Below are 144179 nucleotides of genomic sequence, written 5' to 3'. Positions count from 1 at the left end.
ATTTAGTCTGCAGAAGAGAAGAGTGAGGGGGGATTTGATAGCAGCCTTCAACTACCTGAAGTGAAGTCCAGAGAGGATGAAGCTAGACTGCATCTTAGGACGGAAGAATCCCATGCACAGTTACAGACTGGGGACCGATGAGCTAGGCAGCAGTTCTGCAGAAAAAGACCTGGGGATAACAGTGGATAAGAAGCTGGATATGAGTCAGTAGTGTGCCCTGGTTGCCAAGAAGGCTAATAGCATATTGAGCTGCATTAGTAGGAGCATTGCCAGCAGATCGCGGGAAGTGATTATTCCCCTCTATTCGGCATTGGTGAAGCTGCATTTGGAGTATTGTGTCCAGCTTTGGGCCTCCGACTACAAAAAGGATATGGAGAAGTTGGAGAGAGTCCAGTGGAGGGCAACAAAAATGATTAGGGGGCTGGAGCCAAAGACTTATGAGGAGAGGCTGAGGGAACTAGGCTTGTTCAGTCTGCAGAAGAGAAGAATGAGGGGGGATTTGATAGCAGTCTTTAACTACCTGAAAGGGGGTTCCAGGGAGGATGGAGGTAGGCTGTTCTCAGCGGTGGCAGATGACAGAACAAGGAGCAACGGTCTCAAGTTGCAGTGGGGGAGGTCTAGGTTGGACATTAGGAAAAAGTTTTTCACTAGGAGGGTGGTGAAGCACTGGAATGGGTTACCTAGGGAGGTGATGGAATCTCCATCTTTGGAGGCTTTTAAGATGCGGCTTGACAAAGGCCTGGCTGGGATTATTTAGCTGAGGTTAGTCCTGGTTAGTCCTGCTTCGAGCAGGGGGGTTGGACTAGATGACCTCCTGAGGTCCCTTCCAACTCTGATTCTATGCTCTCAGTGGTGGTATGTGACAGAACAGAGAGCAATGGCCTCAAATTGCGGGGGCGGGGGAAGTCTAGGTTGGATATCAGGAAAATCTTTTTCACTAGGAGGGTGGTGAAGCACTGGAATGGGTTACCTAGGGAGGTGGTGGAATCTCCATTCTTAGAGGTTTTTAAGGCCCACCTTGACAAAGCCCTGGCTGTGTTGATTTAGTTGGGGTTGGTCCTGCTTTGAGCAGGGGGTTGGACTAGATGACCTTCTGAAGTCCCTTCCAACCTTAATCTTCTATGATTCTATAACTGTGCAAATTATTTCCTGTGTAGTTGATGACCAAGGGGAAGGAGATGAGGAAGGAGAGAGACATAACAAATGAAAATAAAAAATAATTGGTGAGATTGCATAGCTCAGAGGCTTAGTAGCAGAATATAGAGCTTTTCACCTCCAGATGTTCAAATATTATAATGAAGAAATCATCATAGATACCAAGAGAGAGACAGATCACCACTTTAACTGAGGCTTATATCAATGCAAGTGAGCAAAAGTAATTAGCATAAGATTGTTGGTGACCAAAGTCAAATAAGCCAGTGTCAGGCCAGGTCTTATTGGACAAGCATCGCCATTGCAAATGTTACAGTATGTGCTAGTAGGCAGTTTCAATAGATAGGCCAGTGATGTTAATGTGAAGACTGAATTCATTTCTCATCCCTACAGGAAATCCCCTCCAGGTCAGGGTTGAGACACACTGGTTGTCAGGCACTATGGGAAAGCCTAGATCCTCAAAGACATGTAGGTGTCTAACTCTCTTTGATTTCAATGAGAGTTAGGATCAGATCCAAAAAGGGACTTAGGCCCTATGATGCTGAGTGTCACAACACCTAATTTTTAGGCACCTACAAAAATTGAAGGAATACACAATTGCAATTCACAAAGCCTGAGTTAGGCATGTAGGCTCCCTGTACAATGCATAGGGAGAGAGAGGTGTCTGCAATTCACAAAGCCTGAGTTAGGCATGTAGGCTCCCTGTACAATGCATAGGGAGAGAGAGGTGTCTAAGGATGTGATCCACAAAAACCAGCACACTGGGCAGGAAATGATCTAAATTAGCCAATAGAAGATGCTGATGAGAAGGGGTGCCCTAAGCCTTACCCCTCAAACTGAGATAGGTGCCTAAGTCCGGGCTGCAGAGAGGTACCTATCTATGCTTGCGATCCACCAATGGGAACTCATCTGCTGGAGTCAGGTGGCTTAGGCACCTAAGTCACTTCTCGTGAGAATGATGAGGTGTTTGCCTCACTCCACACAGAGCAGGAGTGGGGAGGTGGTGATGCCCACCTTATAACTTTTAGCCTAGTGGGTATAGCATTCACCTCGGATAAGGAAGAGACTCACCCAGGTTCAATCCTCAACCCCCCACCTGAGGGGAAGAAAGGATTTGAACAGGGATCTCCACTCCTCTCAGAGTACTTTAACCACTGAGCTATGGAATATTCTGATGTGGGTCTCCCTTTCTCTCTCCTTTTGAAGCTGTTCCACTGTAGATAAATACTTAAAGGCAGCAGCAGCACAATCTGCCAGATTCTGAATGGTACCTGAGCCAGTAAGCATGACAGAGGCACCTATTGGATCCGGCCGCACAGGCAAGATAGGCACTTCTCAGCCTTTCTTCCACTGATTGTGGATCACTCTGGGGCTGAGGTATCCAGATGCCTAGTGGGAGGCAGCAGTGCACATGCCAAGAAGCAGCCATGCTCAGGAATTTTGCCCTAAAATTTAAGCACCAAGTGAGTTTAGGCATCTAGAGGATTTGGTGGGAGTTTTGTGGGTCACAGTGGAGCCTAAAACTGGGAGTTAGGTGTCTAAGTCTGAGGGAGTTAAGCACTTGTATGGATCTGGGTCTACATGCCTACATATTTTTGAGAATCTGGGCCTTGGACTTTCTGCTGTTGGGGTTCATACTGCCAGAAGGTGGAGGTTTTTAAGAAAAGGTTAGACAAACACCTGTCAGGAATGGTCTAGTTATTACTTAGTCCTGTCTTGAGTGCAAGGGACTGGACTAGTTGACCTATTGAGGTCCCTTCTAGTCCTACACTTCTGTGATTCTGTCACTCTGGGCTAGATCTGCCCACAGCATCATCAATTAATTTTTGTAGCAGATGCTTTAAAGTAAACGTAGTGCTCATGAAGGGTCCCAGACAGACAGAGTAATCACTATATTTGTTAGGTATCCGCACACCGAAGTGCTCAGGGCAGCCTGCTGCCATTTACAAAACACAATGGAATAAAAAACATAACATACAAAACATAAACCCAACATTGATATGTGAGTTAAACCACAAGTTAATGGGCTAGATGCAGGAATCACTCGGTGAAATTCTGTGGCCTGTGCTATGCAGGAGTTTAGAATAGATGATCATAACGGTCCCTCCTGGCTCCAAACCTCTATGTGTATAAAGATAATTAAAATTGCTACCCCCACCGCTATTTCCGTCTCTCAGTCCAAAAATCTGAGGAAAATTTGTTTTAAAGGAAAACACGAATAACCTCCATTCCCCTTTGGTCCCACCCTACTATCACTGATTTCTATGGGAACAGGCTTGGGTTCCATTCTGTGCATACCCATTTGAAGATAAAGATTCTTACAAATTTAATCATGAAAAAAATTCTTAATTTAATTTAAGGTTTGTTTTATTGCCATTAAAAGTTGATCTAGCATTCAAGCTCCTGCTCTTGAGATAAGCAGGATATTATGGTTAAAGAGCCATGAGACTCCTGAAATACAAAGAGAGAATAAATTACCTTTAAATATGTGAACTGTGCTTTATGATTACTAAGTAATAAGAGTTCTGAGGAGAACAAGATTTTTAGAGCTTAACTACATATATATTTAAGTACTTTTAATTTAAAAAACAACAACATTGTTTTCTCTTTGAGAATCAGTTCACACTTTGGATTTAGAAAAGAATGTAACACTGAGATAATCTCTTTCCCCATCATCATCCTTTCATTCTTCTTCTTTTCCCCCAAGACATAAGGTGACATACCCAAGTGCTTGTCCTTCATCAGAGTCTTCAGTGAGCAACAGAGCAGAAAGCCCTAATATCTATTCATTTGTAATCTGTCATTCTTAAAGTATTAAGGACAATTGACTTCACATGTCTCAGGTAATTAGAATAGTCATCCATTGCTCCAGATTTTAAAGTAAGTGTCTCACATTCTTAATCAGTACATTTACTGATGTCTTTGAACACATCTGTGAACTTTGTCAACTGTGTAATAGATTAAAAAAACCCTGCATAGTGAATTGTACATATGAATTATCAAAACATTTTTCTCAACTTATTGTGCTCCAAGTGAAAATGAATAAAACATTAGTCACCATGTAATATTTTCATATTCAAAGGAATGATTCCCTTTTCTGAATATGGAAGACACAGGTAAAACATGAATAATTATAAAAACGAGGAGTTTCCTTTAGCACAAATGCTTTAGTACATGGTTTTTTTGGGTAATGATATTTCCACAGCAAGCAATATTAACCAAGATAGAAGAATTACCAAACAGTTAGCAACTATTTTGACCACTCTATAAAATCGAAGGGTGGGATTCAGAAAGGTATTTCAGTGTCTAACTCTCATCAAAATCAATTAATATAGAAAAGTACGGAGCCTTCTCAACTTCCATTGACCTTAGTAGGAAGAGGGGACACTCAGCAACTTGCAGGAATGGATCCTACATTTCTTTGAACAGTAAAGCAGGCTTATGTATTTCAGTATAATATATGTGGATAAAATACTATGGGCACAGTTTAGATCCCAATGAGGAAAAAGGGCACAGAAAAAATTGATTTACTTTAGTGCAATCTCAGAGCACCAAAACTCAGACCATATACTTCTCTCCCTGTTTGGCAGATTCATGTATGTGGGTCTAGCTATGGTTAGGGCTTGCAGATATCATATCTATGGCTTTTGGATAGGTTTATTCATACTTGCTGTTTTTTGTGTACCTCTTTCTGGCTGCCTAACCCAGGATGAACTTCCTACTTGTTGCTGTTGCAGACCTAAGAGACAAAAACCACTTCAATCTGCAGTTATTAGCATTATGGGCATGATCCTATCACCCTTACTTTTTCCGGGAGCCTTTATGCAAACAATACCGTTAAATGAGTCCCAAGCCAAATCTACATGCTGGACAGAAAAAGTCAGATAAGCAGATAAGTATCTTGCTGCTATGGGAGTTGGGGAGGGCACTTCAGGCAGGGGGTGATGTACATTTTCCCTGCATGAAATGCATTTTGCATCACTTATCAACCCCAGATTGGGGGCCAGTAGAAAGGAGATAGACAAATTTTTGGGCACATATGCTAACATTTACATTTTTGTGGCGAGAGCTCGTGGTTTTAATTGTTAAAGTGGGGATCTGATTTTTTTTGAGAAGTTTGTAATGAACAATTACCAAATGCTAGAGTGGAGCATATAACAATAAATCAAAAACACAAGAAAAATTATATGAACAAAAATCCTGGGGTGTGGGGCTAGTTGGGACATGCTGCCAAGTCTGATTCTATACTGTGAATAGTGAATATGACCTGAAGAAGAGCTCTGTGTAAGCTTGAAAGCTTGTCTTTCTCACCAACAGAATTTGGTCCAACAAGATACTGCCTCACCCACCTTGTCCCTCTAATATGCAGGTACCCTCCTTTTCAAAAGATGAGCTTGTACTTCAATATTCCAGTCAAGGGGTGTAATTTGATTAAAAGTGGGGGAATTTATCCCATTAGAGAGTTCCTCTTTTTGGCTGTGGATGTGCAGATTCAAGAACCAATCCCTAGTGCTCAGGTCAGAGATTTTTCATGCCTTAGCTGTGATGACAACAACTGGGGAAAAATGCAGCTCAGGATTTCATTCCTCTTCTTATCATAGTGGTCCTGAGTCAAAAGATCATTGATGATTTTCTTTTCCTATTGGGTGAGCTCTCCCCTTTGCCTTACTCTTCCTTTGCCTTAAGAAACAAGTTGGTATTTCACTTACATAATACTTTTCCTTTTTGTAACAAATTACACAAGATTTAACAATTAGCTATCCATTTATCAGTTTAAAGCAAACAAAAAAAAATAAAGTTGACTCCCACTAAATCATTTTAGCCACATTTTAAAGAATTGGTTCCCAGGTTATTGAATCATTTTACGTATAGTATTTAATCTTCACTTTCTCTGTTTTGCTTTTACAATAGAATATATTGATTACTAAAGACTGCTGGTCCATTAAAAAATTTAGAGCCCAATCCTGCAAACTCATGTGAGCAGTCCCAGTGAAGTAAGATGGATTTATTTAGATTAAAGTGAATTAAGTCACCAATTTTTGTCTTGTGTTGCATTTATACTCTAGTTATTTTCCTAAGGAAAGCTTGATTCTTGTTGGTAGGTAACCATTAAAATATGCTGATTTGCAACTAAATATAATACTTCCTTTTGCTAAATGGGAGGATACATTATGTCTAAACGTATTTGGTTAAGCAGTTAACGAGGTTAACATACATTTATTCAGATTCTTAATTTTTACATTTTTATTATGTTAGAATATGATGAATGACATTCATTTAGTAGATGATTAATTTTTTACTCATGATTTGTGTCAAGCTGCATTTGGATGGAAATTGGAATTGAATTAAAATGCGCAAAATTGTATTGTAAAATTACATAAGAAAACAGTAACATATATCAGAACATGTTAAAACATTTAAAACTAACTGATTTATTAATAAAGTATTATCAGTAGTTAATAAATTGAATCGATTGTTTCTGGTCACCATGTCCTTCAATATTTTAGAACTAGTAGATCTCACCCGCTCATACCTCTTTTTGATATTCATAGATTGGAAGACAAAAAAGAAATTTTCCTGCTTTTTACACTCCTAATAAGTTTCTCAACTTTGAATGAACTAGTCATTGAACTAAGCTAGTTTAATAAACTGAAATAAAGAAAATACCCTCTGCACCTGTAGAACAGGCTAGTGCAGTCAAAGCTAGTTTTGTTCTTCAATAAACTCTGATTCCAGCTGCTTAGCCAGTGACTTTCAGTTGATTTGACTTTCTTTAAAACTTCAACAGCAAACATACTGCTTGAATATTTTAATTTAAATTATTTTAATAGATTATAGTAAATGTAGGCCTTAACAGAGACTGCCAATTTTAAAATTAATTTTAAAAAAGGTTTTTTTTAAAAGAAATATATTTAAATTAAACAAATCTGATTTTTTTAAAACCATCAATTTTTATCTAACCTGCAATGAAGCCATTGGCCCTATATATCTTCATTAATTTCATTAGAAGATGTCTAAACCCCACTATTGCTTTGAAAATCTCATGTATTGCTATATTTGCCACTGGTTTCTTTTGAACTGAAAGCAACTTCAGCTTGAGACACAGTTTCAAAAATCTTCGCACAAGAGAGACTAATTGACTTGAGCTATTGTGGTTTATGATGTCACCAAAACCCCTTGATCAAATTATAGCCTTGTATTACATGGATGTTACTCTATTATTTGTTCTATCTATTGACATAAAACTTGGTGTGACATCTATTTCCACTGCTATCTCCTCAGGAGACACTTGATAACCCAGTCGTGATGGTAAATGCTGTATCATGACTGAAGCCATCATGATTGTATGAAAAAAACCTTTTTCTTAAAATTGTATACAAGCCGATGGCCTCTTTAGGAGAAAAACAAAACTACAAAGCAAAAAAATCTTTGTTAGAGATTTGTTACAAAAGAAAAACTGTCATTATTTATACTCAGATTTTTATAGCAGGACTGTTTCAAAACCCTGTTGAGTGTGGAATTGTGATAGAGAAAGTTCAACTGTTCATCACACAATTGTCTAACTCAGCTGTTCCCAACCTGTGGTCCATGGACACGAGGCTACTACGGGGGGGTCCGCAAAAAAGAAAAATAATAACATCCTCACCAAGGAAATGTACAATTTCAAATAAAAATAGCATGTGGTGGTCCGTGAAATGTTTGGAGGTTGTAAAGGGGTCCACAAACTCGAGAAGGTTAGGAACCGCTGGTCTAACTTGTTTACATACTGCAGTTCACTCTTTAAAAAAAAAAATGTTTGGACTTTTTCGTTGCATTATAAAAATGTCACTTTTTACAGTTAAGATTGTAGACTCTCTCTTTCTCTTAGCCATCACTACAGTAATGAAATATAACACCTCATCAGAAGATTTTTCTGCGATCAGGGATAGCATGTTTTTGAATCTATGCATAGGTACTACAAAAGGATCAAAACTGTTATCTGGTAATGGGTCACCATTAGTGCTGAGTGAATAATTGATTTTTCAGTTTGGGGCCAAAGTGAAAAATCTGAAAAAAAATTGTTTTGGGTCAACTCAAAATGCAATTTTTCTTGGTTTTTCTCACCAATTTTTTTTTTAAATGTAGTTGAAAAACACATTTAGTTTGACCCAAAATAAATTTTTCCCTATCATGTTTAGTTTTGGTATGTTTTAATACTTTTTTTTGTTTTTTAAATAAATGTAACTAATATTTCAAAACAAAACATTTCAAAAGAAAACATTTCATTTTGAAAGAATCAAAACAAGGTATTTTGATGTTTTTTCCAACTTTTTTTTTCTGGCCAGAACCATTCACCAAATTTGACCCAAATTTTCAAATAGTTTTGATCCATCTGAAACTGCGTTTTTCAGCAAATAAATTATTTGTCAAAAAAATTTCATCCAGCTCTATTCACTGCTGTTTTATTCCAGTTTTAAATTAGTAGAACTCCATTGACTTCAGCAATGTTATTAAGTGTAAAACTGGGGCAACAGAGTGGTGATTGAGTCTTAGAATCTAAACCCCACCAAATTATAAGAAGTTTGCATCTATGAGAGTTGGGGAAGGAAGTGAGATGAATCTGAATCCATGGATCCAAACCTTCCTTTGAGGGTTCAAACTTGAAAGGAACCATTTTTCAGTTCTGGTTTAGATATGGCTCAAACTCTCATGAATGCAGTCATTTTCATAAGATTTCAGTCCAATATGACAGAAGGCTTATGAGAACAACTCCTGCCTTCCCACTGGCAGAAATCAATCAAGAATAGTGTCATATAGCAACCCTAACTAGGTCATCCTCCAGCAGCAGACCACAGCATGACCAGAGTATCAATTTCTCCTTTCTTCCAGAGTCTGCAAAAACTCCATGCAACCTTATCAAGTATAAATAGCCCTCTGCAGAGTTAATTTATTACAAAAAGTCCTACAGCCATAATGTAGATTTCCCCAGCGCAGTCCAAACTACACATTCACCCTTTCAAGTCCCAGCAGTCCATTTTACACCCATCCCTCTAACTGAGGTGCTTCTCAGCTGTGTTCCAGCTCTTGTCTGAAACATTAAGGGGCTCACCCGTCCGTTATTCCCCACCCTTCAGCTCTCTCTGAGCATGGCTTTCTGACCTAGGGAAGTTTGTCAATGCCCCTCCCTATCTACTGCCTTCTACTTCCAGCGGCCTGATCTGGAGCTACTGCTTCACTGGTGCATTTTTATCACTCCCTCCTTCAGGACCCTCCCCTCCCTGAAGCACAGCATCCAGTCAGAGTACTTATAATTCCCACAAGCAGTCCCACCTTCCTCATTACACCTGGACTGGAATAGGAGCACTGGGCCCAATTTCATTAAGGGGTCAGCTACCCTGTCTCAAACAGCTTGTGAGATGTTAACAGTATCAGATCTGAACATAAATCCTAGGCCAAACTTGATTTATAACTAGTTCTGACACAACTCCCTGGCCACTATGTATGAACATATGTAAGGAACTGTGTTTATGTAAAAATGTTAGTATTGCCACTTATCTTCTGCAGGGACTATCCCATTTATAATGTTTAGAAAGCACTGAGCACATTGTAGGTGTTCCTATAAACAAATAATAAATAAGGTATTTGGTGTGAATATTTGTATCTCTATCTTTAATTTGTTATTAATCATCCACTCTGTCTCCTGACATGAATAGGATAAATAAAATTGTCAGGACAGTAACTTTAAGGCATGCATGGGGAAATGGGGCAAGTATAAATATATGGCCTGATGCTAAATAATAATTAGCATATAATACAAATAACGTATCAGGAAAAGCATAAACTTGTAAAGCAGTTCATAATTTTACCACTGATCTTTTATCTCTGCGCAAATATATGGATAGTTTTCCTAAAAAAGAAACTATATGCAAATGCATACTGGCATGTGGATCAGTTTAAGCAAAGAGGGTTTATTTATGTATGAAATCCAAACATGTTTCTTGGGGGGAGAACGGGGGCGACGGACCCCTTCCTTTCATCTCAAATAGAATACATGTGAAATGATTGAAAGGAATTCTGCATGCCAGCTTTCTTATTGACAGTAAGTGATTCCCCACTAACAATTAGTTTGAATGATAGAATCAGAGTCATAAAGGTTGGAGATAGAAAAGACCAATTAGTTCATAGCCCATCTCCTGGCAAATGTAGGAACCTCCCAGCCAATGCATGAATGACAATATCAGGCAGCACCGAGTTGACATATCCTTCAGTGCCATTTCATATGGGCATGACTGGCATTCGCTGAAAAGATGTTCCAACAAATGCCACATCGGTTCTTTACAAAAAAACAGCCAACAATTCCTAGCTGCATCCAGTTGTTCACTTTTGCTGTTACAAAAATGCATCCTTCTAGAGATATCTGTGATCTCCTTTGGTACCTGAAATAAAATATGCAGTGTTGCTATCCATCTTTCAAAACTGGGTGCCTAGTCTGCCTTCACTTTCATGCCACACAGAAGGCCTTAAGTTAAGTGAGGAAGCTGCACGAATAGTTCATTTACCTAACCGCATCTCAAAGAAGCAAGACCCAAATCTGGGCCGAACAAATTAATATGCCTGGTTCTGCTGTTGGCTTCAGGTAAAGGGGAAGGTGCAAAGGAGCTGTCATGGCTGCCAGATCCTGGAACTGGTTTTATGTCCCTTCACAAGTATACTTTAGAACAGCCTTGGGGCTGCTATAAACTATGCTGGCTGTAATAGCCTCCCCCCGCCCCTTACGCTCAGTTGGCTAGAATGAAGTTTCATAGAGCTGGCTAAACTTTCTATTCCAGTCAAGGATTCTCCCATGCAGAGGGAACCCTTTGTTGCCTATGTAGAGCAATTTTAGGGCAGAAGCACAAAGGGGTCTTGGAATGGGTCAGAACTGGCCATGGATATCTAAGGGATTGAACCTCATGTGGGAATTTAAGATCCAGTCTGGCACTGAGGAACGCCATGCTCCCTTCCACATGCCACAGATTTCCAGCCAGAAATCTGATTGGTTGTGAATGCTTCTGAACGTGTGTGAATTGTATAGTATTTTGAACAGGAGATGGAAGAAGCATCCCTGGAAATTAACATGTCGGCTGTAGTTGACTATAGGGAAAATAGGCATGTTGAACTGCATGTATGCTTGCACATACAATCTATTATTTATCTGAATTTGTTTTCATTTGCACCTATGTAAAACTCCAGGCACATTCAATGCATATGAAAACACAGGGCCAGATTTTCAGCTCCTGTAAATTGGCCTAGTTCCATTAAAGCCAATAAACGTATGTTAATTTGAAGCAGCTGCAATTGGCAAGCTTTTAAAACAGGCTTCCTAAATAAATCTAAACGTCAATACTTTCAAAACCCAAAAAGATTCAAGGTAAGGCATTTTGCTGAGCAGAATGGGAGGCTCCCATAGAAATAGAGCTTTTAGGGTGTGATTCAAATCCTAATGAAGTCAATGGGAATCTTTCCATTGACTTCAATGGGCTGTTGAGTAGGCCCTTAATGATCAGAACAAAATCCTTTGAACTGGAGATTAGCAAGGAGCCTATGGCAGTGAGAGTACAGTAAACGTAGGGCTGGGCCCCTTTTAAGGATTAAGTGATAGTACAAGGAATTTTATTATGTTGTGATGCTGCTTCTGAGAGCTTCCTGCATCTTCCTATGGAGAATGTGGAGTTAGAACAGATGTTAACTTAAGAAGTATATGGGGGAATGAAACATTATCATCAAAAGAGGTAAAAATATATTGTAGATCCTGATTAGATACCTATGACTGAACAGCACTTGTATGTGTGAGAGTCAGTAAATGTACACAGTCTGGAACCAGTGTGAAAATTGGCCTATACAGTTGGAGGGCTGTGGGAGGGGGAGGGGTTTAAAAGGACATTGACACCTTGGAACTGGCAAGTTTCACCAAAACAGACTAAAATAATTTTGATAAAATTGACTTGCCCCCAAGCCCTTGACAAATTCTTTTTTTTTTTTTTAAATCGAGTAGGTTTCCGTGATTATTTTTAATGATTTTTCTCTAACCCCTTTCAATTACCACAATCTTAGATATTTCTTGTAACAAGAGGAAGTACGAAATTTGCAGTGTATATTTAAAAATAGAGTCCTCTAGCTCTTACTCAAAACCAGTGCTGGGTGTTCTAGAGTGTAAGTCAGCACAGAAGTTTGTTGAAGAAATCTAAGCTTCATGTAGCAGTGCATTTCTGTCCCAGTGGACCAATGAAATTCCCTGTGGCTAGAGATATTTTTAATTCTGCTCTGGACTTTCTCCAGGAAATCGGTAATAATTACTAATTGTATTTTTGTAAGCTAAATGAAAGGATGCATTCTTTCTTGAAATTCTCCCTTAGCTTTTGCAATTAATTATGTTGTTCTTTTGTGTGATTAAGTGAAGCTGTAATACAAAGACAAGAATTAATCAAATTGTCCTGGCTATTTAGCATGCTAGGGGTTCTTACATGTAAGATATTTTCTCCTGTTATGTTGTCATTTTAACTTCTTATTGCCGATATTGCTGGTGAACTTTAATAAAAATATGTTTTAGTGAAGAATTTGCATTTGAAATTCTCAGAACTTACATATCCTGTTGTGTAGACTAAAGGCCAAATCCTCAGGTGCTGTAAATTGCCAGAGCTCCATTGACTTATGTGGCATTACCCTGATTTCCATCAGCTGAGAATCTGGCCTTATATTGTCAAAAGGTATTAATGCAGATTTCTCATACATATACTTAAACAGAATGTCGATCAAAAAATTATATGACCACCGTTTTTCTCCCTGGCCCACACTGAAATCATCCTCTTGCAACAGCCCCACATGTGACATTTCAAGCAGAAAGGAATTGATTTTGAATGTTTTAAAAATGGTTTTAACATTTAAAGTGCCCTACAGTCTTTGGGCCAATACTGCCTCTGGAGCTATGGAGGGTTCTTTGGCAGTGAAACTGGAGCATTTTCACTGGGCAACTCTAAGCAGTCAAAAATCATGAGTCAGCCCTTGCACAAAAATCATGAGATTAATTTAAGAATCATGAGATTAATACGCAAAAAAAAAAGCATTGGGAGTTCTTTTTCATTACCTTCTGGTGTCTTAGGGTGCACATGGGGCATGTTTCCCAGTTTCTTTCTGCAATCATGAAGGCTAGAGACTTACTTAAAAAAAAAAATTAAACTGAGATCCTCATCACTCCAGGAACTGGGGCTTTTAGAGGGGGATCAAATATTGCAAGATTTGTGATGAAACAGCAAAAGTTAGCAGTGCTGTGGGTGCTTAGGAGATGCAGGAGTCAGGTCTGCCGTTGTTTCCCATGTGCCAGCATGGAGGGATGACTGGAGCCAGGCAAGCGAAGATTATCTGTTTCTATGGAGGTCCTTCTTTCTTCTAATACAGAAGGAAAGCTTTAAGGTTGTGGGCACTCTCCACTGTAGCACTATTGTGTAGACACTTGCTACAGCGATGGAAGGGATTTTTCCATTGCTGTGGTAAATCTATCCACTCGAGAAGTGGTAGCTAGGTTGAAAGAAGAATTCTTCTATAGTTCTGGCAATGTCTACACTGGGACTTAGGTCAGCCTAACTAAGGCTCTCAGACCCGACCAGCACAGCTAGTTAGGTGTACAGCAGGCTATAGAGAGGAGAACTCCTTTTCCTGGAGCTAAGCACCCCTACCTGTGTTAAGTACTGGCTTGAGGATTTGGAATCACATAGGCCCCTATTCAGCACAGGACATAAGCACATGCTTACCTTTAACTGTGGAATCACCACTGCAATGCCATAATTAGTCAGTAAGCAATAGAAGGATGTAGTTACAAGAGTGCTCTATGTCTGTCTATATGTAAATAGTTAACAGATAATGTGCCAGTAGATGGGGCTCAAGAATGGGTACCATTGCTCATTGTAGGACCAATAAATGTTGTTGTTGGGCCCTGCAAATGGCTTCCTCTGTGCAGCTCTCTACATGCAACCCTGACCAGCGGAAGACTGAGTGATAGCAAAAGAATAAATAAATAGAATGAACATATTCCACTGAACACCTACTAAGCAAGTCCTAACAGCAGCTTAAAATATTCTGACACATAGGCCCTCATTCAGCAAAGCACATAAGCACATATCTACCTTTAAGCATGTGAGTAGTCGCCCTGCAGCTAATGGGGCTACTGTACGTTTAAAAGTAGGCACATGCTTAAGTGCCATGCTGAATCATGTCCTTCACACGAATAATCAGCCACAAACACTGTATGGATTTATTGAGGATGGGCTGGCTGTATTCAGTGTATTAAATCCTTCCTGCTGCTCAGTTTAAAGAAATGGGTTCTCTTGTAACACATATTTTCATTTGACTACTGTACTTTCCAAGTGCCATAAAGCACCAAAGCAGTCTGCTTGGCCTCACACCTAGTTACAGTAGTGCTAACTTTAAAATTGCTGCAGAAACCCACATCTGGAGTCAATTGAGTGAATTTTAACCAGCTTTGGTGGTAATATGCAAGAAATATTTCATCCTAGTGTGTATTTCAATCATGTTATAAAAAAGATGCCTCATTCCAAGACTCCTAGACATATTTCTTTGCTGTCTCATATATCAAGAGTATCAGACTAAGCAGACTGCTTAAAACTGAATATATCCAAGACACACTCTTATCCTAAACAACCAAGAATACTTTTTGCCAACACTTCCATTTCCTAAAACGGAGGGGCCTGGAGGGGGAGAACCAAAGCCACATGAGGGCCAGATTCTGCCTTCATTGAAGTCAATAGCAAAATTCTCAGTGGAGATGGGGAGGAGGGGAAGTAACCACCAACAACAATAATGTGAAGATAGCCTGATGTTCAGATTAGGTTTAATATAGAGTTTGGGTTCAAGGCTGGATTCGGGTTCTGATTTGACTGTGACAAAATCTCTCAAGCTACATCCAGAACCGGAAAATAGGCCCCATTCCACTTTTAATTTGGCTTGGAACCAAAACCAGAGGGGTGGGCTTAGATCCAGGAATTTGGATTTGAAACACCCACAGGCCCCCAACTTCATTGATTTGCGATTCCACTTTTGTACCATCTCAAATAATGCTAGTCTGATGTGAAGGGGAAAGTACTTTTATTCATGGAATCCGATGAATGTAAACAGTTAACAATAATTAATTTTCATCTAAATGAACCAGTATGTATTCTCTGTCCTAGACTGTTTGCACACAGTATAACCTGCTTCTTGGAAGACAGACATTATCTGAACAAGACACCAAATTGTTTCTCTTCTTTTTTCATAAGGGCCTGCCACAGACATCACACCAGTTTTGTTTGCTTCTAGCAGAGCCACAAAAAGCTATTCTAGGCAATGTAGGGGGGCTATCATGCTGAACAGATTGAGAATTGAAAGCCAGATGCATCTTCCTATTGGTTTTACTGACATTTGCCTCCTCCACCCCTGCTTTGACATGAATTTAACACAGGTGCAGACACAGGCCAACCATAAGGGAGCAATTTTCTGATTCATTCATGTCAGACCCTGAGAGACAGTTGGAACAAGAAGTACAAAGGTAACATGGCACTGTTAAAAAATTAACTTTGCTTCTCTTTGCTGAAGCAGTAACACTGGGTTGCTTAGTTATATGAACCAGGAGTTTAATTGTAAACAAGGCATTTTTCCCCTCAGTGTCAGGGTTTTCAGCTTCACTTGAGAAACAGTTTAAAATGTGCATTTTCTACTATGTCTTTGGGTTTTCCTTGCCGTTTCTGATACTCTTTGTTGTTACCGTGGGACTTGGAGAGGAAGGGGGGAGGAGGTGGTGGCTGTGATAGCGTGATGATTGCTGGGCTAGAGGCACACTCCCCACTGAATGCTACACTTGTTCTGAGAGGAGATGGACAAGTCGGGACTTCCTTTCTTTCCTTCTTTCTTTTTCTTTTTCTTTTTCTTTCTCATTTTTGGTTTATACGAATTCTGGCTTCAGGGGTTCAGAGCCTAGTGATTGCCAGCTGAACTGTAGAGATATTTAACTGTTTGGGAGTGGAAAAGGGGTTAATTATCATGGTATATTATTACATCACTGGTTGAAATTCTTCTTTTGCCCTCAGGATTCACATTGCTGTGTCTGCTCAAAGTTGTTAAATATGACAAGGTCAATAACCCTATTTTTGTAACAATGAAGGCTAACAAATTTGGGGTTTACATGCACTGTCATTGTTTAACAAGGTCATCCATGTAACTAAAAGCAGTGCATGTGTCTAGTACCATGCAGACCTCAGAGTAAGCCATATCCTATAATATACTGTATTATATTATAATCTCTTTACAAAGACACAGTAAAACATATATTTCCTGCTCTAAAGGGCTTACAGTCTATGACTAACAAGACTCAGATAACAGTTTAGGATGTGGAGAAATTACCGGGGAAGTGGAGCCCGAGATACAAACAAAACAGGCTAACATAACTGTGGACAAGCTTCAATGGCAAATTATTTCGTGTTGATGTTGTGCTTCTTCCTAAAGAGTTTTCTTCTGCCTTTTTCCCTCTATCTCTGGGGAGTGGGGAAAATGATGTCCTTTATAACCCCATTAACTGAAGTAGCACAAAGCTTAGTTGACTGCTAATTACTGTCTCTTCATTAAGTGCAAAAAAATGAGTGATGAACAGCACTTGTGTTACCCGGTGTCATTTTTGTTGAGAGCCATTTTTGTTTTTGTTTTTTGAGAATCAGCCAAATATATATTTAGTAGAAACAGTAATAGTTTACATCAGCTATCTTGGTGCTACAGCGCACGTTCACTTTGCACATCTAAGTGGTTAAAAGTACCTTAGTTAATATTTATTTCCTTAAAGAGGAAACTTTTTAAAAACCACTTCCTAATTACCTAAATGTCTGATGTCCCAAGCACCTCCACTCACACTGTGATCCATGGGAGCTGAATGTGTGCACAGCACTTCTGAAAATCAGGCTATTAATGCAGCTTTGTTGTCCAGCTAAAGATTTATAAGAACAACACCATTACCATTAAAGGAAACCACCATTATGACCATGGTTGCTCAAGTCTCTTGAGCATGGAAGAATAGTCTTGTGTTTCTCCAGTGAGGGAACTCTTCAAGGGAATATTTGAATGCTGAGGCAAACGTTAGTAAGCAATGCACTTGTTTGGTTAAGACTTCAGCCTTGACCTCCATCTTTAAACCCTTGTCCTTTATTAATCACGTGTTTCCTGAATCAAAGAGAATATTTTTGGAGAGGGAAAATTGTTCTGGGACTGAAGGAGTGTTTTATATGCCAAACAGACATGCCCGGATGACAAATAGCCCTTGCATGATAGCCAAGGTTCATCCAGCTGCTGGGCCCCATATTATGTGATTGATGGTGTTGATGTTCTAAATAGGCTTAAGATATGCCAAGTATAAGAGCCATAACAAAGTCGTTCAGATTTATACTGTAGATAGGCAAGTAGGCATGTTCCCAGCATATGGCAATTCTAAGAATGGTGTTGAGATTACAAGTAACCTTGCATAGTTTGTCTGGTTTCTTTCAAAGTTAGACAAAAACTATTTTCTGTTCAGAATGAATAGGGTCACATAAGGTCTGTCTGAAGCTTCCGATTACCACAGATTCTGAGTAACTGGACACCCTTTGGAGCTATAACAACATTTGATTTCTTAGTAGAGATCAATAAACTGTTTTTCTGCCTGGGTTCAGAGAAAAAAAAAAGTAGAACATGGTCGAAAGTCTGTTTTTTCCTTAAAGAAATGGGATCACAGCTGAAGAATTTTATCTTGATGGTGGCACAAATTCTTTTTACTAATTCAAAGAGCTGTTCATTTAGTATATCCCACGAGTGCACATAGTCAGAGCACCCAGGTGCTGTTTCCATTGGTTATTGCTTTCCCACAAACAAGCTGCTTTTATTTTTTCTTCACTTTAGCATAACTCTGATGCTTTTGAATGTGAGGGCTTGATTGTGTTGGCTGATGAAAATGGAAGCATGGTCTAGGAACTGTGTAGATATGATTGCTAGTGCAAATTATGGCCTGATCCTGGATTTCTTGAGCACCTGTAACACCTGTTATGGGTGTACAAGGAATACAGGATTAGGTTCTTATTCCTGACCTGCAGCTCTCTTATTGTCCATGAGCAGGACAAGAGACTCCTTTGTGGTGGATCCTGGGGTAGGTTTATGATGCTAGGTTGAGACCACTGAAGTCATTTTCACTACGTGATTCCAGAAGGATTTAAAGCACTGTTTCCAGAGGTGAGAGGCTGTTAGGTCCAGCTGCCTCGGAACAGAATTTTTAATCCATCATCGGGGCAGTAAACCTGTCTTCAAAATGGATCTTTTCTTAAAAAGGTGTTGCCCCCAAAATACCCAGACGCAACCTGAAGCAAATTCTGTGGTCAGACATATTGCAGGAACCCAGCTAGGTAATGGCATTTCACAGGTGTAAGTGAGGCCAGCATTTGGTTCCTTACCTTTACTAGGTGCAACTCCCTTCCCCTTAATGTTTAAATAATAATTGGATGGTCAGAGTACCATCTCTAATAAAAACCTACACAGGGATGAGGAGACATTTATTAGTAAAGCATTCAAGTAAAGGTAAATATGATACTCTTGACAGACACCATGTCAACACAGGTGGTACATCTCTATGTGAGGCTCAGGACACAGCCTGCTCTGTTTAAACATAGTCCTACAGGTGATAAGTTTAGTTTCTCTCTCAGTATAAGCAACCTATATAACTACAGGTCTGATTCAGGAGAGCATTTAAGCACATCTTTTTCTGTAAACTGCCACTGATCATCCCTGTCTAGTGTCAACTGTGCCTACTTACTGCAGGTCTTTAAAAGTCAATGGACTTGTTTCACCACAGCATTGTTCTGGTTTTACATCAATGGAACTGCACTGATGAATCCAAAGAAATGTTTATTTTAAGGTGCAATAGAGAAAACATATACAAAATAAAAAGGTTTAAAAGATTAGTCGTAAAATATAGGAACCTAGCAGATCTATTACATGAACTTCAGTATGTTGCCATGGATATTACTTTTCTCAGATATTATAGCTGCTTCTTTATGACCTGTTGTATTAATTTAGATGGAATACATGGGTCAAAGGTGTTAACATAATGCAGTCACTGTCCCACATTAAACAGTGTTAAACAAGGTCTGGGGTTTGCTAGACAGAGACCTCAGACTGCTTAATACCAGGGCAAACACACCATTAAAAATCCTTTTAACTTTTTATGAAAGATAAAGAAAAGAAAGGAAAACAATTAAGTGTTTGAAATGTAAAGTATTAAATAAGGCCTTCATTTTAATAACATCCCTTGTTTCCTTTCCCTTTAGCTGGAGAGAGCTTTAGAAGGAAAAAAACCCATTTGTCAGACTCTTAGCTTTGGTATCAAAGATGGTAACTTTCCTTTTGGAGAAAAGAGAAGTTAGTTGAGATGGGCTGGGGCTGTTGTTGTTAAAGTCTGAACCCATTTCATCCCAGGTGGTGTTTGGGATTCATCTGGAGCTGGCAGAGGTGGCGACATCTTCTAAATCCCTCCCTCTGGCTTCATCTGGTCAGAACATCTTTCAGGATCAGGACAATGAAGGCCCAGGGCCCCAGGAGATGGTGCAAGTAGCAGCCACAATGGTGAAGCTTGCTCCAGTAGTCAATATTGCTCCCCAAAATCTCTTTCTTTAAGGATCCGCAAAGGGAATGGTGGGTGGAATAGCCCATCCCGTCATTATCTTGTCCACCAGTTAGGTATAGTTTCTGACACACCAATTTCGGTTCACTGATTTCTGGTTCCAACTTCTCTTGTTTACCAACCAGGATCTTAACACAGTCCTTGAGTTATATCAGGAGGCCTTTTTGTTAGGACTAATTCAGTCTGTCCCCCTTTTGTGCTCTTTCCCATCAACATGTGTTGTTATAGATTATTGTGACCTCTTATGAACTTTTTACAGTTGAGCTCAAAATTAGGGTAAATTTGTAGGCCCAATTACCACAAAAGACCCTTCCCGGCAATTTGTCCAACATAAAGACTGTGGGCTAAATTAAGACGTCCAGACAGTGAACCTCTTACACTGGTGAGCAGTTACTCACACAGGAAGTCCTACCAAAATCAATGGAACTTCTTACGTGAGTGAATAATTGTTCCCTATTATGGGTAAGAGGATCACAATCAGCCCCAAGGATAAATCCAAGAAATCCGAGAAGGAATATAAGGTTGTTTAATTTAAACCTTCTTCTTGTCTGCTTCAAAGTGTATGTTAAACTAAGTTAAACTAACTTATTTCCTTAGACTTGTATAATTTCACACCCATTTACTAAGATGCAGGTTACAGCGCTCCCTTACTGCTCCCCTCCTCTCCCTCACTTTACACAGGATACTGTGCCCTTTTCTGATATTTTCATTGGGAAATGTGACTGTCCATGTCCCTGAAAATTGTTTACCCAACACTGTAAAATCACTTGCTAGGAGGATAATCCATTTTCTCTCAAGTATGTGTTTGAATAGTTTTCTAGGAAAGTTATTGAGGAAAGTATTTTTTAGGAAAATCATTGAGGGCTCCGGATAACTATTTCCTGAATAAAGCCATTTCCTGAGGAATTTACAGGGTAGGAGTCAAGTTTACACACATGGGGCCTGATTGGCCACTGTGTCACTCCTATTTTATGCTAATGTAACTCCACTGAAGTCAATCAATGATATCAAGATTTGGGGCCAGATTCAGTGTGCCATCTGGTTGATAAAATCAGCAATAAACCAGGATTAAATGGCCAGTTTCTGTCTAGATTTATGGCCACTTTGCAACACAGTGCAAAACAGCAAGACTACACCAGTAAATCCATGATCAAATATTTCGTTGGACAAAAATTCCAGTGAGGACATATATTCCAGTGTGGACACTTTTATTGCAGATTAAGAGTGTTCTATTTTAATATAATTTAAATTGACTTTTTGCAGGTTTAAATTAAATCAAAATAGGAAATTCAATCTGAAATAGGAATTTCCACATACAGCCTTGCATTGAAATAAGTAAAGATGTACATTAGAATTTATTTCATTATTTTGGTTCTGGTTTGTATGTAAACAACTAAATCAATTTTAGCAGTTAACCTTTAGTTATTTCAGTGCAAATCTGTGTGCGGGTGCTCTTATTTCAGATTGAATTCCTATTTTGAATTAATTTGATCCTGTTAAAAATTAATTTAAATTAAATTAAAATAGAACACTCTGAAACTACAATAAAAATGTCCATACATAGATTTGCAGTGGAATAACTAAAAGTTAATCATTAAAATTGATTTAATTAATTTGGTTCCAGTTTGTGTGTAGACAAGCTTTCAGTATGAGAGTACTTGCCAACACAAATCCTAATATTACAATACAACATTGCAAATTCTAAGAACAGATACAAAAGAGAATAATATTGGGCACATCTCAATCCCATTCTAACATATGTTCTCATAAATGTGATAGATTTTAAGGCCAGATGGAACCACTATGATCATCTAACAGAGACCAAAGAACCTTACCCAGTAATTTCTGTATCAACGCCATAACTTCCATTTGAGCTATAGAATATATGGAGAGAGAGATCCAGTCTTGACTTAATCTGCAAGTGATAAAGAATCTACCACAACCCTAAGTAAATTGTTCCAATGGTTAATCCCTCCATGGTTAAAAATTTGACCTTTATTTCTATTCCAAAAATCTTTTCTCCAATTTTGACACTTAAATCTTCCATGATAGTGAATTGTGTCCTTTCTTCTGCCACAACTTAATTTAGCTCCTCTGGCAGAACATCATTATCTTCCTATGGGTGACTGATGCATAGGTCACTTACTGAATGATTCCAGTTGTTGATAGTTTCCTTACTGTTTGAAAATACAAACATTTGACTTTCTGAGTTTGATCTTGCTCTCCTGTATGCTGAAGTAATCAGAAGTAACTCACTTGAAGTCAATGGAATTACATAGGTGTAAAACTAATACAAAATCAGAATTAATTCCTTTATTTATCTATAGACTTTTCTATGGTTTCCATTTCTATAATATATGAATGTCTCACCAATATTAATTAATTATCCACTCCTGTGAAGTGGGAAATTATTATACCCATTTTATTAATAGGGAAACTGAGGCACAGATGGATTAAATGGCTTTCCCAAAGCCAAACAGGAAATCTCTGACCAAAATAGGAACCAAACCCCAATTTGTTGGTGTCTAGTCCAGTGCTTTAACCACAAGACTATCCTTCCCTCCTTTGCCTTTTTCCTCCTTTGCAACTTTGTAGTAGAGTATGTTTTCCAGCATTTTTCTTTTTTGTATCACCACTGTAATTTAAGCCCCATTAACTCTTGTTCGGCCCTTGTAGATTAATGAAAATAATTGGTCCCTGTCTTCCTTTTGAATCTGTGGAGAATTATCATGTCTTCCCTCAAATCTCCTTTTCTCCAGACTGAGCATACCAATTCCCTTAAGTTTTTCTCATGTCAGTTTACACAAACTTATCATTCTTACTGCTCTCCTGAAGTCTCTCTATAGTCTCTCTTTTTCAAAAAGTTTAGTGACCATCTCACTATGTCTCTGACAATATGAAAAACAGTTTGGAAAGAGATCTGTACAGAGACTTGACCCTAGAAGTCAACACCAGTCTTGGGAATGTCTAAATTGCAAACCTGGTCCTGGTGCTTGAGAATGCCCCTATTTTTATAATGTGCCTAACCAAACCCTGCTTTGAATACCCCTGAACTTTATGTATTTGAAGTGGATCTGTTTTGCAGTTTAAGTCTCTCTCTATTTACTTACAACTACTTATTTGTATACTCCACCTGTCCCATTGTGTTAGGAAACTGTTTTAAAATCTGTTTTAGAACATAACTTCAGTTAATGTGGTTTTACCAGCAGTATGGTCAGAGCATACATTTTTTAAAATGTTTTTTAAAAAATTGGATTGTATGCAGCTATGTAAATGTTAAACCAGAGCCCCTAACTTGCTGAGTGACTTCAAGATGACGGCTGTTTTTAAAAGAGTCACATATACTATGCTGTCTCTTGAAGACTTTATGTCTGTGCTTTGTTTCCTTTTGTCTAAAATAAATGTATTGCCGTGGATAAAACAATGCTAGCTGAATGGTTTCCTAATAGCTATTTAGGTATTTATGTAGGTACCAATATGGTCCCTGCCATGGCAGTACCTCAGCACCTCCTAGGTAATTCAAAGAGAATTAACAGTAATAATTTCTCTCTTTTTTTTCTTCCAGCATGTAGGTGAATTTGGTTGATTCGTTTATATAGAGATTTAGTTTTGTTTTATTTTGGTTTGTGTGTGTGTGTGTGAATTTTAGAGAGGTGTATATTGTGTGCATACACAGAACTTGAATCATTAAATAAATGACTTTGGAGTTTAATTCTGAAAGTGGCTAGCTCCATTAGCATTCTTCTTTCTTGTGGAGAGTAAATTCTGTGGACTAGGTTTGGTTCCTGTGAAAGTCTCTTGCACTCTCAAATCTCCCCCTATTGGTCAACACTTTCATTGTTGCAGTGGACTGCCCCTGTTGTGGAGATCATGGTCACGGAAGGAGAGGTGATCTCTCAGGTAGCTAGGACCAGTCTCTTGGAAGGATTTTGGTTATTAAGACAGAAAACTAAATAAATGGATTATATTCACTGTTTGCAGAGAGAGGAGCATCAATATGAGATACAGTGACCTGTGGTGTTAAGCAGAAGGTCTACTCTATTTCATATCAGTTGAACCATTTTCAGCATTGGTAGTTTTACTCCTAAATATGACAAATTATAATAATCAAGGTCATGAATGCAAGGTGTGGCTAGATCTGAGTCTAATAGGAAGGGGTCAGTCGTTTGACCATCACAGATGGAAGTGTGTGTTTTTGACTGCCGTGGCTATTTGGGCATCCAGTAACACTAAAGAGAAAAGGAAGAGAGGGGAATTGTTCTATGAGTGATATGAAATATTGTACAGAGAGCTAGATATTCAGCTAGAGTAAACTGCCATAGGTCTGTTTACTTCCATAGAACTACTCTGCCTTACACTACCTGAAAGTCTGACCTCCAAAGGATAGAATGACAGAAGAAAGACAAGAGCACAGACAAATATTACTATCAGTACTATTGTAATTTGATAGGTTAGTTGGAACCTTAATCACTCATTCTGTACTCGAAGTGTCACCACAGTGCCGTGAAGTTGAAGTCAATGTGCCTTACTTTGATTTCACTGTTGACTCAAGCTTCATCAGATTCTGTGATGAAACCCTGTCCCCAAAGCAGAGCCACTTCCTAAGCATTGCCCATCCCTACTTTGAAGATATTACAGGTGAGTTTTTCACTCTGGACAATGCACTTGCACAGGAAGACTGAATGTTACCAGATTTCCTGCAACCAATGACCCCCTATAAATGTATAGCAATTCACTTTCTTCACTGAAAATTTGTTAATCTATATTTTCAAAGTAGCAAATATTTTAATCCTTATAAACACGTATAAAACTTCAAGTTACTTTAGAGTTCTATGAGATTTTTTTTTTAATCGGACCTATTTTTCCTCCTCTTATAACTTAAAAAAAAAGATCTTTTATGTCAAGTTTCAGCCTGAAGCAATTTTTTTTGGCCAAGTTATAAAACAGTCAAAATGTGGGTTTATGCTGGAAATGCTGACGCAGACTTAACTTCTGGAGAGCAATTCAAGCGGCACCACTGTATTTTTAAGAATAAAAGAATATGAAAGTTCTGTGGATGTGCATTTGTGTGTGTATTGCGGCCTTTATTTGATGGCCAATCTATAGTTAAATTGTTTTCTGAAAGCAAATTTCTGGCCTATAGCCAAGAGGCATTTAGTTGGGTTATAAAATTCATTTTGCAAGGTATAACCTGCTCTGGAGTGGAATCCATCTACAAGATGTCACGGCGATCAGTGTCTTAAAATAGATACAAATTAAGGCTGACTTAACCCTATAGGGCCTATAGTCTCTGATGATGAATAAGATTTGTATCAAGTGTGAAAATAATACTGTTGGGCAAAATATTCATCATGAAATAAAGATGCTCAAATGTTACCCCTTGGAGTAGTCTCCAAGAAGTGCTGTATTTCCTGCAGAAGTTTTTGAATCAGAAAGTTGGGCACAAAGAGGTTTTTTCCACTAATTCAGTATAAACAGAATGTTCAGTGCAGCTTTTTGTGGTTTTATGTTTCCAGATGGGTTGGTTGAGTTTCATCACATGACTGAAGTTACCTAATATTTCTTGAGGATCCCTGAGTGGCTGCGGCTGCTGACAGTCATGTTCATGTTTGCCCTGGCAGCTCTCTTTTCTTGGTGTAGGGTGTGATTGCACACTGAAATGTGGGGCCAATACAATCCTTTGTGGGTGATCTTAAGATGGTCCATTATTATGAATCAGGAGTAACTCCATTGAAGTCAGTAGGTTTACTTCAGATTTACAAACATGTAACTCAGATCTGGCCCCCTCTCCTCTCAACAATAGAATTTTTTTCAAATTTTCCTGCTTTCCTACTTCTTCAATTTGAAATTTTGGAGGAGTTAAATTTCACACAAATGTGTCTTTACGCCCTTTTGCAAAATTTGATACAAAAAATATTTGGCAGGGAAAATAACATTTCAAGTGCATGAAATGACTTAAAATGGAATTGGGAATTTTTTTTTCATGCTCCATTTTGCCAAAAAAATGTGCTTACTCTCATGCAGCTCTAGAAAATAATTTGGTTTAGAAATAAAGAAGCTAGAAGGGACTGGAAAAGATGTACTGAGTACTGATTTTTTTTCAACTAGCAAAATATGTAGGGAAAGTGCAAGTATGCACAGCTGTGTTTATTTCAGTGATTAGCCATTCTAGTCCGTATGACCTCTATGCGCTGAGACCACGAGACACCTGGGTATGCTTATGAGTGTCTCGATCAGACATTTACATTTGCATTTATTCAACTAGGAACTTTCTTTCCTTTTTCTTTGTTAAAAAGACCATAGAAAATCCAGTGGAATCCAGTGCAATCGCCCGTCTCTCTTTCCTACATTAACAAATTATAGAGATTAAGAATATAAGCACACAAATTTGGAAATTTAAAAATTAAGGCACTTATAGCCATGTTAACGTGCTCAAATTGTTCATATACTAGGCACACATTTAACATTCCATTTAGCCATGCAAAATTAGTATTAATAATAATTTTGTATTGCAGTAGTGCAGAGGTTCTCAAACTGGGGGGTGGGCTCCCCTGGGGGGGCATGTGAAATTTGAGGAAAAAAGACTTATTGCGCACATTTTACTCACCACTATGAATAACTAGCCAAGCTCGTCCCTCCAGACAGATCAGGTCCTCAGCTGGTGCTGTGCATTGGTCTCGAGATGATTGCTGTGCATTTGGACAGTTTTCTGTTAAGCTTGCATAGCATTATACAAAGTTGTTGCTATCTGTACTATAATCCGTTTGCTATGATGCGGTGTGCACATTTAATTGCAAGCATTGATCACGAGGGCAGTTTTGCTTTTGCTCTTATTACAATGGATCGTGGGCTCTGTTTCAATCAATGTCTTGCTGCTTTTCATATTTAGTGAGAGTTGCATGTTGGTTTTTCTTTATCGGTATATGTAATTGTGTGGCGGGGGAGGGGCGTAAACTACTCAAGACACAAAGAACAGGGGTGTGATCAAATAAGTTTGAGAAGCACTGCACTAGTGCATGGTTCCTGTTCAGATCTGGGACTCATGGTACTAAGAGCTGTACATCCAAATAATAAGAAAATATCCTGGCAGGAAGAGCTTACAGTCTAGACAACTAAAGATGTACTAATATCTCCAGTTTACCTATGGAGAATAAAAGCATAGAGAGATTAAATGACTTGCTCAGTGTCACACGGGAAGTGTTATAGAACTGGAACTGATCTTCTGAGTCTTAATTCAATGACTTAACCATCCTTCCTTTAAAATATAAAAGGGAATTTATTGGAAACCTAAAGTTTTGAATTTCCTGATTTGTAGCATTAAATATTTCAATTTTATTTTCGTTTTAGTCCTCCTCCCATTGCAGTTGATGGCAAAAAACTCTCATTAAATGGGAGTTGAAGGATTCATGGTTTGGAATAGGTCCCTATAGAATTAATATGTTTATTTCCATCCACTGAATAACTAGATAATTCTAGTGAAATGTTTTGTTGGAATGGAATTTATTGTGGATCAAATTCTGCTTACAGCATGTCCAGTGTAAATCCTGAATTTCGCTGGTTTCATTGGAATTATTCCATATTTACACTGGTGTAACAGAGAAAAGTTTTTGACCCTGTATATAGAGACTTAGAATAATTTGAATGGAGATCTGAAGCATCCACACATATGGTACTCATTTTCATCTCCTTCATGCTATCTCAACATGTTGTGGCTAAACTTTATATAATTTAATGCATCCAGTAAAACGGCCCATATCTCCTCTGCTTGGTGAAATCACCTTTCTTTTTTCTGCTATGATTTTCATGCTTCGAAACCGCACAAGTCATATTCTTCCATGTACAGGTCTGTAACTGAGACCTGAGTAAGGGTCTTTCTGGTTATTGAAAGCTTAGTAACCTGTACTATTAGATCATCCACAAGGTTTTTATTTGGTTTATTTGTTGTTGTTTTGGGGAGGGGGGGTGTTGGTGGTTGTTTTGGTTTTTGATTGGGAACCTTTTTCTAAGAATTGTTTGGTAAAGAAATATGAGGGAGATTCTCTTGAATAATGATTCCTAATTTACTTATGACCAGAATTTGTTTGCCTTATCCACAAAGCTATCCTTCCTTTCTATGGGCTCAGTCCTGCAAGGTGCTGAATGTTCACACGTTTCTCTGAAGTCAGTGGCAGTTGTCCAACCTCAGCACCTCACAGGAATGCACAGCACCTTATAGAATCAAGCCCCATAGGTCTAGCAAATACTTTTAAATAGAATATAAAACAACAAACATTGCTGAAGAGAAGGAGGAAAGAGACCCATTGTATCGCCGCAGCTCACAAAGTCAGCAGTGGTAGCTACACATCCTTGAAGTTGGCCACAACAAAAGCAAGAAGGTAACAGATTGTCTTAAAATGCCCTGGTGAGATCATCCCTAGATATTGGAAAGACAGTCAAATTTAAAGGAGCTCAGAGAACAGCAACAAAAATATTATGACTTGATTTGTAAGGAAGTATGAAAAGAGCTAACTATGAGACCGTGGTTATGTCTACACTAACAGCCTTTTACCAGCATACGAATACTGTACTGGCAAAGTGATTCAAGCATGAGCACAGCCATACCAGCAAAGCTGCATTTTGTACCGATATGGTAAAATCACCTCACTCCCAAGTGAAACAAGCTCTTCTGGGACAAATGAAGTTTTGCCAGTGTAACTGAGTCTGCACAGCTGTGTTGGGAAGGGATCACACCTCTTCACACCCCTGACCAACATAGCTCTACTAGCAGTCTGTTGTGTAGACCCGGCCAAATGATCTAGAGCATAATTGATTATACAGGTACAGGTTTGCCTGTCCCTTGATAGCATGTTAATCTATGGAAAAGTGCATGCATTTGACAATGAAGGAACTTAAAAAACAGGAGCTAAATATGTGTAGCTTGGCTAAACAAGGCAGGGTAATCAACAGCAACCTGAACCATGCAGAGGCCAAGGCTGGAAGAGAATTATTTAGGGGGGTTAAAATAGAATTAGTTGAGTAGAGGTAAATATAAGAAAAATTAGGCTGAATGATATGAAAAATATCCTAAGAGTAAAATAGGTGACAGTGGAATTTTCTTTCAAGAGAAGGGTAGGAAGCCTCTTTACTTGGGATATTTAAAACTAGACTAGACAAAACACTAGCAAATAGATTGTAGGGACTAATCTTGCACTGGTGGGGGATAAACTGGCTCTGTGAATGGGATTTTTTTTCATCTCTAGTATGTACTGCCTTGTGCAGGTGGAATTTTTCAAATGTGGTTATGGGAGTTAAATACCCAACTCCTATTGAAAGTCAATGGGACTTTCAACAACATTCTTTATTTTATATTCTACTTAAAAGTATTTGCTGGGCATATAAGAATTAGGTGCCTATGGTCCCTTAAGCACTTTGGAAAATCCCCCCTGGAGAGTATGGCAGAGATTTTCAAAAGGACGAAGGGCAGGGAGGCACTTAACTCCCCTTGAAAATTAACTGTGTGCCTAGCTGCCTTTTGTGCACAATATTCCTATGTGTGCATTGTTTGAGAAGTGTGAGCAATGTTAGTCATATAAAGATAAATTGTAGTTTGCACGTTTATAGGTTATGATGAAATTCATCCAGGTGTGGATAGTTAGCTCAAGGGATTCTGCACCGTATTAACCCTGTATTGGGGCTGCATACAACTGGGAAGCCATGAACAGGAAGACTATAGGGGTGTTGTCTTGAGCCATGGAATGCAGCAATAAAAGCATCAACGGAGAGGCTATAGCAACTCTATGCAAATCTCTTGGATGCAACTCTGTGTAAAGGGCCTGGGGGAAGGGGCTGCAGTTGCTTTTCCAGCCCATAGTCTAAAGTAGCAGGCATGGAGGAAGGGGGTGGAAACAGCACTGCAACCCTATGCCCTGGCCCCAGGCAGAACGGTGATGGATTTTACCTATTCACTCCTCCCACATTTCACTCATAAAACCTGATGGCTCCTGCTTTATGCGGGTGAAGTGGATTCCATGCTCCATATGGCTTATGGATTTGTTGCCCCAGGGGCCAGATTGTGCCCGACCTGCAGTGGCTCACAATGGGGGAGGCAGACTCGGGTGGGGTGCTATGGGTGGGGCAAAAGGGACACTTGACCCCCTCAAACAATCTGCCATAGGTCCCATATTATTGTCAGAAAGGCCAAACTCCATACAAAGTTAGCCCCCATTAAGCATTGGAGCAGCAAGAGACTGGAGGTCTTCATCCTCTGTATAGATCAGAAATCACAGCAAAATACTGTTACACAGTTGCCAAATTTTACTTTTGTAAGCATTTCAAAATTCAAGATTTTCTAAAGGTTTAATTTGCCCCTGCAAGATGCAATTGGATGCAATTTGCTAATTGGACTAATGGGAAGATGGTTTGCCCCTGCAAGATGCAATTGGATGCAATTTGCTAATTTGCTAATGGGAAGATGGTTTGTTTTTTAAATAGCAACATTCAGGGGCCCCAAAATACCCATTCCCCCCCACCCCCCATTAATGGGACCCTAGAACCATGTCTGGGGGGAGGTGTTTAGCCATCCCATTCCAAGGGAGAACTCCAGCAGAGATTGTGCCTCAGAACACTCCCCTATCATAACATGCATCCCTGTGCATAACTGGCCAGCCGTGCTGACTGGTGCACAGGAGATAGCCCTGGCTCTTTGCTGTTAAGGTGGCTTGTGTTTATAGGGTACTAGGAGGGGGTAAACCCATTGCTTAGAAGAGACTACAATGACTCATTGCACAAGCACCAGGAACAAACTGGACATAGATGCTAAGTGGTTTCTCCCCCTCCCCCTTTAATTTGTTGCATTCTTTGACTAAGGGCAGAAATTAGATTTATGGGATTACGACTGCTAGGGTCACACTGTCTTTTTTTTTTTTTTTTTTTTTGTAATTGTTGTTGCCAACTCATGATTTCATCATGCATCATCTCAATATTTGGTGTCTTAAAGTCCCAGCTGCTTGATGCAGGGGATTGTATGAGAAACTGAGCTTTCATTTTAAAAAAAAAACATATATCCCTCTCATGCTTGCAGAGAAAAACTTCAGTCATGAAATGATTGCACCCTAATGGTGCAGAAAGCAGAAAGCAAAGCAAAAGAATCCAAAATACATTATTATTTTTTTAAAATACAACAAAACTCATGATTTTTAAGCCAATCTCATGATTTTGGGAGTTTGAGTCATGATTTTTGAATACTCGGGGGTGGTAAGACAGTAATTGTCTCCAGTGGGAGTTTAGTCTGAATAAGGACTTCAGGATTGAGCCTCAATACTTAGAAATATTTGCAGTTTTATTTGTTTGTACAGCAGAGACATATATTTCAACAATAGGAAAACAGAATCATTTATTTGCAAGTAAAGGAGTTTCATAGCACTATAAGTAGGTACAACTGGAGAGCTCCTAATTGCTCCAATAAATACATTATCTGCATAATTGGATTATATTACTTAAATCCTAAAAGACATAAATGGGACCTTTTGCATGAGGCAGCAAAGAATTGTGGGGTGAAGAGTTAAAACAAATGGTTTATGATATAAATATTTTGCTGGCCCTCAATATGTACTCTTTGTTTTTTTTCATATAGTAAAGCCTGCCTTAGGCTGGTTTAGGAGAGAAATGAGGAACAGAGAGGAGAAGATGGATGATAAATTAACTGTAGGAAGAAATCAAAAGAAAAAACAATGGAGAAAATCCATTTTGCCCACCCTGCTTCTCTTGTCAGTCAGACAGGCTGCACAACATCAAGTAGAATGAGTTCTGGTATGGGAAAGTGCAGAAAGAAGGAAAGAAAGAGGCTGATTTAGGTTAGGAAAATTAGGGACAAGCTGAAAATCTGATGGGAAAAGGAGGGAGAAAATGGGGGAGGTGGTATTTATTTTCCCTATTCAAATACTTGTAGATTGTATCAGGTTTTTCAGCTTCAGGGCTAGTGCCTCTCTATAGTTCCTCTCCAGAGGTCTGCTGCTGGACTCCCACTGGGACCTCAGCAGTTCCAGCCCTGCCCTATGCCTTGCCAGAGGATATTTCAGTAATCAGTAGGGGTCCTGAGAGCTCCAACAAAAAATTGCATTGGCTGCACCGAAGGTTGCATTTGGACACCTCTTTGAGGGCTACTGTAAGTCAGATTTTATTACCATAACGTTCTCCAGAGCTTGAGCCAAACATCTGAAGCTCAGCACAAATGTACCCACAAAATATGCAGGAACACACAAAAACCTGCTTTTGTGCACACAACTGTGTAGTCTGCACAATTATCCTGTTTGTGGATGGAAAAATATCTTTGTGCAACCATGCAAGTTTTTGTGGGTGCAGAAAGTTCACTCTCCTTTGAAAAATTGGCCATGCTATACAAGAGAATGGCTACGGGGATGGGGGTAGATCATATTCCAGTATGGTTGTAATCAGAAGGGAAATGTGAGCTAATGAGGCTTGCACAGCAAATGCAAGACACACAGGACAGCCACAGGGTGTGAAATCACAGAAAGCAATTCATTAGCTAAACCTCTTTACAGGTGCATTCCAATCAGTTTTCACCCCAACCCCAAACTAGACCTAAATTAGCTCTGGCAACACCCCTACTAACAGAACCACATGTGTGATGGGGGAGGAAAAAGAGTGGAAGGGAACAGAACTTAAAATGGCAATTCAGTATTTTACAAATTTTAAAATGTGAAGAACCAGGTTTCAAGAGCAGGCAGAAGTTCTTAAGGCTATTTTGGCCTGGTTTTTCTTTTTTACACTGGAGACTTACCATATTTGTTCATTATTAATGGGAATGCTCATTGTTTTCCCTTCTGATATTTCTTTCATTACATAAAAAGAAATCCCAGAGGGTTGTTTTCACAAAATAGCGATTGCATAATTGATGTGATTATGGTGTGTTTTACTGTGTCACTGCAGTTCAGCTGATTACTTTGAGAAGCTTTGTATACAGTTCATACATTGCTTTTTGTCCTTGTTATTCCATGGCCCAGATTCCCAAATCTTACATGTTGAAAATAGCATCTCACTCAGCAAATAGTCTAATTGGGCCTACTTGTGGAGTAACATACTACTCAATGTGAGTAAAGGTGTCTGTAACTGGCACTAATAGTAGTGAAATGAATGATGTCCAGGTCTGGATTGTGGAGCATTTATTTACAATAGTGAGCACTTACTCATGTGAGTAGTTCCACTGAGGTCAGTGGATCACTTGCACCGGTGAGCACATGAGTAAGGAGTCCACAATCTGGCTCAGAGTATTTTCATATAATATGGATAAAACTAACAAATACCTGAGCATCAGCCGTAGAAGGGTTTGGGAAGAAAGGGGTTGACTATACCATTTTACTGAGTGCAAGAGAAGTTAAGTAAAACAAATAATAGTAACCTGGGGGAGAACCTGAGCACTTGAAGAATTCACCAAGGCAAGTTTTCAGTAAAAGCAATTCTTTCCTTTTTTCATTTGAACTTATTAGTTATTGTTGCCCTAAGGGCAAGAGAACATAATAATCATTTCTTCCTCTTGATGACATCTTTTTTTATTTCTTCATACTGTATTCTCCTTTCCGTGACTTCTAATGCAGAGATGAAACATTAGCCTTCTTAAGTCTTCTGAGCCTGATTGCCAGACCCCCGAGCCTTTGTTTTTTCTCAACATGTGTGCAATTTTCCCTATTTTTGTCCAGCAGTGACCTTTGGAATTCCAGAATAATTTTCCCTCCCCTTCCTGGTGCCCTCACATGACCCAGGAACACAAACATCTGAGAGACCTCTGGGTATCTTCACATCTGCTGCCATCTAAGATGAAGGCCATTGTGTGATCTATTTTTAACAGCAGGTGTTGGGCTTGGAGAAGGGTGTGTTGGTTTTGAGGGGATGGGCAGAATCTGCACTTAATTCTTAGTTCCCAGGCTATTTAGGAACAGCTTAAAAACATGCTTAATCTGTTTGTACAAATTAAACATTGTAAAACCACAATAAGGAATTGCTAACCAAGTGCTAGCCTGGATTTAGTTTCATGGTGCTAAATTTGCATCATTCACTGTCTAACAATAAATACTTTAAATCTGAGTCCAGGATTCCATTTTATAAATTTATTCTCGGGAAATACTATTGACTGATTAGCTGAAGCCTGTTAATTATTATTTAGTCACACTTTTCAACAGCAGCAAAACAAACAATGTGGATGTTTTATCTTTTGCCAATCAACACAGTGGTGAGCATGACTTAAAAAGGAGTTAAGGATGTAATTCACCACTGTGTCCAGTTTTGTGCTGCTGTAACTTCATTGATTTCAGTGGCATTCTTCATGCTTAGGTGTAAAACAGGAGTAATATATGAGGTGAACTGAGCCCTCTGTATAAAAGAGCGCATGGTTCAGAAAAACATATGGCTCTTTTATTTTCTGCGAATAGTAAAGAAACCAACTTAAAGAAACAGTATGAGCACAATGTTTTACCACAAATATCATTGAAATCCCATTTTAACAGAATCTTTTTATTTCTTTCAAATTTTGTCAGAACAAGTATGAAATACTGCTTGGTGTTCAGTTATCTGCCAGGTATAAATGGATGATTACTTTAAATACATCTTCTCTGAGAAGGGAGTTATGGAACTACACAAAAGCATCAAACTGTGCCTACTTGCAGTGAACTACCTAGAAATAAATACACTGATGTAAAGGTTGTTAGCAAATCCTGAGATTCTCGTTACCTTTTTAGTCAGGTAATTGTCAGTGACTCTAATGTGAGCTGTAATTCCTTTCTAGTATAGCTAAATGAAAGGATTATTTATTATTTGGAGGAATAGACCAAATGACGTGATGGCACTGTTCAGTACCAGTATCTATGATTATCATTATTACAACACCCAGTGTGTTGGCATATCTTTAATAAAACAAAAGGGGTGAAATCCTGGCCCCATTGACATCATCGAGTTTTGCCACTGAGTTCAGTGTGGCCAGGATTTCAACCAATGTGCTTTTAGGGATAGATCTGAGTTTTCCAGTCAGCCCCTAGTACAGGACTGCCTGTAGCTGCCACTCCAAGAGGCCCTAGGGAAGGAATCATGTCTGATTTCTAGTCGCCTAGAACAAGGGGATCTGCTACTCGCTCAGGTCCATGCCAGTGTTTCTTACTAAGTCTCTAGCAGCTCAACTGTGCTGGCTGGTACGTTGGGGTGTCTGGCTGGTGAGTCTTGCCCACATGCTCAGGTGTTTAGCTGATTGTCATATTTGTGGTTAGGAAGGAATTTCTCCCCAGGGCAGATTGGCAGAGGTCCTGGGCGGTTTTCACTTTCTTCTGTAGCATGGGGCATGGGTCACTTGCTGGTGGATTCCCTGTACCTTGAAGTCTTAAAACCATGATTTGAGGATTTCAGTAACTCAGTCATAGGTTAGGGGTCTATTACAGGAGAGGGTGAGTGAGGTTATGTGGCTTGAGTTGTGCAGGAGGTCAGATCTAATGATCATATTGGTCCCTTCTGACCGTAAAGCCTATGGGTTTATGAGCCAGAGCACCACTCACTCCTCACTCCGTCTCCCCATACCCTACCCATCTGCTGAGGATGGAGACGAGAAAGCATCTGCCATATGTACCTGGCCCAAGTGTCTGGGGAGCGCAGGGGGAGGAGGGAATCTTACTGCCACTGATATCCGTGCACACCCATAAGGCGTGGGCTACAATATTTAATATTACACTGGGCAGATATTTGCTATTCCCACAGTCAGCCCAGACACACATTTTATTTTATTTCTTAACTATGAATGGCTTAAATCAGTCAGACACTTTTTCCTATTGCCAGTTTTAGACACTTTTTTTCTGAATTTTTAACTGAAAAATATCTTGGAAGCACTTCCATTGTCTAAGCATGTCCTTGTTATTTTAAATAGATTTCAGATTGTTTGCTTGTCAGATTATGAAGCTGCTTTTCAAAGCTTCCTTTTAATTCTTCTGGTTTTAAAAATTATCCTCATTTTACAGATGAGGAAATTGAGGCATGCAGACTATATGCCAATGTCTTTCCATGGGAACTGAGGCCTGATCTTGTATCATTCAAGTCAATAGGAATTTTGCCATTGACGTCAATGTAAGCAGGACTGGGGCCAAATTGATAAAAGGCCAGACTGTGAAAGCTCCTTATTAAGATGCACAGGCTGAAGGATTGCCAGAATTGGAGCCCCTGCAGTCCAGAGAGCCATAGCCTTCTTCCTGTTTCCTGGCCCTTGACTACGGAGTGGATAGTATTCTGCACCTCACGAGGCAAGTGCAGAAGTGAGTGGGCTCCTCAGACTTAGCCCAGGTTCCACCCACAGCTTACCATGGGATGGAACGACTCTCCAAACAGCTCCACCACCGAAGCACATCTGTGCCTATTAGGCATGATGGAGCTCAGTCTTATTGAATGAATTCATTGCATAGTAAGATTTGCACCATAACTGAGCAAAACTGACTTGAAATGGTGTTTAAAAATCATTAGACTAATTACGGCCTGTCTTGCTTACACAAGTAACCCCGCTGATTTCAGTGGAACTACGTGTGTGAGTAAGGTGAATGGGATTGACCTAACCTTATGCTAATGACCAATGAATAAACATTATAACTCTCCCACTGACATTACACCGAGTTATTCTGACTTAATGGAATAATGAAGGTTTCATTCCAATATGTGGCTCCACCTTTGAATATTTTAAACTTGGTCCTGTTCTAACTACAGTCGGTGGGAAGTTTGCCATTGATTTCAGTGGTGGAAGGTTCAAACCCTCCATGTGTTAATTAGGATAGTGTGTGAAATTCCATTGATTTCTACTGGGAAAAGAAAAAATAATTTGCTATCACACTCTCATATGAATGTAGCCTCCATTCTCAAAGGCTAATGAAACTAGAAGGGCAGGCTCTGATGGGCCCTTTCAATGGACTAGTCTAAGGGTTTCGCAGGACTGTATAATAGAATTGTTATCATTAAGGTGTCCCCTAGCAATCGTCTTCCATGACTTTGTCCTTGGACCATGAAGAAAAATGAATAGAGCCCTGGTGGCAGAATCAATTACACCTTCAACATCTTACCCTCTGGTTAGATAAGAAGCTAAGAAGTGGCTCTTTGCCTCCATTCTAGCACCTGGAGATCAAAATTTTGTGGATTTGTTCTGGGTTGTGGGCAGCCTGATTAATCTGGGCTGTATCTGCTTGGTTGCTGATTCAGATCCTTCGTGTAGGAGGAAATTCTAGGCATTTTGTAGAGAACGCTGTTCATATTTGGGCCAAACTACCTGTATTTTCAGAACTGTGACTTAAAGGTGGGATTTTCATGGCTGTCCAACAGAATTTGGTATAGGAACTGGGAATCCAACTGCCCTGGGCAGCTTTGAAAAAAATAGCCTAAAACTATTCAGAAACTGAAACTAGTGCACCTGTTAAATGAGTGGAGTACCTTGTCAGGTGTGCATAACTCTGGTTCTTCATAAGCTACAGTGGTTGCTGAGTGGCATTGTATAGAATGTAAGGTATTTGTTTTGACATAGAGCCCTAAATAGTCTGGTACCTGCCTACTTACGAAACCATCTTTCTGATGGCTAAAGATGCAGTCAGTAGAAGCCCTTGAGCTGCAGCCTTCTTGCCATATGTGAGAGTGAGCTGCCAGCAGGGCATTCTCCTTGAAGGTCTCTCAGCTTTGGAATTTATTCCTTGCTTGGTCTGAAACAGCCAAAATCTTTTATGGGTCCTGTGTGAGTTAAGTTAGACCCAGGCACATTCAGGGCCAAGGTTTGATAACTTATTGCGCTGTCTGATGTGCTTTGCAAAACATGGTTTTCTTTTTGGCCTTCTCTTATTTGCAGTGTGATGTATCAATTTCTGAAAATCTATGGATCTACGTATTCCCTTTCTTTCGAAAGAGTTTCTGCTTGACAGTTTGTTTTCACAGAGCCCCAGTGGCATGCTGGAACAAAACAGATTATTTTTAGAACACACAGATCGCTTCTTCTCCCAAATCTGGCAAAAGGGGTGCTATTGTTGTTGCTTTTCTCTCAGCACACAGTGTAGAAGAAGTGCTGCAGAAGAGAAGACGCAAAATAGATTTTTCAAACAAATTCCATATTGAACAAAAGAAGAAGAGACTCTTAAAAAGTTCTGCGTTACTGAATATTACTGTTGGCACTTTGAATGCGGTAATAGTAGCTACATTAATTAGGGTTGCATGATGCCACAAATAGGTATTATAAAAAGACTGTATGTCTAATAGGTACTAATAATCAAATTCAATAGCTGTATTTTTGACATTCTTTATTAGTATAATGAGAGTTCTGTTCTGCACTTTAACAATCATGTATGTCCTTAATAAAGAATGGAGGAGTGTGAATGTTATCTTCTTGAGTATCATATTCATTTAAAATCAAGTAGGCAACTCAAAGGTTAAGAGGTTTAATGCTCCTGAACTGTACAATTGAAGTACTATATAGTCCACTTTATTGATAGCAATTATTCAGAAAGCTGAGGGAAGGAGGTATTAGAAACTTCATTTTATAGACAAAAGTGCCACACACCTTTAGCCTGCTTTGCAATGTGACTGGTTAACATTCAGACACTCTTGCACGAAGCACATCATGTACTGTTTTCAGGGCATAATTCGCTTCCAGTTATTTAAAAACTATTAAATAACCACACTAACTGATGTTCACTCTTCTCTTACGTTTGCAGACTTCAAATATTTCCTACGAGATTTAGAAAGCTTAAGAACCTATAGTTTAATGTGATCTATCTAATGTGTGTTGCAACTTATTTCCTCTTTAAAACCATAGTTGTTAAAACATACAATAGTTATTTGCTTGCAATTCTACAAACTCAGTGAGAAATGTTTTAATGCCCAGATACTTTAATAGCTTCAGGCTGTAGCAAATCTCAGTTAGCTGAATTTCTTTCTAAGCTTTAATGTAAGCCAAACAAAGGGCCATATCATTCCTACTTAGTCCACTAACACATACAAGAGTGTGGAGGGGAATGAAACTCACAAACAGTAGCCAAATCGGGGTGGTAAGCATAGAAAGAGCAGTGAGCAGAGCTGACCAGGCATAGTTTGCTTTCCCTCAGTTCTGTGCATTTATGTTATTAATTTATTTAGACTTTTAAGTGTATTTATCCTGTATCCCTGAACATACACATTTTTTATATTAAAATGACAACAATTTAATACTAATGGCCAACAGACTGAGCCCTCTCAGATCCTTTCAACTCCCTCCAAAATAAACTCTCTCACCACCAATACCCACCTGCATATTCCACTCCTTAGGAGAAGCCTGGGAGAACAAATGGGCTTTGTGGCAGAACCTGAAAGTCAACAAATTCAGACTTTGGTGAACTGAAGCAGAAAGGTCATTCCACATCCACAGTGCGGGCTCCTCACTGAGAACGCCCTACCATTAGCCCCCTCATGGGGTCTGTTAGTTCAAGCATGTCACCTGACTGAACTGCTGTGGTATCACTCTAGGAGCGAGGCAGTCTCTAGGTAACATAGACTCACCATTAAGGATGAATAAAACAGAGCACAAACAAAGAACATTGCCCCCATAACCTAGAGATTGATGGATTAAATCATCCCCTGCCAGGGAATGCCTCCTTTTCAGTGATTGGGGCCATATGAGAACCTAGAGACAATTTAAAATCACCACCACCTTAAATTGCACCCCGAAACAAACAGGAAGCTAGTGCAGTTCCTGGAGCACAAAGGTGTAATATGCTTCCTGTGAGAAAAACCCCTTAACAAAGAGTCTGCCATACCATGCACCAGCTGAAGTTTGAGGTGTTTTAAGGAGTATAGCCCCAAATACACCACAATGCATTAATCCAGGTGACAAAGGTCTTCATCCCACAGGCAGTGTTGCAACCTTTTAGACAAACATAAATGGTGAAAAGCACTCTCTCACTGCAGCTACGTGATCATCCAGAAATAGCAAAAGAGCCAACAGACTTTCTCAGGTTTCACACCTGTATAACAATAGGGCAAAAGACCCCTGCCCACCTGAAGGAGTTGGTACCAATTCCACCGTTTCTACCAGATGGCTCCCCCATCCTCCAGCTCAACCTCCTCCTTGTCTGGATTGACTCACAACCAGTTTGCCTTCAGTGCAAGCCACAACTTCGCCAAGGCACCGTGTGAGCCAACCAACTGCACAAGCCTGGTCTAATGTTTTTTAAAAGACATTTACAGAACCTGATCATAAATAGAAGTGTGTTTCATGGCATCTTAATCACTGAAAACATTGTCTCTGTACAGAAGCCTTTCTTTTCAGCCTTCGGGACAGCAGCTTTATACCAGTGCAAAAGAACCAGGAAGTAAAAATGATTGTTGGCTCAATCCAAAACCCTTTGGAATCAATAGGAAATCTCCCATTGGCTTGGCATCAACTCCTACACCTTTGTGTGGTTACTTACACAAAGTGGTGTAAAATCATAAAAATGTAGGTCTGGACTGGACCCTAAGAGGTCATCTAATGATTCTAGTCCATCCCGTTTACTGCGGCAGGACCAAAGATAACTAGACTGGTGTTTGTCTAATCTGTTTTTAAAAGCTCCGGTGACTGGGATTCCACAACCTCCTTCAATGTAAGCAATTCCAATACTTAATTGTCCTTATAGTTAGAAAGGTTTTCCTATTACCTAATCTAAATCTCCTTTGCTGCAAATTAAGCAGATTACTTCATGTTCTACCCTCAGTGAACATGGAGAACAATTGATCACCACCCTCTTCCGAATAGCCTGTAATGCATGGGCGGTGTGACTCCTGCATTTGGGGAGGATGGGCATGAGTGCCAAAAGCTCCTTAAAAGTGTGGGGGGGCTGGACTATGGCCCTGCCCCTATGCTCCGCCCTGAGGCCGGTCCCCTCTGGGCCCCAGCCCTCCGTTCCCTCTCTGCTCCCTCCTCTGTGGGCTTCCCTGCCTGCCACTCATGTCTCTCCACTCCCTTCCCTGAGGCCCTCCTGCCAGCTGCTTGTGGCTCTCCGCCTCCTCCCCTGAGGCCACCCCTGCCTGCTGCTCACGGGGGGCGGGAGGGCTTGGGTGTGGAGAGGCAGGTGGGGGACCCTCAGGGAAGGAGTCAGAGCAGAGTGAGTGGTGGGAAGGGGGACCCCGGGGGAAGAGGCAGAGTGAGGGTGGGGCCTTGGGGAGAAGAGGCGGAGCAGGGGCAGGAAGAGGAGCAACGTGGAGGGGAGCCACGGGGGAAGAGGACAAGCAAAAGCGGGGCCTCAGGGCGGTGCCCAGGCGGGGCCACGGCCCGGGCGCCCTTTCAGCAGCGGCGCTCCAAAGGCAGTGGAGAGGCACCTCCAAAGGTTATCTAAATCTTTTATTATTTTTGTTGCTCTCCTCTGGACTCTCTCCTATTTGTCCATCTTTCTTAAAATGGGGCCCAAAACTTAACACAGTACTCCAACTGAGGCCTCACTAGCACCAAGTAGAGCAGAACAATTACTTCCCAATTCCTACATATGGCATTCCCATTAATACACTCCAGAATGATATTTGCCTTTCGCATAACCGCATCATACTATTGGCTCATATTAGGTTTGTGATTCACTATAACCCATTGACAGATCACTTTCTACAGCACTACTGTCGACCCAGTTAGTCTCCATTTTATATCGGTGTATTTGATTTTTCCTTCCTAAGTGAAGTGCTTTGCATTTATCTGTATTGAATTTCAGCTTGTTGATTTCAGACCAGTTCTCCAATTTATCAAGGTCATTTTGAATTTTAATCCTAGCATCTACAGTGCTTGCAACCTCTCCCAATTTGGTGCCATTTGCACGTTTTTTAAGCATACCATCTACCTATTAGCCAAGTAATTAATGAAAATGTTGAATAGGACAGAAACCAGCACAGACTCCCTGTGGGACCCCATTAGATACATCCTCCTAGTTGGACAGAAAATCCTTGATAACTATTCTTTGAGTGCATGTTTTAATCAGTTGTACACCCACTTTATAGGAGTTTCATTTAGACCACATTTGCCTAGTTTGCTTATGAGACTGTCATATGGGACTGTGTCAAAAGCCTTACTAAAATCAAAAATCACATCTACTGCTCCCTCCCTATCCACTAGACCAGTAACTTTGACAAAGAAGGACGTTAGGTTGGTTTGGCACGATTTGTTTTTGACATATTCAAGTAGGCTATTATTACGTATTATTCTCTAGATGTTTACGAATTGATTGTTTAATCATTTGTTCCAATATCTTTCCAGGTATCAAAATTAGACTGAGTGGTTTATAAATCCCTGGATCCTCGTTGCTCCCTTTTTAAAAAGATAGGTATTATATTTGCCCTTTTCTAGTCCTCTGGGACCTCACTCGTCCTCCATGACTTCTCCAAGATAGTTGCTAATGATTCTGAGATTGCTTCAGTTAGTTCCTTCAGTATGCTAGAGTGAATTTCATCAGATTATGTTGACTTGAATACATCTAATTTATCTAAATATTCTTTAACCTATTCTTTCTCTATTTTGGCTTGTGATCCTTCCCTTTTTTTGTTATTGTTAATGGTGTTAAGCTTCTGGTCACAATTATTTTAGTGAAGACTGAAACAAAATAGGCACCTCAACCTTTTGGTGTCACCTGTTATTAGCGCTCCTTTCCCACTAAGTAGTAGATCTACACTTTCCTTCATCTTTTTCTTGCTCCTAAAGTATTTCTTATTGCCTGTTATATCGCTTGCAATGTGTAATTCATTTTGTACCCTGGCCTGTCTGATTTTATCTCTACATGCATGTGCTATTCTTTTATACTCATCCTGTCCATTTTAATAGAATTTATTTTGATGAAAATGCTACCAAAGCAGAATGGTCACATTTTACACCCACTTTGCACAGGTGTAAGTGACCACACAAGACAGAAGATCCAACCCAGAAAGTGAAACTCACATGACTAGAAACTCACAGGTCTTGCTGTCCATGCTGAATGAAATGCAAAAAGGAAATAATGAGCTTAGTTTGTGGCAAATCGGTTATTTTGGCCTGAATCTCTTCTTACACTGATGAAACTCAGGAGTAACTCAATTGAAGTCAGCAAAATTAAATTGGTATAAAACCAGTGTGAGGTGAGAGCAGAATCGAACCAATCGTTTTCAGCTTGCTAGCATTTGTATTTTTGAATGATCTATGACAGATTTTTCAGCAAATTATGTGTTAACACCTTTTGATGGTGTCCAGAGGAGGTGATTCAAATTACTACACTGAGCTTACCATGAAAGATAAATGTAAAGATGATATAATCAAATGCTAAGCAGTGTTTAAGCAGGGCTTGAGAGCTATCAGAGTTCACTGGAACAAGCATCCCTTGATGTATACTTGTCTTATATGATAACACTTCGTAATCAAATAGATATTAAATATTTATGAAAATATCCAGTATGCAAGAAACATAGCACTGTGGAGAAAACATCTTGTTTAATAATGTTACAGAAGTTGTAAGTTGCTTCACCCACCAAAGTTATTTTAGCAGCACTACACTGTTAACACTGGAATTAAGCCATGTTTTCATAGTTAAATATTAGTTTAAGGGCCATTTGTATGATTCTGATCATCCAATACAAACCTTACTAAGTGCTTCTCTAAAAGTGCTAAATGGAATTCACACTTCTCAGCTTTCTTCTTTTTGTTATTATCAGTACAATATTCAAAAGGTAATTTTTTAAATCGTGGTAATAAAGTAGGCCAGTTTCTAAGACTAATCATATAATGTGTCACACTGAGAAGCTTGTGATTTATGACTTTCACCTTCAAGTTATAAAATACTATGCAATTAAATTAACATTTGCTACTTTGCTCTTTCTCCCTTAAATTAAATACTTCTGACTATAGTTTTATAGAAAGATTTTCCCCCATTTTAAAAAAGATAATCAAAACTACATCTTCTCATGCTTAAGTCTATTAAACAGGTTTGTAACATTATCTATTATGTAACTGGAAGATAGCCTTTAAAGAGACATCAGCAAAAACGTCAACACACGTCTTAGAAGTAAGGCTGTAAAAGCCAGGTAATTTGTTACTTCTGAGTGTGGGTCAAAGTTACACATCAAAGGCAAGTCTATACTTAAAACTCTGCATCGGTGCAGCTGCACCTATGCACCTGTGCTGCTGTAGTGCTTTAATGAAGACACTGTACACCAGTGGGAGAGAGAGCTGCCGTTGGCGTAGTTAATCCACCTTCCCAAGAGGCGGTAGCTATGTTGGAGGGAGAAGCTCTCCCACTGACATAGTGCTGTTTACGCGGGGGGATATGTCGGTATAACTATGCTGCTCGGGGTGTGGATTTAGCATGAACTATATATACTTCTCTTTACAGCTCACTGGAACTGAACTTTCACCTTGCAAGTCACCTGCCTTGAATCACCAAACTCAATCACAAGTATACCTTAAAAAAGGGAAGAAGGGGTTTCCTTCTCTCTCCTTTTTAAATTGCTTCAGTAATGATTCATAGTTTCCAAAATTTCATTCATGTTTTCCTAACAGACTAGTGGTTATTAAGGAGGAAGTTTAACTGGCACCTCCTTTCTGTCCCTGCTCCCCACTTCCTGCCATGCTGGCGAGCTTCCCCTATAAAAGCAATGGCTGTTAGGTCCACACCCATCTATAAGGCACTTTTTTTTGCTCAGAAATGCAGCCCCACCACAATGTCTCCAGAAAGCTTATTGCACATAGTATTATTCCCCAAATGCATAGTCTATATAAACCCTTAGATATTTTGGTCAGGTTCCAACCCGGTTAACAGGATATTTGGTTTTATATAAAGAATCAGGAGGGGGAAAAAACCCACACAAACAAAAAGGCTGAGTTGTCACCAGTCTATTGGGGAAGGGGGAGAGGGAGGGAGAGAGAGTGCAGAGGAAATCTCTGTAGGAATTTCCAACACTAACATTAATATTTTACTTGAATTTACCACCTTTCATCCCAAAAGATCCGGAAGCACTTTATGAACTAAGTAATATGAAGTTTCACCTCTGAAATGCAGCCATCTCAGGGGTGGAGGGCAGCAGACAACAGGCACACAGAACAACACTGGGCGAAAAGAAATTTGGGGCATGCCTCTACTCTGTGAAAAGTGCCATATGGTCTTTTATGTCCATGCAGAGTAGTGGTTACCTTGTCATCCAAAGTCTTAAGCTAGTGCCACTCACTTTACTGTAGTACATTTACTGATGGTATGTCAGGTAAGCCAGCAGCATCTTTAATGGCACCCACTGCACATCCACAGGAAAGCCCAGGTTGTGGTTGCTCTGTATTTCCATTTAATTATTAATTAGATCTCATTATTTTAAGGACCCACAGGGTAAATATCGATGCCTGATCAGTACATGTCTTTAAGCAAACTGGTAAAGCATTCTTTTTGGATATATATTTATTTTATTCTGGCTATTTCATATGATAACTGACCAAAGTGGTGTGTGCACCTAGATTATTCTACAGTATCAGCTCCAGGTGAGACTAACTAGGTGATGAATGTAAACAATCCTCAGGATCACAATTCACATCAGTCTATTTCCCCCACATTTAAGATAATCAGTATCAATTTATATAGATTGTAAAAAGCATAAGAAATCCCAAACCCCTAATGCTCACATTAAGAAGCCTGGGGGCTGGAAAGATGGACCCTCTGATCATCTAAATAAAAACAATCTATGAAACAGAGCAAAGAATAGGAACAAACTGTCCCATGTGAAAGCAATTAGAACAATAAAACCAGTGAAAGCTTTTGCTAGCACCTGATGGTGTCATTGACCAACTCAAGATGAAAGGGCTAAAAGTGTCCTTGAACTTTCGGTGGCGAAAACTGCATGGTGTGACTGTACAGCCTCTAGGCCCAGACCTCTCTATATTATGTCTGGTCAGGCCACATGCATGCGGTGGAACCTCCACGGGTGTGTCTATACTAAACTTTTTTTCTAAAATTTCTTCCTGTTGCTGCCACAGCTGCATTTCCACTGATGGCGAGAGCACTAAGGTGACCCAATCTCCAGCTTTGTAACCATTGTGACATCTAACCTGAGTCAGAATAGAATCAGATGACATGGTGGTGAAAATCCTAGGAGCCCATGGTTCTCCCACTATTGAGACCATGATTGGAGCTACAGCAATGGTGAAAAATTTTAGGAAAAGACCTGAGGGACAAGGGACATCCAAGGTTGTGCTTCTACGATACGGTCTCAACAGGCTTTTCCCAGAATAAGGCAGCGGTTTTACTATGCTCTACAATCAATTTCCTGTCTGCCTGGCTAATGTGGTCAAAAAAGCTCTAACCAGGCTGTGCTGACTCTCTTGGGTAATGTCACATGCTTCAAGGAGATCCAAGGAGTTGGAAATACTCTTAAATATGATGCTGTCAAAGTGAGTTATAATTCTAACATTTATTAACACTGTTCACAAGGCAGCAATCATAGCACAAGAAACAAAATAAAAAGGGAATGTATAGAAACTGTGATACTGAATCTAAGGAAATGTTGCTTATGTTCTGATAAAGTTTTGTAGCAGAGAAAGATAAACAACCAAACTTACAAAGAGCCATTCTTAGTGGTCCTAGCCTGATCTCTTCATGATCTTGTTTGGCACCTGCATGAGCAAATAGTTTACAGAGAAGGACAGACCCCCTCGTCCATTCACAGCTTTTCACCCAACAGCCTTCATCCCATTTCATTTCTCTGGAGGAATGAGAATAGGGTTGTGAGAACACCCTGGCCAGCCACCATAAGAACGGCCATACTGGGTCAGACCAATGGTCCATCTATCCCAGTATCCTGTCTTCCGACAGTGGCCAATGCCAGGTGCTTCAGAGGGAATGAACAGAATAGGTAATCATCAAGTGATCCATCCTCTATCACCCGTTCCCAGCTTCTGGCAAACAAAATCTAGGGACACTTCAGAGCATGGTTTTACATCCCTGCCCATCTTGGCTAGGAATCATTGATGGACCTATCCTGCATAAACTTATCTAGTTCTTTTTTGAACCCTATTATAGTCTTAGCCTTCACAATATCCTCTGTCAATGAGTTCCACAGTTTGACTGTGTGTTGTGTGAAGAAATATTTCCTTTTGTTTGTTTTAAACCTGCTGTCTATTAATTTCATTTGGTGACCCCTAGTTCTTGTGCTATGAGAAGGAATAAATAATATTTCCTTATTTATTTTCTCCACACGGGTCATGATTTTATGGACCTCTATCACATTGCCTCTTAGTTATCTCTTTTCCAAGCTGAAAAGTCTCTGTCTTATTAATCTCTCCTTATATGGAATCTTTTCCATATTCCTAATTATTTTTGTTGCCCTTTTCTGTATCTTTTCCAATTCCAATATATCTTTTTTGAGATGTGGGATTTATAAAGAGGTAATATGATATTTTCTGTCTTATTATCTATCCCTTTCCTAATGATTCCCATCATTCTGTTAGCTTTTTTGACTGCTGCTGTACTTTGAGTGGATGTTTTCAGAGAACTATCCACAATGACTCCAAAATCTCTTTCTTGAGTGTTATCAGTTAATTTAGACCACATCACTTTGTATGTATAGTTGGGATTATGTTTTTCAATGTGCATTACTTTGCATTTAATCAACATTGAATTTCATCTGACATTTTGTTGCCCAGTCCCCCAGTTTTATGAGATTCCTTTGTAACTCTTCACAGTCTGCTTTGGACTTAACTATCTGGAGTAGTTTTGTATCATCTACAAAATTTGCCACCTCACTGTTTACCACTTTTTCCAGATCATTTATGAATATGTTAGACAGTACTTGTCCCAGTATATGACAACTTACTTTGCTTAAGAGTTATTGGTGAGGGACCGTGTCAAAGGTTTTCTGAAAATCTAATTACATTATATCCACTGGATCACCCTTGTCCACATGCTTGTTGACCACCCTCAAAAAATTCTAGTAGATTGGTGAAGCATGATTTCAATTTACAAAAACTATGTTTATTCTTCCCCAACAAATCATGTTCACCTATGTGTCTGATCATTCTGTTATTTGCTATAGTTTCAACCAATTTGCCTGATACTTTGGTTTGGTGTACCAACTTGTAATTGCCGGGACTGCCTCTAGAGCCTTTTTAAAAAATTGGCATCACATTAACTATCCTCCAGTCATCTAGTACAGACACTGATTTATATGATAGGTTACATACCACAGTTAGTATTTCTGCAATTTCACATTGGAGTTCCTTCAGAACTCTTGGGTGAATACCATCTGGTTCTGGTGACTTATTACTGTTTGATTTATCAATTTGTTCCAAAGCCTTCTCTATTGACACCTCAGCCTCGGGCAGTTCCTCAGATTTGTCACCTAAAAAGAATGGCTCAGGTTTGGGAATCTCCCTCACATTCTCAGTCGTGAAACCAATGCAAAGAATTCATTTAGTTTTTCTGCAATGGCCTTATTTTCCTTGAGTGCTCCTTTATCATCTCACCATACAGTGGCCCCACAGATTGCTTAACAGGCTTCCTGCTTCTGGTGCACTTAATTTTTACTGTTACTTTTTGAGTCTTTGGCTAGCTGTTCTTCAAATTCTTTTTTGGCCTTCCTAATTATATTTTCACACTTCACTTGCCAGAGTTTATTCTCCTTTCTATTTTCTGCAATAGGATTTAACTTCCACTTTTTAAAGGATGCCTTTTTGCCTCTAATTGTTTCTTTTACTTTTTTGTTTAGCCACGATGGCACTTTTTTGATCCTCTTACTATGTTTTATAATTTGGGGTATACGTTTATATTGAGCCTGTATTACGGTGTCTTAAAAAAGTTTCCATGCAGCTTGTACCATGGTACAGAACATTCTGTGGAAGACTGTACAGGCAAGCCCGCTTCTCTGTTGGTAGGGACTCCAGATTACAAGTGTCTTGGAATGACAAGTCAGAAAGAGCCATATCTTCCTGCTCAAATTGGGGCTATAGAAGATTCTGAATCACTGGCTCCGTTTTTCTGCACAGAGTGGGCCAGATAAGAATGATAAGGCACAAGATAAGAATGATAAGATGGTTGCAGCTTCCATCTACCCTTGTGCAGGGAAATTCAGGGGATAGCAAGCCAGGAGTTGAGTGGAGCATAAACCTATCAATCTCCAACTACATGAATCCACCACCTAAACCATATATACTGGGGAGTCCAGTAGTTGCTGAGGTTACTGCAGCCCTGAGGCTGGAGCAGTTGCAGAGGTGCAGCCTGGGGGGGCATGTTATCATACATGCCCAACATCTATGAAAACCTCCGCAGAGAGTTGCAGTTCACACTCCTTAGCATTCCACAACTGTTGCAGTGCTGGATAATTTAAGAGGAATGTTACTGAAATACTTTCGCTCCACTTGTTTCTAGTAACCTGTCTAGCTACCTCTTCCCATTTTGCTCTTGTAGGAGAGGTAAGAATTCATTCTTTCAGCCTTCAGTTCCAAATGAATTTCAGTTAGCATCTTTCTTGCTTCTTATACGTATTTAATTCTAAAAAATTAAAATAAAAGACAAAAGGTCAGATGTTCCCTTCAGTCTGGTTTTACACGTATGATAATATATCATTGACTCCAGTGGAGTTTCTCCTGATTTACACTGTCATGAGAAGAGTATCAAGTCCCCAAAATTGCAAGTAAAGGTCACATCACATCTTTATACCTATATTCATCTGAAGTAGATAATATAGCAAATGTCTGTAAATATTTGCCTCCTTTTGGCCTCATGCTGTGCAGCCTTAAACTGGCTGTAATATAAGTATAGTGTAATGGTTTCATGGGGTTAAAAGCATAAATTTACAAATAAGCATTGATTTTGGTCAGGTGCTTCAGGCTATTCTGGATGAAAAAATATTCTGCAGCTAGTTGCCACACACACACAAAGCAGGATTTCCCTTCGCCGCCAAACTGATGGGAAGCCAAGATTTTGAAATAAGATTTGGTTTGTTTTGATTTAATTAACGACTCTATCTCTACTCCCACAGAGTTTGGTGGCTATGGAACATTTTGGAAACATAGACGTCTCAAATTGTTAACTCAGCTTGCAGTATACAGCTCTCCACAGCTCTTCTGTTTTTATTATAATCGTGGTTACAGCAAGAGCTCTGTAGCCATTTCCCTTTTGATATATGTGAACGCTATACCTTCTACCATTATTTTATTTATTTTATTTTATTGCATGAAAAAACTCACACTGCTGGCGAAAGCGATGAGCAATCATTTTTCCAGTCAATTCCTAAAAAAAGCAAAAACAACAGCAAGCAGCTGTAGCTTTTCACCATGGTGAAAGCCTATGAACTCCAGCCGATAAATTGCACCACACCCATAAGGTTTTGAGATTGTAGGTGCAAGCATGAAGGAAGAGCAAGAAAACAACCCTCGGGTTCTTCGTGATCCTCTGCACCTAATCCTTGAGTTTTTAGACGTCTCCACTCCCTGATGGAGTAATGGGAATGTCCCATATTTTTCCAGCTGGTGGTACTCCCCAGAGTGAAATACATCTTCAAACAGTCACTATGTTTTTGTGGTGTGAAGGCTGTGTGCTTAAAGCATAGGACTGGGAATGAGGAGATGTGAGTTCTCTTACCCAGCTCTACCACAGACTTTTGTGTAACCTTGGATAAATTGCCTAACATATTTGTGCCTCAGTTTCCTAATGTGTAAAACAGGGGAGGGAGCGTTGTGACAATTAATAAATGTAAAAGTACAGGTAATGCAAAGGATGGGAGATTTTATAGACAGAAGATACCATTGGAAAATAGTGCAAATTGTGCAAAATAGCATTGTCTTGTAGTATATTCAAATGTTTAAAGAATGCACTTGAGACTTCAGGCAGCGTCCATCTATATTTGCATAAATCATTCTTCAGCCTAAAACCAATTTGTGAAGCTAAACAGGGTATTTGGACTCTTAGCACGGAAGCATCATTCTAGGCCTCTGGCTGCATATGACTGATGTTAGTAACATTTTTACTACCAATAAGACAAGGAAAGGATTTGCTTCTTTTGGTAGCTTTTCTCTGAAGTACAGTAACACTCTACAGCTTTTATTTTCATGGTGAAAAGTGTGTAAGAACTCACCTATCTTTGACCCCATATGGAGTCCTATAATCTAATCTCTCTTGGGGCACCAGAACCTTTTAGGCCATCACTGCTGAAATTGGCACTGAAAGGGAAAATAACATCTCTTCGAAGAGTCAAAAGAGACTCAGAGGAAATTCTCGGCGAGGAGAATGTTAAAAAGAAAGGCGATGGCTTGCTTCTTTGTTATCCTCATTTTAAGTTTAACTCTTTACTGTTTGCAGTAATTTAATCAGGCAAGATTTGACTGGGCTATTTATGGATTGAATGGCCATTGGTGGTGTATTCAACTATGTGTGCCTTTAAAAATAATCTGTCACCTTGAAGTGTCTGAGAGAGCAGGGTGCTCGTGTAAAAGTCTGAAAGAGCTGGGATAGAAAGGAATTTGTTTTGGTAAATTGTAAGTTCCTTTTGTGATGGCTGTTGGGGTTAATTGGTTTAATAAATCTAGCACGGATTGTGCAGCAAGTGGAGAAGCGGGGTGTGATCTGACTGATTTTTGCATTGTGCTTCATTATCTCTTTGTCCATTTCAGATGGCGCTTGTGTGGGATCTAGGGACGGCGAGAGCTGTGGGATTAGAGGACTCGTGCAAAGTGCCCCACTGTGAGTTTTGAATGGTGAGGGTTGGGGCGCTTTCTGGATAAAAGCATCAATATAGTTATAGAGCTTTGGCGGTTGCTCAACAGCTCCAGGAAACGAACTGCCAACCTACAGTGCTGGTTGGTTATGCTCTAGAACATTCAATCAAATGACGCTTTGTAGGGGGAACGGGATCTTTTTCTCCCCATATCGCCACTCTACAAAAAGAGGTGGGAGTGGAAACACTTACCTAAAATATGCATAGGGGATTGAAGAGCTGGCAATTCTGATGCTGCAGACCCTTCTTGTTGGACTGACAAATCTACAAAAGGGCCAGAATTTGCCATGCAGGCAAAGGATTTATAGGAACTTTTCCAGGGACTTAACTTTGGCCAGGAGTTGCAGACCATGGGTGATCCTGAAGCATATAGATGATCAGATATAGCAATTTAGCTACATCACTAAGGGAAAATATTTTGCAAAAAAAAAAAAAAAAAAAATTGAAAATTTTCCCTAAGCCTCTTTCTATTTTTTTTTCTTTTCACTCTGATGCTATTGTGTAATAGGACCATTTCTCAAGGATTTTTTTCCCCTGTTGTGACACTAGCAGACCAGGTGCCAGCTCTTGCCAAGGCTTTAGGCCTCAGCCAAGCACTGACAAATTCATTGCTGGAAATCAGTCTAGCTCACCTGTATATTAGTATGGTTAAGATGGGTATTGGACTTACAACAATGTGTTTAGGCTTTATAAAATGCTTGTAAGTTGCAATATGTATTAATCCTACTTATAATGTCTTTGTCACATGCTATCATGTAATATTTAAGTTTTTGCTTTATAACTCTAAAAAATGTTTGCTCTGAAACTGTCAACCTGTCAGAAGGGATTGTCTCCTGCTGATTAAGAAGGCTATCAAAACTAAATGGGCCAATTGTGGGACATCACAATACAAAGGCTTTTGCTAATTGCCCCTTCATGCCCATGAAGAAGCTATGTGCAAAAGGGCTTGTTCCACTAACTTGAATTCTGGGAGAAGGAACTGAAGATAGTTGACAAGAAATTTTTTCAATGCTCTTGCTGTTGGAATCTCTCAGGGCTGGAGCTATGAAACAGAAGCAGAGATCTATGGGTTAGCCTGGGCTACCATACAAGACAGTCAGTGCTGACAAATTGCTACAACTCTGTCACCTTTTGAAACCACAGACTGTAACTCATTGTGTATATATATATTTGTCTACTTCAATCTGTAAATAACTCTCTCATTTCATTTTCTTAGTTAATAAATCCTCTAGTTGACTATAGGATTGGCTACAAGCATTGTCTTTGGTGTAAGATCTGAGGTGCAAATTAACCTGGCATAAGTGACTGGTCTCTTGGGACTGGAAGCAACCTGAATCTTTTGTGATCTTTGGTGTAGGGCAACCAACTATCACTAAGTCCAGCTTGCCTAAGTGGCAAGATAGACTTGAATGCCCAATAGGACTATCTGTGACTCCATGATAAGATTTATAGTGCTTCAGGAGTTCACATTTGTTACTGGGTTGGTGAAATTTAATTATAGAACATACAACCAGGTTGGGGTGTCTGCTCTGCTTTTTTGGCAGTCTGCCCAGAGACTGTGAACTACTCCAGACACTGTGACACTGTTACAAATTTTCCTGTTTCCAGAACCCTCTTTTGCGTTTACATATTGAGCCCAAGACATATTTATTTATTTGAAGATATTCAAATGCTCAGAAAGGGTGTCTGTTCATTCTCTCTAGGTGGCCTTGATATATCTTTGTCACAAAACCCCAACCTAATTAAAGTGCAGCAACATCATGCAGTCATCACCAACCTCCTTCTCCAACAATTCACCACCTTCAAAATTTCCCTAGTCTGAACCTTAAGGTGAACCACAAAAACCTGGAACAAATAGTTGTGTCCTGGAATAAACATATGTGGAGGGTTCACATGCGCATTTTCAATCATCTTAGTTAAGTCAAGTGAACTGGCAATCAATTAACTTGAGTTACAACATGACCAAAAACTAATATAGACAGATTGTCTAGCAATTGTCTGTTTAAGATCAATCTGCTACCCTTTCCCAATAGCACAACATCTGCTGTCCTGCTGTTGAACACCTTGCATATTCTAGCTGAAGGTTCCAGTTTAGATAGATTGTTGTCACATAGAATTTCTGTATCACATGTTTTTAGTAACACTCTTCGTTTTGATTAGTATAATTTACTGAGGCAGCATAGTAGTTGGAAGTATTTGAGTAATTGGCCATTTGATTATTTAAAATATTGGCTAACGTCTATGAACGTCATAATATGGTGGCTAAGTCTGTCAATCCTTCTTTGTGACCTTGAAGACCAAAGCCCAATTAATATTTCAGGATTATGCCAAATAGATAAATTTTTGATAGTTTATATGTATATATAAATCTCTATATATGTGTAAAACTAGACCAATACGTATCTATCGTATATTGATACTGGTAATATTATTTTTCAGATTACACGACGATTCCAAATACCTGTGTCTTAATTATACTTATTTAAAGTGTGGTTATGGACAGAAAGATGACTAGTTTCAAATGCATCTTTTTACCCAACATGTCTATCTTATGTGTATTCAAATTCATAGCCGCACTCTAGTTCCAAAAATAAATTTTAAATAAAATAAAATAAATGTTTTACTATTTTTTCATCCCTGTTACTAAAGCCATAGAGTACATGAGAGTGAGCTGGATTCTTTTTTTGCTCATAAATCTTTAATGGAATTGTTATTTGAGTTCCAGCTGCAGAAACTTTACTTAAAAGTGTACCCAAGGGTATACCTAATTTGTCCCTTCACTACAAATATAATACACCTGATCTGAGTTAAAATTACTGATAGGGATGCCAGCAAGAATACAACTGTATTTCCAGATTCTAGAAATGAATATGTAGTGTTGGCAATTAAATCTCAGTTACACCGATATAATAATGGAATGAAATCCTATTCCATTGTAATCAAGGGGGGGTTTGCCATTGATTTCAGTGGGGCCAGGATATCATCCCTGGTGTCAATTTAAACCAGTGGGTTTAAATCACTGAGGTTTACATTTGGCATAACCGAGATCAGAATCTGGCCCACATTCTTTTTTCTTGTATGCTGAAAAAAATCTCCTTTGAAGGCAACAATGGACACAGAATCATACAATGCCATTTTCACAGTCATTTTCAGAGTAGATCTGCTCTTTCAGGCTGCACAGGCTTTAGACATGGCAAACCTTTGTGGGCTAACCTATTTAGCCTGTAATAATCACTGCTCTTCTGATTGGAAAGCTTGACAAAGGACAGCATGCCCTTGCAGAGAGCCAAGTGATACAGGACTCACTTCTGCAGACTCAGTTTCAAATGCTTACATGTAGATCACAAGCCCAAATGAGGTTGGTAATCTCAACCAATTCAGCACCAAACAATTGAACATAGTTCTACATAACTAAGGCCTGCTCAAGTGAGACCGAGGACTAAAATAGCAAAGGTGATGCTGATCAGAATGTAAGCGTATGATCATCAAATTTATTTAAATATTTATATTTTTGAAAGAATGCTTATACTATAATATCATACAATACATCTGAATGAATGAAAAGGAAATAATTGAATTCCATTAGAAAGAGTTCTGAAAATGAAAAAGTGGTGTAAAGGTTACGTATAAGCAGTGTATATATTTGACCTGGGATGATCTTAGAATAAGATAATGAACTCTTGCTAGTGGTGCTTCAGTCCTCTATAAAAAGGACTGAGAAGTTCAGTCATTAATGGAAAAGAACTACCAGGAAATGTCCACAATAAACATTTTATTTTTTAAATTGCCAGTGACAGAAGTCTGATCTGCAAAGAAAATCCATGGTAGGTCTAACACACTAATGAAATTGTCCAAGAAAAGTTAAACTATAAGGGCTGGGATTCTCTTTTTACTTACACCATGATGAGTCCAGAGTAACTTTGCAATCAACAGCATTATTCTGGATTTACATCTATAGGGTCAAAAGTTTGTCCTCCGCTTTGAGACAGGAAATATGTCTGCCTTTATGTTTGTGTAAATTTTCCAGCAATTTTATACCTTATTTTTAATATTAATATCCACCAGAATATATGACTCTTAGGATTCAATTGAGGTGAGGGAGTCCTATTTCCTACAGAGAATTAACAGGTTTTGCAGGTGGAACCTGCCTGAAGGCAGCTTTACTCCACACACCCAATTTGTACAAAACATCTCTGGTGCAATTTCATTGCATCCAGTGAGTTTACACAATGGATGAAGTTGTCCCAGCAGAAAACAATTGGTATTTTCTAGATGAGGCCAGATTTTCCCTGTTTCTGTGGTTTTTATTTTCCTTAACCACATCGCAACTCACCTTCTTCATCACAAGCCTGGCCAATATCTTAAGGTGTGCACCAAATTCTAATGAGGAGGATGCCAGCTTTGAGTAATTTGAGCAAGAAAATGACAGCCATCTTCCTTTAGCTTGCAAGTGATATGGAAATCTGATGCGTTATGTACGTCATCATAATAGAGACCTAATTAGTGGGGCCTGTATGTAAGTGGTTTGGCCAGTATGTTGCAGAAAGGCCATATAGTTGTGGCTTGGAGCACCTCAGCCTTTCCATCCACACAACTGATCTGCTGTGCATTACTGTGGCGACTTCAATTTCAGATTTGAGCTTGAGTTACTACTTCATCCCCATGAAGAGATGGCCAAGTACATTGCTGCTTTGCAATGTTGTGGTCATGCTCATTTGTTACTCTACCTCTGAACGTCAACAGTCTCTGACACACCCATTCCGACTTTGCTGCAGAAAAGGAAACTAGCTGAGCCAGTTATAATTCTCAACTTATACTGTCAGCATAGTAATGAGAACGTAGAAACTGTTGCTTCTTGTTGCTCAATGCAGTAGGAGCTTGAAAGGGCTGTTGGGAGAATGTGGAGCCAGAGTATCTGGCTCCTCCTGCTCTGGTCTTGCCAAAGAGGCAGGAGGGAAAAAACATCCCCCGGATGTTTTCGGATTTAAATGAGCTGAGTGTGTGTGTGTGTGTGTGTGTGTGAGAGAGAGAGAAGAGAGGGAAGTGGAGCCGCTGTAGCAAAATAGGCAAAGGGGCTCTTTTCAACATGCATATTTGAAGCAGAGATTCATTTGTCATGTGAAAAGACTGAATACCAAAAATAACTAAATACCAATACACTGAAATTAAATGATGAAAATACAATACCTTGTAACGGAGATTTCACCAGATTTGGCTTGTTCCTCCCTAAGTGAGTTAGTTATTTTATCCACCCGGAGTGGGTGCTTCAAGTGGAGATGTTTGACATCTGGCAACCTCAGGACTCTTGAAGACAGTCACTTAGGCCCTAGTCACGCAGTGTCTGACATGTGGGCAGACAGTCTTCCATGCATTGTGAATTACAGGATCAAGGCCCTACCTCTCTGCCTGCCTAGCACCAAAGTTGAGACTAAAAGGAGAGGCAAAAAGGAAGGGGGGAGAGAGACCAAAATAGTATTGAGGAAAGATTAAAAGACTGTAAGTTGCATTTCTTTAACATGAAGTAAAAATTGACAGTAATAACATTTTTCTATAACTTCATTGTCATGCGTCAGCATTCCTGCTCCAAATAGTTTACACTAATTAGGGAAAGGATTATGTTAGCTTCCTGTGCGGTGGACGTAAGGACACAAATCTGAGAGGCAGCTGTTAATTTGGTGGGCTTCCACAGAGCTCTCGCCCCCAAATTCTCCAAGAGGATATCAACTCAAGTGACAATACACTGACCCTATGAAAAACCAAGTTGGTAGCATTACATTATCATTAAATTAGAAATAATAATAATTGCCTGTCTTTGGAAAGTTCTTTGAGATACTCAGAAGAAAAGCCCTGTATAAATGCAAAGTTTTATGATGGGGACAATTATTATTTATTATTTGTTATTCAAAACTTTTTATGTATTAGTAATTCCTTTGATTACCCACCAAAAACTAAAATATACCTGCATAACATTGCACCTTTGAGGAACTCATTTGTGCATCCAAGACACTGGAGGAAGCCAATACTTTCCTTTCTGCCAAAAAATTGGAAAATATTCTTCTTCATTTCAAGGGATCTCTCTCATATTAGCTCCAAAGATTGTTCCACAAAATATTGGTGTCTCATTTTTATTATTGAAAATCATTTACATTGGGGAATAATTACAAAACTAAAATGATAGAAAGAGTTATTTGCAGGAAAGGAAAGAGTCCAACACTATTTCAAATTTCTTGCACACGTTATTTTTTTTTAATCCCTCCTTTTGGGTCTTTGTCACACACTGTTTCCTGCAACTGAGCATTTGAAGGTGGAGAAGAATGGGCCTGATCTTGAATTCATGGTACTACCAAGGTTCCCACTGAAGTTAGCAATTGTTTTAGCTGCTCAAGAAACTATCGTTGACTTCAATGATACTACATTGAGTTACCCTAGCTGAGAATCTGTCCCATAATCTTTTAATTAATTTTTAAAATGTGCTATACTGCTTACGTTTTGTTTATTCAAACATTTTTGGGGAATGTTTACTGTCAGAGAAGTGTAATGTTGTTGTCTTCAATTTTGTTCTGGGTTTGCATCATGTGTGTAGAATCAGTGTACGGTCAATAACACTGGGATAAGTATTTCTCTATTCTGGGTTTGAAGGTCATGCCCTTTGGGATTCTTCTTTCTGATTATAGTAAGCTTGGCATTCTTCAGTGAACCAGTGAAGTTACTTGGGGGTGACGTGTTTGATTGAAGGTTATGGCATATGTCGCAGTGGCACTGCTTTGGGGTTTAGTTAATGTAAATGCTGTTAATATAGTTTTGATCACTGACAGCCACATGGGCAGAGCATAGTGACAACAAATCATACAGAGAGGGGAGCATGAACCCGAAAGAGAACGTTGACCCCAAAAGAAATGGAGAGATCTTTGTTCCATTTAGATGAGGTTTGATTCTCTTTAAAATCTTCACTGCATACAGCAAACTGAATAGGATGGCATGATTAAAATGGATGCAGCTTAGTAAAATTTTGGTTTATACCGGAACTGACCTGACTTCAGTCATTTGCCTTTAGCAAATAATATATGTTAACACTTTTGCTTGTAGAAGTATCCCTAGAATATCCCCACTTGCTGTGACTATAGAAAAACTGCATTTCCCTTGGATTTTGTGAGGAAAATCCTGCGGGTTTATGCAAAAGCTTAGGAAGAATGATCTGTGTGTGGCTGCTTTTCAATACATGAAGAAAAATAATACATTTTGGTTGGAAAAAAAGGAAACCTTTTGCTACCAGAAACCCTGCATTATCACATTAGGACCACCCTGGCTGGCTTTTCTGTAGAGTTCTAGTTTCCAGAAAGAGGCATGCATAAAGAAGTTGGTGTATTTTTAAGTTTAAAAGTCTTTGTAGGTTTAAAGAAGAGATTTTATTTGATGACTTTTATACAGTGATCATTACCATAGTCTCACAAACAGATCACCACCCCTGGTAGGTAGGCTGGTATTATTATCCCAGTTTTACACATAGGCAACTGAAGCACAGATAGAGTAGGACTTGTCCGTGGTCTCACATCAGAAAAAGAAACCAGATCTTCTGAATGCCAGCCCTGTGTCTTATCACAGGACCATTTCTCCTTTTAGATAAACTCCAACTGCAAAATTTGGACCTGGAATTTTGGCTTCTCTTTCCCTTGACTTTTTGGTCATGAAAAGTCTGAGGTTTTGATTCAGCCCATGGTAGGGATAGTGCCCAGCCATGAAATTCATATCTAGCTTTTAGATGGAATCCTGAACCTATCCCCATTAAGCTTTGGGCTTGTTTGGTTTCAAGCTTTGTTTCAGTGTTATCTATGTTTAAACACTGAAATTCGAATACGTATTTGACCTCATCCCTTCCCCTTAATAATCCAATAATCTCTCCATGGTAGGCATGTCATACACAATATGATCGCAGAAACAGTGGGTTCAGTTAGTGTAATGTTCATGGTCTCTGGGGAGCATCTTAAATTAAGACACTGAGACGCTCTGGAAAGGCACCACACACACATTATGAGAGACATATTTTCAGAAGTGGACTCTAATTCTGGATTCCTAGAGATGAAGGACCTGGTTTATGAGAAATATGGATCACCTGTAATGCCAAGTGAAGTCAGTGCCCTAGTACAAAATTTCACACTCAGATGCCTAAATTTAAATCCATATTAGGTACCTAAAATCCATTTAGGTACCTAAATAAGTGGGGTGATTTTCAGCGGTAATAAGCACCTTCAAGGGATGGGGTGGGGGTGTCTTCAGCATTTCTTTATTTCTTCTTTTACTCTTGCCTATACTCTCAAAGTTGTGAGGGCATCTCTTTCCTTGTCAAGGAGACCTGCATACAGCTCCTTCTGAAGTTCTACAAAACCACTGCCTCAGTTTGCCAAAGAATGCTGTTAGAGACTGACCCAGGGTGAGTCCCACAGTCCTTCTGTCCCATCTGTGTTAGACTCCACTCCTGCTGGCTAGGTGAACGTGCTCAGAATCAGTCCCATACCTCCAGGCTATCCCATACAGGCACAATTACAGTGTAAAAAGTTATGCCTGGCAGGAGGTAGTTTAGTCCTTTACTATCAATCCCATTTGTTCAAGTATGTGTTTCAGAATCATAGAAATTAGAGATGAAAAAACCTCAACCGGCTCATTTAGTCTGCCTTCTGTCAGTGTGGGATTCTTCCTTAGTATATATTTTCTACTGCTTTGTCAGACACACAGCAGTTCGTATCAGACTTACTGTGAATAAGTTAAACAATTCAAACTCAAGAGAGCTGAACTGGAGTTCTTGTAGAGTTCTGTTCTGTTGTTCTGCATATTGTTTTTCAAGTGAGCTGGTCCACGCTTTTGTCATGATGACTGATGACCTGCCAGAAGAAGGAAAATAAGCCTTATGAAACAGTGCTGCATGCAAGGGTAGGTGGCCCTGCCCTTCCAATTTCTCTGCAGGAAAACTATTATTTCTAACCTTTGTAAAGAAGCTCTTTGAGATTCAGTATTCAAAAATTTCCATTTTCTTAAGAGTATTATTGACTCAGTGGTCTTCTGGAAATGGTTACCTAAAGCTTTATTTGTGTCTAAAATGTAATCCATGCTTTATTTTAAAATGTGTCTGTGGCTCAAGAAGGTAACTAGTACCATTAACTGTGAACCAATTTAATAAAAATGATTGCTGTTTGAAAAAAGTTATAGTTTAATTATCTTTACTTCTAGTCCAGTCAAAAGCAAGACTCAACCAAGAATAATTATAATGCCTATATCTTACCTAATTTTATCATCCAGACATCTCAAAGCAGTTTAGTCCCATTTTACAGATGGGAAAACTGAGCTACAGAGAAGCAAAATGACTGTCCAAGAGTCACTTATCAGGCCAGTGGCAGAGCTGAGACTAGACCCCAGATCATAGGAATGGCCATAGTGGGTCAGACCAATGGGCCATCTAATCCAGTGTCCTGTTTCTGTGTCAAATGCTTCAGAGGGAATGAACAGAAAGGGCAATTTTGAGTGATCCATCACATCATCCAGTTCCAGCTTCTCACAGTTGGAGTTTGAGGGATGCCTGGAGCAAGGGGTTGAATCCCCAACCATCTTGGCTAATAGCCATTGATGGACCCTTCTTTCTTGAGGAGAGCTGTCAAAAGTCCTACTCCAGTGTTCAATCCACTAGAGAACACTGCCTCTCATGGAGTATAGGGGAAGATGAGCAGGTAAACTTATTCCCTCCACAATATGCAATGGGTTAAATTTTGCCCTCCCTTATCCCCACACAATAACACTGATTCCACTAATGGCAACCCAAAGTGATTACACAGAAAAGGAAGTAAGGCCAAAATTGATCAAGTGTGGCTTTACTGTGCAACTCAGTTCTTCTTGCCTCACTCACGTTGTAACTTCATATCTCACTCTGCTGTTTTTCTGGTTTGCACAGCAATGATTGTGAACTCATTTTGATTTGTCTCTCAGAAGAGGAAACTCAGTGACCGATAATTACCAGAAGAAGAGCTCTGTATAGCTCAAAACCTTGTCTCTTTCACCCACAGCAGTTGGTCCAGTAAAAGTATTACCTCATCCCTCTTATCTCTCTATACACTGTGGGTGTCATTTAATGAATCTGAAGTAGGACAGTAATATCCATAATCTGACTCGTCTAGTTTTTTAAGACAGGGTAAGCACATTTGAAAGTGTTGATACGCATCTGTAAATGCAAATAAGGTTTAAAAGGACTTGAATTTGCAACAAAGAAGCCCTACATATATACGAATTCTGAGTAACTTCTTTTGGACATAGTATATTGTTTAAACTTGCTATGGATACCAAAACTACTACATCACTAGCTTTACTCATTGTTAGTATGTGACTGTGGTCCAGTGGACCAGGCATGGTGCTGGGAGTCAGAAGACCTGCATTGTATTGCTGGCTCAGTTGTGTGACCTTGGCCAAGTCCCTTCACACCCCTTGTCTATTTAGATTCAAAGTCCTTTGGGGAAGAAACTTTCCTTTACTATATATTTGTTCGGTGCCTCACACACGGGGCTCTGACCTCACCCCATGAGGCTACCAAAATACAAATATTACTACTGATAACCTACTGATTATAATTTAACAAACATTTTTTTAAAAAATTCTATTCAAAATTAACTAATATATTCAAGATCCTGTATACTGAGTAGAAAGCGACAGCCACATTCTGGGACAAGGTTCCTTGAGTCTGAAGTGCTCTGACATGGCAGATTGCAAATTCTGCAGCAGCTTCATTTACCTTTTTTAAAAGGAGGTCTTTAACAAATTAGAAATGCAGAAGCACACGTGTTATTTATTTTAATATTAAGTTCAATTTATTTTATCCCACAATTCCACTTTTCAATATGCTGTAGATTTTTTCATTGATGACATAGGACTGCATCAAGAAGTTATCATGGGGGAAACTAAGGTGCCACCCCATCGGAAATATTGCGGGTATCTGGAATAAAAATACATGAGTCCTGTGGCTGTATTAAGAGAGGGATCAACAGGAAAGGAAGAATTAGGGAACACTTCATTTACTGAATGCCATCAATGTTCAAGACATAAATTTCCTGAACCAAGCAATTTATAGTCTAGAGGTTAAATGGAAAAACACAGTCTGAGGCCTGGAGACTCTGTTATGTTCCTCTGACTGAATTTTCTTTGAATTCTTCCATTGAGGGTAGGGTCTGGTTCCTCCACCACAACAAAGAGAGAGGCAGTGGGTTTGCTTCTCCCCCGCCCCCTCACACCTCACATTAAATCACATGTCCCCTAGACTTAAGGACAGTGTCATGCATGCACATACCCTAAGTCACTTGTGCTGTCTTCTTGAGCTCCATATGAAGGAGCATCTCCAAAAGGTTCAGTGCATCTTTTTCCAGGTGAGGAGAAATGTGGTAGCTACATGATATCATCAGCCCAGCAAAGGAACTCTCTACAGAAATTCCTAGTGAAACTAGTATGCTGTCACATTCATAGGCAAAATGTCATACTCTCATATAGGCGTAATGATAATGTCGGCATAAGAGTTGTGAAGGAATTCCTTTAGCACACAAGCAAGAAGTCCTTTCTTTGGCCAGAGGCATCATGTTGCTGCACATTTTTTACATTGAAAGACACCTGTTGACACTTTTGACAGTAGGGAAAGACTCCAGAAAATGAAGAGTGAAGCAGTTGTTTGTTTTAAGTTTGCATGTCTTTGGCCAATGGGGTTGTGTTATTACTCCCCAGCTGAGCGCTACATTAATTTTATAGCTGGACTGGATCCTTATCTTGTGGTACTCAGAACAGTGCCACTAAAGTCAGTGGAGTTATGTCAAGTCACACCAGCTGAAGAGCTGATCACCAGTAACAGTAAAAGGTGTTTGTGACCATTTAGTCAGGGCAATATTCTCTACATCCTTTGAACTCTCTGTGGGATATCTTAGAAGATCTAGCAACAAAGTCGTTCCTCTGAAGAGCAGCAGCTCTACCAGATAAGTGAAAAATATGAGAGAGTCTGTATATTGACTTTCTGAAGGCAGGCAATAGGCACTTCTGCTTAATAGAGCCCTAAACGGTTAAATTCCCACAAGCAAGGAAATGTTTTTAGGAATTTCAAACCCATCCAAACATTCTCAGATAAAGGTTTGTTATGCTGTCCCTTTAATGCCACCCAGGAGGAGGATATACTGATTTACAGTTCACTAACAGCATCATCCCAGCCAGCCAATCCTACTGTAATGGGTTTGCTGAAGAAGAAAGGAATTAGAAAATCAGTGGGCTTGAAGGAGATAGAGAAAACGGAAGAGAAAAAGAGAAAAGGGAAGCACAGAGCAGAGGGAGGGAATGAGAGAGACAATTACCTGAAAGAGACCCAGAAAGCAACAAAAAATCATGAAAGAGAAATGGTGTCTTTAAAGCAGAGAGAGAGAGAGAGTGAAAAAGAAAAGAAATATGTGGCCCAGTAAGCAGAGAAAGTGGGAGATAGACAGAGGGCCCTGTAAACAGATAAACTCTTGAAGCACTATTCTCTAACCACAGGCTACAAATAATACCCATTAAAGAAAATAATAGCTACTCATATCCTGCTGTGGGAGAATATGGCCCCTAGATTCAGAGCAAGAGTGAGAGATAAAGATATGGCCTGAGAAGCATAGATGGCCAACTCCTAAGCAATCCCTAGGATGTACATTAAGCTAAACAGGCTGCTGATCTGAGATGTTGGTTTTTCTGCCATTAATTTTCATGCCACCAAATGTAAACTTTATTAAACAATGATATTGCCTTTTCAGAAAATAAAAAGACTCCTATCTCTATTAAACCTGGATATGAAACAAAAAGAAAAGAGAATTTGCTTCTGGTTTATAGCTGTTGCCTCAATAACAGTATATGCACCAGTAAAGTATTAAAATGGTCTATAGAGTATTAATTATCAAACCACAATCACATCGCACTCCAGAAATAAATAAGGACTTAGAGAAGAAATGTCAGTTCTATTGGCATAGTGTAAAAATATGACTCCTTAACTTGGTCTGAAACCAAGTGTAGTATTGCCAATCTTATAATACAATAAAAGCATACAAAAATTACGAGCAGTGCCCCCCAGGAGATTAGCTTAAAAGTAATTAAGTTTTTAAAAATAGTACACGTTGGGTTCCTTTCAGCCGAGATTCTCACAAAATCAAATAATTCTAGTATCTGGGGCTATACGAAAAAAATCTAGTCACGAGACATGCAGTCAAATAGTGAAAGTTGATAACACCATAAGTGTAAACAGCACCAGACAAAGTAAGACAAGTAAAGCCAAGGGATTGTAGCTGGCAAATAGAGAGTGATGTGGAACAGAATTTTGGACAGAATGTTGCAAGTTTGTGCTTGGTGAATTTTAATATAGTGCAAGCACAATATGAAAACTCATTGTTTATATACTGTGCAAGATTTCAGTACTTTGATTTAAATATCTCTCAGTAAACTGAGATATAACAAGAGTCTGCTTGGTATGAATTTTTTGGATGCTATTCTTTCACTGTTGTTATAAAGTGCCATCTTTTGTTTTATCTCAAGAGAATTACTAATCTTTTCAGCTAGATAAATACATTTCTAATATGTTCTGAGTAAATTGCCTTAGAAAACAATGTTTTAGGGAAATAATCTAAAATTTCTTAAAAGGAAAATGTCAAGGTATTTTTCATAATTATTTCAATACTTTTCCTGCAGATGTTTATAGGAAACATTTGAAAGTTAGAAACCAGCATAGAGACTGAGATTGTCTAACCTGCCTATGGACACCCACGTCCTATTAAAATGTATGGGAATTGGGCATCCAAATTCCCATGGCGCTTTTGAATATTTCAATTATATTTCTGATCAAATTCTTGCTTGCCCGCACTAGGGGTTCTTTTTGAGGTGGGTAGAGATCACTAGTTTGTTTTGGAGAGAAAAAGATTACATAAACCCAAATTCAGCAAAACGCATGCTTAAATCCATCCCTGTTCATCAAGGCCTCGAATTCAGCAAGATATTTAAACATGTGCCTGACATTGAAGTAATTGAGACCATTGAAGTCAATGAGACTCCTCACATGTTTAAAATTAGGCACCTCTCTGAATCAGTGTGTGAATACTTTCTTTTTTAGGAAAAAAAAATACATAACAAGGATTACATGGAATTTCCAAACAAATCCTCCTGTAAATTTCACTGAGATCTCCATGTACAGTGGCCTGATAGAATCCAGCCCAAGGTGCAGAAAGGAAGGTCACTTTGGGTGCCTACCAACTTCAACAGTGTCTGTCTTTACATATTATGTGAAGTATTAAGGAACATTCAGTGATATTTTCATAAACCCAACTCTAATCAGAATGTGCTTCGAACTGAACATGCAGCCATGAGCTGAGGAGACAACTTTAAAATCCAGGACAAAACCTAGCCTTATTCATGCTAGCAGTCTCATTATCTTGACTATTAAGGTGAGCAAGACACAGCCCTTAATCTATATGCAGAACTAGTGCAGTTTGGATTAGTTGTCAACAAGCGATCTTACCTGATATTGGAAAACCATCTCAACAAGGATGTGGACTGAAATTCTTATTTGCATCTGGACCTTTTCAGCTATGGTGGGAAAACAGATTTAATAACTTGACCCCAATCCTACAAACACTTAATGAGTAACCTTATCCACATGCCCCATTTAATTCAGTGAGGTTACTGATAGGCATAAAGTTATGTATGTGCATAAGTGTTTGCAGAATTGCAGCCTTGAGTTGTTTCAAATTTTAATAGCTTGAAAGGCCCATTTGCAGTATGGCCAATTCTGATGATATTGTCACAAGCCTTCTGATATTTGGCATTTTTCTTAAGATCCCAGTTCCTGGAGTCTTGTTATTATGTAAGAACATCAACTTTTTATGATGGCTTTTAAAAGAAGGGAAAATAGAACCTACCCATATGGCATACAGGCCCTTGAACTCAATTATGGACCTACTGGTGACCTTCTGTCATCCTATGTTTGATGGATGCCAACAAAAGCCACCACAGTCGTCAATGTCAGTAAGGCATTTCATAGAGTTTGGCATGATAAGCTCTTAGTGAAACTCAGTGAGATGGGAGTCTGTGGTAAAATTTATCTTTAAATCAGATTTCCATACAGTACTGGATAAAATGGTAAAACTAAACAGTATTTTTTCACAGACAAGCCAATTCAGTGTGGGAGTTCCTCAAGGCTCCTTTTAAGTTCTCTTCTTTTCTTACTGTACTCCTTTGAACTGTCAGGCTGCTTGAAATCATCTGTGTACAGATATGCAGACAATTTTGCACTTTGTATCACAGGTCATGAAATAGATATATTGGAGAATGAGTTGAATGAAGACTTGGAAATTGAAATTAGATGGACAAAGGAACATAAATTCCAGTTGAATCCAGCAAAAACAAAGCCCACCTACTTTACCCAAATCATAGGAGGTTTAACTACAATCCAAAATTGACATTGGAAGGAGAAGCTATTGCCATAGATGCCATTGCGAGGAACCTGGTTTATCCTGGAGTGACATTGAACATGGAACCAAGGTTTGGACCAAAAGTCAGAGAGATGGCAGCCAAAGCAAAGAAGAAATTGAATCTTCTGCGATGTATTGCCAGTACAAATTGGGGTTCATGTGTTAGGGCATTGATGACAACATATAACATACCTGACTGGTCACATACTGCTCCCAGTAATCTTGCTAAGATCAACCTTGGGCTGTCATCTGCAGATCACACGGCAACTTGAGCTGTAAGATCACTCTCACAGCAATTTCTGAACAAGGGTCTGATATCCACCTCTTGAAAATCACAGAAAAGAACAGCTAATACAGTGTGGAAATCATCTTCATTTCCTACCAGAATATCATCACTGTTCAGAAACTGGAAAACCAGATCACGACTGAAATGATAATCTTTTTTTTTGAAAGGCGTGTAAAGGCTACTGAAGAAACAGGAGCACTTGATAATGTTAGGAGGATTGAGAGCATGAAGAAGTTTGTATTGCCAATAATTTCTCCACATGACCCTATTTGATTTAGTTAATGTCTTTCTTTTTGGAACTTTGCTTGAAGGAGCATACAGTCCTTACCATATTAAGGAAAATTGTAGAAAACACCACTCAACAGTATCAGTCGCAAGACAAACAAAATTATGTGTACACTGACAGTTCACAAGACAAATCCTTCAAGATTATTGGTTGTAGTGCCTCCATCCAAAAGGGAGAAAATATAAGAAAGAACACTAGTTCAAGATACATCAGCTCGAACTATATGGCTAAATTGAAACTATTCTCACTGCACTGCAAGAAATAAACAGAGCATAAATAAAGGCGGATGTTGTGATGTTAGTTGACTCCTTGGTGATCCTTAGTTCCTTTAGAACAAACCAGAATGCTATCAACAATGCACTTCATAAGGAAGCTTGAAGGATTGGAAAGCAAGGCAATAAATTGACTTTTCAATGGACTCCATATATATTGGTGTATGTGGAAGTGAGATAGATGGTGACCTGCCAAAATTGGAAGATAGGAAACTTAGGATGGAATGAGAATGGTTGAGGATACTGACACCATATCAAGGAAAATATCAGCTGAAAAAAAATGGTTAAAATATAAAAGACCCTCTGACTGATATCAAAGCATCTGGGAAAATGACGTCCACTGCCAGAAGTTTGTAGACAGGACACACTGAAGGAATGAAAATCAATAGAGATGGAACCAAGATATATCCACTCTGCAGGATGTGTCAGGAGCAGGCTTGGAAACCACCCCATCATTTTAAATGTAATAGTATAAGGAAAGGGAAGCTTTTTTAGTTAGAAACCTTGGATCAAACCCTAACAAAGGACCCTGTACAAGTTGTTGTATTCATTCTTGAGCGTCATGGCCTGATATGATTATTGTGGGGCAAAACAGCAACAAACATCACCTCAACTTGCTTTTCTTTTTCTTTTCTTTTTTTTTTTTTAAGTTTTTAGTCCTCATGGTTGTGGAGAAAAACTCATCAACATGATCCCTAAATACTCAAAACCAGAAGGCAAATCAAATGAACTCAACATTTGTTATATTTAAAATCTCATGATTTTAAACCAGTCTCTTGATTTTTGGGGCCTCACTCATGAATTTTGAATGCTTGGGATTGGCAATACTGTGATTGTGCCTCCTATTGAAGTCAGTGGCAAAACTCCCATTGACTTCAGTGGGAGAACTGGTGGAAATCAGTAAGTTGCTCACTTTTAGAAGTCATCAAAGACATTTTGTTAGCAAATGCTTAGGTTTTTATTTTTTCATAGAAAGTGATATGTCTATTTCCTTTTTAATCTAAGTTTTTACGTTATTGATTTCAAATTTATATATAACATTTCAATAAATAAATTTAATAAACAGCAAGATGAACTATCAGAAGAGCAGTAACACTGTCAAACTACAGCTGTTATCACTGGATCAATTTCTAACTAGAGGTTATGACACTTTTATACATATATATGTTTTCTTGTGGTTTTAGAGAGCCGTAAACTTTTTATCTGTAATACAGAAAACCACTATAGCAATAAAACGAAAACGTAAAAAATAAAGAGCCTGTTTACATTCCTCAGTCAGCATTTCATTACTTCTTTCTGCTGTAATAAAAGTGAAATACACTGTTGGCAGGGCCATGTATTTTTAAACCTCAAGTTCTTTTCCCCCTATGGTTCTGCTCCTGTTTTCATTCATTATCTTTGCAGATCAATAAAAGTTTGGACTGAAGAAAGTCATAGCACAAGACTTTGTGCTTGTTTGTTTGTTTTGGTTTTTTTTAATATTTCAAACAAAAGCAAAATACCTTTCCCAGTATAATATCTGGTTACATTCAGTACAAATAAACAGAAACCAAGAGTTTGTGACCAGTCATTTAGGATGGAAGGTTAAAAGCTGACGTCAGCTACCAACCACTGCAGCCACGTAACTGTAATACAACGTGGTGTTTACAGCAGTATCATTTTTAAACTGATAAAATCTATAGATAAATAATGGTGTGCACACTTATGAGGAGGTTGGTGAGTCTCTCTCTCTGTTTCTGTACTGACTTAGCACTATCTGGCATTCTTTTTTATTTCTGGAAGGAGAAACCCTATTATATTATCACAACATTTTCTTTTTCTGGGCATAAACATTTGTTTATGCATGTTTTTCTCGGCAAAACTCCCATTGACTTCAGCGAGCAATTTGCCTGAGTGAGGACGTTGGACCCGAGCCTGTAAATCCTTAGTAGTCCTTACTTACATGAGTAATCCCACTGACTTCAACAAAGCCATCTGACTTCAGAGGAGCTGCTTGCATGAGTGAGGTTTTGCAAAACAAGCCCAGAAAAAGGATTGCAGGATATAGTCCTCTTGTCATTTAAAAAAAAAAATGACAGCGAGAAAGCTGGAATTATACATAAGTAAAGTTGCTTTTTGATATTACCACATAATTTCCACTTCTGGCAAAGAGACTTTGCTGAGGTTAATTTGGACACATTTTCAGTTAGCACATTGGCACTTGCATGTAATTTTCATAGAGGTCTGATTCACTGAAGAGTCGTGGCTGCCCGTCCCCACGTTCTTCAAACAGAACTATTTGTTGCATCTCTTGAACTGCTGTATGAACAGATAAACATGTTACACATGAAGTACATTAGGTGGAGGTGAAATCCAGATGATTATGTTTAAGGGCTTACAATAGTCATTAAGAGCTTCTAACCACAGGCCCTGGCACAGCTAGTCTGGGGGCTGCACTGCAGTCTTGGCTACATCCTTCACTGGCTTTCTGTTTCTGTGCATTGACACATGGCCAATCTTGTCAGCCTGGTGGCAATGAAAAAAATGAAATTCTGTTAATAGGATTATAAGATTTGGGGAATATAATGTTGTTGCAGATGATTTATTTTGAAAGCTGATTTCGTTTTACTGCAAACAAGCGCAGCCCAGCACACTAGGGGTTTACAGCCTTTATGCCAAACACAATCATTGCTAGTTTGAAAGATGTGATTGCTTTTTAATGTGGAAATTTCGCAAGGTTACAAAGAGGAAAAAAATTAGACTCCTTTCTTATAACAAAGTCACTTCGGGATATGTGCTACAATGCCCTGACGGTGTCCAGACACCCTAGCCCCGTTACACATCAGAAAGGTGGATCAGTTTGATTTACACCATTTCTCAATTGGGTTTCTGTTATGCCTTTGAAAAAGCCTAAGAGGTTTTAGCAAAAATAAATATGGAGATTTGTAAAATGTATTCCGAATTGCAAAACCACAACTCAAGGGCCAACCGAGAACAGGATGGAAGGGAAGAGCACAGACAAGCATATAGATATTGTGGAGACAAAATGATCTCTCACTGTTTCATAGCTCTGGGTCCAGAATGACAGCCCACAACTTGGCAGGTTCAAAACTAGTTCGATTGGCTTGGTTCTTCAGGGCACCAGCCAAGCTTCTTTTAATTGGTTAGTAAGATAAACAAATATAATAATAAAGAGCCCAATCATTTTCGAAAGCAATCTCCCTAAGGATGTAAATAGATTTCAGAAATGATGCCTAAGTCCCGTTTCTCCCTGAGTTTTAGCAGAGATTCTGTCAATGGCTTTGAAAAACCTTTGTTGTGACAAGAACCTAATGGCACATACTGGATGGGGCTTCGTAGGAAAACATGCATTGAGCTAAGATACCCTAGGTAAAGGAATTAAGCAGCAAGGCCAGAAAAGAATTAATTCAATCACATATTTCAAATGTTCCTTTAAAATAATTATGTGTGTGTGCATGGAGGGCAGTATGCAATAATTGTACCTATTTTTTCCCCTTTCCATCAAAGACATTCCTACTGATCTGTAATGCAGGGACTACTCCTTCAGAAGGGAAATTGTGGGGTGGGGGGGGAAACACAAATGATGAAGCTGAAACATTGCCTTGTAACAGTAGATTGAAATGACATGTGCGCTATGGAACCTTTTTCTTTTCAAAGTAATTTGCTACCATTATATTGCTTGTGCATTTTGAACACATGTCAGCCTGTTCTCTTTTAACTTGGGGGAGGGGAAGGTGGTGTTATTGCAAGACTCCTTGCAAAAAGCTCAGCAGACATTATTATTACATCTGCTGGCTGCTGCAGAGAGAGCACAAAATGATGCGTGTTTATTAAAGGGATGGGGGAAGAGGTTTAGAGGTTTTTAAGCTGAGGCTTGACAAAGCCCTGGCTGGAATGATATCGCTGAGGTTAGTCCTGCTTTGAGCAGGGGGTTGGACTAGATGACCTCCTGAGGTCCCTTCCAACTCTATGAGTCTATGAAGAGTGAAGGAAATGCATTCCGTTGTTTTTAGGAAAACCTGGGTTGGGAGGGGAGTTGAAGGATTTAATATAAAGAAATAGTCCAAAGACAAATTTAGGCTGGCTTCCACCCCTGTAACTTTCATTCTGCTACTAGCTGGTGCCATTGAAATAACTTAGCATCATTTTGCCTGGATGCATTCAACGGGGGATATCTAGAGACTTTCAACAACAAATCTTACCAAGAGTTTAATTCAGTTGAGGCAAACAGCAGGATTCCTATTGCCTCAGGTTTCTATCCCAGTCTCCTGTTCTCCTTTTACCTGGTTGGAAACACTGCGGATATTTTATATACGCGGTCCACTCGGTCTACCCAAATGACTTGGGGGACGTCCGAAACTTTTGGATAACCAGGCATCCGGATAAACAGAAGTGCTATTTCGAGCTGCAGTTTCAAGGACATAGAAATATGGGGAACAAAGGGACTAATGTTGATGTTTGCTTCATATTTTGTACTTTATTAAAGGGTGAAAAACAATTTTATCAAATTTATTAAAAACCTCAGAATTGTATTAAAACCACTGTGGGCCTAATTTAATTCTGAAGTATTTATCTTTAAAAAAAAAAAAAAAAAAAGGATTAATCACAGTCTGACATTTGTGAGCATTTCTTTTTTGTACATCTTCGGATGGAGTTGACGCACCAGTAGAATCTGCACACCATCTGCGTCAGTCTGGTTTTCTAATCAAATGATCGCTTTCTCCGGGCATTTGGTGGCCTCACCATCAGTCAGGATTCCCACATCATCTGGTTCCACCTGAGTTTATTCATCACCAATTTCACAAAAATTCAGTCTTGCTGAATACAGCTCCCGCTGTAAAATAGATTGCACAATCTCACTGAAGGACCAGTCACTGTACCCACATCAGCTTTATCTGTCTGGACCCAGTTTTTCACCTCCATTAAAAGAAAATTTCTTGGCAATGGTGTAGAGGATGCTGATTGCTTCTTGGTCTTGATCAGGGGCATCAGATACACCAGGGCTGCGGGAGCCTTATGTTTCCATAATCTCCAGCAGTTGGCTACAGAAAGGTGTGATGCAATCATTAGATATGCTCTTTATTTCACTGATACTCAGCTGATAGTTGCCATGATGGCATTCAAACCAGTTGAACCAGCCACGACTGGCAGTAAAAATTGCCTCTAGACTATTGAGCTGTCTGTGGAAGTGTTTTGCCTTCTCTATAAGCATGGGCCCAGATATCAGTGTACATTTCATGCAGCTGTGTACCAATCACATATGTACCACATTATCCAGAACCTTGTCATGGCACACGTGTGGTTTTCCTTTCTTTCACCCAAACACCGCTGTCCATTTCCACAGCACAGCTCTACAGCTTGTCCCTTACTGTGCAGTCGCAGACAGGGATCAATTTTGTACCACTACACGACAGCAAAAACATCAGTAAACAACCTCAAGAATCTGTAGTTTCTGCTTTAGATCCAACACAGATCTTTTTCTTTTTGACATTGTCCTGCAATGCTGCTGTTGCTCCTGAAACAGGATTAGGTTTCAATAACTAAAGGTAACTGCTCAGAAACAGTATACAAATACAAAGCTGTTGATTAATGCTAACAGATGCTAAGAGGCTAATTGAGAGGTTACAGGTCGATTACAAAGATTTTCAGATAAAAGACATTTGGATAAACGGGACTGTAGTGTATTTATAATCATCAAATAATGAGTGTGCGTGTATTGTGTTAGCGAGAGGTCAGGATGTGTCTTTTGGGGGCAGAAAAAGATTTTAAACAAAATTTCAATATTTCATTTCTTCAACTTGATCCCTTCTTGGTCAGATCCCAAGAGATGGAGCAGGTAGTAAGGTCTGTATGACAATGTTCCTAGAGCTGATCAAGTGTTTGCTTTAAAGCCTGACATATACATTCAGCATTCAGAAGTTTTAGTCTGCGTTTCTTTGCTTCTATCTATTAGGAAAAGGAAAGGCAAATAGATCAGAAAAATCTAGTTTTGGTTTACAATTCTGTTTTCCCCTGGTGTTGATTTGACTCAAACTGCCTGAGAAAGACTGAGTTATTCCTACAAAATGTCTTTCCATGTTTTTATACTGAGAAGTTAATAGTGGTCAGAAGTGACATTTGGGTGAGAGAAGAGCAAATTGTGACCATCTCTAACAGTTCTGCTTTTAACTAAGAGAGATTATGCTTTGGATTCCTAAAGATACTGAGAGGTGATACAAATTAATTAGTTCCTCCAGGCCAATTATATATAGCCTCAGTTGCCTCTACCTGGGTTTCAGTGGTTGATAAGACTATAGGATACTAGAATAGAAATCCTATGCAACCAAAACGCATGCTCAACGAGCAAACACCACACACCAGAAAAAACCCTACTGATATTTTTCAATACAGATACATTAAATCCTTATGCAATATTGTGGTTCAGTAGTTTACTTCTTTTTTATTTTGATAATAATAATAATAAAATGGTGGTGATTTATGTTTGTCCCCTTCTGGTCTCAGAGCCACTGACAGAAATCTCAAAAGGAAGGTGGCACTGATGCATGGTGATGATGTCTTTAATACTTCACTCTGTAATGATAGCCTCATAAAGAGCTTTAAAAGGACTTGGGCAGTCAGGGCCAGGACTGGGGTTTGGAAGGAGAGGCAAACAGACCCCGCTCTGTGGTTTGTCATGCGATCCTGGAGGAGTGTTGAGCTGTGAGGAGCCATTTCTGTCTTTTTTTTTTTTTTTTTTTTTTTTGCACAGAAGCCTGACTAACATAATGAAAAGCGTAGCTTGAAAGGAGACCACTGCACACAGGTTTCTTCTGGTATGACAGGCTGTTGCAGCCCTAATGGTAGGCTGCTGGACTAGAAGCAGTCTTTCATTGAGTTTGTCTTACTGAGAGGAAAAACTGCTTTGTGTGATAACTTTATGGCAAATGTTGGCAGAAGATTTGCACTGCATACTGAAAGAGAGACATTTCTGACCGCAGCTCATGAACCACACTTATTTACTCTGGCGCTTATCCATTATTTGTTCACAGGCTTTCTGTCTCTGCTAAATGTGTTCCAATTTTGGGGGCTAAATCATTGCCAGTAGTTTCCAGGACATTCTGCTAGGCTAAGCAAAATTGCCCTAAGCAGTAGTCAGAAACCACTGGAGTAGTATTTTAAATACAGAGTATTTGCAGACAATGAAAGATACTGAGTGTCCTATCTGTCTGGCTCATGGCGCTTGTGTGTTGTAAAAAGTCCTATGACAGAAGAGGAGGGATTCAAGCGGTATGTCTTCCTTTAACCATTTCTTGTCACTTAATAAGCAAAGCTAACTTCAAAACCTGGATAAAAGGGAATGTTTTAAAAATCTGCGTCAGTAGTTCCCCAGGTATAGCATATGCTCACATTAGTGAACTTTAGCTTCAACAATTCTAATTATTCAATTCTAATATGGCTTTATTGCAAAACACATGAAGAGAGCCATGTCTGCTGTTGACAGTCAATTGATTATACATGGCCCAACAAAAACACCTCTCCACAGCTCAAACTACATACGAAAATAGGAATTACCATATTGGATCAGACCCATGGTCTGTCTACTCCAGTATCCTGTCTCCCATTATGGCCGGAACCAGCGGCTTTGGAGGAAGGTGTAAGAAATAGGTATATGTGGGATTATCTACCACCCTGGAAGGTCTCGACCTAATCTCTAATCATAAAAGATTGGCTTGAAGCATAAGCTTTTATATCCTTTCCAATACTCTTCTTATCAGCATTAACTATGATAATGCTGGATATTGTTGTCCATATGAATGTCCAGTCCTTCTCTGAAGCTTGCTGAACTCTTGGCCTCAATGACATCCTGTGGCAAGGATCCAGTGGTCTAATTAAGCACTGTGTGGAAAAAAATCTTCCATTTTATCAGTGTTAGATTTGCTGCCTTTCATCTTCATTGAATGTCTCCTTGTTTTTCTGTTAGGAGACAGGGAAAACAGAAGCTCCTGATCTACCTTCTTAGACCATTCATTATTTTATATATATTTTATCATGTCCCTTCTTAACCTCCTGCTTTCTAAGATGACCAATCTCATCTTTCTCATCTCTTTCTATCCATTTCTATAATTCTTTATGCTCATCTCTGATCACCCTCTAATTCTGCAATTCCCTTTTTAAGATGATGTGACAAGTCCCGCACACAATATTCCAGATGAAGCCCAACCATTGGTTTACATAATGGCATAATAATATTTTTTGAATTATTCTCCATCCAATTTCTTATGCATCCTAATTTTTTTTTAACGCAGAGCAGAGATCTTCAACGAACTAGCCAAAGTGGTGTCCAGGCCCTTTTCCTCAGTCAATATTGTTAATTTAGAATCCTGTAAGGTGTATGAGAAGTATAATTTTTTCCCCAGGTTCCAACCATTGGATCATGTTATATATACCTTTCTCTGCTAGGTAGAAGAGCCCGTTATTAAATATTTGTTCACCATGTAGGTATTTATAGGCTGTAATCACATCTCCCGTTAACATTCTATTTTTTAAACTAAACAGATCGAGCTCCTGGAGTCTATAAGGCATATTTTCTTACTCTTTAATAATTTTTGTGGCTCTTTTCTGAACCCTCTCCAATTTATCAACATCCTTCTTTTAGAAGACTAAATAAATTATGTCAACCAGTTCTCCTTTATCCACTACTTCACTGATACATTCAAATAATTCTAAGAGATTAGTGAGACCAATTTCCCTTTGCAGAATCTTTGCTGGTTAGACCCTATCACATGATCTTCCAGGTGTTTTATTATTTTATTTTTACTTATCATTTTGACTAATTTACCAGGTACAGATGTAAGGCTACTGATTCCCTGGATCACCACTAGAATCTTTTTTATTATAGGTACAACATAATTGCTACCACCCAATCTTCTGGAACAGTAGCTCTTTTTAATAAGAAATTGCATATTTTTGCTAGCAGGTCTGCTTCTGTATTCCTACTCCCCTTCGTGAATGTGATTCATCTGGATCTGGTGACCTATTGCTTTTTCATTTATCATTTTGCTCCACCATCTCTTTTAAAACCTCAGTCTCTGATAATACATCATCATTATTACTAGGAAAGAGCAGATCCAGAGTAGGTTTCTTCTTAACATCTCTGTTGTAAAGACTGATGCAAAGAAATCATTTAGCTTCTCAGTCATTTCCTTATCTTCCTTAATTTCTCCCTTTATCCCTGATGATCCAGTGGATACACTGGTTCTTTAGCTGGTTTCCTGCTTCTGATATACTTAAATAATGTCTTGTTAGTTTTTACATTTTTAGCTATTTGCTCTTCAAAATCCTGCTCAGCCTTCCTACTTTCCCTCTTATATCTTACCGGCTGTAATTCAGCAGCACTATAGTCTGCTGGTGTATTACAGTTTTCTATTTAATAAGGAAAAGGGACTGCAGTGGGAAAGCGAAGGCGTCTGGAAAAATCAAACAATGTGAATTAATAAATTCTTTGTGGGCTAGAGGAAGCAATGGAGTTCAGACAGGCCCTTCAATGTTATGTTTTACAATGCCTCTTGAGCCCTGAGACCTACTAAAGCCTGTTTTTGGCCACCTTTGACTGAATTGAAATTAAGTGATAATAACCCACAATTAAAAGTGTGTCTTGCTGTATTTCATTCATTTTGTGCATTTTAGCTTTCAAAATTAGACGGCGGTGAAGAGGAGATAGGCAAGTATATAGAGCAACCTCATCTCTTAGTGGGGCCGGGGGAACATTTGACATCTCCTTGTTTCAGGGCCCCCTGGCTGTTTTTAATTTCACTAAATCATTCCCGGCTGGGGATTGTATATTTTCAGTGGGCCTCTCCCAGCAATGTGGAGGTGTAGTGTCAATGTGCCAAATCCAGCTAAGCTCGAGGGAAGTGTTGCAACTTTATAAGATGTCAGGCACATAAGGCAAGAAGGGACTCCTCCCCTATGGGGACCAATCATTAACTGAATTAAGTTGGATCTAAAAAATGATGCCAAGAAATCGCCCTTTCATTTTTATTTGAAGCTATTTTAACAGGGCAGGTGAACAGTCTGTAACAAATAGGTTTTTCGTCACTGCTTTGAAAGCATAATAGGGGTGCTTTGTGTCTGAAGGCCCCTTGTTAAAGGGCCCAGGACTGCAGCAGGTTTTATGTAGGCAAACAAAGCTCCTGCGGCCTTCAATGGGAATTTTGGTTGAGTAAGGATCAGGCTGGATCTGGCCCTAGGTATCCTACAGGAAAACGGATGTTGCAAACAAGAAGTTCAGATGGATTTCACAGTTCAACTACAAGTAGGGTGGAGAATCTGGGCCCAAATCCATTCTCAATGAAGTCAATGGAAATTTTTCTAGCAGTGTCAGTGAGGGGAAGATTGGACCTAATGTAAGATGGTAAGTCTACACTGCAATCACAGGGTGTGATTGTAGCTTCTGTAGACATACCCAAGTTAGCTTTAATCTAGCAAGTGCAGGTACCATCGTAGTGAAGCCACAGCGGCTCATGCTTCAATGCGGGCTAACCCCATGAGTCATTTTCCAGGTTCCAGTTGGGCTTGAACAGCCTGTGCTGCACTGTTGCAACTTCACTGCTCTGATACCTGAGCTAGCTAGAACAACGCTACCTTGGGTTATGTCTAGTTGAGCAGCAGTCACATCTCACATGAGCCAGCAGACCCTTACTGAGGAGAGCAATCCTCATCCCACAAGCATCCCACTGAGAAGTCATGCATAATGAATACAAATCCTCCTGTTCACGTGTGAATCCTAGTAATTATCTGAATAGCCAGCCCCGCAAATATTTGTTTGAACAACCAAGCAGATACATGAATGCTCGTGAATAGAGGGGGGATGGGAATGTGCTCACATGGAACAGTCATTCAGAATGCATATGACCAATCACAAAGAGCTTTTGTAGTTTTTGAGTAGCTCTACTCACGTGAGTCAAAGGGCCAGACTCATCCTTGAAAGAACTCTAACTCTAATGAAACCAATGTAGTAGGGTGAATATATTTCCCTACAGTGAAAACGGGACACCAGGTAAGGTGGTGATGCCAGGCGGTTCGGACCAGCCCCATGTGGCCCCCTATGTGGCTGCTCACCCAAGCCAACATAATGGACATCACGACTTTCTTGGCAAAACTGGGCATTTGTCCCATTTGCTCTTGCCCCAACGTTACTCCACACTCCCTTAAGGCAAGAACAAATGGGACAAATGCCCAGTTTTACCAAAAAAGTCATGATGTCAGGGACAGAGCTTAAAAAGGAGACTGTCCTGGCCAAAATGGGACATATGGTCACCCTACAATGTAGTGACACCAGGGATTAATGTGAGGAAGCAGGATTTGGCCCTAAGTACTAGCAAAGATCCCACAGCCATAGTGTGCAACCATGGGAAATTCACGTTGGTGCTACACTATGGCACTTACAAATATGCTCTTAGAGTAAAATGAATGACACACATGACAGGATAATGAGAATACAAGAAAATAAGATATCAGGGCCTGTGCTAATAGAGTTTCATTAACTGAAAGTACCTTTTTTTTTTTAAATTATAAAGCATTTTTTCTTCCTTGAACTCATTGAGATTCTCTGTGAATTTAGCATTACAGTGACTTTGACTGTAACAGTAATAATTATTTTACAATGCTAATGTTGTGATCTTAATGAAAGGAAACAGAAACGGGGGTATCATCTCACATACACAAATCTGCACTTCATTTACACAAACTAGCTTCTGAATGGCTTTTCTCCATGTTTTTGGTCAACATCACTCTTTTGAAGAAACGATAAATGTCTAGAATTTTTGGCTGTTAAACAGATGAAGCAGATGCTATTCATTACAGTCTTTGCAATACATGTTTTGCTACTTTCCAAGAAGCAGCCATTGTGGGTCACATGTTTACTTTTTAAAAGAAATCCCTTTGTCCTTAAATTATTACACTTTTCATAATTAACTATTAATATTGTGGTAGCATTATTTTATTAATGAAGTCACTGACACTTTACAGAATTATCAAGATAATCAACAAATAAATACAAGCCACATTTATAAAGCATGTGAGTAACTAAAGATGTTTTGGGAGATCATGTTAGATTAAACAGCAGTGATTTTGATTTAATCACAATAGATCTTTCAGGCATGCATATGTTAACTGAAGTATAAACCATAGCAATGCTGATTGTGTAGATGTTTTGAAAAATCTTGCACTAGTGTAGCAAACGAAATAAAAATAATATCAAGTTAGACTCTGAACAGATGGGGACATTTGGAGGGAATTATTTGGTTTAAATAGTTTATATGACCATAAAGAAGGAATCACTGGTGATTCTGGTTTATTTAAAGAATAAAGATTTGGAGTTAGAATCTGAAAAGGAAGTGTTCAGCACCACCCAGAGATCAGGGCCAGCAGCATGAGCAACCAATAGTAAGGAAAAGAGAGAGTAACTCCTCACAATCACTGCTGCATCATTTGCTTTGATTTGGGCATGGAATTAGCCCACAGTTACACAGTGAATTTACCGGCAAAATTCTAATTAAAGTAATTGGGAGTTTGCATGAGTAAAACAGCCAATATTGGCCCCAATTAAGATCATCCAATGTTTCTGTGTGAAGCCAGGAGGAGAAAGAGGTGCTCTAAAGTCCTTCCTGTTAACCAAGCTCCTCAGCCTTTCCATCTGCCCCCACCCAGTTCTTCAAGTTACAATGGGTGGTGAGTATCACACAAGAGCTCAACCATCAAATAAGCCCACTAACCCCAACCTACTCAAAACTTCACCTTGCTGGCTATGCCCCTCAGGGGTCATCATCTACCAGCCAGGAATCTCCAGATTGCAGTGGTATTTGAGCTATGTCCTCTGACGATACCCCCAGAATATGCCCTAGGCTGGGGACCAAGAAAAGAAATAGCAAAGGAACCACCTACGCCAGTTCAAAGCTACTCAGGAATTCTCCTGGTGTAGGAGAATTCCTGGGAGATCTACCTGAAGAGCAACGGGTCAGAGCATGACTCAAAATTGAGCCAGAGGATCTGTTTCTGCACTATAGTGTATAGTCACTTATACCTGTGCCAAGTGAGTATAAAATGAGACCTAAGCAGAATTCTCCACTCATTTATACCAATAGTAGCATTTTATACCCACTTTACACAAATATAAATGCAGGGCAGTGGAGAATCTGGCTCAGAATCTCAGGATCCTCCTGGTTTAAGATCGGAAAGGAAAAGCCCATCTGGAGAGATCACTGTATACTGTGTAATAGAGGTAATAATCACAAAGTTCCTCAACAGGTACTGCTTTGAACAAACTGCAGAACCTTCTCTTTTAGTTGTTCTTTTCTTTGGGGCTCAGCTTAGTATTTCTATAATTATTGAAAGGCTCATATTATTTGCTTATACATACTCTGCAAAGTAAAGGGCCCCTTTATTGAGTGTTCTGTGCTTTCCTGGCCTTTAAATCTATAGTGAATTATTATTTTCCTGCACCTACTTGCTCCTTCTCATAATTAAATTTAGAACTTCAGAAAGATACATTTCAGGTCTTCTCTCTGAGATTTTTCATTCTCTTGGAACATTTGCAATAAGTTATTGCCATGCTGGCTGCTAAGTAAAATATCAGAGGGAGTTAAGTCTGGCACTGACAATGATTCTATTTCATCATAAATAAAAGTTACTCTAAAGTGAACTTTACCTCTAGGCTCAGCCCTACATAAAAGACAATGCATAGCTGTGCTACCCCAGGGAGGAACTGTGACCCTCCCCTACTTGCTCCAGAAGGAAGCAATTTGCTAACGCATCTTACCAGGTGTGACATATGCCCCAACTTGCACTGGCTCAGCAACACTAGCTTTTGAATTGTGGGGGAAGACTCAAGGTCCCATCCACCTGATTAAGGGACTACTATTGGGTTCTGGGACATGGGCGGGCCTAAGGGGACATGGGCGGGCCTAAGGGGAGGAGCTACTGAGCCCGGGACTCAACTGATTATGGGGGACAAAGAATGAAAGAACAGGAACGGGCGTGAAGATCAAAGGGCTAAATGGAGGGAACCTGAAGGGCACACTGAGCAGAGAACCCCGGACAGCGTCCACTGTTCCTCAAAAGTAGCTAAGGAGTTAGCGGACGCAGCCCAGAGGAACACTGCCCGGATACATGAGCAGATGGAGGAACAAAACTAGGCTCCACATTTGCAGAGCACCTCCTCATTCTCTCCTTGATTAAGGGACTGAGCAGCAGTCCTTTGGGCCTAGCACTCCTTGCAGCACCCAGAGTGCAATCCAGGTGGGCCAGGCAGCAGTGGGACTGACTTACTTTCTCTTATACCCCTAAAGAATCACTTCTAGGTCAGCTACATCTGGCCCTGTATCGGATCAATCAGTCTTTCCTATATTAGCTTCCTTGTCAGGGTAAACCTTGTACTTGGAAATGTTTGTTCCTGTTGCTGAGCCTGCGTCAGGAAAGAGGCGAGCAGGGACTATTAGAGCAGGCCAAGTTCAGCTCCATTTTTCTTCTCTTTTATGCTCATTGCTGTTTTTGGTGTTCCAGCTAAAGAAAACCTGCTAATTCTTTCACATAATGGAGTTTCCCACTGCTACCCTGTGCAGATACAGAACATCCTGATCTAGCAAGAGCTGTTTATGGATATTTCTAGTGCCCTGGAAGAAAAAGCAACAAACTACTGAAGGTTTACACAGTAATTGCTTTAATGAGACAAAACCCTTTAGAATGCAAACATGCTCGACAATACAAAGAGAAACAATCAAAAAGAAAGTGTTTTATACAGGCTGCTTTAAGAGAACATAGTAAAAACCATTGTACCACACACTCAGTTGCATAAACATTCTCACAATGGAAGGCATTTGTGAAAGAGCAGGACTATGAACATGTAATTGCTCTCACTATTCTTACTTTCAGTATAAAACACTGCAATCAAAACCTAATCTGGATCCTGATTTTTAGACTAAAAAATATATTCCAGTCATGCTGTAGAAAAGATAATGAAATAGAGTATTTCTCATTGAGTGCTATTTTATTGCTTAAAACTTCTAGGGGGTTATATTATTAATATAATACATAGCTCTGATTCAGCACTTTTTATCTGTAGATCTCAAAGCACTTTACAAAGAAAGTATCCCCATTTTACAGGTAGAAGGTAAAAATGCTAGCATGAGACCAAAATGATGGACGGTTCTTCATTCATAGCACTGGATCTGATCCAAAGCCCAGTCAAGCTAGTGGGTGTCTTTCCATTGACTTCAGTGTTCTTTGGACCATGCATTCAGGTGTTTTTTTTTTCATTCATGCATCTGTTACCACAAACCCTACAAACAAAGAAAAGAAAAAGTAGTAAATATCAAATGTGCTGATTAGAAAGTTGCAGAGCACAACAGTGCAAAAGGCCATGATGTTTGCAATACTTAAAAAAAGTTAATTGCACTCATGAAGCATTCATATGAATATGAATATTCTTTTACATGTCTGGGAGCTCATTCCCTCTATCTAGTGACTTCTGATACATGCTCTTATAGTTAGCGCATTGGCGGCATTTGGACTAGAATAGTTTTTACATGGGCAGAGACAGATAAACTCATTTGCTTCTTTCATCTCCTGACTTTTCTTCTAAGTACAGAATTGTCAATGTCCTGCTGTGCACACAAATTAAATAATAAGTATGAAAAGTTCCAGGAAACCTGGCTGTCTCATGCATGAATATGAATGAGCAAGGTTAACTTAACAAACAGATCAATCGTCTGCATGTAGTTCACTGTTTCTCTACGTTACTGTAGAATTTATGTGGTATGGGCCTTCTTGATTTTAATGGGAATGAGCCACCCAAGTATCTTTGTGAATCCCACTCATGGTTTTTATGGTCATTATTATCATCATTACAACAACCAGCATGGTTGTATCTCTCATCAAGAGGGTGCTACTGAATGTGCACTGTTCTTGACATCATTATTCCATTATTGCTTTACATCACAGCTGTCCATATGCCACTTGTTGCTGAAACTATGGAATTTGGTAAGAAGAACACCCTTATTCCCCTCCCTTAAAGAATTAACAGTTACCTACAAGATTCCATCCCCAGGCATTAGACTGGGGTGTCCAAGAGGCCAGCAAACAGCTCAGTTATGTATACCAATTTAAGACTAGTACATCATTTGTGCTGAGAGATGAGGCCTTCATGCAGACAAAATTCTGCCAACTCATAGGCTTATTCTAATCCATGGCAGGAGAGGATTCCCCTGCCACCCAGTCACATAATGACTGGGGAACCATGAATCCCAATCACCAATTGTTTACATTTCACCAATTTATCTGATATCTGATACCAACCAACTACTAGATGCTAATAAATTGTTTAGCTGCTATCCTTCACCCATAACAGTGCTGAAAACAATGCAAGCCAAGAATGAATATTCAAGAGGAACAGATACGTATCCTATTGCTAAAACAGCGTGGAACACTCATAGTAAATATCTCTCTAATCGATGGCTTGTTCACTGCAAGGTCAGGTATAGCTTCTGATCTCCCAGTGTCTGGTCTTTGGACCTAAATGGGAAAAGTACAAATCAGAACAACATGAATTCTGGACATTCCATAGTGCCATCCAATCCTACTTTATTTTAACCAATGGCTTGAAGATGGTTCTTGATACCAGGCGATTGCTTGCAAAGTAGATGGTGGGAACTGACCGCTTATGTGTGTGCAGCATGATGAGGGTCATAACACATAAACCGGGTACTTTCCTAGGTAATCCAGATGATGTCTTCATAGTATTCCAGATGCAAGCCTTGCCTTTGGGTGACCAGGAATTTCTAAGTTCAGAAAACAATTCTATGGTCAGCAGTCCAAATACTCCAAGGGAACTTCCTGTAGAATAAATTATAGAAGAACAGTTAGAAAGGTAAATCTGGAATTTACTGCTACCATTATGGGTAAAAATATTACTGGAAGCATACTGAATGCCATCTGTTAATGGCCCTGGACATCAACATGTAGGAGTCTAGTCATGGCAGAATGAATGGATGCAGAACTTGCTCATGGGCTGATCCATGTGAGCCAAGGTCCTGTGGTGGATGGCCACGAACTGATATTAAGGGTTATCCACATGGAGAAATGAAGAGCCTCAACAAGAATATGTACTGTTAATCAGCCACTACAATAGATCATTCAGGGTGATGAGCCCAAACCCATTGGTTTATCTTCAAGGACTAAAGATGGAGCTTCCGTGATGCATAGGTCTGTAGGGTACTTGGCATGGCCCTTCTTCACAGTTTCTCAGTTAATTCAGTCTGAAGTGCCCAGTGATACAAAGAAGGTAATGGTAAAAGCATCCCAGGATGTTACATTCAGTAACATTTGCACCTACCCCAATGCGTTTTCCATTTTTAAGGAGAAATGTCTCTTTGTTTTCCAGCAGAAAAAAAAAATCCATTGCTGGCCCCTATAGTTGTACAGGGTGCATGTGCTCTGCTAAAATGCCCAATAAAGTTGTATTGTCATTCCTGGAGATGCTTTCAGTTCTGTGAGTTAATTATGTGCAATGAAGTGAATGGGAGTGTTCTAGTCAAGCCTATGCTTTTAAATAAGCTTCATGTTTTTCCAGGGTTTATGGGTTTTCCTTAGATGAAAATTTCCATAATGTGTCCAAGTATAGATGCCATTGACTTACATGAATACAAGTAACATATGTTAAGCTGTCCTGCAGGGTTCAAGAGCATGAGTACCAACCTCTAGGCAGACTGTTAAGAACAAGGGCACAAACCTCAAATTGGTCATGAGTTCTATACTTAGATTTCACCAACCTAAGTGTAACCTCCTCAGGCACTACAAGAGCCTTAAAATGGAGTCACCGATAGCCCCTTTGGGTATCCTGAGCTGTCTTGCCACCCAGATATGCCTACCTTTGTGATAGGTGGTCCCTTACACCAAGAATCAAAGCAATATTCAGTTTTGTCCCATGCCCAACAGACCAGTCACTCACCCCAGTTCAATTGCACTTTAGATCTCACACTAAAGACAACTCGTATAGCTAATCCTATAATAAACTATCTAAACATTTATAAAATAGGAAAAGGAAACAGAGTTATTTACAAAGTTAAAGCTGGTAAACATACATACACAAATCAGTTACAATCCTAAATTTCAAGATATAATAGAAGCTTCTATTATAAGCAAATGCTATACGTCCTTTAGGGCTAACCCAGGGTAAGCATTGGGGATTTTTTTGCTTATGCCTATTAATCCTTACCCCCCAGAGTCCAAGCAGCATAAAGATATAGTTCCTCCTTGTTAGAGGTTTTTAGTCCCTTCCCCCCACACCTGCTTTGAGCTTCAAAATCTGACAATGCGAGGAATTCACTTGCAAGACTCATCTTCATGCTCAAACAGTATCTTGCAGGGTGGGATATGGATGTTATAAATGAGATTAATGTATGTAGCAACTCATAAGCATTCAATAAAGCCTAAACACTTTTTTTTTTATCATTCTAACACCTATTTTAACAACACTAATATGCAGGTGATCTAAACTGATTTCAGCTATGTACTTGTCAGTAATCAGATGAGGCATGGGGACCTGGGCCTGAGCCAACACCTGCTCTGCCAGAATAAGAGCCTACAGAGACAGCAGAAGGACAAGTTGAGCCATGTTGCTTACATTGCTTTTGTGCAAATGTGAACCTCAGGCTACCACCAACAGCATGACAGCAGAGGGTAACCTAGGTAGCCAGATTGTGCCAGCCAGGTTGGAGGTTCTCTATGTGGCCACCTGCCCTTGTTACACCTTCAGTAGGCAGCTGCTGAGCGGTAACCCTGACCAGATTCATAAGGGACAGTATCCTGAGACTGCATATGACAAACATCCTGGGAAAGTAGGCAGTAGTGAAGGGTGCTTGCCACGTATGGGACATATGGTGCTTGTGAAAGGTGCTTGCATTCATATCCCCAACCCTGTCCCATTGGTGGCCTGCCAACCAAATGGTTAGTTTCAAAGCTGCCATTCTCCACCCTCATGGTTTGCCCAAGTAGCCTGAATGATGCGGTTTCACTCAACTGCTCCATGTGCTGGTGCCTTTTATCTTCCAGATAGCAAATCCTGGGGACTTTGGCTCCACCGGTTCCTACCATATGCTGGTGCCTGCCCCAACCATCCCACCAGCCACGTGACTCAAATATGTGTTGGTGTGACCCTCATTAAATGAACTATTCTCTACTCACACAGCCTTTGCCATATCCTGGCAAGGACAGACTCCACTGTCAAAAGCAGGAGTACGCCACATTTCTGTGCTACCCACATTTCTGCCTGCCTGGTGATCCCCCTAACCAAGTCAACAAAGGCTGTGCCTGACTGAGGCTGAGCAAGGAGGTCATGGAGACTCTGGAGCAGCTTCAGATCCTCTGGCATGGCGACAGCCTGTATTCTGCCCCTCCGTCCCTACTCCCCATGGACCATGATGAAGGCAGACAGGTAAGCTGACACTTTGACAGCAATAAACACAAAGCCTTGTGGTGCAGAAAGGCTGCTGAAGATGCTCCTAAGGAACTTGGAGAGCTGAGTTGCCTACCAGGAGCCAGGACCAGAGTTAGTACCAACAGTTACATCCCAAGAGTGTCTCTGAGTAGCACTCTTGCAAACCAAGAAACACTGATGCTTAGTAGCACATGAAAGTGCTGGCAGCACTTATCAGGTTGTGTGAGGGGCTCCAGGAGTGACTAGAGATAGTGCGGGACAAGCAGTGGAGCCCAGGGCCCGGAGCAAAAGGCAAGGTGCCTTAAGACTTCCATAAAGTTAGACCAGCCAATGGAAAGACCAACTTAGTCCTGCTCCATAATGAATGCCAGTCAGAAGCAAGCTGCCCACTCCTGCAGTCCACAATGGTCCTGGGACACAGCAAGGGAAAAAACAGGAAGCCATTGCCATATGAAAGTGTGGCTCAGCTGGTGGGTCAGTTGTATTCAAATTGCTGGCGGTGACCCATTGTGTTACCATACTGAGTGATTAGCTTTATTTAGGGCCTTCAAGTTGCGTGAAATGAAGCAGAGACTTTAGTCCCAATGCCGAATTAATCCTCTTGTTTGTATTGTCAATTATATATTTTAAAGAGTAGATACAATATTGTTTTCTGGAAGTGCCCTGAAGAAAAAGCCAGATGCCTGATTTTGCTCTGCATGACACAATATAGTGAATGCAACTTTATAACATGATGGAACTCTCCTCCAGATAAAAGAAAATACATTGAGATTCAACATTGCGTAATCTCTATAACAGGTGATTGACAAAGTTTTCTGGGCTAGATCCTTGGCAGGTGTTCATCGGCACATCTCCAGTGACTTCAGTGGAGCAGTGCCAGTTTAGAACAGCTGAAGATCTAGCCCTGTATCTTTATTTTTAACACATTTGTCTCTGTTAAAGTTGCTGACAGAATGAAAGAAGAAGGCAGACTCATTAGCAGAAATGTAGCCCAAGTGTAGTTTACTTCTCGCATTATTTGGAAGCCATTCCATGAACCATCTTAATAATTTTCCTGGACGGAGACACTTATTAGTAGCAGTTAAAGCTGACAGATTGGAAGAACGCCTGAAGATGATGGATGTGCTTTCTGAGAATATAGGTTTCTGGTCATTTTCCATGGCAGCTGTAAACTTAAAAATAATGTCCATTTAATCTACGGATAAATAATAGAATTTTCAAATCTGATACATCTGCTGACATGTTCATTAATCATTTGTACCAAATATTCTTATTTGCTATGGTAAATTAAGTCATAGTGGATCTGACAGCAATCTCCCCACTTATTCTAAAATCTGCATCCTGTCAAGATCCTCTGGAAGAGGTATGTTTTGGCGCAAAATGAAGATGTTTATCAAATGCTGAAATTTCTCCCAGGCTACAGCACCATATTTCTCAGGCAGACTTTGACCTAATGCAAAGCACTGAGCTTTGAAGAAATAATGTATTTATCTAAGCATTTTCCTCATAAGGGTAGCCAATAAGGAGCTGTCTGGCTATGGCTTTAAAAAACAAAAACAGCAAATCAAATCAGATTGGAATGGCACAGTCTTGCACTCAAAAATATCCTGGGGATTTCTGACATTCTCTGGTGAATTTGGAGTTCAAGCTTGTGTAAACTGGTATAACTCCACTGAAATCAATGGAACTATACTGATTTACACCCTGGGAAGATCTGGCCCCATATATATGACCCATTGAATGGCTAATACTGCACTCTTCATATATTATTTCACTCTTTGTAAATCTTGTAAATCTTGATTCTATTGTCCCCATTTTCTGTAACTTACCAGATCACAATGTATGAGAGAACGTCCCACAGTGGAAATTATTTACTTGAAAATGTTGTAATAAATCCATGTCATGCATATCGTGTGACTGAAGAATACTTTATGTTTTAAAAAAGAAACAGTTAGGAAGTCACCAAGTTTTAGAACAAAATTTTCATATCCTGGCTTTGCATTTCTTGGTTATACATTTTTGGCTCCTTCAGGTAAAATTTTTTGATTCATTTCCCAATACAGATACATTAATTACATAGTAGTTACACAATGTAATTGCACCATAATTAATTTGTACATGTTGTTATCATTAATTTATATAACCAAATTAACTACATGATTGAATTACTTAGCATTACTTTTTAGTCTTATATTTAATGCATTTTTAGAATCTAAGTACAAAGTACCTTCAAAATAATACTTATTGATACAGATATCTACTCCAAAATTGTGTTATCAGCAGGTTTACTTAAGGACTGAATGACTTGTGATTACCCCAGAGTTTGGTATTTAATGCATATATTTTTTGGATCTTGGTGTATTTAACATACTGAAGACACAATGGTCATGGAAGTTAATTTTCCCTGTAGTTCCGTGATAGTTACAGGGGTAATGTATGTTTCATTCAGTTATGTAACTTGAAGCATATCAGCAGAATAGATCTCTTGATGCTGATTGTATGTCATTTTAGCATCTACAATATATCATATTTTAGCATGAGGTATTCAGATCCCTCAGGCAACCTTTGAAAGTCTCAGCTTTAATCTATAATATAACAGTATCTTTGTTTCTAAGTATAATTAATGTTTTTTCTTTTCTTTTGTTTTTACATTTTGCCAATTATATTAATACATGTTTTTGCTCAAACATCTGCAACTAGAATTTAATTCATAATTCATTTTATGTAATTATTTACTTAGATTTATAAGAATATCTATGGGTGCCAACCTTATGTTTTGGGAGCTCAGATAAATGAATATGCACAAAACAAAACACAATTTAACAGCTGCTCGTTGTTTTGACCTGGAAAAGGGAGACGTGCCAGGGACTCCATGAAATCCACTCTGGACTTTGCTCTTGCTATTGGTTTTATGCTCAGATAGTCTGGTAATGGGCAGCAGTATGAAATTCTAAGGTAGACCGATAGATAGAGCCACTTGGCCACATAAAACCATAAAAAATTTATCAGTTGAAAGTCAAATTCCTACAACAAGCGTCTCACTGGTGTTAGGGCTGCTTAGAATTACTTTGATTCAAAGTTTCCTATATCCACTGTGGCTGACCACAGGAGAATCATACCAACGTAGCAAGACTTGGGTGGCAGAAAGCCACCATAGTGCTTCTCATGCCTACCCAGGCTGCCCTCCAACCCTGGCAGATTCTGGGGACATAGCCACATGAAAGGGACAGCAGTACCCATAAAGTTCAGACTGTTTTAGTTTGTGCTGGGGTACCAGCCCAGTTCAGAGCAGTACCAGCACTGGGGGAGCACAAAGGTGACTAAAGACAAGTTTGTACCATCACCCTAATCTGCACCAAGTGCTCCACAGCCAGATCTGAGGGCCGAGGCAAATATTTATTTCATCGAGACACTTTCAAGACTGGTATGGAAATGGTTTGGAACATTTTTCCCAACCAGGAAATCCTGTTGTAATAATAGTTAAAAAATAATAATTCTGGACCTGTTAGGAATGTAGCCACTATTAAAAAAAATCCAAGCATTCAGATCTAGGTAAATAAACATATCCACCAATGTTGGCGTGACAGATCATTTTGATCATCTCAGAACAGAGGGTTAGATTAATATAACCTGAAAGAATTGCCATGAAAATGTACCACACTAGACAAAATCTACTAACCTCCTCCTGTACTGTGATTAATGTTAATGCAAATATTGTCAATATTTTACTCAACTGTCAAAAAGTTACTTGCCTGGGGCAAGTGAGAAAGTAGAGCTTTGCAAGGCTGGAGCAAATGTGGACTCCACATCTTTTATTTTCCCACACAATTAGTTGTTAAGAACTGTCTTCCAAGGAGGTGGAGTATTACTATATGATCCCACCTGCAGGGCTGGTATGAAGCAAGACATTTATCAGAAGTTTAAATCATGCAACAAAGCATAGGCGACAATTTGTCTTGCTAGATTGCAGAATGTAAGGTAGATATCAGCGGCTATGTCTTTGTTATATACAAGCCTGAGGTGAGATTCAATCGGGGAAGGGAATTAATCTTAAATTTAGAAAAACCTATCATGAAAATATTACCAGCATATACTTATTGAATTACATGGTGGTATAAAAAATGTGCCTTGATGCTAAATTTAGAAAACAGTTTGTCCCACAGTAATACCTTCAGACATGACCTGCTTCTGTCAAAAATGACAACTGCATAATTAAGCATCAGCACTTCACAACTCCTACTTTGAAAAATATCGTATTTTATCTGCTGCAAACTTAATGAACCAGATTCTCATCTCAGTTAGGCTGGCATAAATCTGGAATAAATCCATTCACTCCGGATGTATACCAGTGTAACTAATAGCAGCATCTGGTTATTTGTTTTTATATGGCTGGAATGAACAGTTCTGCCACTGGATTTAGAATTAAATAGCATCTTTCAGTGAGTTCTGAAACTTTTGGCAAAGTCAGATTACAGTGTCATTTTGACATCAGCTGCTCTGTTGCTTTTATGTGGAATCACTGTGATGTCTGACCAGTGAACACTTTAGCTTCTGTATAAGTACTAAGCAAGTCACTAATGTACTCCACAAGGAGCACTGACCTGAAGATGGGACCTGGAAGAGCAAACACAATTAAAGATTGCACAGAAGACCTTAGCCATTATGTGGTTGACAGCTCCTTACAATAGAAATTAAAATACCATGATTCCAACCACATGACAGTTTAATACAGAAGATCCCCAACCAAACAATGTATCACGTTGCTGAATGGTAGTAGCAGCCTTTTTGAATTTTATAGATATATATCTATATTATTGTCTAGGAAATCCATGAAGACTAAGGTCCTGCAACCAGATCTTCTAGCATGGACTTAATTACATGATCAGTGACTGAATATGGGTCTGTGTTTTTTAATTGTGTTCAGTATGCTAATTATAAATACTTCTTGTCGCATATGATCATACATTTTCATATATATTGCTTCCACCTGAATATTTCTAGCTGTAAATATTTTAGCTAGTGCTTAATCCAATGGGCTTAGTCAAGACCTTAGAAGTTGTCTTCTGACAAATCAAAACTATTCACCCCAAAGTCTATATTCTGGAAATACTACCCCTGGCCTCAGTAGGGGTCCTACAAAGTGCTGAGCACCCTGAACAACTGCTGAAATCAATGTGTCCATGGAAATAGAGGACATAAGCAAGAGTATAAGAAAGAAGCCAAGGAACTGCCGTTATCCCACTTCATTGCAATTCTAATCAGTATAAAAATGGGGACTGAGTTAATGATTATTAAATTAGCATTACCATGCTGCTGTTGGAGGATTCCCAAAGAACAGCCCAAACCTAGGGGTAGCCCAGCCAGTAGGCAATTATATTGCCAATGCTGCCAGGAAGAGACCTGCAAAGAGCATTGAACAAGAAACCATCGACATATCTGGCCAAGGATTCCAGGGTTCTCATGGGTTGCCAGCCTCCACTTGTATTTTGGCGCTGCCTCTTGCTACCTTGTCCCCTGGACCCGCCTCAGGGTGCAGCCCATGAAACTGAACTGTAAAAGCTGTATAAGAGATTGATTCCTTTTGTATGTTTTTAAGCAACAAGGGAGCATAGATGCTTGTCTTTCCACTATGTAAAGAAATAATGCTAACCATTTGCTAGAGGGATTGTTTCTGCTACTGTGGTTATTAAAAACAAAACAAAAACCACATTTTTCTGCCTTAGCATGTTAATCAGGAGCACCACATCAGAGCTGGAAGGCAGCTGCCACTTCTGAACATGGCTGCAGTGAACATAGTTCTGCTCCCATCATAGCCAAGGCAATGTCTGTAGGCATGCAATGAAAAGTGCAGATACAATTAAGCTAATGCAAGGGTTTTGTCAAAGGTATCTGCCATCTGCAACAGTGCATTCTTCTGTATTTGTTATTCAAATTGACTTCACTGGTCCGAGAGACTATGCAGTGGTGTTGTAGCTGTGTCGGTCCCAGGATATTAGAGAGACAAGATGGGTGTGGTAATATGTTTTATTGGACCAACTTCTGTTGGTGAGAGAGTTGAGCTTACACAGAGTTCTTCTTCAGGTCTGGGAATCTTAGGCCTTGTCTACACTACAGAGTTTTATCAACACAAGTTACGCCAATGATCAAAAAGCACTATGATTACATTGCTTGAGCAGGTTCACACAATGCTCCTTGTCAGCGAAGCGCATCCAGAATTGGTGCTCTAGCATCAACAGTGAAAGCAGTGCACTGTGGGTAGCTCTCCCACTGTGCAACTCACCACTTATTGAAGCTAGGACTTGTGGGAAGGCGGAGTGGATTGCAGTGCATCATGGGTGCAGGCTCAACATCCCATGATGCAGTTTTTTCCATCTCATCATTCCATGGGTTTCCAACTGCGTTTCGTGACATTTTTCAACAGCCCCTGTTTCAATGGTGCCTGCCATCAGTCTGAAAGGATGGATCCTGCACTGTTCTCCACTGCTGTGTTCATTGTTATGAATACATTGTGGTTGGTCATGCAGTGTATTATGAACTCCCAATCTGAACAGAAATCCGAGGCGCCTGACCTGCTGTGTGCCATGGAAAAAAACAACACCAGATTATTTTTGGCATTCATGGAGCAGCTACACATGGTGGACCATCACTTTTGGGTGTGGGAAACAAGCACTGAATAGTGGGATCACATAGTTATGCAGGCCTGGGATGACGAGAAGTGGCTGCAGAATTTTCAGATGTGGAAAGCCACCTTCCTGGAACTGTGTGCAGAGCTCACCCCAGCACTGTGGCGCAAGGACACCAAAGTAAGAGCTGCCCTCTTGGTGGACAAGCACGTGGTGATTGCCGTGTGGGAGCTGGTCACTCCAGACTGCTACCGGTCGATCCTGAATCAGTCTGGAGTCAGAAAGTCCACCTTTGGGCCTGCGTTAATGCAAATGTGCAGGGCCATTAATTACATTCTGCTACCACGGACTGTGACTCTTGGAAATGTGCATGAAATAGTGGATGGCTACATAGTGATGGGATTCCCTAACAGTGGCAGGGCAATAGATGGCACCCATATCCCAATATTGGCCCTGGACCATTTTGCAGTGAAGTACATCAATAGAAAGGGGTACTTCTCTATGGTATTGCAGGTGCTTGTGAATCACTGTGGGCATTTCACTGAAATCAATGTGGTTTGGTCAGGGAAGGTGCATGACACATGCATCTTCAGGAACACTGTCCTGTACAGAAAGTTGCAAACAGGGAATTTCTTTCCAGACCAGAAGGTTCCAATGGGGGATGTTGAAATGCCCATAGTGATCCTGGGAGACCCAGCATACCCCTTACTCCCATAGCTCATGAAGCCTTTTATGGGAAATCTGGACAGCAGTAAGGAGCACTTCAGCAATAAGCTGAGCAGGTGCAGAATGACCGTAGAATGTGCATTTGACAGATTAAAAGCATGCTGGCGCTGCCTTTATGGCAGGTTAGACCTAAATGAGGAAAATATTCCCATGGTCATAGCAGCTTGCCATGCATTCTATAATATTTGTGAAGCTAAGGTGAAAATTTTCCCCCAGGGTGGAGGTTGAAGGCAGATCATCTGGCAGCTGATTTTGAGCAGCCAGATAACAGAGCTATTAGAGGGACACAATGGGGGGCTATTTGAATCAGGGAGGCCTTAAGCCATCATTTTGACAATGAGCCCCAGTAATGTGACTTTCTATTGACAAAACTCTGTAGTGTAGACAAGGCCGCAGTCAGTGTCACAGCTAAACACAACATGGAAAGTACTACAAAGTAATTAACACATATCTCAAGGGACCATTCATGGTGAAGTGGCCCATTAACATCCCTTCAGTCATAGGGAGGAAAGGAAGGGAGGGGGGTAAAAACAACTGACAGGAGCATCTATGCTGTCATTAAGAGGGATGTTGGTGTATAAAGAGGTGACACCCATGGTGGCAAGGAAGGTGTTCTGAGAGAAGTTGTCAATGTTGAGGAGTTTGTGAAGGAAGTCGGTTGTGTATGTCCTGGAGAAATTTGGCCCTTTGTGTGGTGAGTGGATCTAGGATGGTTTCTGTGAGTCCTGATATATAGCTGCCTGCCTCAAATATTGACAAGACAATGGACAACCCCAAACATATCCACCCCAAACACATCGTCAAACTCATTCATTTCATCCTCCTCCTTAATAATTTTACATTCAACAACACTTTGTCCAAATCAAAGGTACTGTGATGGCTCCCCAATATGCCAGCTTCTTCATGGGCCACCTTGAAGAAGAATTTTTGTACAAACACATCACAAAACCAAAAATATACCTTTGAAATACATTGATGATATTTTCATCCTCTGGACAGATGACTTAAATTCCCTCATAGATTTTCACCACAACTTCAACAACCACCACCCACCTATAAAGCTCTCTCTGAAACACTTCCATACCAGCATCCACTTCCTGGACACCACAATCACCTTCAACAATAGAACCCTACAGACAACTATATACAAGAAACCCACGATCACCATACCTACCTTCATAGATCCAGTCATCATCCCAAACACACCAAGAAATCTATTATCTACACCTAGGCACTCAGATACCATGGAATATGCTCTGATGAGAAAGTCCAAGATATACTGCTTAACACACTCAAAACTGCCTTCACCAAACAAGGGCAGTCCATCAGAGAAGAAGATCACACCATAAAATGATCCCCCCAAATACCCTGAGAGAACCTGCTTAAATACAGAAATAAAACCTGCTCCAGCCGCACACCCCCTTGTTGTCACCTACTGCTCCACACTGGAACCCATACGGGATATCATCAAACTACAATCCACATTCAATGGGGAGCGCATCCTGAAAGAAATGTTTCCTGAACCCCCTCTTCCTACCTTCAAATAACCCCCCAACCTCTCCAAGCTCATCATCAGAAGCAAGCTTTCCACAGATCAGGACATACCAACTCAAAGCGCCAACAGATCCTAATAGAGCAACACATGCAAAACCTGCAGACATATCTCCACTGCTACAATGATCAACCCCTCACAATACACATTTCAAGATCCATGAGTCCTAACAAATGTGGTGCTAGTTCATTAGGGGCCTTAAAATGAAATATTCCTCCCCCCCACACACACATAATACATACTAATAATGGGGGGGGGGGGGGCTTAAGCTGCTCAAGGAGCTAAGCAGTTGCTTAGTTTGCTTATGCCTAGCACCAATTCTGGGTCCTACTCATGCCTATCACAACATGTGGTGTACCACAGCCAGTGCACAAAATGCCCAAATACCATCTATGTGGGTGAAACCAGACAATCACTAGCTCTCAAACTCACACAGGAAAATGATACAAGACAAAAACACCACATCATCTGTGAGTGAACGCTTTTCACAAAGCGATCACTCTATATCTGCCCTCTCAGTCCTCATCCTCAAAGGAAACCTGCACAACACTTTCAGAAGACAAGCTTAAATTCATAACTTTGCTAGACACTAAATATTATGAACTTGAATAGAAACACTGGATGTATGTCTTATTACAACAACTATAATCCACTAACAACCCACTCCCCCAGCTGCTTTTCCCCCTTCCTTTCCTCCCTGTCACTGGAGGGGTGCTAATGGGCCACTTCACCTTGAATGGTCCCATGAAATACATGTTAACTGCTTATGCTAAACAATCTGTTCCACCTTGTATTTAGCTGTGACACTCTGACTAAGTTTCCCAGACCTGAAAAGAGCTCTGTGTAGTTTGAAAGCTTTTCTCTCTCACCAACAGAAGTTGGTCCAATAAAAGATATTACCTCACCCACCTTGTCTCTCAAGAGAATATGACAATTCAGACTCTTGGTTGTGTTATCTTTACATGCATTTTAGAACAGATACGTGTCGAATTTAAGGTGTCTTCTTGTGGGGCAGCTAATGCATTAAAATGATTCTTTCATTAAATGTAATAGATGCGCTGCAAAGAGATGCACAAAGCACATTAATTAGTTAATGCAGCTAAGCAGCTAGCCATAATACCTCACCTCCTAAGTTCCCCCTCTCCATTCAGGTTAATACTTCTACAATATAAATATATACCACAAATATCATGGTTTACTGGTTTAGTCTGGTTATGGTCATTTGTTTACACAATGATGTCATGTTATAAATGAAATACATTCATATTTTAGTTTTCTAAACAGAAATCTGCAGGCTTGCTGGCAATTTTGGGGGGGGAGAATCTTGCATCTCATTAGACCTATATATTGCCTCACTGCAGAAAAAATGTACATCAGATGTGTCAGACACAGACGCTGGCAATCAGACATTTCAGGTTATGCCACAACATACTACATTCTCCAGAAGAACACCTGAGGATCAAGTATAGGGGTTATAACCAACAAGACAGAGTGAAAGTTTCCCCAAATCCATACAACCAGCCCTATATTTCAGCACTGATGGCTTAACCCTTTCTGTGTTTCTGGGCTAATTAAAATGGTTATTTTCTCAGCCTCTTCAGGGCAAAAAATAAAAACTTACTGACACCAGCCAACCTGTGTTGGTTTCCTAGACCTTATACTGAGCAACAGACAAATCCTCAGTTGAGCACAAAAATGCACTGGACAAAGTGTCCAAGTGATAAGAGAGCCATCCAGTGGACCATAAAGAAATACACAAACAAGTCAAATCTGAACAAAAATGGAAAATGCTCATGAAAATGCCATCTCTGTGTTTCTTTGTTGACTGCTGGGTATTGCCTCTCAGCTCCTGTTGCCCTGCTCCATGGCCTGCAGGTTAATATAGCACTGGTTTTCAGCAACATAGAGTTGTCATTTGGACAGATCCATAGCCCGAGTGTCTTTGGTAATACCACTATCCATACCAAGAGTGCACATATCAAGTGACAGCACCCCTGCTGTAGACTGGAGGAAACAAATCACACAGTTCTTCACAAGGCAAGAGATAACAACAGCCAATACTCTGAGAGCAAGCAGGAATGTTTCTGAGAGCTGCTGTAATATAAGCAATAGATTGCAATTTAATGCTGCCTTTATGCATGTGCGAACATGTAAATTCTCTGCTGATTCCAGGCACTATGTTATTGCAGTAACATAAACAAACTGGAGGGACTGTAGAGATAAGCAGCAAAAATTATCAGTAGGCTTGAAATAGTGACATGATGAAATATTAAAACATCTAAATATGTACACTACTGCTTGGTGATGGCTAAAGGCAGCACATATTTTAAGGGGAGAAATTATTTAGTGTGGTACACAGCAATATAACTTGGAGTTCTGGGATGAAATTAAGAGAGGGAAAATCTAGGCTGAATATAAGGAGAAACTTCCTGACAGTGAGATGCCTTAGCTTTGAAGTCGTCTCCAACGGGAAGTGGTGGAAGCCCAATTGCTTGGGCTTTTAAAATTAGAATGGACAAAGCACTAGAAAATGTACTGTGGGGAACAATTTGGCAGGGAGATGGGCTGGCTGAGCTAATAGGTCTTTTCCATTTCTAACTTGTAGCATGATGCATTTGGATGGTATTTAGCAAGTAAAATGCAGATTCTTACCGTGGGCGCCAATGTGCCTTTAAGGCAAAGCTCCAGACTGGAAGTGGTGTGAAGTCTCATCACCCCAGCAGCAGCTCTGTGCACTATTTGGCTTTTAGGAGACAGGAGGTGTCCTGGAACAATGCTGAACCCAGGCAGAATATGCCCACTACTACACTCCTTTAGGGGCTGCAGCGTGGACAGTCAGCTGGATGTTACACAGGGGTTCAAGACCATTGACCTGCCTCCTCTCATCTCCTCCCCGTTCATTTGGAATGCATTGTGTCCTAGAGGGTGCATGGAGGAAGCAGTCCCTGCCCTCTCGGGAACACAAGGACTGTACTTATGTCCCATTGATACATATGTGTGCAATAGGGTGCTTCTTGTGTCCTCCTTACCCTGTATCCATATGGCCCCCATGTTAACAAAGCACACTTACAGCTTCTGATTAGCATCGGGGCAAGGGCCATCTTTTTTCTCTATACACCTTCTAGCACAAAGAGACCCTGATCCTGAGCGGGGTCTCTAGGTGCTGCCATAACACAAATACTAAATAATAACAGGGGATAGTTAGTTATGCCACTCCTTGCACATGTATCCATTATAAAGACATACAAATGCAGTTATCCAGCATAAGTGCACAGGTCGAGGTGCTTTAGCCATATTACCCTCCTGCTCAATCAAAAGAAGGCAAGGAAATTATGGAAATATATTTACTAGTTGTTTAATAATAGCTTTTCAAATTAGCAGGACAAGGATTTTAGGAGTCTGGTTCCTAATATATGTTGATGTATTTATCTAATTTCTGAGGATAACTTTCGCAACATTATTTGAGATGTTTAGACATCTGACATTTATTTGGTGAGAATATACAAAATGCTTGAGATTTTCAAAGCAGTGCACCCCACATCTCCCGTGTCTGAGGGCTTGTCTACACAGTGGAGTAATGAGTGCTACGGAGGGGTGATTTCTAAAGAGCACTGACATGGTGTGCAATGATTGAGCCATTAAGATCCTGTTGCTGCACACTAAAGGTTCCCTATTGTGCTTTAGCATAGCTCTGTTTCAAACAACCCAGAGTCCTTTGCACTATTTTAAAAAGTTCAGCCAGTGTTCTCACAGCACTTGTATGTCACAAATCAGTTGAGGGCCTCATTCCATGGTTAGATTCACACTGCAGGTGCCCTGTTTTGGCATAAGATAAGACAATATGCAATTGTTTTTCATTTGTGATAGTGCCCACAAAGTGTTAGGTCCTTTCCAGACATACAAAAAAGGACAGTACCTGCCCCGAGAAGCTTACAGTCTAAGGATAGACAGACAGACAAAGGGCAAGGAAGTGAAAAAACAGAAGGATTTTTCTACACAAATCGGTGAGATTCACTATATGCAGCATGGGAAAGGAATTAAGAGGCAATTAAAAGTTGAGAAGGTAGAAGTTAAACTCACATATGGTGCTGCTCTAGGAATTATTTTGGGGGAAGTTCTACAGCCTGTGTTATACAGGAGGTCAGACTAGACGATCATAAGGGTCCTTTCTGGCCTTGGAAGCTATGAATCTAAGACACAGAGGACTCACCCAGCTCTTATCTTCTGATCAGAAAGAATTCTGCTGACCTCCAGAATTCATGGATAGCTGTGATCTGTAAACACGTTTGTGGAGGTGGTGCTCTGGAAAGGACTGGATGGCATTTTGCAAAAATGAGAAAAATTATCGAAATTCTGAAGCTCCTCAAGGGCTACCCTCTTTTTCCTGTTGGATTGCTTTCCCACTCCATTTTGACTGTGTGAGGCACAAGTGACCTCTGATGGAATTACATGTGCATCTGGGCTTCTTCAAATTTGTAAGCAGTCAGGAACTGTTTCACTACATGTGTGATGAAAGTCTCTTTGCTTGATAATGCAGTTGGGCTGGCATTTGAAATCTGCCCATGCCTCTTGGCATCTTGGTGTTTTGGAGGTTTTTCCCCCCTGTTTTGTCAGACCCATCATGCTGACTCATATCTCCAGCTAGATCATAATGATTATTCTGAAATGTCAGCTGTTGCTCTTTTCACGCTCACATGGTTCCAGATTTAGGATGAGGTTTCCCTAATGTATAAACAATTACTAAAATTGTGATTTTTGACAGTCAAGATGCTGTGGAGATGCTATTCCCTTGTAAAAACCTGTATTCCCAATGTGGTAATGAAAGGCTGGATCATCCTGACCTATATGTTTCTTTGTAGCTCACCCAAAAGGAAGTCTTTATATGTCTGTCAAATGTGTTTAGGCCATCAGATGTTATTTGACAGAAGAAATAGCTAACAGCATTATCAAGTATTCTCTTACTAACTGTGAAGAGCATTATTTGAAGAATATGGTTTGAATATTCCTAAAGATCATTCTTGATTTAAGAAACCTGGGCATAATTTATATGATCTTTCATACTGATATACTTGCCTTGTGATTCTTGTACAGACCTCTCTGCTCCAGTGATGTCCTTTAAAATTAGCTTTTAAAGCCCTGTGGTTTCCACAGAATATGCATTGCTTCTCTGCTAATGATCTTACTAAACTGGTCAGTGTTATTGCAGGTAATGAAATTATTCTCCATTCGTTTACGCGAGTGTGTGAATCAGGAGTAAGTCCACTGAAGCCACTGGAATAACACAAGTGGGCACCAGTGTGAGTAAGAGGAGAGAGGGGCCCTAGGATCCTCATTCTTTAACTTAAAGCCAAAACAAAGCACAACGGAGAAGCAAAATATATGTAACTAGAAAACCCTGTCTGGACCAATGTAAGGGGTGAATAGGACATATTATTATAGGTAGTGAAATGTACTAAAAGAGTAATCCCACACAAAGCCTGATCTGCCAGTGCAGCTTTTCAGAAAATTGAGCCCTGAATGCCATGTAATGTACAGAATGTGCCTATCCCATTCTCTAGCCACAATAAGTATTACAACCACGCACTAAATGAAAACACTGCAAAACTGACACAAGTAAACTCAGCAGAACTCAACCAAAGCTCTAGTAAAAGAAACTCAGCCCTACCTCTCCCCAGGGTTAAACTATCCCTCAAGCATTAGCCTGAGGGATGCAGGGCATCCTGAAAAACGACATGCCCTGGGATATCAATGAGAGAAGCAAATTCTGGATTTCAGTGTCCTCCAGTGAGAAGACCCTGCCTTCATGCCTTCATGAAAATCTAAAGACTATCTGGGACAGCATCTCTACTGATCTCATCTGTTGGGATAAAAAAACAAGGAGAGGTGAGTACTAGGATAACTATGATAATAACCTACATTCTGTGTCCTTGTGGCATACAGTTATCAATATGGTTATCACTAAGAAATTAACCTGGTCCTCCTGTGCTAAGAACGTATTAAGCCTCAACAGCTTGAGCTAAAGGGTTTAATTGCCATAGCTGCTAGCTATCACAGACCCAGATCCTCTCTGGATCAGGCACAGAGGGAAATATGTAACACACTGAACAGTGGGTTCCACAGTCACAGATAATTTTTTTACAAAAGGGTGAGCTTTTCACCATGCTCATCTTTCTTTGTCCCATTGTATCGGCAAGATGCTTCCTTTCGATGACCTTTCTCTTCCCTCTACATTTCCCCCTTCTTGTGTTATTGATGTACTGACATGCCTCCACACCCCAAACATTGCTTTTGTACTGTCTGTAACTTTGCTCTATTCTGTTCTATATAGGTTCTTATACCATACTTATCACCATCTGATTTGAGCTCTTATCTGACCCTGTGTGTTTAACAAGACCACCCTATAAAAGGGAGCCTGAGATATAACAGAGTTTGAGAAGGACACCCCAAGCAAGGACTCAATGGAGGGGCTGCTTGGAAAGGAATCTGGTAAGCAGAGCTGAACCAGCTTGTTCCTATCAACAAGTGCTGCTTGTCACTCTGTGTTCTCTTGCCAAAAGAGGTGAAACCCGAAAGACTGTGTGTGAAGGAAGAGAGGTCCGCGTATAATGTTGAAAAGAGGGGATGCTGTTTGGAAGTGAAGTTTTAAGCCAGAATCATTGACTGAATATGGAGTCTTTTGGAATCAGTGTTTTAAATATGTCTGACTATTTATAAGGATGTTTAAAGAGAGGTTGTTTTATTACAGTTTTTGCATTATGTAAAGAGACGATTTTCGGGGAGAGGCAGACCTTAAGGCAGGTAGCTTGCCATATCTTACTTTACCTTCTGAGGAATACCAAGTGCTAATGTGAAGCTGAGGATTGCAGTGGGTATGTTTGCTCTAAATTAGAGAATATGCCCTTGCATTGGGAAGTTGCTGCTAAATGTTATAGATTGCATGCATGTATTTCAAGAGCAGTATTTGGAAAGAAGTAATTTTATGGGAAAATGGCATTTAAGGCCCAAATCCTGAAAGGTGCAATTCTGCATGATGCACAATCCCTGATGGACATATGCAAAAATGTGCCTTTGAAGATGTGGTAACATCATGGTGGGAACCTAGGACCCAGAGGTGCTTCAAAAAGAGGAAGCTGAGCCAGATGGATTCATTTTCTAGAAACAAGTATGAAAAGGTAACTAGTGACTGATGTTTTAGAGAAAAATAGTTCTCCTTTTCTAGGCTTCCTGCTGCCAGAGCCTTTCCCTGCTGCCTCTTCACTTCCAGAGCCTTTCACTGCAATGTGTAGCTACGCACCACAGTGTGGAAGCAACCTGGTTTTCACTGCAGCATGTAGCTACAGTACCCTACACTGCCAGTGTAGATAAGGCTAGAGAGACTAAGGCCCAGATTGTCAAAGGTGTCTAAATACCTTGTAGGACCTGATCCTAAGTGAGTTGCCCAAGATGATCCACTAGACTGGGGCAGAGCCAGGAACTGAATCCACATCTCCTGAGTCCTAGTCACAACAACATCCTTCCTCTCTAATTGGGCACTTACTGGCACCATTTGTTGGTAATCATAGTCAAGGAGTGACTGGGGATGAGGAAGAACTTCCTCAAGCTCCTCCAGCTGAAGGCTGAATATATTGGCAGGACAGCATGGGGAAACTTTCACTGTTGCTATGCTCACTCTATTTCTCCAAAGGGACAGCCAATCAGATACATTTCACAACCTCAGAAACAAGGCAATTTAACTATTCTGCTTATTAGAATGAAAAAAAGAATAGAAAAGTGTCATATGCACTGATATGTGTATGTGACTATGTTGGACAATACACTTCATGTATCATAGACATCAGTTATAGATGGCAAAAGCATTTTTCCCAAGAGAAGCAGGTTAAATTCAATATGTGTCCTTCACATTGAATGGGCTGAAATTTTGGTGCCAATCAGTACACAGGTGATTAACATTGTACAGGTCTGGAAAGGAGGCAGGAAGTAGTGTGGGAAAAGTAGTGGAATAAAGGAAACTAACTTTGGAGAAAAACTATTTTTTACAAGATGGGTAACTTTAATTAAAAGCCAAAGGGCTCTATCCTCCTCTTCCCATGCTTAACTCCCTGAACCAAAGTCAGTGGAAAGCCTCCCAATGACTTCAATGGGTTTTAGAGCAACCCTTACAAAGGGAGAGGAGAATAGCTGTTTATCTTCCCTTTTTCAACAAAACACCTATACAGTAGTTAAAACTGCTTCCATTGTGCAGTCCAGCAGTCTAATGTTTTGTCTCGTATGTGGGGGAAATTGTTTTAAATATGTTGATCTGAAAAATATGTTTCCGACAGTGTGAACATTTAGAGGCAGACCCTTAGCTACTGTAAGTCAGCACAAACTTCACTGAAAAAAAGGACACGAGAACAGCAAAACAAGGACACTGGACTTCAGAAAGGCAGATTTCAACCAACTCAGAGATATAGTAGGAAAGGTCCCATGGAAAGACTAATTAGGAAGAAAAGGAGTCCAAGGGGGATGGCAGTTCCTAAAAGATGTAATACTGGAGGCTCAACATCAAGCTAGTCCAATGCAGAGGAAAAATAAGAAGAGCCTCAGGAGGCCAGTGTGACTGCAAAAGGAGCTTTCTAGCTATCTAAAACCCAAAAGGGATACAAAAAGGAAATGGAAGGAGGAATGTCTCACCAAGGAAGTATACATGGGAATAGCACGAGTGTGTAGGGATAAAATCAGGAAAGTCAAGGCAAAGAATGAGTTTCAGCTGGCAAGAAATGCTAGAGACAACAGGAAGGGGTTCTTCAAATATATCTGGCAAAAAAAGAAAGATCAAAGATTATGTGGGTCCACCGCTCAGTGGAGAAGGTGAGCTGGTAATGGAAGATGATAGGAAAGCAGAGCTACTCCCTGCCTACTTTGTGTCAATCTTCTCACAAAACATAACATGACTGGACGACTAGAAAAATTACCACAGACAATAAAAGGGGAGGGATGCAGATTGGGAGAAATAGGGAACACATCAGAGAGCTTCTGACCAATTTGAATGAATTCAAATCAGTGGGGCCCTATGCTATACACCGGAGGGTACCGAAGGAATTAGCTGAAGAAATCTCAGAGCCACCGGCAATAATATTTACAAACTCATGGATAATAGGAGAGGTCCTAGAAGACTGGAGAAGGGCTAACATAGTGCCCATCTTTAAAAAGGGGAAAAAGGAAGAGCCGGGGAATTATAGACCAGTCAACCTGACTTCGATATTTGGGAAGCTACTAGAGCAAGTATAAAACATTCAATTGGCAAATACCTAGAGGATGAAGGGGAACTACTAGCAGCCAGAATGGCTTTACTAAAAACGAATCATGCCAAACCAGCTTGATTTCCCTTTTGACAGAGTAAATGGTTTGGTGGATAGAGGGAATGCAGTGGACATAATAGACTTGGACTTCAGCAAGGATTTTGACACAGTTCCACATGACATTCTGATAAATAAACTGGAGAAGTGCAGGCTCGGTGGAACTACCATTAAGTGGATACATAATTGGTTAAACAACCGCAAACAAAGATGAACTATTAACGGAATAATGTGAGACTGGAGGGAGGTCTCAAGTGGGGTTTCACAGGCATCTGTTCTGGGTTTGGTGTTGTTTAACATCTTTATTAATGACCTAACTGTAACAATAGTAGGACAATGGAACTAACTGCCTTGGAAAGTGTGGACACTCCTTCACTGGAGGTTTTCAAAAGGAGGCTGGATAGCCGTCTGTCTTGGATGGTTTAGACACAACAAATCCAGCATCTTGGCAGGTGGTTAAATTAAATGACCTTTGCAGTCCCTTCTAGCCCTCTGGTTCTATGATTCTATGATTCGATGGAGTGATGCTGATTTACACCAGCTGAGGATCCAGCCCAACCCATTAGTCATTGCTCAGCTAACATTACCATTTGAGTTCAATGGACAATTTTATCAGAGTACTACATGTAGGATCAGGCCTACAAAAGCAATAGAAAAGAAGCCTTCTTAGGCATGATTTTGATTAATCACTGATTTGGCTTTTCCTTGCTCTGAATCCAGGCTGACATAGACAGATTCCTGTCACGTGCCCCATCCCCTCTGGGGATATAACAGAGAGCAGCTGAAAGCATTAGAAAGCTATTTCAGCACCTCATAATCGTTAGGGTACTTATCTGCCCAACAGCTCTGTGAGGTAACGGAATGTTGTTATTCCCATTTTAAAGATGGGGAGCTGATGCACAGAGAGACTAACCTGCACAACATCACACAAGAAGGCTGTGATAGAACAGGGAGTTAAGCCCAAGTCTCCCAAATTGCAAATTAACACTCTATCCACTGGCCCATCCTTCTGCTCCTTTCTTATCACTTAACCATCCTTATAGCTGCTGCTAGATAAAGAAATCATGAATTCCATCTTTCTTTCTCTTTTTGTCTCTCCTGATTAGATATTCCTGTTGGCGGCTCTACCATCTAGGCCATAGTTTTTCAACCAAAAGTCACAAACAGGTTTCAGGGGATCACGACCACCCTGCTTTTCCTTATGGTTGACTGAATGGGAAGTGGGTCTTGAAATGTTTTCTGTTGTAAGTTGGGGTCATGGTATGGAAAAGTTTGAGAACCGCTGATCTAGTAGAGTTTCACCTTTTGTATATTGTTCTTTTTTTGTATGTTTACTCTGAAGGCTTAAGTACAAATTTTTTGCAATGTTTGGATAAGCTTTGTCAAACAATGTTTTGAGTTTCCGATCATTACAAAATTGCTCTGACTTGAAATGTTAACATGTGGCTAAAGTCTTTGGATCCCTCTAGCTAAAAAATGGTTTGTGACTACTCCTTCACATTTTCCACACAGCTAAATTTCCTTGAAAACATGTGCATACACTGTATTAGAAGAAGAAATAGGCTGTACTTAAGCACAGTTATTAATAATTGTGTCTAATTATAATGGTTGAAGTGTGTGTATAAATAGTTTGCCTTCTGGTGGTTGGTAGATGACTGGTGGTTTTGTGAATGCAAGGGGGGATAAATGTTGGACTTATGCACCTAAAGTGGCAGTTAGGAGCCTAAGTCCCCTTTGTGATAGTAGCCCCAGGTACTTTGTGAAGTTCATGAGCTCTGCCATAGTGTCTGGTGGTAACCAGGATCCTTGCAGAGCTCATGGGAGCTGTGTGCTACACACCCCATGGAGCTCTTACACTCTGTACATCTTACATGGTTGTTTAAAAAAAATGTTGGCTCCAAGTGAAGGTTGCTGCTATAGTATGTATTCTAAGGGATGTTACTGTTAATAAAAACTAAGCATTTGGAGGTATCAGTAATGAAGAGCTAAGAAAAGACAGATCAATGTTCACCTCTTAAACACACAAATATGTGATCTCTTAAATAGTAGTCACTGAGGAGGTGTGGTTCCGATTCACATGTGGATCCAGTTTAGACCAGGTTCCAAGCTGTGTCCAGTTCCATAACAATAAGAGTCCATGAGCTGTTGTCACAAGACTTTGGCTACATTAGAACCAGAGTCACAAAACAGGATTTAGGCCAGCTCCAGAACCCAAATTGTAGGAACAGATCCATTCTTGAGGATCAAATCCAATCTATCAACAACCTCAGATTCCAAGGGATTTAGAGACAAGGTTCCAAACGTGTCCATTGTGGTTCAATTTATATACAGATTACATACACAAAAATTATATTAAAATAATGCTAAGGTTGCAAAGCCAAGCATTCAAAAGTTAGGAAATGCCTGCATTAAGGTTGCCTGTATAACCTTAATTCATTCCCTTCTGTGAGTGGATTATGATACAGATTTTAATTATATGATCACATACTATTTTTCCACAGGACATGAAAATATTCATCCTGAATGGTTAGTTTGGCACTATAAAAAACTGAAAACAGGATTTTACAATGAGAAGTGTCAGGCAACCTTAATTATAGGCAGTACTACCAGCTTCACTTGTAAGATAGGTAGATCAATAGATTTATCTAAGGAGAAAGAGAGAGGGAGCGAGGTGATGGACTGAGTATGGTGGTGTGCTATGTATCAAATACTAAGGAAGAAATGTACAAGACAAAGGGTGCATGCCTGCATAAATGTTTCTCCTTAGTTTCATTTTTCATATTATATATGCAGTATTAATGATGTTATGTTTTGTTATAGTAGACTCTATTTAAAGGCAGTTTCTTGGGTTTTGTCACCTCTTCTTTAAATATTTCTCAGCCAAAAGTTCAGTCTGGTCTTTTGAAACTGCATACCCAGGTCTTCTCATCTTTGTCCTGCTAGTTCTTTTAACCGATTACTATTACACACGTTCATTACTCCAAGACCTTGTCTAGACTAGGGGGAAAGGTGTTTTTGTTTAAAAAAAAAGAAAGTTAGCTAACTTATTTTAATTAATTGCTGTTTAAAAATAGACCAAGGCTGATCTTCTTTAAAAATACTTAAACTGGTCACAGTCAACCCTAGTCTCCCATCCTCCAAAACCAAAGTGGGGTTTAAACATTGATGCGGTTACTTTGCAGGCAATGAAGCATGCATGCATGATCTTATATTTTCTAAAGTCCAACAAAGTTAATACATTCATGGTGGTTTCGGTGGGATGCACAGACACTGGGATCTGAATCTACTGGATAATAGAAGTGCTTGGATTGAAGTGGCTTTAATCTCTACCCGCAAATCACAATTTATTCCTTTATATTGACACATCTCCGATTTGCCACCTGGCAATAGAAGCCCTGAAGCCAAGGGAGATATCCTGAAAAAAGCTAATTTCCACAGCAGTGCTTGTCTGTGTGATGACCTGATTTCTGCTGTGATCACCCGTTAGAGATCAAAGCAGGATTAATGTAATTCTTTACAGTTTGCATTGCACATCACCACACTCTGGAGAGGGGATGGCAAATAAGTACATAAACAGCCTAGAGATGCAGGGAAAACGGAACTCAGGGAGTTTTTAATTAAAGGACACCAGTAAATGCTGACAAGCATTTTCCTATCAAGTAGTTTTAAAACAGTACACATACTTAGTAGTTTCTTTTTGTTATTCGTAAAGCTAATACTCTCCATACATGGGTCTGATCCACACCTCACTGACATCAATGGAAATCATGCCACTGATCTCAGTGGACTTTGGATCTGGCCCTTCATGTGTAAATCTCCAAATACATCTGTAGCTCAGGGAATCTCTTAAATGATGTAAATGAGGTGGGCTGAGATCAGGTAGTTTGCTGGTGCCGTTCAAGAGATGCTTTGGGTTCCAAGTTACGTCTGAACTAAGTTTGTGTGTGTGTGAGAGAACGTTATTAACATGATCGTTTCTACAATGACCTTATATTTACACGTACACATGCACACACAGCTGTTATTGCTGCTTGCTCTTAAGCGATGAAAGGGGAAGCGAACTCACTGCTTGTTTTCACACTGAAGCACTTTCCCACTGCATGTGAGTGGAAATCTGACTCACTCCCCCCCACCCCCAAATCCTGTTAAATATTCACAACGTTTCGCTTTTACATTTGCTCGGTGTGTGACATTCTCGGGCGCTGCGAACCCCTAATGAGCTTGTAAGTCTCCAGCTCGTTAAAGACAAACCTGGTCTTTGTGTTGAGAATGAAAGTAAGAGCCTGGTTTTGTAGAAATCGCGGGACGGCAATCCAAAACCGCCTCCATTGTTAGCGCCTATTGTACGCCCCACTGGGGAGGGAACGATGTCCTTCCTTCAAAGTTTCTTGTTTTAACTCCATTACTTAGAAAGCACCCACAGTGCAGCGGAACCAGCAGCTTCACATGATGAACTAGGAGGTGAAAGGATACAGACAATGGTGATGTTTCTGGTACACAGAACTACGTCCCCTGCACTCACGGAGACAATACCTGCACTCTGATTTGTACGGGTGGGGAATTGTACATAGTAGGATCAGCTGGTGGTTCTTGGACAAAAGTTTCTAAAGAGCTCCTTTATATTTAAAACCGAAGCGCTTTTCTCTTCCCAGTGTTTCAGTCACTTTTCTGACTTTAACAGCCCGAATCGGTAGCTGGGCTGTGTTTACGATAAGGCTAATGTAACAACACTGCAGAAAGATGTGCCTAGGGATCAGTCAATTAATCCTGGGCTCTAAACTATTGCATACAGACTGGGAGACGGTTAATTTCAACACCTCCTGAGAGTAACTTTTATACAAGTGTAGATGTAGGTCTCCATCCTGCAAACCCTTCCTCAGCGGACTAGCCCGTTTACTTCCTTGTGTTTCCTCTTGAGGGCAAGATCTAATTACCTGAGCAAGAGTTGCAGGATCAGATCCCTTTTGCAAATACATCATTGTGCATCCCACATGGCAGACCGTCCCTTCCCCCGCACCATCAAATTCAACTATCTCCGCTCGCATTCTTTCATTGGAAGACCAAACTGGCCAGCACGTATCCAATCAGGGCAGAGAAACAAACACATCCCATGAGAGGAAAAGACTTGCTATGTGTGAACACGACTTAACGCTCCATTTTGTAAGGCAGCCTGGGAATTGTATATATTGTATATGTACTGTACTTCGGGGATACAATGTTTATTCCAAAGTGGTAACTTCTTAGACGTGATTCTCCGCTGCAATTAAGGAAATCTGAAGAAGAAGAAGAAGAAGCAAAAAGAGAGAGAGATTTATTGGCCTTGACCAATAGCTTTTCCATGAGCATCCAATCCAGTAGAAAGTGTGTGTGTGTTTGTGTGTGTGTGTGGTGTTTGTGTGTGCGCTTTTCATTAACGTACGCCCAGAGACCATCTTAAATTAGAGCGCAAAGCCTTGAGCCAGGTAGGTGGGTTTGTATGTTTGTGTTTTGTTTTGTTTTGTTTTGGTGTCCCATTTGCAAGCACTGAAAGTCTTGGACCACAATAACAAACGCTTTGTACACTGCAAACAATGAATACGTAATTATTATATATGCACATGAATATATCCAAAAGTGTCTGTTGGGGACATCTGTGTTGTGTATGCTCAGGCACACACACACATCTCCCCACCAGGTAATTCTGCAAGAAACATCAGCTTAATAATTTAGAAAAAATAATACTCTTGACCCCTTGGATTTGTGTATTTTGTATAATCTAATAGCAGCAGTGGTCATACTTCATTATTATCTGCAGTGTGATACTTTCAGCTTTAGAGAGATTTAAAAATCAATAATGAAGTCTTATGCTTGGCTGGATTGGATACTGATGAAGAAGCTATTGGCGAAGGCCAATAAATCAATGTCTCTCTTTCATAGTTCTTTCGTCTTCTTCAGATTTTCTTCATTGCAGACGAGAACCACATCTAACAAGGTGCCACTTTGGAATACATCATACTTGAAGCCAACATGCTAATTATAGATTAATAGGAGGCAAAACTCGGCTGAAATGACATAGTGAAAAAATCCCAGCTGATCAAATTTAGTATGTCATCATATACATTATGGTTACTTAAAATTCTGTGTTTAAGAGGACACTGCATAATCTGCAAAACCCCATGACTCACTGGCACCAGACTTTGCACAGACTAGTGCAGTTAGAATTCTTTACAAGATATTTTGTGGTAAAAGGGTGCTCAGAGCTTTGAGAGTTTTTACCGCTTCAGTCAAGGTATGTCCAGCGTTTCTTGCCAGATACTGCAGTAGCCTGGAGAAGAAACAAGTAAATGAAAATGTTTAAAAAACCCACTCGGGTTTCATGACTTTGTTTTTAAGCTATTTAAGGATCTGAAAGTTGAATAAACATCAAGGAAGAGCATAATTATTTATCATGTGAACGCACGTGGTTTATAAACATTGTATCCGATCTATTTTTACCTTTTCCAACTTTTAATTTATAAATAAAGAAACAAACCTCTTTGGACTACATGTTGAACATTAGTCAGGTGCATTAGCACATTGGTGTTTGCTAATCAGAAAAGATCTAAAACATAATCAGTGTGCTATATGAAGTGAAAATAGAAGTTCAAAAACAAGCAAGCGGTTAAGGAGTGTAAATACACCGGCTTTCTGTTTTTAATAGTATTAGAATGCCATATATTTCCATAATAGTCAACACTTAGCCTTGGTGGGTAATCATATTTATTGAAAGACTGTTGAAAGATCATTTCTGCAGTTGTGTGTGTGTGTAGCTATATATACATACACATAAAAACCTGTGGGTGGGTATGTATACACACACATACATAAGTTTCTTTAATATGTTTACACGTTCAGTAGCTTCAGCAGCACCAGAATAAATGCCCCTTGATTTACAACACTTCGCAGGTATTCCAAACGCTGGTGAACAAAAATCTTTATGCAAGAAATGAAGAGCCCCCCCGTCCCCTCAAAAAAGAGGGAGGAAAAGAAAGAAAAGGGGAACTCGATTTATTCCCATTTGTTTATCTCCAGATTCCCCCCCCCCCTTCTACAAATTCATTTGAATAGCTTTCAAGCTGCAAAATGGAAATGTGGCTTCTGCCCTCTATTTCAGCAGCAGCGTCTTGGCAACAGAGCAATTTTCTATCATCAAGGATAAATGGCATCGAACAGAACATTCTGATAAAAAAGAAAAAAAAGCTTTAGCCCAAGAAGCCCATGATTGCTGCCCTTCCTGTCTGTCATCCCTTTACAAAATCCTCTCCTCCAAACCTGAGCTGCATGCTGTCAGAGCTAATAATGTCTTCTAAAGAAAAGGGGAAGAAACAGCATTCATGCACAATGTTCCCATTTATTACACAGAGTGCTTATTTAAAAATTGCAAATATCTTTGTTTGGTTCACTGCAAATTAAAACCAAGACGTAGAAAGTTACATGATGCAACAATTATTAATGTCACATCAGAGCATCAAAACCCCATATCTTACTTTCTATGGGTTAATACTTTTTTTTAACGTAGGACAATTCCCTTGTTATGAAAATAAAAACCACACTAACCTTTCAGGTAAGTTCATGTTACTTAAGGCAAAAATAAATGATTATTGAAATAAAGTAAGTGGTATATAAAGACTTTGCATATTTACCACTTCCAGTTATGTAGAGGTGAATGACCCACAGCTGATAAAAACCCTTTAAGGAAAGTATAGCTAAAAGCAATTGTAATGTTTGTGCTGGGGTGGTATAGGGATTTCATAGTAAACCAGGAATATTGTGTCTCAGAAACTTAGGGCCCGATCCTGCGTAGTTAAGTCAAATTCCCCGTAATGGGAATTGGTTAGTGTCGCTAAATTAAAAATAGATGGCTACAGTTCAGGAAGATACTTCGTAGGCTGAAATGTATCTACAGTAAGATTCTATGTGAATGAATCTTTTAACAATTAAGTTGTGTGTGTGTGTGTGTGTGTGTGTGACATTGATGCACAACAACCGTTTGGAGAACAGGCTTTCAAAAATGTTCACTGTACTGGGTTAAAGAAACATCTTCGTTTGACAGTGGCCGTGGAAATGGAGGTTAAGGCAGAAGCCCAATTCTCAGCCAACTCCCTTATGCCTAAATATTGCAGGGGGAGGAGTTCGTCCGCTACAAGTAGGGGTGGCCTCCAGGATGGAAATCCCTTTGTAACTGGTGAGCTTTGCACCCTAGTTTGAAGAGTGGAGAGAAATCGTGATGCTCAAGCCTATAGGTTGGAGAAGAGTGTGCGGTATTTAGACAGCTCCCCAAACACGTGCTTTAATTCGTGTATGGTAATCACTGAAGTGTGACCCCTCCCCCCCAGTGATGGTTTCAGATGATGTTTTACCTTCTTCTCGCTTATCATTCCAGATAAAAAGATGCTATTTGTCATAGGAGATACAGCTGGCCCGTAGTCCCAAAGGGGGATTGGTGAGGGGGCGGGGGAACATCCTCTATGCCATGAAAAATCAGTTCTGAGCATGCTCAGTTACTTTTTTTCAACAAAAATGGAGCGAGGCTAGTTCTTGCAGGGCTTCAGGGCGCATGCCCAATAATTGAATTCAGATGATAAACTACGGGGGGGGGGAGGGGCTGAGAGGTCAGGGGTAGCAGAGCTGTAATAATACCTAGATAAGGCCTATCAATAATCCCCGAGGTAGGCATCAATCTCTGAGTGGCCGCTGACACCAGGCTGTGGTTTTGAAAGGGGCAACTGTTCAATCAGCTCCCAAATCCACCCATTGCAGTGTGGATGTGTAGCCTGTCTGTGAGGGAATCTATTTAATAAACCATGTGTCGATAAGGGGGGGGGGAGAAAGAGAGATCTGCCGTGCAAGATTGTAGAGGCAAGTCTAATGGTATGTTGAGGGGCAAGCAGATATTGGAGAAGTCCCCTTACACGCACTCCTCCAGAGGCTCTCTCTGCAGAGTTTGGGGCTGCAGGGCCTCGGGCTAACCCCACCTGTTGGGAAGCCTTCTGGGTGGGTTGCAACCCCGGGGCCATCGGGGATTTCTATTGTCTCTTCTTCAGCTTGGCTCCTTTCCTGGCGGCTGTCACAGACGGGAGGACAGCCGCACAGGAACGGGGACCTGCGTGGCCCACCCTCCCAGAAGAGGTAGGACGCTGCGAGCTATCACCTGGCTCGGTCTAACTCAGTCGGTTTGGCTGTAGGCGCTGGCTGGGAACGGATGGGGCGGGGGAGCAGCCCGGCCCCCTGCCCTGCCCGGTACAAGGAAGAGCAGCGATTTCAGAGCTGGTTGTCTGCCGGTGCTTAGCTCTGCACCTTCTGCAGGTTTCCGTCAGCCCCCAAACTGCGTAACTAAAACCAAGTTTTCTCCCAGTGAGCGTGTCGAGGTTCCTCCCTGTCTCCAGTGTAGACGTGACGTTTTCGCAGCTATCCCCGCTGCGCCCGGGCTCTTCTCGTCGTGGCTGTGAGGGGCAGAGTTCAGTTCTGTCCGCCCTGCGGTGCTTCGGCGTTGGGGAAACTTGGTTGGCCAGTTGCAGAAGTTTACTGGCCAGTCCACGAGGGGCCCGATCCCGCACTCTCTTATTCAGCCCCACGAAGCTCGCCAGTGGCTGCACTGGGGACGCGGCCTGAGCAAGAAGTGCAGACTCGGGTGTCGTGTCATGGGCTCGGATTTCCCTCCCCTTCCACGCACACGTCAGGGTAACTCCATTGATTGCGCCGGGTGACTCCAGCCAGCCTCCCGGCGGTGGGGAGGAGGGGAGAATCAGGCCCAGCGGGCAGTGGCTTGAAAACTCGTGAAGAACTGATTGCCTGCTAGTCTATCAGGACCTTCCTGAAATCAGAGACAAGGCCCTTAGGAGACCCCTGACGTGACAAATCTCTACAGAGTTTGCTGATAGCAAAAATAATGAGAACTCTGCTTTCAGAGGGGTTTGAACTATACCTTCTAATGCTGCATTTAGTTCATTTAAAACGCTTTAACCGACTTCTGCTTAATGCCACATAAAGGCGAATGTGTTTGTTTTGTTTAGGAATGGAAAAGGTTGTTTTTTAAAAAAACAACCCTCATTTCTCAGATCTTGGGACACACTTGCTAAACAAACTGCTGCGTCCAACGTCCTATCAGCCCAGCTTCCACAACTGCAGGTTAATAACTGGAGGATTAATGCTCCTTTTTTAGCAACACTTGTCTTTTTTGAGCAGTCGACACAGCCAATTAATATTTTTAATTCCACTACATGGAGACTAACCAGAACCCTTCTGATTTGATTTGACAGCTGAATTTTATCTCCTGTGAAATGAAACAGTCACAACCGTGAGGTAGGACTGCTGCTATTTTCTTTTCACGCCTTTATAATATCTCGATACCACTTTAAAGAGGAAAAACTAGCCGAAATATCTTAATCCCAAGTTATTTGGGCATAGATAGTCATTTTTAAGGATACCAAACTGTACTAGCAGGACCAGTTATAGAAGCACACACAGAAAGGAGGATTGGAAAGATCTAGCAGCCTGTGAAATAAATTGGCTGTAGACAGAATTATTACTTGGGGCTCGATGTTACTCTCACAGATTTCCGTGGAGTTTTTCTCTTTACTTGAACGGAAGGCAGATTGGGCAGGGAGAGAGGCTTTATAATTAAAGAATAATTAAATAGCCCTGCCTGCATAAATACAAGGTAACCAACAAGCAAACCTTGCAGGACGCTACTGGTTCCTTGGAATTCATGAGACGATTTTGTGGTTTTACTTTAAAAATACTAGCGATGAATATTCCTTTCTAAACACATCAGCCGTGATGTTCTGCTGGGAGTTCTGTATCAATTGGGTTGTGGGTATTTCTTCCCTTCCTTTTGGGAAGAAATATTAGTTTGATTTGATTACTTTGATTAGTCAAAATACTAGGGGGAAGGAGGAAAAACTTGAACAGGAAATTTATCGACGGTGCAAAAGTCTACTGGGAAGAAAAGCTTATAGATCCCATGACGGTACTGATGGTGCTAGCTCTTTTCATACACATACAATCAGCCGCCTGGCATTTAAATGAATAAACAGGCTGGTTGGATTTTTGTGTCTGGTTTTCTGAGAACTCATCCCCTAGCCCTTTATGCACATGCACAGAAAGAACATTTGGCTAGTGGCAGGTACTACTAGATGATGAAAAGACAAGTGCCTTCCTGCCTGTTTTTCATGTGAACTGAAAGAAATTTTAGAAATGGCCCAGAGCAGCCCGCTTCCCCTCAAATGTGCCCTGTGTCCTGGGCCTGATGATGTATGTGTTCCCAAAACAATGTTCAGAAGACATCAGCATATCAGAGCGAAGTGATAATACCATACAACTGTCCCAGATATTTAAACTGCCCTGCTTCCTATACCATTTCCTATTCGTGTTCTTCTAAATTATTTTGATGGGAAATTCTCAATCAGGAACCCGAGAGCAATGGTATTTAGACAAAATAAATTAAACCCCTATTTATTAGCGCTTCCGGCACTATTTTTTTTTCTGATGTCCTTTGTGTTGTTTCTTATGTTATGTAGGCCTCGGAGAGGTATGTCAAGGCGATATGCTTACACTAAAACAATGTGAATTCTGTTCTGTATCTGAATATGAGTAAGGCTATGTGGTGATATGACTTCGCTTTTAACTGTACTTCTCGAAGTATGGCTTTAATTAAATGTCTTCCGGCTCTGAGAGATTACATGTTGTGCAAAATATATCCTAGCATGAAATTTACTTCCACGATACGAAATTAGGTTATTTATAAATGTTTTCATTTTAAAAAACAGTATCTACTTGTTCTGGGCTTTTTTTATTTCACAGAGAGTGAAGATATTCCAATGGTGAATAAAGGAAACTGAATGGATCTTTAAGGAAGGAGAGGGGGGTATAAATAATACATGTATAAAGGCGCTTGTAACAAAACCTGCTGGGGCAGAGTGGATGAGGGCTGCTTTTTCAAAAGCAGACAATTCACAAAACAGGCAAATTAATCCAGATCTGATATGTTTCAGATCCATCAGAACCCTTGGATACCTCCCTCCTTCAGTGTTGCAGATACCTGGCATATCCCTACTCCCTACCCTCCGTCCCTTTCTTACTGCATTTGTTCAGTGCAAGATGCTCTTTGTCCTGGGGTGACGATTCAGGGGACTGCACCATCCAGGTTGGGAAAAGTGACGATCTCCACTCACAGGAAATTAAGTCTCAGTGTTGTCTGTGAGATCAATTAATCAGGCAGGCGAATTCAATACTCCAGTGAAAGTGCATTAGTGGCATTGTCAAGAACTTTTCTGCTGTAGATGATCGGAACCTGAGGAATTTGGGGGAGAAAGTTGCTAAAGAGGGTGTTACTTTTTTTTTTTTTTTTTTTAAACTCCCAGACATGGGTTTCTGCTTAGATTTTTCTCTAGAGAGTTTTTAGATAATGAATCCCTCTGGATTACCTGTTCCAGTTTAATTTTAAGATTTGTTTTTTACACTGTACCGAGATCCTGAAAAAGAAGCAAAAATATTGAAAGGAAAAATAGGAACAGCTCATTGCAATCTATACCAGATAATGAGGACTGCCTGGAGAAAAAGTAAAATCACGATATTTACTTCCCTTAATATTAAGTAAACCTCAATAACTGGATTTACTGTTTTCAGTGTTTACTACATTTCCATTCAGTGGTTGGTAAAGGCATCCCTAAAGGTAGAGTAAATAATTGCACTGAGCTCAACAAGGGAAATGTGTAGGCATTTGAAGCGTACTAAAAATAAACTGAGGCGAAACAAAATGAAAAGAGGACATCGCGATAATTTGAGGCAATTAAAGCGTCTGCTTTCACTTGCCAAGGAGCTGGCGATTTTTCAAACGCTGCCGAAGTGACATACTAATCGTGAATTTTACGAGACGCCCTGTATTTTTAAGAGACACGTTCATCTGAGCGTCTAAAATATTGACGAAGTAGCTGCAGCTGGATCAGAGGAAGGTACAAGAATTCTGAAACCCTGAGCGCTGCGTTTGGTTTGGGGGTAGACTGGCTGGTACCGCAGAGAGAAATTGTAGCCTGTGGCTGACTTAAAAGGGCCCAGAGTTTACATTAGGTTCTCAGCTCTTCCAAGTCGGGCACTTCGAAGTTTGAAAGTTTGAACGTGTCTTTTTCAGAGGGTTTTTTCTATATAATAAAACATTTATTTCAGCACCACCAGAGCACTCGGGGGGCGTGCCAAATAAAAGCTTTGGAGACATCTTGACAGAGATCTTGAAATATTACTCTTAATTTTTGGAAGGTTTTCAAAAAAAAAAAAAAAAAAAAAAAGGGGGGGGGGGCAGGGGCGGGAAAAAAGAAGCACAAGTTGCTCTTGTCTGTCACCCAACTGCTAATAGAGAGAGGGCACCGATCGTTTACACCCGGGGGAACATTCAAGCTGAGATTGTTTCGAGTTATACTGGAGAATTTTCCCTCATGAATCTTGGGGACAGACGTGTGTGTGAGAGAGAGAGAGAACTGAACACGAGGAGTCGTGTTTGGTGTGTTTTGCTTAATATTCCTAATATTACTGCTGTATACATCTGCCCCTCACTGCCCAAAGCACCATGCTTAGCTCCCTGCTAAAAGCCTTCTATTGGTCCCTTATTGATCATGTTCCCCAGCCAACTCGACCACAGAGAGAAGGTAGAAATGTGCTGGGCGATAACATTATCTCCCATCCTCTGGCAGATGTGGACAGCCTCGCAGAAATCGTCCTTAAGCTTAATTCAATTTTAAAGCGGATTTTGACTATTAAAAAACCGCTGCAGAGCAACACATTGAATTAATCTGGCTGTAAGGTTTTAATTACAGCGAAGGCTTCGCTACAAATCTGTACAACAGACAGTGGCTGGCTCTCTGCGGATCTTTCCCTTCTGAATTCTATTATTCGGACCCACGCTACAATACAGAAAGCTGCGTGTGTGATCCATCTGCAGGCTCGGGGTTTTTTTTTTCCCCCTTGCCACTTCCTTCACACTAACAGTATGGAAAGCCATTGACGCCTGCCTGTCTGTTATGATGCTAGTGGGTTGAAATCCAGAAAAACCTCCACTCCGCTCTTACTCTTGGACTGGCCGCGTTTAACTCCCCAGCTTCTCCTTAAAATAGCTTGCTTTCATATTGAGGAGGTGACCTCTTTTTGTGGGATCCTTTGCTTCCCACTCAGTTGCTATTAAGGAGATGGCAATGTGACATCCTGGCAGAAGAGAATAGTAAATGTGTTTTGGGATAAACAGGCTTATGAGACCGAAAAAAAATGTGATCAGCAGATGTATGTAAGGAGAGGAGATTCCGTTTAGCCTTTCTCTGCTCTCTGGGAGCAGTAAATAATGACGCCAGAGTCGAGCTGCCAGGGAAGGACGATTTTAATCAGTCATATTTTTACTTATGTGTTGTGGAATCGTCATTCCCGGGCAGCTAACGCTTGTGAACAACGTCAAAAGTAAAGTATGTAGGAAGCACGCCTCCCGTGTGAACCAGCCGCCTTCATGTAGGGCTCAGCATTTCAGAACCCAAAGGTACAGTCCGGGTGTTTAGTTAGTCGAAAGTTTAGTCAGTAACGGCAATGCATATTTAACGATAGATAGAGTGTACGTATATCAGGATGTATTTTAATATATCATTAATAGGTTATCGCCCGGAGGCGTATTATTCGCCTTTTTCCAACATAGGCTTTCCACGGCTTAAAATATCGCGCCCCCTCCCCTCCCAAGAACTTTTCTCTATATCACCATAAAGGAATCATACAATAATACCTGCCCTTTCCCTCCTCAGAAGCTAAGTAACTGGATGCATGGTTCCGGTAACTAGAAAATGCACAGCATAGCACTATAAAATTAGTTCCTCTCTGACTTCTGCAGTAATTCTTGGGTAAATAATTCCCTAGCTCAAATGTTTCCGTGTTTGTATGTGTTGGTGTGAGTTTACCAGGTCGCCTCGCCTGTGGGGGTGTGCTCCGATGTCCAAAATGCGTGGAAATCTGCTTTGAGCCCATTTTGCAAGAATACGGTCTAAAATGATCATTCAGCTAGCGCCTGTATTTACATGTTTAGGAGTTTAAACTAATTAAAGACTCGATTTCAAAACCCAAACAAACAAACAAAAAGCTTTTGGATTTTGGGTTCCTGATATAACAAGGAATAAACCGCAAAAGTCCATCAGTATATTGCCAGGATAAGATTAGTGTGAAGGAAAAAAATAAGAGATACAAATGTGGTATTTTGTTTTTCTTTGGTGTGCTTGAATGATGAATGAATGAATGAATGAATGAATGAAACAGAAGGTGCTCGGAGGCATTTAGGAAGACGCTGGCTGATTATATAACTCCGTATTATACCCTAAAAATAGATTCCTATTTCCTGTTGTTGTCAGTTCCTTCAAATGGTTGTGTCTGTTGTGTTATATGTATCTTTTGTGGCCAAAGAAACCTGACTTTATAGACTTAAAAATAAAATAAAATAAAATAAAATAAAATAAAATGAGAGCGAGATGGCATGTTTACCATTGCATGCTTTACGTTTTCGTTTAAAAAATGATTACTAGAAGTGTATATGGTGTGCACATACGTGCATATGCGGATGAAGATAGGGTGTGTGTTTACATATGTGTAAGAATGAGTGTGCATCGTCCATTTCTCGTCAATTGATTATCTGCTAGTTTCGAAGGCCTAACTAAATACCATTGTGGTGTTCTCTAGTTAACTTTGAGTTATTTGTCCATTGACTCTAGCTGCCAATAAGTACCGCTGTGGAAAAAAACTCTTGCTCTTTTTAAAATGCCAGTTTGCCAAGCTTTATGTTTCCAATACAGTGGCACCAAACATGCCCAATGCATTTGATTTCTATAATACGGAAATCATTGTGTTTCGGTAAAACTGCAATAAAATCAGCTTTGGCCTGTTATTGACTAAGGGACCGTTAAACCTTAGACATGGTTGTAGTTTGGGGTTTGTGGCCGTAAATAAACATTTTCTGGCACTAGTCTTTCTACCTTGCTTCGAGAGCTTGAATTCGGCAGTCAAAGAAATGTACACAACCAAACAATTAGAAGATAGATCATTAATGATTAACTGCTGCTTTTCATGTAGAGAAATATTTGTTACCAGATGATGATATATAAAAGTGGCTCTTTAGCTTTTGTCTAAATCCCAGAGAACCAGTTAGTGTCTACTGGGAAGAAAGAAAAAAAAAAAAAAAAGAAATGGTGAGCGGTTCCACCAGGGACTGAAATGTACGAGGAGCTGCCTCTCGTGAGACGAGACCCTCTCACAACCCATCAAAACTAACTTTGCAAGCCTCAGTCCCGGGAGTGTCTGGAAAGGAGAGCAAAATTGTCTTTGCTTCAGCTCTGGTAGCAAGGGATTTCTTTCTCTGTGCGGATTCACGATGTGTTTATTGATTTTTGATATCTTTTCAAACACTTGAAGTCCACACTGGAAAGAAATAAAGGCTTTCCCACACTAGCTGATTCTTTAGTGACCATGTAAATTAATACCGAGTTATTTCTGTGAATTCAAAGGCTATTTATACAGGTCTAATTTCTTTGGAATCAACCTGGTAACTGAGCCCAACTTGGCAACCAACCCCTTCCCTGATTTACTAAAGCTTAATAAAACACAATGAAGGGCACACACACTATATGATAGATAGATAGATAGATAGATGATTAGTTTCTGACTCCAAGACTCTTGTTTGAGACAAAGATTAATGTGAGAGCCCTACTGAGAAATTTCTTTCTTTCTTTCTTTCTTTCTTTCTTTCTTTCTTTCTTTCTTCCTTCCTTCAGACACATAACCTCCCCCAAAAAAGCTTAGGCCTCGAATCTTGCCTTCCTATGAGAAGAAATGTTATGTACACCTGCCTTCCCTCCCAAAGAAACGCTTCGGCCTCCAATCGTCTCCAAATTGCCTTCCGCCACCCCCCTTTAGAATAATAGAGGTCCCTTCCTTGGCAGACATCGCCCTCCCTTCTCCGCGGGGGAAAGGACACCCTGAAGCAATGGGACCGCAGGGACAATGGGGCTAGCTAGAGAGGCGCAGCCTAGCTCCTGCCGGCGATGAAACCAGAGTTCAGCAAAGAAAAGACACAACCCCCCCCCCCACCTCCCCTTTTGTGCGGCGTTACCACAACCCCCTTCAGCACTTTCCACTTCCTGAAGGTGTGGTCCCTCCGAACTGGAGGACAAAAAGAAAACAATAAATATTTCCAACCAACATCGCTCCTTTTAGTCAAGAGTTATTAACACCAGCCAATCAACCCTGGAAAGCGCCAGCTCCGTATTGACAGAATTGCCTAATTAAATCGGGGGGGAAATACCGGTATAAGGGTTCATGTATTCAACTGTCCTATAGAAAATGCCAAGCCTTACCCTGTACATTGCTCAAGCGATATCTACATCTATATCTAGGTATACACCTTAAGGATCTGTCTATCTATCCATCCATCCATCCATCCACACACCTTGAGCAATAATAAATCAATAATAAATATATATGTATTTATATTATTATTATTTATACTTATATATGCTCTTATTATTCTAAAGTGAAAGTCTATCTACACAAACACACACACGCAGAGGTATACGTACATTTTCCTATGTGTTCTAGATACAGGTGCACACCCGTCAGTTAGCCCCAGGTTTAGGATGAAACACGGCCACACACTTAGCCCCATGTTGCCTATTGAGGAAGCAGTTACTTTCGGCTATTCCTGCCTCTTTTTTGGTTTGTTTGGCTTGTTTGTTTCATGCCTAGAATGCCCACCCAGTTCTTTCTTAAACGCGGCATGTAGATTTTACTGGAAAAGGACGTACAGCGTTCCACCTTTCGCAGGTGATAATCCAGAAATATATAGTGTGCAGCCAGAGTCCTTTCAAAACAACGAAACAACGTGTTGAAAGCATGCCTTAGCCCGTTTTCTGACATCTTTTGTCATGCATGCTTTTGCTGTTGCCGAAAAGCGTGGAGAAAATGGTAGCATGTGCACCTGCAGCAAAACGCCTTCGCGATGCTAACAATAAGCTTGAGGGTCTAAAGCAATAAAACTGCCAAATGTACCTGTTCCTATTGAGTACATTACCTACACCCATGAATAAAGAGCCCCAGGAGGAACAGGAGGCTGGAGTACGAATGTTATAGTCCGCTCTTTCCCTTGTCCTCCTCCCTCCCTATATTACTATGAGCATTTTTATTCATTGTAGATTTGTAAAAGCATGGATCGGATTACCCTTTCGCGTGTTAAAGTGGAACTCCTGTTAAAAGAGAAGAGCAAAAGCGAGACACTTACAACTGTATTCAGAGTTACTGAACCGACTCCAGAGGCTCAAGAAGTTGAACTCCGATGGGGGGCGGGGGAAATAAAACATCCCGGCCTCCCTGAAAAAAAGACCCCCTTCAGTTCCCCCAAATAATCAAGTTGCAGTCTATAAGCGCCGAGGGAATAGGTGCTGTGCACCGAAAAAAAATTGGTGTAAACCCATCGACTGCATGTACGGTGCAATATGCAAATTGCGAGATCACGTTCTACCACTTCCACCACTTTCCTAGGGCTAATAACCGTGCTGGGAAGCAAAGCAACGGTTGGTTTGTTTGTTTTTTAAATCCCTCTTGATGTTTCCGAAAGCGATGCGTTTTTAAATGGTCTGCAAATCCCCTGGAAATGTCGCTCTCAGAAATAGTGTCAGGACATGTGCTTCGTTTGGGTATGGTTCTGGGCTTAGTCCTGAAAGTTGTTTTGCAAATTGCAGCTGCTGGTGGTTTTCAAAGCCAGACGATTGATACCATTTCCCAAGCTACAGAACTTTCAGATTTCTCTAGGTTTAACCAATTGCACGTCTCCTTCCTTTTTCTACCTGGGTCTGGGTCCTCTTCGGTAGGGTCTGTCTCTGGAGTTCATGCTTTCTCTCTAGCTGGACGCGAGGAGATTTAAACGGGGGAACCAAAAAAGGATAAATCCACACCAGTGCTGGTTCAAACTAAATGTCTTTCCTCAGTCCATCTTTGAAAGAGAAGTGGTAATACCACCTGGATGTTCAGATATAAATCCCCTTGCAAATAATAAATGGATTAATAATAACAAGGTATGAAGTTCTTTTTATAGAAAAAAGGAGAGAATTGAAACTAAATGCGGCAGTTAGACAACCATTTTGATAAGAGGATAATTGAGGCGACACTGGTGTATAATTAGAGGATAATTTATGCTATATCCACTTTTATTCCACCTCCCAAAATAAACCCAGTCCATAATCATTACAGGCAAATTGTTCTGAATTTTATAGCAGCAATTTGAACAAAGTACTGCAGTTAATCATGGGAGATTTTTGTGTATTCCTGATTAGACGTCTAATTGCCTCCTTCCAGAAAGTAAAAATAACTGTAAAACGACTCTATTTTTATCATTAATAATGTTGACAATAAAATAAAATCAACTGGAATTGTAATCTAAAGACAAATTTAGGAGGAAGGCACTTTTTCTTGGGTAGTTTATATTGTAATCAAGATTTGCCAAACCACTAACCGCATGTATCATTTGCATATATTTGAAAGCATTACAGTAGCTGCTGTTTTCAATAGGGGGAAAAAATGCATTAGTGTCAGATCTCCAATGATTCGCTGCTGCCGTGAGCAGGCTGCTGCTCTTCCTAAAATACAGCGAATATTGTCTTGATCAATAGGGATCGAGTCCCAGTGGGAAGGGGGGGGCTGGAGCATGCACTTGGGGTTCTGGTTTTCCACTTCGAAATTCCCTTCTCACTTGTGTTCACTGCATGGGTTGAAGTACAGTAAAGGGGAACCTAAGGTATGTTCAAACTCTGGGATGTATGGATGGAGTGAAATACCTTTAGGGTGTGAGTAGCTGTTACCCTGGCCTGTATGCTGGAAAATGCACACGGCACGGGCGAAAACGCGCCCGTGACAGCGTGCAGCACGCGCTGCTTTTGTCTCCGCGGTGGGTGGCTCGGAGGAAGGGAACTGCGAGGGCTGCGCGCGTCGGCAGCGGGCTGGGGTAAGAGCAGAGCCGAGCCGAGCCGCGCCGCGCCGCGCCGCTGCAGTGTCAGGCGCGCACCCGCCGCCCGAGCCGGCATTCTGAGCCGCGGAAGGTGGGCTAAGCTCAAAGCGCGCCCCGACGCCAGGCGCAGCTCCGGGGTGGTGACGTCAGGGGTTGACTGACCAATGGGGAGGCGCTGCCCTTTGGAGACGAACCATTCGACTTGTGGCGTCTCTGCCTCAAGTCTAAAAAAGCAGAAGCGCAACTTTCCCAGCCTCCACCTTAAAAAACCTGGGCTTTAAACTCCGCCGGCCCCAAAAACACGGGGGGAACGGAGGGGAAGAGGAGAGGGAAAGAACCCCCCCCCCCACAGGACTAGCCCTCCCCTTCCCCACCCCCTCCCCCTGCTCACACCCCCTCCTCCCCTCACCCCGCCCCCGCGAACAAGGCCCCTCTCTCACCGCTGCTCCTCACCAAAAAAAAAGGGGGGAGGAAAAAAAACAACAACAACAACCAACCCACCCCCCCCCCCAAAAAAAACCCCAACAACAACAACAACAAAAAAAAGCCCGCGCCCTCACTCCCCGGGCGGGAGAACCGGCGCTCAGGTGCTGGGGAGAGCGCGCGAGCGAGCGAGCTGGGGGCGAGCCCGAGAGCCCCGCTCTGCCTCACGCCCAAACTTTGATGATGACCATGACTACGATGGCTGACGGGCTGGAAGCGCAGGACTCCTCCAAATCCGCCTTCATGGAGTTCGGGCAGCAGCAGCCGCCGCCGCCGCCGCAGCCGCCGCCGCCGCCGCCCCACTCCCAGCAGAGCTCGCCGGCCATGGCAGGCGCCCACTACCCGCTGCACTGCCTGCACTCGGCGGCCGGCTCGCACGCGCACCACCAGCACCACCACCACCACGGCTCGCCCTACCCGGGCAGCGGCAACTCCTACAGCCACCGCTCGCTGGCCGCCTACCCCTACGTGAGCCACTCGCAGCACAGCCCTTACCTCCAGTCCTACCACGGCGGCGGCGGCGGCGGCGGCGCGGCCGGCCAGACGCGGGCGGACGAGGCAGGTGAGCGAGGGCCGCTTTCTTATCGCGTTCGGCTTCCTTCCTTCCTTCCTTCCTCCGGCCGGCGGCCGCGGTCCTCGGCCAGCCTGGCCCGGGGTTGGCGGCTGAGCAGCCCCGCGGGGATCCGCTCCCCGGCTGGACCCGGAGCCGCCTTCACTCGCTTCTTTGCGCGCTTCGGTTCTTTTCCCTTCGCTTCGGACCGGCTGGGTGCGTGAAGGCGGTGTGCAATGCGGGACTAGCTTATGCATCGCCTGCGGCCCTAGAGGTGTGCGTGTCTATGCTGACATCCAGCTCTGGACGGTGTGGCTTTAATGAGACACATAGTTGTGGGTCCACAAAGCCCCGGGCGTCTCTACGGACCTGTTTTCCAGGGCGATAGCAGCAGCCCTGCCTTGCTTTGCTGCAATCTCTCCAGCCTGAGAGCGCTGTGTGGCTGGGGGTTTGGGACTGTGTAGGTGCGGGTGTGTGTGTGTGTGTGTTTGTTTGTTCGTGTTGCCCATTAATATACTCCGAGCGCTGGCCTACTGCTCGGATAAATTACATTAATAACGTGAAACTGGCCATTTGCATTGCGCCGAGCGCCCTGCTTCTGCAGCGGTCTCTGTATGGCTGGGCAGAAGTGCTGTATGTTGCGGAGATCCCATCAGCGGCCAAGAGATAAAGACAATGCTTGTTGCTCCTTTGTGACCCTACGCGAGGTGATCGTCTTTAGACAAAATGACTGTTAGCACCCGAGGAGTGAAAGTTTCGAGATGAGTTTGTCGTTGCTTTTTGCCTCCCCGCAGTTAGCAGTTTATTTTTATGTATTGATTTGAGCAAAGAAAAAAGAAAGGGGGGGAAAAAAAGGATTGTTAAAACTCAGCGGCTGGTGAGTCACTGGCCACCAAACTGGCGACATGAAGTCAATTAGCCGTGTAAACACCTGGATGGCTGTGCAGCTAGCAATCTGTTCAGTAAGCAAATGCTGTATTTTTTGCAAGTAGAACAAGCCATCCAGTACACAGGGACAGCTTCTTTATGTCGGTAGATTGGCACGGTTCTAATAAGAGAAATTACTATCTGCCTTTAAGCACTCAGAACCTGTGCACCCTAAGGCAATGGGATTATTGCATGCGGCTTTTGGGGGGGGGGGGCAACAAAATGCCCAAGTTAAACAGCTAAGGAGGGTGTGCAGCGTTCTCTGCGATGGTGATATTTCAAATGTGTTGTTTGCTTGCAGATCAGCAAAAAACAACAGTGATTGAAAACGGTGAAATCAGATTCAATGGAAAAGGAAAAAAGATTCGGAAGCCTCGAACCATTTATTCCAGTCTACAACTTCAGGCTTTAAATCATCGCTTTCAGCAGACTCAGTACCTGGCACTTCCAGAGAGAGCTGAACTGGCAGCTTCTTTAGGACTTACTCAGACACAGGTAAATTACCGGGAACCCCAAATCACTGCAATCCTGGTCCTACCAAGGCCAACCAAACAGAAATCTTCACTAGAAGCCTTGCCCTCTGTACATGGTAGTAGGAAAGGTAACACATATGCTACTATTATACCTAATGTGATGTGAGTTATTTTACACAGTACAGAGGAAATGGTTTACTACTGAAATAACTCACTGAATCTGCATTTTCCCCTGCCGAGTAGTTATCAAATTCTACCCTTTGATGGCACAGTTATAAAAAATAAATGAAGCAAAATAATTACTGCATCAACGTGAAATTGTTCAATTGTGACAAGAGCACAAAACAAAGGCAAGAAAACCTTAGGCCTGAGGCAGAGGTAAAATAAAAAGGCAGATCGTGGCAACATATAGAGACAAGAGCACATTAGAAAATACCTGCAAAACCAATAGTTAATTCATCTTGGATGACTAACTGAAATGCAGTGGTTACCCTTGGGCAAAATGTACAAAAGGTGATAATGGATCTGAAGATCAAAAGACAACCGTGTACAAAATTATAGCAGGTTAAGCCATAGTTAAGTGTGGTTTGTGTAGCTGTGCTATTCTGCTAATTTAAGCTTGAAAGACACATGAGGCATTACAGACTTCACAAGCAGGGGTTAGTAGAAAAGCAAATGGATAAATGGTGTCAATTCATTTAAAACGTATTTATGTGCATTAATAAATAATTTCAATATTTTATAATTGCCTTTGGCAATAGCATCTTACCTGAGCAATTTTTTAAATACTGAGAGGACATGAATTATAAGAAATATATATGCTTAATGTACAAATGGCATTTGTGCTGACACACACAAGATGTGGGCCTGCTCCTGAAAATCTACAGGCAAACCGGCAGTCCCATTGACCAGTAGCCTTGCATAAAGACTGCCTGCAAGCATTGCAGAATCAAGAGTTTGAATATTTAAATTACACCCATATACCAGATTAACATGGAGGGCCCGATTCTGCAGATCTCGTGCAGGGAAAACTCAATTTATGGGAGTTTTTCTTGACTAGATTCGGCATGATGCCACGCAACATGATTTATGTCAGTTACTCTTCCTGGAAAGGTAATTTCCATCCAACATTGGTTTTAAAATGAAGATAAAAGTACTTGTTCTATTCAGGCTCTTCCCCAACGATATAACCACGAACAGCTTGATGGTAGGGGCTGTCTGATTCAGGTTTTACTTTTAAGATGCCCTTTGACTATTACCATGTCTCCTAGCACAGGTTCATATGATTCCCTCTGTGTGACCCCCGTTTGTCCAGTTGCTCAGACGACCTCCCAAATACTGAATGAGGAATATGATTTGTATGTACATGTATGTATGTATGCATGCGTGTGTCCATATGTACGTATATATGTCTGTGTGCTTACTTAAATGTGCACACACGTGCGTGTGTAAGAGAGTGAGAAATTAAAACAGTATAAATTCTTTTGTGCTCTAATTGCTGTGGCCTGGACACTCAGTAACACTCAGTTTTAAAACCTACATCTCGATTTCCAGCTTTACCCTTCCTTAACAATGCGTTCGCTCGAATGCTGTCGCGTTGAACCCCCTAAGAATGCCAGCTTGACCCCAAATCTCCATCTTTCCCATTTGGAAAACCAGGACCCTCTATATTTCCAAAATAAACCCCGTCGGGCGCTTCCTGCTGTCAGCTAGGTGCTCGTCAGCGGCCTAATATCTGCTGCCTTTTGATTACAGGTGAAGATCTGGTTTCAGAACAAACGCTCCAAGTTTAAGAAGCTGCTAAAGCAAGGCAGCAATCCCCATGAGAGCGACCCTCTGCCAGGGTCCGCTGCCCTGTCTCCGCGGTCGCCAGCTCTCCCTCCAGTCTGGGACGTTTCAGCTTCTGCCAAGGGAGTCAGTATGCCTCCCAACAGCTACATGCCTGGTTATTCTCACTGGTATTCTTCTCCACATCAAGACACAATGCAGAGACCACAGATGATGTGAATTGTCCAAGAGAAATAGGCTATCAAGGAGCCCTCGTCTCGACATGGCAAGCAGTCCGCTGTCTTGTCAACGGTGCCAATTTAACAGGCTCTGTGTGAACTTGTATGTGTGGCAAGGAGACAGGATTGGGGTGTTGTTTTTTTTTTGTTTGTTTTGTTTGTTTGTTTCGTTTCGTTTCGTTTTTTCTTTTAGTAACCTCAGTGATTGATCCTGAACAGAAAGAACTTTTTTTTTTCTTTTCTTCTTCTTTTTTTTTTCCTTCCGTGCTGGAGCACATAAGACACTTCTCTTTAGGATATTTGAATTTGGACTCGAAGGCACCAGCCTCATCGCTTTGGAGTATACGTCAAAGCAAACTTTTTACAGACTTTTCCCACAAGAAGAACCTGAGTATACATGGCAACGTTTTTACTTGTTTAATGAGCTAAAGGTATCACATGATGAAAGTGAGGCTATTGAAGCTCCTGCATTTGTAGTCACCAAACACAGACTGGGGGGGGGACTGCTTGAAAAGGAAAATATACTGTAAAATTAAAACATTACCACGAAGCAAAAACTGCATGCTTTATCCAAACGGAATGGACAGCAACCAAGAAAAAACCACTGTCTCTCCCTCAGATCTCTCTCTCCCAAACTCCCACCCCAAAGTCCCCTGAAAATGAACAAGAAAAAGGCAAAGGAGGAACCCACCAAAACAACCAACCTATTGCTTTGAAAGGTTCAGTACTTGATTGGTGGCATTCTCATTCACTAAGCTATAGAGACGTTTATATTGAGCAACCTTTCTGTATATATTGCTGAATTTTAGTTGTAAATATACTTTGTATGTTTTTGTCTTCTTTCATATATAGAGTAAAAGCCACAAAACGTCCATGTGTCCTGTATTTCTGTATATATTGTAAAGCACACGCTTTAGATAGATAGGTAGGTAAATAGATATTCACACATTTTGTGACGCAGAGAGCAATATATCTAACAATAAACCCTTGAAAAGATTTTTCCTTAAAAAGAATAAACCTGAGACAATATGTATGTAACTACTGCAAGGAGAATCATGGATGTTTCTAATCTCCCGATTATTTCTTAGGTTACGTTACTTCGGTAATTCCAATATTTGAAAAACATTATGGTGTCATTTAACCTGAGGTTTACCTCAAAGTAAAATTCAGTACTTTGCATTACTTCCTACACAAGTAGGGCTGGGGAAAAAAGAAAGAGATGCCTTTCCTTGTTTTTGATTAACAGACAGATAATTTAAGCTGTGTCATATTTTGCAAAGCTTGAAAGGTGCATAGGTATACAGCGGACTGTCCAGGGCGAATTATATCTTTATGATATTGTGCAAAGCACAGAAATAATGAAAAGAAAGTCCTTTCCCCACACAAGCCCCATACTGCGAGAATTAATGGCTAGAGACCTGGGCATCCTTCAAATTATGAACCTTGAAACCACTGAGCCATTTATCAGAAGTCAATAGAGATACTCAGAGTGCTCCATATAATGACAGCTACATACAGTCGTGCAAAAGGACAGTCACTATAATTAGACACAAAGCAAAGACTACTTACCAATATACCAGTTCCTTTTTTTTTTTTTTTTTTTTTTTTTTTTTTTGAGCAACTTCCACGCTCAGTCAGTCTTCAGAATGGTTCAAAACCGATCAGTCTTGTCATTTTCTACCATTCGTATTGTTACATTAGGAAAAATGTTTTCTTTTCTTTTTCCCCCTTCCTACTGTGAAACTTTGGGTTCAGAGCTCCCCATGATCAATTCTGAACAAAGCCTCCAGCTGCAGTGCCATCCAATTTGAAGCAGACATTGGGGACAATTTAAGGTTTTTATCCACAAGAAGGTTTTTTTCCCCATTCTCTTAAATGCAGCCATAATTAGAGTAATTTTTCATGTAGCCCGCTGATTACAGCGTTTTTACCGTCAAAGATAATTACCTGTAATTTTCTTCCACTTTTAATACTAAAAAGCCATCTTTATTTAGATTCAGGAACAGGAAAGGCGAAACAAAAGAGGAAAATTATTCTGTTATTCATACACAAATTGCAGAGACGTAGGACCTAAAATTGAAAATTAACCAAAATTATAATGCTGAAAAGAATGGAAGAGGCTTCAGAAGTACAGCTGGTAGTGGGTCTCACTGAATTATTCAAATTACGTGAGAAAGAAAGCTACCAGACATTTAAACCAACAGTATTTTTTTCTTTTGTAGAAAATCCAGTGTACATCTATCAAGCCTCTATTTATGCAGGTTAATCCTAAAACTAGTTGAAACACAGCAAATATCTATCTATCTATCTATCTATCTTTTCACTCACACATCCCATTTCCCAAGAGGACCCTTTCTATCAGAACCTAAAGATACGGCAGTTGTCCCTTAATTGCGTGGGCTAATACTTAACTCTTTCCTAGCCAGTGACTTAATCTGTGTGACTGATCTATAAATACGATGTCTAAAGAGCTTTAATCATGTATTTTGGAGTAGATGTTGCTGCTGTACTATAAAATACACTTGCACGCGCTGTCAATAGCGATTGCATTGTGTCGTGCTGCATTGAAAAATGTGATCAAATTTTTCTTGTACTTTCTGATTATTTCAAGGATAGACTTTAAAAAAAAAATTAACCCAATTCAGACACGTAAAAAGACGCGAGCAGGCCTTTCCAAGAGTAATATAGTGAGCAAATGATAGCAAAGACTGTCATTTAACATTATATAGCTGCCACCGAAAGAGAGTTTCATGAAACAGCGTCATCTATAGATAGAATAGGAACAATTCTCTCATTATTCCTTCCTTATGGCTTCCTAAAATTTTGGTTTCACGTAACTGTTGTTCAGCAGCCTGTTTGTATAAGATTGAATAAGCAATACATTTTTCTTCTTAACTTTTGGGGTGCATGACAGCTTGGCCCCGCAAGAAATAAAACGATGGCTTCTTTAAAAGCCTATCCCCGTCTCAGATAAAAGGTAAGAGCTTTAAATCAAGCTTTTGGTAAGGGATAGTTTACATGTGCTGTTTGCAGATGAAACGGTGCTTGCCTGATCAGAAACTCTACCACTCCTGCAATAACAGTAAGCAAATAATCTGAGTTAATTTGAAAGGTTAAAACTACAGCCTGCCTCTGAAAATGTGCGGTGTATTTATGACAATGAACACGAGGTACATGAGTATAAAATACACCGCTGCAGGGAAAGAGCTGAATGAATATATCGTGCGCTCTTTGACTAGCAGTTCAAAAAAGGACTCACGATTTACATGCATCGTTATTGCGGTATAGCCATCAGCCTTCTTCCAGCGCATCTAGATAGAAACCAATGTCCACTGTGAATGTCTATCGAGCCGAATAGCAAACATATCTATAGAAAGAGAATTTCCTATAGGATCCCAGCTTCTGGAGTGAAAGCTAGCCTTACAGAACTCAGACCAAGAACCAACCCAAATCCTCTTGACTATGTAGAAATACTCATAAAAATGACAGAGTTCTGAATCTATGAAACAGTGGTCTAGTAGGATGACAGAAATTACAAAAGCAGCAAAAGTAACCACGAAAGTGTGAAAAGGCAAAGATGAACTGTGCGGTGAAGTATACAAAAATAAAAACTTACCCCCAGTGAAAATCTGTTAAGCAATGATCAGGGTCTAGAAATCTATACTGAACAGAAGCAGTGTAGAATATTTTTCTGAGTCTCAGGGCAGAAGCTCTTTCTCTATATTCTTGGTTGAGTGAGCACATCCAGGTGTGAAATTGTTTGCACACCCCAGCACCTCTTATATTGCCAGCAAAATTAGCTGTTATTACTGTCACTGTTTAGTGATGGTTAGCTTGATAAAAAAAAACCTGCTGTAATCAAGACCTGGCGCATCTTTGCAAATTACAGATAATTGTAAACGTCCAGATTATGATAATAGCATCCTAATCCAGCCTGCAATATAATTATTACAGAGTGTTACATCTGAAACTGTCCAGTAGGGCTAATTCAGCCATTATTTAGACCCTATTTTTGTACTGCAAATGGGTTGCTGAGTTGAAAATGTACGATTGTAATTTCACGGGGCACTCAATGAGTAATAGTATATGAAGAGAAAAATACAAAAGTGAAATGTGAACAGTAGCGATCAAATCAAACTCGGAGGGACAAAAGACTGTTTGATTCATAGGGAATAAGAAGAGCGGGAATTAAGAAAATAGCAAATCAGTGGTCTGCAGTGTTACGTGTCCAGGTCTCAAATAGCGTGAGTCTGTTGTGTATTCAGTGGCTGGTTCTTCTGCTAGCTCATGTCTGAAATCATTCCTTTTCTCAGCTCATCTAGTCCCAGGCAGTGTTTCCCTAGTTTAAAAAAAACAACAACAACAAAAACAAAAAAAAACACCTCTATACTCCTTCCCATATCCCAAAAGAAAGCAAATTTGTCAATGAAGCGACTGCTTTCTCTCAGATGATTTAACCATCTGCACGTCACTTTCCTAGGAACAGAAACGTTTTCTTTGTAATAATAAATAATAATAATAAAAAAATTAAAAATCCAAATGAAAGTTGCATCGTTTTTGGCCATCGTGGAAAAAGCATGTGAGCCTGGAGCCCATAGGCCTAATTCCCTTTCGCCTTCACTCAGTGGAGAAGTCATCAGGAGTCCTACAGGAAATTAGCAGAGAATGCCTTAATTGTAATTAATTAAACAAAGGAGTCTGACTAACACGACTGCCTAACAACTAGTAAGGTTAACTCATTGGGCTATGGGCTTTAGTCTCGTGATTAGCTTATATTAACCCCGAATGTGAACCAAACCAACCTGCTTCTTTTTTAATGGGCCAAATCACCAAAGTGTTTTTGTTTGTTTGTTTGTTTTAGTAATCGGGACTGTATTAATGTTAAACCTTTAAAAACAAATCAATCCAGGAGATACATATTTGAGGTTAATCACTGTAGGTTTATGGTAGGAAATGGGATAGTTTCGTGCCTGTAGGGTTGGTCTCACTCGCACTCAATATTAAACCTGGAAAGGAGTTGGAACAGTTGTATAGGTAAATTACAACAGCTCCTATAAAGCCCATTGTCTCGGGCTCCTTATAAGGTGGAATTGATTAAGGCAGTTTGGGTTTATGATCTTTAAGGACTAAATTCATTCTTCGCAATGTTAATAATATTACTATTAATTAATGTTAATATGCGAATTTTATGTGCCTGTTCTTCGTGGAAATCTATAAGAATAGCGTGAAGAAAGGAAGAAGAGAGGATCAGTGAATATCACAAGTCGAAAGCCTATAAAATACATTATATGGTGCATGTAAAGGGGACCGAAAAGATTTCCTGGAACCCGATATTTAAGGGCAGATCCTCAGATGCCATAAAGTCAGTGGACCTACTTCGCTTCACAGTAGCTGAGGATCACTATACAAACGCCTAGACTGGTGTCTTATGCACGTAACAGGCTTTTCTGAACGGTGGAAAACAATGAAACCCTATAAAGTGCAACCCATATTTCAGGTTGCAATTCCCTTTGCTCAGTGAGAGGTGAATTTAATCTGGTGGCTGGCAGTGCGCAGTTGAACCTCAACTGAGATTCCTCACCCAAATGAAATGAAACCTCTATGGTGACTTGGAAGTGTTTTTCTTTGATTAAAGGTAGTAATGTGTGGTATTTCACGGCTTGGTATAAATCTTGGTTTAGGATATGGATCAACCTCAATAAGGTGCACATTTTTTGACAGATAAAATACTGCTTATTCCCATAAATCACACGTAAACAGAGGCCCCGCAGAACAAAGAGCTGAAACATTTAATTGCTCTAACTCGGAATCTCCCTTAAAAAAAAAGAGGCTTCATGTAAATTACCCAATTCCTATCTTCACGGTTCTTGTCTGACCTATAAAACAGGTTATTACATTACTGCAGGCACCGCTCAGATGACTGAAAGCAAGGAGGTGTGTGTGTGTTTAGCGTTACCGAAGCAATATATATATATGTGTGTTCTGTAATCCACAACTGAACACCCTAAAGTCTGTCAGTCGCAAAATTGCGTGGTAGAAATATTTAATAAATAACACATGTGCGATGCACGTTTATGATATATTCCTAGGTCGGTGCTGCCAGATCTGAAATATGTAACGTCTGGAGGCCTGAATGCCTATACAAAGGAATAGTGCAACTCGGGATAATTTATTGGGGGGAAGGTTAGAGAAGTGAACGCGAAAAAATGCCGGCCTGAGCTGGCTGGGGTTTATGTGGTGACAGGTTGGCGTGTGTGTTTGGAAGGAAACTTGGACATCTCTCAGAGGTGAAGCACCCTCCAGGCGGAGAAAGGGCCAGGGAGATTTGATAGGGAAAGTGACCAGGCCTCGGGAGTGGATGGTTTGTTTGTGACAAGGGTCCTCCTGGACACAGGAGCAGGGGAGCCCAGCAGAGGCTCCTACCCGACTGATCTGACATCTGGAGCTGAGCTATCCGGAGCGCCCCGACGGACGCTGCAGCGCAGAGACGAAGCTGGGGGCTTTGTGTGTCCCTCTGCGCCCGGGTGTGCGCACTTTCCGAGGGCGAGCTCCGGGACCTGGCGGAGCGGGGTGCGGGTGGGTGGGTGGGTGGGTGAGCGCCTGTGTGGATGCACTGTCAGGAGCGTTAGCTCAAGGGCAACGGGGGCCGTGTGTGTGCGCGCGCGCGCCTGGCAGGCCCTGCGGCTCAGCCCTGGAGCCGCTCGGCACCCACAGGAATGCGGCTGCTCTCGGCTCCCCGGGTTGCCCCGACTCCACAGGGCCGCCAGGAAAAAAAAAAAAAAAAAAAAAAAAGGCAGCGACCCGCCGAGGACAAACTGCTCGTCAGACAAAGGCCAGTTCATCTGATCTCTTACCAGGAGAGGCAAGAATGGAGGGGCACCAAGGAGAGGGGCGCGCTTGGTGTGCTGCAGAGAGTCCAAAGCTGGGCTGGGACCGCCTGTTCTGCTGGAGAGGGGCACGCAGGGGAGAAGTGTCCCGGTCTGTACCCCAGACTGTGTTAGGTAGGGTTAGCGGTGCTGTTCGCAGCTGGTGATGACTTTCACAAATAAACTCCTGCAATGGGCTGCCCGTGCTGGGTACAGAGCTACGTATCGCAGTGATGTGCATCTACAACAGTATGCACTGGGGGGATTTACACGGCGCCCCTCTCCAGGCCTCTCTTTCCTGGCCTGCGAGCTGCGGGGGTTTCCATCGCAGATCTGCCCAGCACCAACCCGACCACGTCAAGTCTGTTTGGGGGGGCGGGGAGAGGATTTTTTTGGGGGGGAGGGGACGGGACATCACCAGAAGAAATTAAATTCTGGAGTGGGAGTGACACTGAATCCAAACATCTACGGGCAGAGCTGTTGTGTTGTCTCCGAACCAGGTTCCGTTGCCTTTAATAAGAGGCTAAACAATCCCAGACCCAAAGCTTCAAAGTCAAGGTTGACCATAAAATGCCCCCTCTCTGCTCCTCTCCCTCACTCCCTAAAATGCCTGGGATCGTATATAAGAAAGGAAGGAAGGAAAGAAGACGGGCCGGGGAAACTCTTTGGAAAATATCTTTCCACTTCTTGTGTCCAAAACCTTTAAAAAAAAAGAGAGAGAATCACAAGAAGAGGGAATGTCTCTGGCAGGTTCCAAAGCTCTTTTAAAATGACGCTTGTCCAGAGCAGCGCCAGGAAAAGCACAGAAGAGGAAAGACCCTCCCAGCTTTTCTTTTAACGAAGAGGAAGCTAGCAGGAGATAGAAGTGGAGCTTTTTCAGCAGCTTCAGAGTGATGGAAATTCCAAAACCTTGCAAGTAAAATCAGCAGGCAATAAATACTCAACACGCAACCGAGGAGTCCAGGGAACAATGTGTAAAATAGAGAAGGCTGCCCCCGCAAGCGGCAAGTTTAAAAAAAAATAACAAAAGAAACCAAAGGAGCAAATGTTTACGGATACCCCCCCCCAACTAAAGCCAATATTCCATCGCCATTTAGAGAAACACTTAGTAAATCACTGCATGCCGCGTGTACATGTGTGTCCGCGTGTGTCTGTACAACCCCCCCTCCACACACACACACACACCTTTCCAACCTCCAAGAAGAAGTTCTAAAGCACAGACTAATCCATTGTACTAAAAAGTCAGTTGCCAACCCCCCCCCCACCCCCAAACCTGCTACAAAACAGCAAGCCTCTTTTCTTTGGGGGGGGGGGGAGAGAAGAAGAACAGCAGACGAGAATTGAGGGAGAAAAGAAGGAGGGAGACGGGGGAGAAGGGACTAGAGACAGGTAAATGTGCCCGAGGGTACAAAGCGTGTCTTTTCAGGTCTCGTCTCCAAGCCCTGGAACAGCTCTTACTGAAATCCTCAGATGACAGGATGTCATTTTTTATGTTCTGATCCCCCCTCCCGCCCCAAAAGCCTTTGTCACATTTATTGCTGCCGTTTGCCCGCACGGCAACGCATTTCCAATACATTTTCTTATGTCTAATCCAGGTTTTAATACCGCTCAGTTCTGCCCCAGAGCCGGCTAACTTCGCTAAAGGGAATGAATGATACCACAGAGCCCTCCATGCGGCTATGCGAACGCAGCTGTTAGATTGGTTTCAAATGATCGGGGGAGACGCCTGTCTGTCCAATGAATTTTTTTCAAGGGATGAATTCTTCAAGGTGAAAATAAATAGTAATAAACGGTGTTGAGATATTTTTATTCTGTATCAGAGGAGGCCAACATTAAAGCACACATTTTGAAGTCACGTTCCTCACACGATACAATCACTAACGCCCCCGTGTATTGTGGGAAACCTCACACCCCATTTCTCCTTTCCCATTATCAGATCTCCAGCCTGTTATCTGAAAATTGCCCCCCTTAATTGCAGTAAGACTTTAAATATGAAGAAGATAATGATCGCTTGGAGGTCTGGGCTTTTGCCGTGAATACAGTTGAAAGGTTCCTCCAAAATCCCTTATTCAGATGGTACCGATTGCTGATCGCCTCTGCCCGACACAAGCTTTGAATAGGCACAAGGGGAGTTTTGCCCTCATTTTATCCTTTTCTCATATTTAGAAGCCTCCTTTGAAGGAAATGTAATTTGTATAATTACCCTAGCGTACACAGCGACTGATGAGTGCGCAGCTCTCAAGGCTAATTGCTTTCAGCTAAGGATTCAGAGGGGCTTTAGACAGAGATTTCTCTTTCCAGGTGTCAGGATTTCTACCTTTTTTTAAATTGTAAGTAACGTGGCTGAAAGTGTAAATTGTCTTGGAAAAGCCCGTTCTCCAGGTGGAAGAGAACCACTGGTCCTAGCGGGGGACTCTGGGTGGGTCAGAGCCGGAAAACCTTCGCAGTCCTTAGTGCTTTCCAGGAGATGGCTCCTCTAAGCAAGGAGTGGTTATCTGCACAAGGCTCGGGCCCTACACAGCTGGTTTGCAAACAAGAAAACGAAACAAAGCTGTTCTCTTTTTTCCCCTTTGCAATGGAAAAAGGGGTATTTTGGAAAAGTCTCTCGTGGTCGAAATAATTTTATTTATTCAGAATATACAGTTTAATTCCTCTATCTACACTTATTTACAGGGTTAAAATAACATTGAAAAAAGTCTCTGGAAAAGTTGAGGTCATAGATTTCAAGGCACCATTGATAGTGTCCACAGCTGAGCAAAAATTGTCCGTCTGTAAAAAAGGGTCTCCTTTGAAATGCAATAAGTTACATGCACAAGCGTTACACATTTAATCTTTTTGTTTTGTTTTGTTTCCCTTTAAAAATCCCCCCTACGCATTCCTTTGTTATTATTCCTTAACAGTAAAACACAGGAGTCCAGGGGGAAAAGATTCTAATAAATTGTCCCAGAGGCCAGCGCTAAGGGGTGTTGTAGGGAGCCGTGCGGCTGGAGGTGGGAATTGATAGAGTTAGCGCTGGCATACCAGGAAGTGGAGTTTTCTAGGTAGCTGGATGCAGGGGATGGGTTGGAGTTTGGAGCATGAGGATGAGGATGATGGTTGAGGGATCTGGACGAGCCCTGGGGTTCCCAAACCGCAGGTGACTGTGGAGAGTTGCAAGCCATTGGGTCGCTGGAGCTGGGACTGTGCTCCGGAGGCATTTCCCCGTTTTTCATAATCTTCTTGATCTTGGATCTTTTATTCTGAAACCAAATTTTCACCTGAGAGGGTGGGAAATCGAAATGATTAATACCAGCATAATGGAAAAACGATCTAAGGCAGCAGGCTAAGGGGCTGTCTTCAGTCCGGGAGGGGAGAGAAGCGAGTTAAATCTTTACAAACACCAGCACCTGAGTGATTCAGGGCAATCGCCTATTGAGGGTGCTCTTTACATCGACCCCTGTCGGGCCCGACCCTGCGTCCCCACTCGCCCCCCTGCGCTCCTTGACCTCTAGGTTCCAGGGATGACGAAGCCGGCCCGCTCGGTGGGTATTACCTTGTGGAGGGGCGGCAGTGCTTTACCTTGCGAAAGCAACCGCCCTCTCTTTCTAAAGCATGTTGTTTATGGGCGAGTAAGAGACGCTCATAAAAACATTTCAAAGGAAGCCGAGGAGGAGGAAAAAAAAAAAGGCGAGCGAGAGAAACCGTCCGATCCAGATTCGTCTATTCCAGTCTCGCTGTCTGGCAACCTGAGCAGGCTCAGTCCTCTTCAAAGGGATTCTCTTTGTCCCAGCACCTTTTTCGGCGCTAGATTGTAAACACAAAACAACCGCCAGGCCGGCCTCGCACCGGAAGAGCACGGCCGGGTGGGTGGCCCAGGACATCTCTGTATTTCTTCCTGTGGCACGAAGTCCACCCCCGAGGTAACCGTGACAGGTTCTGTTCGTAATTTACAGCGCGGCCTTAGAGATGCAGGCACACGGAGCTGGGCTCTGCAGACGCCCTGTCACAGGACCTGCAAGCCTTCAGGCAGACTGTGAAAATCCTAGAGGCACTCTCACGTTTCCCCCCTGCCTTTTACACAAATCCCGGCTTCCAGAGCTCCTGGTCGTGCAAGCGAGCGAGCGCCCAAGCCTTTCAATACTCAGGGGCGTGCAATGCAAAACGGATTGTATCGCACAACAACTCAACAGAACCCACCCGGTCCATGCCCAGAAACTCAGGCCTATCTCTCGCCTCTTAATGCAGAGGACCCGGCTACTGTTTCCATCCCTCACCAGTGGTATCCGCCCTCCTCGCTGGTAGATGAGAAAGACCTTATTAATAAGGACAACGCGACAGGCCCCGAGGCTGTATTACCTGTGTCTGTGTCAGCCCCAGAGAAGCAGCCAGTTCAGCTCTCTCCGGCAGGGCTAGGTACTGCGTTTTCTGAAACCTCCTCTGTAAGGCGGCCAGCTGGAAGCTAGAGTAAATAGTCCTGGGTTTGCGAACTTTCTTTGGTTTGCCGTTCACCATCCTCACCTCGGGCTCCGCCACCTCTTTTTCTAAAACAATCCAGAATAGACCAGGTTAGAGTTTCCCAGAGAAATCAAGTTCCCGATGGAGAAAAGAGCAGACCGAAAGATCCAGCTCCTCACCCCCCGGCCCCAGCAGCCGCCAACTCTACAAACGCAACCCGCTGGGTTGGAAGGGCTAGTTAAACACAACTGGGGGAAGATCGGCGAAGAAATGGAGGGGGGCTGGCAGGGTAACTGCAGTGATCTCCCACCGTCGCGGTGGGGGCATCGACCCAGCTTCCGTTCACTCTTTGTGAACTCTGCTGGGGGAGATCTCTTCGTGGGATGGCAGCCGGGATTGCAGATCAGTTCCAGCCTGCAACTATTTCATGTTTGTATCAAGTCTAAAGTTCCAGTGTAAAGGAGCCCAGCTATGGTGTGTGTGTGTGTGTGTGTGTGTGTAGGATATTTCATCCCCCCCCCCATTCCGCCCCTCGGGCGAGTTGCAGCCGCTGAATCGCAGGCTGCAATGTCTCGAATTCCAGCCCTCAGCCAGCCCAGTCTCCCAGGCAGGGAAGACGCTCTGTTGAGGTCTACAGAGTTCAAAGGCCCACAAGAAAACTGGTCTCCTTCAGTGCAACAGAAAGGGGCCGAGTCCGGCTCAGACAGAGGGCCGATTATATTTACAATAATCACGCTGCTGATCTGCAAAGGGCGCACAGATGCGTCTGGTTTCTTTTACAAATAGACTTAATACACCAGCGGCCTTTATTTCCCCTTTGGTTTGAGGAGCAAGAGCAAACGACAGGGAAAAAAAAAAGTGAAAGCAAAGAGCTATCTATAAAATGGCGTAAAAGGTTTGCGGGAGAGAATTGCAGAGGCTGCCTGCAATCCGTTGGGGCTGCTACTGGAAGCGTCTGCTTTTGTGAGGTCCAATCTACTTCACATGGGGGTGGAGGGGAGGGGAGATATAAGGTACCCCAGCGCATCCGTCCGCTCCTGAATGTTGTAAGAAGTGAAATGTGTAAGAAGAGCCCCCGAGAGGCAGCTTCGCTCGGGAGCGTGTGGTTTTCATTCCGCACCCGAGCGGGATGCGAAGACGAGCCGGGCTAGACAATGCGCTGCTGGGACGAGCTCGGCTCGGCCCAGAAACCTCTCCAAAGCCAGATCGCTCCCCCGCAGCCCCTAGCCTGCCCGCCACCGAGCACGCCACCAGGTCCCCGCGCTCTTTCCAGTGCTATTCATCTCGGAGCAAGCGCCAACCGGCTAAAGCACAACGTTGCAAATCGCACAGACTTTTCAGTGTTTTAGGGGTAGAAATCCGCCCAGATCCGCACCCTTCCACCGCTGCATTTTTCCAGGGATTTTCCCAGCTGTGGGAAGGGGGGGAGGGGGAAGGAAACTTCGGCGTTTAGTTTTCCACCCTTGCAATAAGCCGGAATTTGAGACGTAAAAACGCCAGACATTTTTTCTCTCTCTTGCTTTGCTTAGATTTCTCTGGGGGGCAGCCCCAGGGGCCCTCAGCAATTGACAAACATTTGCTTTACTAATGGACGGCTGCTTCTGAGAGGAGTTTTAAGATCATGCCGATGAGTTCGGTGGCTTGATTTGCACCCCACGGAAGGCTGGCTGGCTATGCAGGACACAGAGTCAACGCCACGGAGCCAGACGCCCAGAACAGTCCTAGGAAGGATCCATCCCAGCAACCCGCTCGGGGCATCCGCTCCGATGTGGCTTCCCAGCACCCACTACTCCCACAAAATGTTCCTCCTCGGGTCCACTTCCCCTGCTGCCCCCCCCCACCCCCCCGCATCAGCAAGATGTCCCCCCATTAATCCATGCCAGACTCCCCCCCCCCCCAGCTCTCACCTGGCTGGTTTGAAGAGCTCTGCACCCGGTTGTAAGCCCCGCTGTACTGGTGGTAAGGACTGGCGTAGCTATAGTCTGCATAGGCTTTGGCAGGGTAGTTCCCAGCGGGTCCGTTCATGCCGTGGTACTGGTACTGGTACGGATTGAGCGCTTTGCCGTAGGAAGCCGAGGTAGGCGAGCAGTAGGCGTGCGGGGCTCCCCCCGTCGGACTATAATAATCGGAATCCGTAGCCGAGGACTCGGGTAAAGTCGGAGATTCCTGAGACGGATGGTGCATGGCTGCAGACGTCTGGAAAGGAGCCTGGAAATCGCCGGATCTGATATTGGGGACCCTTCTGTCAAATACTCCTGTCATAGCTTGGCGACTGCTGCTGGCTGGGGCTGGCTGCTGGGGCTGCCCAGGGCTAAGCAGACATGTCTGGGGGAGGAGGCTGGGAGTCTCTGTGTCTGTCTCTGTCTCTGGCAGACTGCTGGCTGGGGCGCAGCATAGGCTTGGTTAAATCCTTAATTGCGCTGTTACGCACAGCAGGGTGGATCGGGTTCCATTGGCCAGAGCAATCCGGAGCAGCGACACCCTAACTCGTCCAACTAGTTTTGCACAACAAAGCTTTGCTGGGGGGGACGGGGGGAGGGAGTCCATTTCCAGCTCCTTTAAAGTGAATACCAAGAGCAATGCACACAACAGAACATCGGGGTCGGGCTAGTCTCTGCTCCCCAGTTAGCTGGAGAGAGAGGTGCCACTGCTAGAGACAGCCCGCTTGGGGGAAGAGCGGCCCCATTCCTGCTCAGTAAATACACGGAGCTAAATCCCCCCTCCCCCCCCGGTGCAAATCCACGGACTGCCGTGGACTCATCCCAGGACACATTTGGCCCAGTATCTCTGTACTGTAGATTGCTGGGAGATCCAGGGAGTTCAACGTGTTGGAC

General features: G+C 41.0%; 2 protein-coding genes and 2 long non-coding RNA genes across 4 annotated transcripts; 1 reads left to right on the top strand and 3 right to left on the bottom strand.

Moving 5' to 3' along the window:
* Positions 1 to 82560: 82560 nt before the first annotated feature.
* LOC137162129 (uncharacterized) lies at positions 82561 to 131858 on the bottom strand. The gene is made up of 3 exons (XR_010922292.1): positions 131615 to 131858; positions 84565 to 84742; positions 82561 to 83190 (listed from the first exon to the last, which is right to left on the bottom strand). It is a non-coding gene; the product is annotated as an uncharacterized lncRNA (long non-coding RNA).
* On the top strand, positions 126124 to 130917 carry DLX6 (distal-less homeobox 6). The gene is made up of 3 exons (XM_067561692.1): positions 126124 to 126651; positions 127868 to 128061; positions 129795 to 130917. The coding sequence occupies exons 1-3, from the start codon at positions 126270 to 126272 to the stop codon at positions 130044 to 130046; spliced, it is 828 nt and encodes a 275-aa protein (XP_067417793.1). The 5' UTR covers positions 126124 to 126269; the 3' UTR covers positions 130047 to 130917.
* Positions 131859 to 132030: 172 nt separating the features above from the next.
* Positions 132031 to 133737, bottom strand: LOC137162130 (uncharacterized). The gene is made up of 3 exons (XR_010922293.1): positions 133662 to 133737; positions 133305 to 133356; positions 132031 to 132115 (listed from the first exon to the last, which is right to left on the bottom strand). It is a non-coding gene; the product is annotated as an uncharacterized lncRNA (long non-coding RNA).
* Positions 133738 to 139514: 5777 nt separating this feature from the next.
* On the bottom strand, positions 139515 to 143841 carry DLX5 (distal-less homeobox 5). The gene is made up of 3 exons (XM_067561691.1): positions 143253 to 143841; positions 141247 to 141431; positions 139515 to 140168 (listed from the first exon to the last, which is right to left on the bottom strand). Exons 1-3 carry the CDS (start codon positions 143605 to 143607, stop codon positions 139842 to 139844), a joined length of 867 nt encoding a protein of 288 aa, XP_067417792.1. The 5' UTR covers positions 143608 to 143841; the 3' UTR covers positions 139515 to 139841.
* Between the last annotated feature and the right edge of the window lie 338 nt (positions 143842 to 144179).

This window comes from Emydura macquarii, unplaced genomic scaffold, assembly GCF_026122565.2.
Source record: "Emydura macquarii macquarii isolate MOO-44397 ecotype Brisbane River unplaced genomic scaffold, CSIRO-AGI_Emac_v2 contig_2422, whole genome shotgun sequence".
NCBI classification, from domain to species: Eukaryota; Metazoa; Chordata; order Testudines; family Chelidae; genus Emydura; species Emydura macquarii.
The sequence above is the reverse complement of the archived record's forward strand: the minus strand, read 5'-3'. Positions and strand labels throughout refer to the sequence as shown.

Bases quoted from the DNA above. Each gene is read 5' to 3' on its own strand.
- DLX6 (XM_067561692.1), top strand. From the start codon at position 126,270: ATGATGACCATGACTACGATGGCTGACGGGCTGGAAGCGCAGGACTCC. The intron at 126,652-127,867 runs GTGAGCGAGGGC...GTTTGCTTGCAG, and splicing joins GACGCGGGCGGACGAGGCAG to ATCAGCAAAAAACAACAGTG. The intron at 128,062-129,794 runs GTAAATTACCGG...TTTTGATTACAG, and splicing joins TAGGACTTACTCAGACACAG to GTGAAGATCTGGTTTCAGAA.
- DLX5 (XM_067561691.1), bottom strand. From the start codon at position 143,607: ATGACAGGAGTATTTGACAGAAGGGTCCCCAATATCAGATCCGGCGAT. The intron at 141,432-143,252 runs GTGAGAGCTGGG...GGATTGTTTTAG, and splicing joins GAGCTCTTCAAACCAGCCAG to AAAAAGAGGTGGCGGAGCCC. The intron at 140,169-141,246 runs GTAATACAGCCT...CCACCCTCTCAG, and splicing joins TGGGGCTGACACAGACACAG to GTGAAAATTTGGTTTCAGAA.